Genomic DNA, 144179 nt, shown 5'->3' on the forward strand with positions numbered 1-144179 from the left:
ATGTACCTCTGCCTGTCCTGGAGTTCACTCTGTAGACCAGGCTGGTCTCAAACTTACATAGATCCTCCTGCCTCTGCCTTCCGAGTGCTGGGATTTAAGGCGTGCACCACCATGACCAGCAGCAACAAGTTTTAAAAGTTCGATAGATGAAGTAGAGATTAAATTTCTGGGTGCCTTAGTCCAGATCATAGATAATAGACTCTGAGGCTTGGAGCCATATATTTGTATCTTATTGGAGAATAAAGAGCCATGGAGGTGAGGCCGTAAGGGGCAGAAAGTGTATTAAGACAACACATTGTCTTTCTGGTCACTGTTTCCCTAGGGGCTCAAAGAAATAGATGCCTTAGTAGGAGGGGCACTATTGTTACGAGCATGTTTTCCTGCTGGTCTGTTCCCAGTGCCGCACCAGCCCCAAATAACACAGAGACGCTGTATTAGATATAAAGCTGTTGGCCTGTTACTAGCATTACTTATTGGCTAGCTCTGTCTTCAATATTAACCCATTTTTATTAATCTAAGTATTTCCACGTGGATCCTACTTGTCTCCTAGTCCCGCCTATCTTGCTTTCCTATTGGCCAACAGTGCTTTATTCATTAACCAGTAAGAGAAACAGAATGACATCTCCCATCACACTATTTCAGGGAACACAGGTCAAGACAGATGCCTGAATAACTGCTCTCTGAACCGTCAATGGAAGGAAGGAAGTGCCTGGGACCAAATCACTTTGCTTTAATTCTCCACTGTAGCACAACAAACAAACAAACAAACAAAACCTCAATGGCTTACATGTTAGTGATTAGCTCACAGTTTTGCTAAGTCAGAAGTCAGTTACCTAATGGCTGAGGTCCCTGTGACAGCAAGGTGCTGGCCTCACAGAGTTCCTGTCAAGGCTCCTGGGAAGATGTGGGTGCACTCGCTGACTTGTTCTTGGCCTCCTGTTTGGAAAACCCTTGTTGGAGAACAATGGTCTGTTGTGGGGTAATCTTTTTGTATACTGTGATGATGTGCCTTTGCCAAGGGACCTTCTGATTGGTTTAGTCAAGAACTAAAGGGCCAATAGCTAGGCAAGAGAGGACAGGCGGGACTTCTGGAGGAAGAGGAACTCTGGGAAGAAGAGAGGCAGAGAGACATTAGGGAGTCACTGAGGAAGAAGGTCCTGCAGAATGAGAGGTAACGAGCCACGTGGAGAAATACACATTAACAGAAGCAGATGAATTTAAGTTGTAAGAGCTAGTGGGAAGCAAGCTTAAGCTAATGGTCAAGCTTTCATAATTAATAGTAAGTCTCAGTCTCACTATTTGGGAATTGCAGCCAAAAAGAAAGTCTATGTTTCCTTGCTGGCAGTTAAAGCTGCCCCCAGCTCCTAAATACCACTGGAAATCCCAGTCACATAGTCCCTCGGGTCTTCTTTGCAATTTTAATCTCTAACTTCAGCTGTTAAGATGAGGCACACAATTCTACTTTCCTCCCATGACTTTGGCCAATAGTGCATATTAGGCATTCAGGAAACAGATTTTGAAGGAACTATGAATGTAGAGAATCGATACTTGGAAGTATTTCACATGGTACATGCTCCATGTTCTTCCCCCCACCCAAGATTCTTTAATTATGGATAAATTATACCTCTCAATCCTGAGAGAATAATCCTGTAAAACCAAGTCAATGCACATTCAATTCACTAAAATCTTTGTTGAAACAAACCTATTTCACTTGGTATTTCTCCTACTTTAGAAGTAGGGAATCTGTCCAAGTAACACAACCTGTCATCACCAACAAAAGCCTGACTTCGTGGCAGTCAGTCCTTCACTGCAATACTGTAGGGAAACGAACGGAGGTGATCTTTCTTACCTTTCACTAAATACTACACATGGAGAGGCACAGTTGGCTTTGAGCCGTGTAAACAAGCTCATTTTAAACATTTGAGATGATTTCCAGCAAAGTCATGATGCGAGCCTCTAAATGCAAGAATATATACTTTACACTGTACTGTTCCTAAGTAAATTTGTATATGCACAAAATTCCATTTAGAAAATATTAGCTAGCCAGGTGGTAGTGGCGCACACCTTTAATCCCAACATGTGGGTGGCTGAGGCAGGTGTATCTCTGTGAGTCTGAGGCCAGCCTGGTCTACAGAGGGAGTTTCAGGACAGGTTCCAAAGCTAAAGAGAAACCCTGTCTGGAAGAAAAAAAAGAAAGAAAGAAAAGAAAATATTAGATATATTTTTGTGACCATGTACAAAGTCGCTTTCAAAATACCTGGTTATAATGCATCCATAATTAATTCATTAAATTATGAGACAAAATCTATAAACTATTTTTGATGTGTGAATATATTAAAATGTAAACTTAATATGCTGGGTAAAGCTTGGGAATCTTGATATCCTCACCACAAATGAATCTTTTCTTTAGTCAAAAGACTACTGAAGACATTTATGGCAGGATACTTTTCTTACCCTGTGTGGTACATGTTATAAAGTTGCAACTTTGTTAAAGTTGTTGTAGTAACACATTAATTATGATTGCCAAAAGTTTGTCATGAACCAAATAACACCTAGACAAAACTAGCAAGACAAAAATAAGTGAGGAGATGGAAGTACTTGATGGGAGATGTCATTCTGTATATATGTTTCTCATACTGGTTAATGAATAAAGCACTATTGGCTTGGAGACAAGGAAGAAAGGGAAAGTAGTAAGGAGTCAAGATGGAGAGTCTGGAGAGAGCAGGACGCCAGCCGGCTCTCCGGTAAGATGAAAGCACGTGGAAATACATAGATTAACAGAAATGGGTTAATACTTAAGACAGAGCTAGCCGATAAGAAACTAGTACCTGGCCAACAGCATTATATCAAATACAGAGTCTCTGTGTGTTAATTGGGGCTGGCGAGGTGGCGGGGCAAGACCAGCCACAGAAGGAAAAACCTACTTGTTACAAGTACTGCCTATCTTTGGAGATTATACGTACAGTTTGCATGTAGTCATGACAAAGGTAGAAAACACAATGTCACACATGTCTCAAGGTGAGTCTGAAGAACCTGAGCATCTGTTTTAGAAGCAACAGTGTTGTGCCTTGTATAAAGCACACTACTAAAACAAAAATGATTCTACCTGTTATATCATAGCAGAGTGCTTAGACTTCCTGAATTCTTAACACCCCAACTTCTTCCTTCTTTCCTTCCTTCCTTCCTTCCTTCCCTCCCCGCCTCCCTCCTCCCCTCTCCCTCTCTCATTTTTTTGTTTTGTTTGTTTTGAAAAAGACAGGGTTTTTCAGCATAGCCCTGGCTGTTCTAGCACTCACTCTAGAGACTAGGTGGGCCTTGAACTCAGAGAGATCCTCTTGCCTCTGTCTCCAAAGTGCTGGGATTGAAGGCGTGCATTGCCAGGCTACACTGTAATTTCTAAAGCATGGGGTTGAGGATCTTAAAACAATTTTATGTTGGTGCAGAGAATTAAAATGTGTGACTTGGTCCCAATATTTTTTCTATATTATATTTATTGATTTTAAATGGTGTTCTGGATCCACTCTTTTTTACCAACCACTAATGTGCCTACCTAATCTAAACACCGGTCTAAAATGCATGTCACAGGTCAATAACAAGTTTGTTGGCATAAACAGCTGATGTGCTAATGTATGATTTGATAGGAGGTGAAGAAGAAGGGAATAATTTAACATGGACATGAACCACTGGGGATGAATAGCTTAACCTGCAATGAATGACGACTACATAGTAAGATATAGAAGAGGGAGTGAATGGTTGAGAAACTTTAATCTGGGAATTAAATTCCTCGAATGTGAACAGGACAGGGTTTCTTTAAAGAGAAAAATATAACCATTGAGCTTAATTAAAAGACCAGATAAAGATAATGCAACAATAAAAGTATTGATAATTTAAAAAATGAAAACAAAATTTTATATTTTGCCTGCAAATATATACATACACACACACACACATACATACATAAACTTGAAAGGGTTATAGACACTGAAGGACAGACAATGTTTAAGCCTAACTTAGATAAAACCTAACACAAAACTTGTTTCTATCCCTGCCTCTAAAACTCAAAAGGGTTCAAGTCTGAGAACAAAATGGAATGTAAACGACTGGATTTCCCAACTTTTATGTGTTTCTCTTAGAGTCTAGGTTAATGGAAAAAAAAAAAAAAAAACAAAACAAACAAACAAAAAAAAAACCAAAACAAACCACACACACATACAAAAAAGAAAAAAAAGAAAGTACAACAGTCCCCCCCCACACACACACACGATGTTAAAATCTGCTTACTAGCCTCTGTACATTAAACAAACGAACAAAAATCCACAAAGATAATGGGATTCTCAGTATAAAATTAGCTGGCTGAAATCCTGGGTGACTTCTGCCTAAATCCACCCCCAGAACTTTATCTGTTTGTCCTTCTGGCAAAACGCAACCCAATAGGCGCCAAAGTGTAAGAACACCACACACACACACACACACACACACACACACACACACACACACACACACACCACGTACGCATGCGCACAGCACACATGTGCGAACCTGGCAGCTAGGAAATGTCAGTGCACTTGTTAGAAGGTGAAATTTCAGTCCCTTTGATGAAGATACTATCTTTCAACCAAGCCCTGACAAAACCTTTGGTTTGAGTTGGACCCCCTCCCTTGCTGTTCAGTGGCTGCATTCCATCTGGAAGTATGGGGGCCCTTCCTCTCCATCAGAGCTAAGCGTTCCCAGACCCACCGCCAGCCCTGAGTTCCTGCAGACCACTCAGAGTACAGAGAAGTGTCCCAACTTTGCAAAGGGCAGCTAGAAGTAGATTTAAAATGGCAACGCCGACCAATCAGCACTATCGCGCCCAGGCAGACATTTACACACACCTCAAGTACAGCAGAACGTGTCAAAGCCCAGTTCCCAGCTTATGGCTGCAGAGTAGGCATTTTTATTCCTCGGTGGTCTGTATCTTTGTAAGAGAAAAATGTCTTCATTGGATGAACATTTTTATTTTGGAGTCTGTCCAACACAATTTTGGGTGTGATGTGTCAAAAAATCTGAGCCCAAGCCCCCCCTTCAGTTTTGTATTATTATTCAAGGATGAAAAAGAGGTACATTTGAGAATATTCCCCACCTTTTAAAAACGGACTGTGGCCATCACGGTGTTCACATAACCCAGAAACAGCCCAGGCTATAAAATTAGGACTTGGCAGAAAGGAATTCTGAGGGAGAAGGTTACATGCAGGTAAACAGAAGGAAGAGTTAGGCAACTGGTGCGGTAGGGGAGGAGACTCCCCAAGGCCCCTATGCTCTGTGGGCGTCCGAAGATGGGGTGCAGCGCCAGCTACTCTAGTCATTCCCGGAGGAAGAAAAAGCCCGATGGAGAAACCGGCGCGCTCCGAGTTCCTGTGTGTAGCGTGCAAGTGTGTGCGTTTGTTGTGAATGTGCTTGCTGGGCCATCCGTGTGCCTGAAAGCGTGCGTGTGCACGCGTTTGTTGGCCTGAGTTTATCAGCGGACTGTGCACGTGCATCGGCGTGCAAGTGTGTGTTCGGTCACACGCGTGGGCGCGTGTATCTTTGTGCACGCTGTGTGTGCACCCGCCCGCGCGCTCTGGGCTGAGGGCACCTCTCAGTCGAGCCAGGCTGTCCGGGTGGGGAGGGGGGGGCTTTCCGACTCCCTGGCCGCCCTTTCCCCGGGGCTGAATTAGAAGGCGACGGCGGTTGACCCTGCGTGCTTCCGGCCACCTTCTGGCTCCGCTCGGTGGAAGCGCAGGTAGTGGCCACGCTCCCTAAAGGTGGCTTGGAGAAAGTCATTTTCTCTCGCCTTCCCAGGACAACCGCCCAAGGGTGACCTCGGACGGCGACAGGGACTAGCCGGGCTGCGAGCCGGGCTGGAGAGCCTAGGCCCGGTCTCTCTAACCCCACCGCCGGCGGGAGCACGTGAGCCCGGGCTCCGGGTGGCACTCGGGCGCCGCCACGGCAGTTGTGTTTCGAACGCTGCCTCTGGCGGGCGGCCAGGCGCCTCGGCTCCGCGGTCCGCCCGGCCTCCCCCCTCCTCTCGCTTCTCTTGCAGCCCTCTCCCCTTTATCCGCCCACGATCAGAGGTGGGCAGCCCCCCCCCTTCACCACCCCCTCCGCAAGTGCGCGCGCGCACACACACACGCGCGCGCGCGCACACACATACACACTCATCCCTCTTGAATCCCGTGCAGGGACTCAGAAAACTTCCAACCCGGCGGCGCACTCGGGGTTGCAGAACGCCGAGGCCAGCAGCGTGTCTCCCCACACACTGCAGTGCCGCCGCCGCCTGCCCCCGCCACCCGAGCCACCCCAGGAGGCGCGGTGCCACCCACTGCTGCGTTCCTAGCTCGAGTTGAGCTGTGAGCCCTACCCGACACCCGCAGAGCCTTTCCCACCCTCTCCCTGCTTGCCCAACGCACAAGTCTGTCTCTCTGTCTCTGCCTCCCTCTGTCCCAGTCTCTCCCTCCCAATCTCCCAATTCTCTCCCTCCCTCCCTTCCAATCCCCCCCCCTCCTCTCGGGAGAGAAGGAGGAGGAGGAATTCTTTCCCCGCCTAACACTGCAAGGGACACAATTCACTCCAAGTCTCCCCTTCCAAGCCGCTGCCCAGCGTTCCCAGTGCCCGCAACTCCCGATCCTTAGCGGAGAGAGGAGCCCTCTCCACCGTCAACTCTCCCTCTCCCTCGCTTCCCGCCTCCTCTCGCTACCTCCACCTCCGCCACCCACCGCCCGCAGCGCCTCCTCCTCCTTCTCCTCCTCCTCTCCTCCTCCTCCCCTCTCTCTTTTTGGCAGCCGCTGGACGTCCGGTGTTGATGGTGGCAGCGGCGGCAGCCTAAGCAGCAGCAGCCCTCGGCGCGCGCCAGCCCCGCCAGCTCTCGTCGCCCCTGCCTTCCCCAGCCTTCTCCATCCCATCTCCCGAAAGGTGCTGGGTGGATCCGGGGCGGAGGAGGGCGAGCGGCTGCAGCGGCGGTAGCGGCGGAGGCAGCGGTAGCGGCGGCGGGAGGCAGGATGAGCGCACGCGGTGAAGGAGCCGGGCAGCCGTCCACATCAGTCCAGGGACAACCTGCCGCCCCGGCGCCCCAGAAGCGAGGACGCGGCCGACCCAGGAAGCAGCAGCAAGTCAGTACGCCGGCGCGGAGGGGCCACTCAGCCCACCCGCGGAGCCTCTGCCCCGGGGCCCCCGCGACAAACTGGGCGACCGGAGCGCGGGAGCGCAGCGACCAGGGCGGCGCAAGCATGCCCGCCAGCCCCGGGGTGGAGGTGGGCGGGAGACCGACTCCCTCACCGGCGAGTGCGCGGGGCAAGCTCCCGGGTTCCCGCGCCCCACGGCTCCGGGAGGTGGGGGGTCCGCTGCCCTCCGCAGCCACCCGGCGGGAGGTGGGGTCGAGCGAGGCGCGTACCGGGACTTTCACTATTGTGCGCTGCCCCGGAGCGGCGCGGCGTGGCTAGGGAACAGCGAGCTTCGGGGGGTCCCGTAGACTAAAAAGCGTTGCTTTGTCGGCCGCTTTTGCGACTAACTGTTGAGCGAGAGGGCTTGCCTGGGTCAGGGGCGTTCAGGAGGGTCTGGACTCGGTAGGTCGGAGGCTCCGAGACCCCGCGGCTTTCTCCAGCGTCTCGGGGCTGCCGGCCCGCAGGAGCCTGGCGCGCCGCGGCCGCCCCCTCGGTGCCCTCCCCACACTCCATGGCCCAAGGCTCGCGCCCTCCCGACAAAGAACGCGTGCGGAGCCCACCGCTCCTCGGGATCTTTAAACGTCTGCCGAGCTGCAGCCGCGGGAGCTGGCGAGCAAGGAAGCCCGGGGATCTCTTGTCCCGCGGGACCGGGAAACGCGCTTCGCCTGGGGGAGCGATGGAAGGAAAGTCCTAGAGAGTGCGCGGTAGCTGGGGTCGCTTCCCCGCCAAGAGCCCTTTCCCCCTTTGGCTCCTGGATCCTGCGCTTTAGAGCGGCAGAAGTTTAGCGTCCTCCAGGGCAAATAGCTCGGGGCTGGGAGGGGACGGTCGGGGGGCACCCAGGACCCTGCGGAGTGGAGGGTTTTGTCTACGGATGCAACCAATTAAACGTGCAGCCGGCTATTACAGAGCTGTGCGCGGCGCCCCGGGCCGAGGGCTGGGGAGTGGTGGTGGTGGTGGAGGGGGGCGCAGCAGTCTCCAAACTTAGGGATGCGACTGTTGAGAGCAGTGAGCTCAGCTTCCTAGCCTGGAAAAAACAAAAACAAACTTCTCTTTTCTCCTTTTGCCTCTTCCCTCGGGCAAAAAGATCGGTTAGAAAATAACCCTAAAGTCCCACGTTGGCCCCCAGGCGCTAGTTGGGCAATCCAAGAATGATTGCCAGTGTGTTAGAAAAAAAAAAAAAAAAAGAAAGAAAAAGAAAAGAAAAGAAAGAAAAAAAAGAAAACGAGGGGTGTACCTTTTTGAAATCATCGAGGAAACAAGCCAATCTAGAGGCCTCCGAGTTTTCCCGCTCTGCCCTTGGCGAATTTTTACTATGCCTTTGGACCCTGTTTTTCACCTCCCAGGAAGTTCCCGCTCTACCTTCTTGCTTGCCACCGGCCACACAGCTTTTCGGAATTCTACTAATCTCACCTCCCCTCAGTAAAAAAAAAAAAAAAGTTTAAAAGAAAACGCAAGGGGATCCGGAGATGACTGGGAGTAGTTTTTACCTTTGAGAAAAGGCCGAGCTCACAAAGAAAAATGTGTTTCCGATGTGTTTGCTCTAAGTATCTGTCTAATGGACGCTCCCAAGAAACCTTCCCCCACGCAAGGCAGAATGCGAGCTTCCATTGAGAACTTTCCTGAGTTGTAATTAGGTCTCATTTAAGCACGCAATCTGAATGAAATGGGAGTAGATGATTCACCGGAGAGATGTTCAGTGTCCCCGGAGTATCAATCATCACATTTTCTTAACTGCTTGAGTATTGACTACTTAGCCTGGCACCCAATAAAGGAAATTAATCGGCGATGTACCTGGTGACCTGGCCGGTTTAGTTTCTCCTTCTCAGGTACTTACAGTTTCTCCCCCCCTCCATTTTTTTCCAGTCCACCCCCAAGAGACTTTCTTTTTTAAAAAATTCTAAGGCAGCATGTTTATTTTTGTAAAAAAGATATTTAAATTTCGACTGGAGACTATTCCTGTCTCTCAAAAGGAAGTGGAGAATTGAAGCAATTATCTAGATAATTCAAGCAAAACCTCCCACCTCAGATCTACCATAATTATTTGGAATTTTAGGAGGTATGGAATTATTCGGAGCTGAAGAGTTTGGATAATCGCTCCAATATTGCACTCCGAACGTGTGGGTTCCATCCTAAACCAGACCTGAAACACAGGTCTATAGAAGTGATTGCAAGCCACACTCTCCCTGTATCCATCATGTTTCCAGCTGTCTATGTTGGGTTCTATTTCTGCTGCTTGAAATCCCAGTAGAATGGATAGTGGCAGACCTATAAAATGTTTATTATTTCTGTGAGTTGCCAAGTGCATAGCCATGTTAAACTTTGTACCTTAAAAATACTGGACTTTCTGAAATAAGCAATTCCTTCCAGGCTTCGCCATCATTCTGATTTCCAAGTAGAATCCCTGTTTTCACACGCAAAGTAGTTTCCTCTTTGAGCACTGGGATTCAGACTATGGTTACATCCCTCCCCCCCCACACTTGTGCAAATGCTGTGCCACCATCATCCAACTATGAATGGGCTGAATGACTTCCAGCAGGTTTGTTAAGCGGCCCAGGCAGAAAACACAGCCAGAGTCAGGAGCATTTTCTTTCTGCCGGTCTAGCCACAACAGCTTTTCTTTCCTTCCTCCAATTAGGAACCAACCTGTGAGCCCTCTCCCAAGAGACCCAGGGGAAGACCCAAAGGCAGCAAAAACAAGAGCCCTTCTAAAGCAGCTCAGAAGGTGAGAATTTTCTAATGAAGTTCTTCTAATGTTACCAATGACCTCCCTGTAATTCTCCAGTTGGTTCTAAACCAACCCTCCAAGACTGGTCTGGGCTGAGCAACCCAAGACATCATTTCTGCATTTGCTAGATAGGTCTTAACCTTTTTTTTTTTTTTTTTTTTTTTCTTCTTCTTTTTTTTTTTTTTTTTTTTTTTTTTTTACTTTTTTTCCCTATGTTGGTGCTTATTTGAAAGTTTCCTGGAGATACAATGATTTCAGACAAACATAAAAAAAAGCCATGAAATAATATAAATCTTCAGGGCTGGGAGTGGGGGGGGGGAGTAAGGGGGGGTGGGGGGTGGAGTGGAGAAAGGGCTGGGTGGGATAGGGGTGGAAATGATATCATTAATATTTACACCCATGGTGAACTGGTTCATAATAAATCAAAGCTAGATATTTTGACTAGTGATGATATGACTGTAATTTCCTCTGGAAAAAATATAATTGACATTATTTTATTCAGGGCTTGTTTGCATGGTGACTGGAAGACAAATCTCCCTGTTAGAGTTAAGTGCTTTGTTGCACAGGTGCTAATTAAAAAAGAAAATCCAATTGTGGGTTACTGGGGAAAAGTTTCATGAATTTTAAAGTTTTAAATGTGATAAAGTATACTGTTTGGAACAAACCTGCAAGATAAAATTGTCATTAACACAAGAAGGTTTCTCCACAAAGTGTTACATTCTCAGGCAATGAGAAGTTTTAAAACAAATATTCATCTTATTTAATATTTTGGGAGTATGTGTGATAGAACCCAATCCATTTCAATATTCAATTTTTTTAAAATCAGATTTTTCAGTTGAACCTTTAAAATAATTTCATATTGGTTGTATGTGGTAACAAAGAGGAAGTACCCCATAGTGAATGCCTGTATAGAGAAACAATGGAGAGTATATGCCTCTTTGGGGTCTTATACATAAATTGAAAATAGTGTGCATCTTATTTGTAAATGCGTATTGTAGTTGAAACTAATAGCTGAAAAATTAGAATTACATCCCCATCTATCTTTTCAAGAGACTTAAATATACAACATTTGTTTAAAATGAGTCTTTGTTCATCTTTGGGGATTAATATTCTGTGTGTGTTTTTCTGTGAGTGTAGCCACTAATCACGTTATATGTAATGGTCTCAGTGGTGTATCTTGTCATAGCAACTAGTGGTGTATAAAAGCCACTTAGGACTCCTGGCTGTTTTCTTTTACCAGTTTTGAACAGCGTTGAAAGAGATTTTTCTAACATTCGAATTAACTACATTTTAAAGTTCAGGTTTTGTAGTTAGTTAACCCTCAAGTCTCCCTAAATAACCTTATCATCTAAGTAATAATAACAAGCTGATGTTCTTACTTTTATTTATAAATGAACTTTAAAACAAAACAGAGTTGTCCTGTGCTGTGTTCCTGTGGTACTTTTGCCCTCAGGAGCATCATAGGAATGTCTTGGTAGGTGTCAGCACATATGGATACTATGATGTGATCATTCTTAAGATGCCTCATCATAATATTATTGAAGGACTCTTTAAAGTTCGCCCTAAATAAATGCTTTGAAAAGTAGTGTGAAAAGGAAGGTATTGGTTACTGTGTGAATCTTTCACTTGAATGAGTAGGCAGATAGAAACGGTCTCATCATGGTCTTTCTGCTTTACAAAGTTTATCACACAAAGTTCATCTTGGACTAAAAGTATCGTATGGACAAAAGGAAAGTTAGGACTTGTGTCCGATAGAACATATGAAGCAAAAACAAAAGAAGTTTACCCATTTCCAATTATGTTTGGTTTTAGCCATAGGACTCTACAGATGGTCCAACTAGCCTGCCCTCTTCCTGTAATTCTTGTATATACACATACTTGTGTGATTACTAAAATACAAATACCCACCCCCAGAAAAAGAAGACTTTTTCTGAACTCTTTCTTTCTGCAAGGTATAATTATTTCACATAATTCCATCACAAATGTTTCTTTCTTAATAAAATGAATACATTAGCCTAGAACATGACTATTTTTTTCTTCAGTTTTATAAATTATACTTCCCATGGAGACCATGATGGTGGGGACATGGATAAGTCATTCCTGGAATGGGTCAAAATTAAAGGGTTTCACCTTCAAATCAGCTTTTAGGGAGGGTGCTCCTATGCCTTTGTACACACTTAGGTTATTAATTATCTTTTTGCAACTCATGGTTTTGAACTGAAAACCTTTCTAGAAAGAGTTATACAGTTCAAAACATGCCAGATGAAAACAACCTACTAGACTGAGCTGAATACATGTGGAACATCTTCTATGTAATTGATGAATCATCACACACACACACACACACACACACACACACACGCACAAATGCATGCACACATACACACACACATGCATGCATGCACACACACAGACACACACACACACACATGCATGCATGCACACACGCACGCACACACATACATACACACACGCGCACACATACACACACATACATACACATACACATGTGTGCACATACACACACAGACACATACACATACATACACACATGTGTGCACACACACATACACACATGCATGCATGCACACACACAGGCACATACACACACATGTGCACACACACATACACACACATGCATGCACGCACACACGCACACACATACACACAGACACATACACACACATACACATACACACATATACACACACATGCACGCACACACACAAGCACACGCACACATACACAGAGCTGGTAAGTACTTGAGACAAACAAAGTCTCAAATCAGTAGAGATGCGATGCACACTAGCCCTTATGATGTTGTTTAAGTGTCCTTAGTGCTTTGAACTTTTTTAAAACTAAGTTTATGTTTGGACTGAGCAACTGGCCTTGGGGCATTTGAAAACAAAACTGCTCATTAGAAAATTAATGGAGAGAAACTTGTCAATACATGCAGACTGTTGCAAGACCAGGTGGATGAACAACTTGTAAGTTAGCTACCCTTTTAATTTCAATAGAAAGTTCATTTGTGTAATACACACAAGAAACAAATATATAAAGAGGCAATTTGTCATAATTAGAGTTTACAGAAGAGAAGATAATTATTCCTCCAACAACACTAATTTCATGGCTAACCATATATGTCCATGTGATAGTCTTTCCTGGGAACTCTTCCCAGGTCCAGGTATACTTAGTTACCTTCTAATCTTTGTGTTGTGTTTTAGTTTCCCCTGTGGTTGGGCTCACTGGTGATGCTTTATATTTATTTCCACACTTCTTATGCTTGGAGAGGAAGAGGCTATCACCGCCTCTGTGTTGCGCTTAGGGTTTTGTTGTTTCTTTTTCGTCAGGAGAGGGAACTGAAGAGATGGAGGGACTGCCACTGCCGTCCTCTGCTTCAGGTCACAAGTCAAATTGGTCTGCAGGTTTCAAAATGGGTCTCACGCAGGTGCTTGTGGAGAGGAGTGATTCTGAGGTTGAGTTACATTTCAGTACAAAGATCTCAGGCATGAAATACCCCCCCCCCCGTTTCATAATGTTAGCGGTTTGCTCGCCCCCTCCTTTTATTCTAGGCATAATGGCCAGACTCAAGGACAGAGCCCAGAGTGAAAGTTGTATCTGGGTAGAGTATGTACACTTGAATCATGCATTCAGAATAAACATTTGATCATACATGATCTAAACAATCCTCAAGGTTAACTGGTACTCTGTAGACTGAGTCATATTCCACACAATTTGCATTCCTGAAAGCGATATTTTTTTCTCATAAATTATTACTAATTTCAATCACAGACAATTTAGGGATAGAGAAGAGAGTTAATTTCATAATAACTGCAGAGTCCATTGGCTGTGTGAGGACAGGATTTTCTTTAGGGCACAGAAGGCCAAGGAAGAGAGGGACCAAAGGCACACTTTGTTGATGCAGTCAAAGATGACTCTGGGGGTGATGATAAAGATCCAGCCTGTAGTTCCCACAGTCCCAGGGTGAGTTAATGGGCAGGTTAAGTTCTTGTGTGAGACTCAGGCTCTAGCTGAATAAACTTAAGGTTAGTGCAATGAGGGAAGAAGCAACTGCTGTCTCCACTGTCTTGGGATTTGAACTCACTTTTCCAAACTTCACTTTGCCTGGGAAGAAGAGGCCTTAATGCAGCTGCAGATCCCATATGACAATGCCATCAAATCATCCCAGATCAAGATACAAATAGGGGAGACTCAGATATGTCAGGGTTATTTTATGTGGTTACTGAGTGCCAGGGAGACAGTCCTCTATCTCCAGAAATGTCCGGCCCTCTGAACTCTTTCCTCCAAAGCTCCTATGTCCTTGGGCCACGCCTATCTTAGGGTCTCAACAGAGCTGACTGTCCCTGATGGGGATCCTATTGCATTTCAGTTGTTTGTTGAGACTAGATGGGTGAGCAAGAGCGTTTTATGCTGGTCAAGTCATTCAACCTGTCTCGTCTTGTGAGTTTTTGTTGTTGTTGATGATTTCTTTTTTACAGTTGCCAGAGTTCACCCTAGAACCTCACACTATACAGGAGGGTGGAAACTGAACTTCACAACCTCCCCCACCCCCTCCACGATGCTCAGCTTAATTGAGCATCTGCGCTCAGTTAACCAGTAGAAAAAGGTGAACAGAGAAACAGCGATATTTTTAAACTGGTTCATATTTGTTTATATGGCTTTAACACAGAGAACATATCCTATTATTTGTTCATTCATGTTTTAAGTGCTGGAAATGAAACCCAGGGCCTTGCACATCCTAGGACAGTTGCTTTACTACTGAAGCACCCCCCCCCCCCCCGCCTGCTATTTTATCTGAGATGATTTAGAGTAGGAAACTCTCCAGCTGTGTACAGGAGAACTCTTCCAAAATGTTGTCCTTGGTTTTAACTTACTGCATATGTACGTGGAAATAGACGTGTGCAAGTCATTGCAGGAGGACTCATGTATGTGTTTCCTTGGGTCAGTGAGTGTGAGCTGCAATGGATGGTGGTGATTTCTTCTATTTCTCACTGAAAATATAGTAGGTGAGCAAATTGTAGCATCTTTTCAAGACTAAAAATGATTGGGAAACCCACAGTTCTGGGTTACCAAGATGTTGAAATGAGTTGATGCTATTCAATTCCAATGAATGTTGGTTCACTCTGCTTATGGCTTTGAGAGAGAGAGAGAAAGAGAGAGAGAGAGACTGAAAGAAATTGTTTATTTTTCTAGATTTTGATTAGATGTCCTTATGTTTCATACACTGTTGTGTTTCTGCATACTATTGGGCTCAAGCTGGGCTTACTCTTTAAAAAAAAATCAAAATACAAATATACGAAGACAAACCAAGGTACATTCTCATACAGCTGGTATTTAAAGTTTTTTTTTCCTAGCTCTTTTTCTGTGTTTAAACATTTACTGACTTGAAGTAGGGATGTCTTGCTTATAGATAATGCCCACTGTAACACAAAAGTATGATGAGAGCATTTAGAATTGTAGAAATTGAATAGCTATCTAAATATTAAGCTTGACCTGAAGTTAGACTTGAATTAGGCTTGGTTCCCAGCCACTGCCCTTGTTCATGTCTTAATAGGATTATAGAAAGTATTTTTAACTACTTACTCATCCAAAGGGAGCTTTCTTCTGGTTAAAATTTTCTTGGTCTTAAAAAATAAAATCTTTCTTCATCTCACACCTTGCCTATGGCCATTCTGTTTTATATCCGAGACTATCTCAGCACAGAAAAGAGGCCTCCTGTCTTAATATCAGGTTGAGTCACTCCCTGTGAAGGTTGGCAAGTCACAAAGTCTCCCAAGGAGTGGGAGGCCAGGGAAGGGGTTAAATAGAAGTGATCTGGGGATGTCACTGTGGAGGCCTACAATTGTGGTGGGAGCTCTGTAAGGGCAATGTTGTAACACAGTAGAGTTACCTTACATTCGAGCGTCTGTTCAATCCCGCAGCCTTGCTGGAACATTCACAAGTAGATGCCTCGCTGTGGTCTTCACAAATGATAAAACTGATTCAAAATTGTAAAATTGACACGTGTCCCGTGCTCAGCGCTTCTAAAACTCATCCTTCCCACTTGTGGGGACTGACCTGTGTTTTATACACTGTCAACCCCAAGGCTGATGTCTGTCATCCTCCTCAACAACTTGAAATACAGACCAGATTCAAAGTGTGAGCGACCTACATGTTCTAAGACGTGAGGACAGAGAAATGTGTATCTTCTGCTACGAATACGCATGACTTTGGACCCCTGAGTAATCCACAGGGTTTGGGGATTGCAACCCTAATGTATTCTTATTTGTCAAATGAAAGGGCTACAAGAGATGATTTTGAAGTTTTGCCAAGCTTCTGAGGTTCGATGATAATGGGGAAAGAAAATGCACACAGCCTCACCGATATTTCTCAGCTCCCAGGCTTCCCACCTCCCCATTGTCTCTCCCTCCTCCCTCTTCCCTCCTCCCTCCTCCATCCCTCCCTTTCAAAAACTGGCACTTCACAAGATAATTTCCTTTTTAAACTTTAAAATGCAGAATATACTCAGAAGCTCAAAGTACCCAGCACTTCCTAAAGGAAGAAATGCATCTTGTATTTCGCAACTTGCTTGTAAACATCGAAAATTGAGGGCACAACTCTGAACTATGCACTTTCCAAAGGCATAAAGAATATAATGGCATCAACTGAGGAAGGAAGCCCCTGAATAGACTGTGCTATGAGGGATGTGGATGGTGTTGTGCTGCTGGTAAAAGTCGGAAATTTTAGTTTTCACAAAATGCAAAAAGCCTACTGGTTCCCCCTGCTGCCCTCTATAAAAGCCCAAAAAACCTTAGAACTAGTTATGTTTCAATTATCCATGTATATGGAATACATAACCAACATGGATCCCAGCAAAAGGCAAGGCAAACATTACTGTATACATTGATGCTCTTAACAAGTACCCTCGATATTTTGTTTACCTTCTTTGAAAGCCAATGCCCCAAAGAGCATGGAAGACACACACACACACACACACACACACACACACACACAAAGATGGTTAAAGCCACAGTTTCCCAGTATCTGAAAACCCTGGAGTTGCTCTGGTTTACAAACTAAAACCCCGGCTCGTTTTGCAGCCTTTGTGAGGTTTGATCAGAGTGATTCAGTAATGTGGGTTTTCAAGAACAATCAAGCCCTCCCAGATAGAGGCCGCACAGTGTAGCCAGCATGTTTCTTCTAGACGCGTCATCTCAGAAGAGGGTTTCCGTTTACATGGGACAGTAGCCTCTAATACCAGGGAGCCAGTTTACTTTTAACAACAAGTTGAAGTGATAGCCGCAGTCTTGTGCCCTTTCGTTAATGGTATGAATTTTATTTCTCAATGGGCTTTTTGTGAATGGGATACTCATTTAAAAGTTATCGTATTTGCGAAGCTTCCTTTCCCCTCTCTCTTTGAGAGATCTGTTTTCTCTGTCTTTAAAATGCAGGGAAGCCCCCCCCCCTTTTTTTTTTTTTTTTAGAAAACTCCTTCTCTTCTGTAGATTTCAGATACACCCAGGTCATAGCATAGCTCCTAGGATGTAAGAATTGTACAGACATTCTGTTAGAGCATTGTTACCTTCAAGGTTAATAGCAGCAGCCTCCCCTCCACTTCAAGGACCACCCAGTTCCCATGAGAAAGGATGTCTGTTTCATGTTCCTGTAATTCATTACTGGGTAAACTTTGTGCAATCTTACAGTTAGTTACCCAGGGGCCTGTGAGCCTTTACAACTCATTGTATACCAGCCAGGCATTTCTTCAAAGTTGTCTTCTAGAGGAGATGGTTGAGGATACTGGGATATTTTTTGCTTTGACTCAACTGTCTTGTACTAACTTAAATGGAAATTTTACTTTTAAACCTTTTATCCTATTAGGTAGGAAAAGACATTTCTAAGCATCTTGTGTAGGGTGGGCATGTCCGAGTACCTTGATGTCCCCTTAAAGGAGAACTCTTCTCTACTTTATGCAGGAAATCAAATCAAGGCTTCCAGGAACCTGTCCCTAGTCATAAAGCTAGACTGAGAAGGGTTTTGGACCTTTCTGAAGCAACAACTGACTACTGAGAAAGGCTGTGTGGTTTTCTGGGCATTCCCAGCTTGCACTTGCCTTACAATACATGCTCTTGTGACTAAAGGTGAAGTCTGCACTAAGCTTGGCCATAAAGAAATCCTTGGTTGACCCAGAACAAAGCCAGAAACATTGACAGTCAAATGTGACAGTTAAGTAAAGATCCTCAGAGCTACTGAATTTCTTTTCATTCTTAGAAACGAGCCAAGTCAGTGGCTCTGTTACCAGAGCTTTCTCAAGCACTGGGAAGAGGCTAGCAGCAGTCTTGGAAGTCAAACAGAGTTGGGTGCGAATCTCAGGACCTTCACCTATCAGCATGATGTATGATCCAACTCATCTAGGATTTGGTTGCTCATCTGCAAAGTAAATGAAGTCATGATGCTCCTGTAAAGATTTAAAGTAACACACCACCTAACTTAGACCAGAGAATTTTAAATCCTTGATAAATTGGAGCTAACATAATCATATAGAACTTCTGACAATTGTGGATCTGGATTAACCTATGGCTGGACAGCAACGCCAGGTATCTATCTGAGATTTTCTATCAACTATCAAACTGTTATCTCTGTCTATTTCTCTGTCTTTTCATCTGCCTGTCCATCCATCCATCCATCCATCTTGTCTTTTATATTCATCTGCTGTTATTAGGTAAGTTGAAGAGGGAAAGGAAGGTTTCATTTGGCACTACAGGCTCTTAATATCTCATTTTAGTGTCACTGTATCAAGACCCACAGGGCTGTTAACTCAGGTCACAAAACTAAATTGTAAAACAAGTTGTCCTAACTCAGTCCACCTAGATTTTTTTACCTGAGGGGTCTTGGGATAATCTTATATACAAAGTGGTGATAAGTAAGTATTCAGCTTTATTCAGAAAAGTCTAAACAGTGCTTTTTAGGGAAGGTAGGTGTGTGTGTGTGTGTGAGAGAGAGAGCATATTGACATGCTTAGGGAATGGAGTAAGGGTGACTAAAGCTAATTACTTTATGAATGTTAAAATTGTTACTAAAATAGAAATAGATAACTGATATCAGAAAAAAAAATATGTGCAGTATAGCAATGAAACAAACTGTAAAGATAACAGGAAAGATTCATGTCACACTCATGTTGAGAGTGGAATTAGTGTTACTAATGCCCATTTTAATTTAACAGTTTTTATGCAGCCATGATTTAAGTCTCTGGGACAATTATTGGTGATTCTTGCTGTCTGTCTGTCTGTCTGTCTCCCTCTTCTTCCCTCTCTCACCGTCTTTGCCTTAGGCAACCCATTAACAGGGAATTGTTTGGGGCAAAGAAAAGGAAATTAGCCGTGAAGAACTTGGGTCGATGTTAATTATATCATATTAAAGTGTTCCTGTACTGTTTCTCACATTCAGACTTGCTTTCCATAGTAGTGTAGAGACAACTGTTTTATTATCTAAAGTTAATATGTCTATGCTAATTTTTGTAACTACTTGTAACTGGAGAGTCTTGACCATTGAAAGAATGTTCATGCTGTTCCATGTTAATTTGCATACATTATGGGATGTGGGAATTTTCCTTTGGCATGATCGGAAACAAAGGCAAAGCGGGTTTCACAGAAGCATATTCATGCCCTGCACTCCATGGGGATCTCTTATGGTGAGAGGTGGTGTAGATGCCTCTTTCCATCATGCTGCAAGCAGAAAGGAGAAACACCCACTGACAGGCACAGGCCAGGAAGACACCTCAGCTGCACTCTCGAACGTTCTAACTGGAAGCATAGCCCTTGGTCCAGCTCATGTAAAAACCTCAGCCTTCCCTTTTGATTCTTTTCAGAAAGCAGAAGCCATTGGAGAAAAACGGCCAAGAGGCAGACCTAGGAAATGGGTGAGTAATATGATACAATTTCCATCCTTAAGAGGAAAAGAATGTCTTTTTAAAGCTTAATTTTAAAAAGATATTAATAAAGGTGTATTTCATGGATGCTGTGAATTGGTAAATTTTGGTATGGGACCCATGACCATTTCTTACTATTTGGCTCCAGAACTCACTGCCTCTGTTCCCTGGAGGTGACTTCTTCCTTCTGTATCTTTCCACGTCAAGGGAGTCTCCACTCTTCCTGCAAAGGGTAACAAGGGGAAATTGGTTTACAGGTTGAGTAACTAGAATTAAAGTATTATGAGCCCTCAGAAACTGATTACAATGGTGGTAAAAATTTAGACGAAATATGAATGAGATGATTTTTTTTTTTTCCTTTAAAATATGGTTCCCTCTCTGGCTTTTCTTTTGGACTAGTCTCATTTTCTGGGTGCTTTGTATGTTCTTCCTCACATTGCTTTCTTCAGGAAACAGGTGTAATTTCCAGAGGTCCCAGCAAGCCTTAATTATCATTCTAAATGGGGGCCACGGAGGCGCTGGTGCCAAGCACATGGCCCGCATCCTCTGGAATGCCTTTCCCACTGAAGTCTCCACTGAAAGGAAACTCTTCTCAAGGTGGCCAGTGTTGCCAGGCCCCAGGCTGCCTCTACCTCTCCTCCCCCAAAGCACTTTTCAGTTTGTTCCTGGCTCCCTCCCTCTGCTTTTACCTTTTCTTTCCTGCTCTTCTGGGTTGGATTTCCCCTGTTAGTTTGCTGTTCCTTTCTCCTCGAGTTCTCCATCACTTTCTATTTATACTTTGGTGTTGCCTTTCATGTAATTTATTCATCTTGTATTCCCCCCCCCACACACTCTGCTCCACATGTGTTAGGATTAGATTTCTTAGCACAAGGAAATGGGGATGATCTTTAGATTAAAAACGTCTTAGTGTTGCAGTGGAACTCTAAGGCAAAGGCATCTTATGGAACCAGTTTTCCGATAAGCGGATTCTCTCCCAACCTTATCTGCATGGCCATCCTCCAGTCTATGCCCCATTACCTTAAACAAAGGGATCACACTGCCCCCTAGGCTGCCTCTTCCTTCCACAAATGCTCAGGACTTAGAATATCTTTGACGCCATTCTGGAAAAACCCCACCTCTCTGCCTCCCTCCTGAAATATACAAAGTATTTCTTTTTCACTTGCATTCACAGTAGGCCTTCAGATATTAGAGAACAACTAACTATCTCCAGCCCTTCCATCCCCATCTCTACCCGCATAAAGACAATTCTTGCTATTTGTTTCTGAATATATATATATTTTAATATTCTGAAATGTGTTCCCCAGAACTAAGGATCATATTCCAGGTGTGGGTTCTATAAGCAATGGATGCATTACCTCTCTTGTACGTATGGTTATCTGTTGCTGCTAAATCAATTTTCTGGGAATACAACAGTATGAATAAACAACTGTTTCATTTTGCTAACCTGTTCTTTGGGTCAAGGATATGGATAGTAGTAGTCTCTGCTAAGAGACTACTCCCAGCATTTGGCCACACCTCTAAAACTGGGAGCCTAGAATTTGAAGGCTTGTTAACTTCAGGTCCTTTGATTGGTTGAAAGTCTGGTCATGGCTATGGGTGTCCTCAGACAGCTCACGCTGTAATCTGATGGTTTTGGCACTCATGCATGGGTCAGTGACTGGGAAGGAACCACAAACTTACTTCTAGAAGTCAAAAAGCTCCACCGATATTCCACTCTAATGAGCACAGTGCTGACTAAGCTTCGAGAGCACACAGACTAAATACAGGTCTGTTAAGCATCCGAACTCGGAAAGGGTACCCCCATCCCACTGATGAATCAACAGGAAAGACCTGCACACCTTTTCTAGTAGGAACAGGACAGGTGAGATCGTTGAAGTCATAGGATTAGCAGGACTAAAATGAAGTAAGTGGCAAACAGCTGCAGAGAAAATCAGCCATGAAAATACCAAGCACATCTCTGCTTCCACACCCAGTGCCTTTGAGTACCCTCTGAAGCAGTGGTTCTTAAACTTCCTAATGCTCCCACCCTTTAATACAGTCCCTCATGTCATGGTGGCCCCCCCCAACCATGAAATTATTTTGCTGCTACTTTACGACTGTGATTTGTTACTGTTATGAATCACGATGGAGATATCTGATATCTTAAAGGGATCTCAACCCACAGGCCGAGAACCGCTGCTCTACTGTCCTGGAGTCGACCCCCATAGTTCTTAGTCATGTCTGTTCTTCCCCGAAACTTTCTGTGGCCTCAGAACTGGTGGGTGAAGTAATGCCAGCCCACCCCAGCCCTCAGATTTTTATCCACCCCCTGGGTGGCTCACACAGCTGTTTCTACAAAACACAGAGCACTATTTAGGATTACATAATTTTGTTCTTAAGGGGGTTCTTGTTTATTGGAGGATACCTGGGTTCTGGACATATGATCTTCATGCTGGGTAAGAGTGCTTAGTAATTCTCAACCATGGAGACGCTGACTTCCTGTGTGACCCTCACTGATTCACCTGGCTTCTGATTTTTACGGGCTATGAGAATGGACCATTTCTGTGTGGTGCATTACACTAAGCCTCCAGTTTGGTCTCCAAAGAAGAGCCACTCTCCCCAGGAGAGGGAGTAAAAGGAAATGGTATATCTTTTCTAGACAACGTGTTTCCTCTTGACTTGCGTGTCTTCTGTTGGTGACTATGCAGGCAGTCCCACCACGGCTTTCTGTTCAGTGGTATTTGCTGAGGAGTTTGTATGGAGTGAGTCATTGTGTTCTCCATAGGAAATGGTCTTGCACTCTATGCTAAGATTCTTTCCAAACAGTTACATCCACTGATTTCCTTGACTTGTAGATATATGTTTGAACTGACTGGATTGACTTGGTATTTGGGTTAGAGGCCAAATTATCCCCTTTATTCTTGTAGGCTGTTTTGTTTTAAAGTTCTTTTGCACACACACACACACACACACACACACACACACACACACACACACATATTTTAAACATGAAGATACTTGCTTTGAAGGGGATTCAAGGGTTCATTCTTTCCCAGTCTAGTTTACCCCTGCTCAAGACAGATTACCCGACAAGTAACAGCTACATACAAAAAAGTTACAAAATTGTCTTTGATTTCACAATGATCGGTGAAAAACATTGAACAAAGTACACAGAGAGTGTATGCCATCAACCTTTTTAATTAAGTCAATGAGAGCAAAATAACTTACTGGATTTTAAAAGATGAGAGCTGAGTGAACACGGCACTAAGGGAGACGGGGTAGGTATTTCCACAGATCCAGTGTCTTCCCCAAGACCAGCCCTATCGGATGATGACCAAAACAGAACATCGGTCATTGAGTTAGGGAAAGGAGGGAGAGAGAGAGAGAGAGAGAGAGAGAGAGAGAGAGAGAGAGAGAGAGAGAACAGTATGTTTGGTTTAATAGAGAGTGGGGGAGGGGAAGGGAGTATAGACAGCCATGATGTGGTAGAACCAAATTGAGGGTTTCTGGTTGAGAATGAACTCAAGAAAATCCTGGGGTAAAGCAGCAGCAGGCTCCCCGTTTAGACTCCCTCCTGTCTTCTGCTGGAACATGCCAATGGTATCTTCATCCTCCATTTCCAACAGTGCAGGTGTGTCTGTGTTGCCATCGGATGGAATCTCATCCTCCTCATTGGCAAACCTGTTGTTCATCATAGGCTCTCATTAGTTTACTAGTGGCGCTTGCTTCTTCATCCTAAATGGTACCACAGAACTGCCCTGCCCACCACCTTCCAGTTGATGTGACCATTCTCCTTCGTCTTGACTCTTTCCTGGGGTTTCTCACCAACCGTGGCAAACGTTGGAGTCTCCTCGGCTGCCACTTCACTTCACAAAAGAGGCAGGCATCAAGTACACACCCTGTCCTATTAACCTTACAGACCCGTGTAACTGGCCTGGAAAAGAGTGTTCAGTGTCCCTGGGGTCAATAGTGGAATATTTAATCAAGGACGGGGGCTCGGTGGGTCCAGTGGCCCCATGAGCATGTGAAGTAGAGAGGGTTAGGGATATGTCTTCTGTCCACTGCCTCCTTTAGTCTGTTCTTTCCACTGGTTTGATTACATTTCAGATCTATTACTTTGATAGGGTTTTCTGGATTTTTCGGTCAGAGCTGAGAGGTAAAGGAAGGAGAAAGAACGAGGCATAAATTTCTTTCACAATTCAGAGCCAAGGGTTAAGATGCAGGTGCTTTGGGTTCAAGCTTTGACCCACCACCAACTAACAGCATCATCTTGAACAAATGACATGATTGTCCCAAGGCCTGACTCCTCATCTGGAAAAGGTGTGTGTTAAATGAGAAAATCTGTGCAAAGGCTCAAAAAACAAACAAACAAAAACCAAAAAAAACCCTAACACACAGTGCTTGGTAACTGTCACTGTGAAGCCTATGCATTCCCTTTAATGCCAACTATACCCCCCACACACTTTAATTATGCATAGCTACCAGTAGTTATGCATGAAATAAAGTGAGAATCACACCATACCGACCACATTCTCTTGGCAGTACCATGTTTTCAATGTGTGTCTTAATTAGGGTTTTCACTGCTGGGAAGAGACACCATGACCACAGGGTAACTCTTATGAAAGAGAAACATTTAATTAGGCTCACTTACACTTTCATAGGCTCAGTCCATTATCATCATGGCAGGAAGCAGGGCCTGGAGCAGGCAGGCGTTGTGCTGGTGAAGTACCAGAGAGTCCTACATCTTGCAGGGAACAGGAAGTTGACTGAGACACTGAGTTTTATCCTGAGCATAGGAAACCTCAGAGCCCACCCCCATAGTGACACACTTCCTCTAACAAGGCCACACCCACTCCAAGAAGGCCACGCCTCCTAATCCTGCCACTCCTTGTGAGATTATGGGCACCAATTACATTCAGCCTGGCACAGTGTGTCTCTGTTTAATATCAAGTTTAAGAATTGTGAATTAGTGATATTAAAGTGAGTTTTATGTCTGTTCATACGAGGGGAGCATTTAACATTGATGCTAAAAGCCTTTCTCCTTATAGTAGAAGTTTGACGTTGTGTCTTATTGAATTTGAAAAGTATTTTTTCACAGTATTTACCTTAATATGTATTTATAAAAACTTGATTGTCCTCAGAACCTCTATCATTCCATTAGTCAGTTTTGCTAACCTCCGTGTTAAAGCATGTCTACCTTTTGCCTCAAAAAGGAGCTCACCACGTAACTGACACAGGGACAGAAAATGCTTGGCAAACATCTGAGCGTGTGGAGCTCAGGCTCCAGGCACAATGAGATAGGAAAGATGTGCCCTTCACACATAAAGCATGCCATCCAGATGTTTCTTAGGAAGACCACTAGGGCTTCTGGAGAACAGCAGTAAGGGCTGGATACAAGGATCATGGGGACAAAGCAGGTCCTTAAGTGTTTTGTTTTTAGAACATTCCAACAAGGAAAATACACCTTAATACAAATGAATGCTTTTTTTCTTCCAAAAGGAAAAACATTATTCTGGAGATCATGCAATTGACCCCCAAATTGACCCAAGGACCAGATGCCAAGTTTAGATGGTCATTAGAAAGCTACTAACGGCGCCAGCTGCTTCCTTGGCTGTTGAAACTCTTTATTTGGCAATGGGGTGTGTACAGGATGTTAAGTTAAAAATACACGTTTCCATTTCACCTCCTTCCAGGGGTGCTTGCTTCTATTAAAGAGCTCGTGAGACACAGGGAAGTGATGTAATTGCGTTTGCTACTTACACACGTGAAGAGTCTAGATAGACCAGGTCTTCCCAGACAGTCTAGAAATGTAAGAAGAAATGATTTGAGGACAGAGTGGGAGATGCTAACTCAGAATACATTTGGCTCTCAAAAAGAAAAAAAAGTGCCATGTTGATTTTATTTATACACTATGATAGCTTTCCACTCTTTGGGGACTATTTACAATGATTCACAAACACTGGGACTTGAATAGCTACGGGTAAATAAATATGTCTGATGGAGAATACAGAACCTGTATTTTCAAAAAAAAAAAAAAAAAAAAAAAAGACTTAACTGCATTTATTTTCATATAAAATAGTCACTGAACTCCATAGTATCTGTCATTTGATTGAACTGATGATGAGGCAAGTGTCTAAGCCAGGGTTCCATGTACCTGGTGATAACGTACAAGAGCATAGCTCATTTGTGCTTCTGAACCACCTCCTATCCATAATTCACCGATCTGCAGGAGCAGAGGAAAATGTGACTCCCTTGACTATAGTTTAATAAGCGCGTCAGGCACTGTGGCCTGACAAACACTCCTTAGAGAGGTAGACAGTATGTTCACTTTGTATGTGTAATTGTGAGTGGTTGGGAGAGAGTGAGAGGCGCAAACTGCAGAGATGACCCAGAAGGCTTTGCAGTTATCAGCCTCTTTTCCAAATAAACATCTTTAACACCACAATTTAGGGTAATGCTTCAATGTTAAAACTAATCCAAAGAGATTAACTTGGAATGAAAAGGTATCTGAGCTAATCCCAGTATTACTGTATGGGACTTGCGAATGTTTTCATATTTAATCTTGCAATTTCAAATCTTCATCTTGAGAATCACAACCCCTCCCCCAAAACAAAAACCAGCTTACTCCATTTCTCCCCCCACCAAGTTCTATTAGGCGTTCAGTAACTATTTTTGAGATAGCATCTCACTGTGTAGCCCTGGCTGGCCTGGAACTCAAGAAGATGAGCCTGCCTTTGCCTCCTAAGTGCTGGAAATGAAGGTATGCTTTGCCATTCCTAACCATGGCACATTTGCTACTCAAATAGCAATAATTCTTCTTATTCTACATTGCAAGATAGATAATACTTTTGCTCTGTTCTTAAGGATGTAGTCTGTTAAATCTCCCCTCTCCCAACTAGAAGCTCTCCATTCTAAACTCTTCAACATTTTTCATGGAAAACTCAACACTTGATGCCATTACATCAAGCCTCCCTTCTGCACTCCAGTGAGCTAAGGGTCTCTGCATTCTGGGATCTAAATTCCTTGGGCAGCATTTATTCATTCATTGTCATACTTAAGGACCGTATGGAAACCTTGTCTATGAGTAATGAGTGGCACGCATTATCATCCATAAAACATAAAACCCTGTATTAATATAGCCAGCTCTATCACCCAGGGACTGGTGACTGAGCTTGTAGATGACAGAGCCTTTGGGCTCCTCCTTTACCTTCTTGTTCATCTTGTCACCCTTTGGTCATTTGACTAATAACATCTCTGTTATATGGGAGCAGGAACAAGAGGCCAACCCTGGTAAAAGCCACGATGGGAAGGTAATCTTGTCCAACAGAAGCTTTTCAGAGTGTCTCAGTGTATTGTCTGCAGGAAGAGCTGAGTGCTGCCATGACTCTGAAGTCCTTGTTCATTCTCACGATAAATATGATTGTACGGCTAGATAGGAAAGTTCTTTGCAGGGCTCTATACTAATCCCAAGTCTCCTTTCGCAAATACTTCCTTAACGTTGATTAGTAGCTGCAGATTACACTCGATCCAAGGCTTTCCTGTGATTGTCCTATGATGTTGAAAGGGTCTTAGTTTGCTTGTTAAAAAGTGTCCTAAGCATGTAATAAATTCATTGGGGGACAACCTTCGCTGTGTGTCTACGGGAAGTCCATGTGATTATTTGTACTGCAGTTACGATCATTTCACCCAGAACATGGAGCTTGAATGCAGTGATGGTTCACACTGAGGGAAAGACAGCTTAAACACGCCTTTGTTCCCTCATTGGCTTGTTCATCTCTTGTTTGTTTGGACCATTTAACCCGTAGAGCTCCAAGTCAGACACTATGGGACTGTGATTTTTCTTTTCTGCTTCCAAACATTTCCCTAATGCCATGGGTCAAACCTGTGCCAAGTCCTGGGAAGGTGAGGGGCAGCAAAGAAGATGGAAGTTGGCTTAGCCTGGGGAATCTGAAAAGGAAGCGCATACTTTTTTTTTTTTTTTTTTTTTTTTTTTTTTTGTTTGCTTGTTTTTGTTTTTGGAGGCAGGGTTTCTCCATGTAGCCCTGGCTGTAGAACTCACTCTGTAGATCAGGCTGGCCTCGAACTCACAGAGATCCACCGGCCTCTGCCTCCTGAGTGCTGGGATTAAAGGCGTGCACCACCACCTGTCAAACCTCCATCTCTAGGGGTCCAGAGAAACCCATAATTTGAACGGCCCTCTCTTTATACATAATGAATAAATTGGTGGATGGCCGTGGGGGCACACACTGTCACCACAGCAAGTGGCCTGCCCTCATGGCTTGCTCGGCCTGATTTCTTACATCATCCAGGACCACATGCCCAGGGATGGCCCCATTCACAATGAGTTAGGCCTTCTATGTCAATCACTGAGAAAATGCCCCACAGGCTTGCACACGGGCCTATCTAGTAGGAGCATTTTCTTAGTAGAGGTTCATTCTCCTCAGATAACTCTAGCTTCTGTCAAGTTGATGATAGATAGATGGGTGGGTGGGTAGATAGACAGACAGACAGGCAGACAGACAGACGGCAGATAGATCAGGACAGTGGCTAAAACTGATTTTTTTTTAAACCAGGAATTATTATGTCATGTTTTCAGACTGATAATTCACTATCCCAGCAAGTAAATGTATTTCAGTAAACACCAAGACCCTCCTATGAGAAGCTGACATTTAAAAATATCCACGAAGCCAACACAAATTTTCCACATTTATGAATTTTATGAGTTTTGTGGCTTAAAAATTTTTTTTGAGTCAGCCTAAGAACATTTTTATATTCACTTCAGCCATAAAAGTATCTCTGTGATAATAATAGCAATGTGTACCTGGAAAATGCCACCTAGAAATAAGATTTCATGAGTGTCCCAACACAGGGTATGTAAGTCTAACTATATTTCCATACAGTTAAGCTAAATTCTTACTATATGGATTTAAGTCCATTACTATCAATTTCAGTTGTAATGTTCTTTTTCAGAATAAGTCATCCTGTTGAGGGTGAGGAAAAGTGTGTATTCCTGGTGTGTGTGTGAGTGTGTGTGTGTGCATGTGCATGTGCCCACATGGGCACACACACACACACACACACACACACACACACACACACACGCATGTCATGGCATACTGTGATGATCAACAAATAACTTTTTGGGCCTCTTTATGCAGGTTCCAGGAATCACATTCTGGTTACCAGGTTGCACATCAGGCATCTCCATCCGTCGGCTGAGTCATATAGCTGACCCCAACAAAGTGTGCAACCCCTTTTGCAAATCTTTACCAGTCTGCAGTGGCATCTGGACACTTTCATTTGCCACCCTTAGGCTACTGTCACCTAAGTTTCCTCTAAGTCTTGTTTTTCTAATTTGCTGACGAGGTTCTCCAGCAAGCCAGCTGGAGCACCGTAGTATTTGAAGTGAAAACGCTATCTGCCTGGCTTCTGACTCAGAGGTTCTAGCTTTGAGATTTGGGTAGGGTTGCTTAACATCCTACCCCTTCACACCTCACATACTCCTCCTGTTTCGTTCGTTCTGTGTGGGTTGTGATTGAAATAAAATAAGAAGAAAGCTTAGAATTCACAAAGCAGATGTCACCTAAGGAGATGGGGTAACTCTCAATAGTAGACGCAACATTTCACAACACGAGAGTGAACCTGGGCTTGTCACACATGGAAGTTTTAGAACTTTGCCCAACATCTTCAACCTCACCCTCCTCTCCCACAGAAATTATTTATGTGTGTGGGTATTTTGCCTTTATGCCTCTCTGTGCACCATTTGTGAATCTGGTACCCACAGAGGCATGAATAGGGCATCCCCTGGAACCGGAGTTGTGAGCCACTATGTGGGTGCTGGGAATCAAGCCCAGGTCCTCTGCAAGAGCAGCCAGGGCTCTTAACTGTGGAGCCACCTCTCTAGCACTTTCCATTGAAATGACGAGGACTTAGCTCTTTTTCCATGTCCATCTTCTTTTGTTGCTGGAAGGTTAAAGTTCCAACATCGAAGGTGTTGTTTGCATGTGGGGTTGGGTAATGTTTAGAAAGAGCGAAATGATGTTACTGGGAATACGAAGGTACAGAGATGAGAGGTTGACATGGCAAGGGAGGCGTGTAGAACTTGACCTCCTAAGATAGAAACTGTCAAGTTCCAACAGGATACAGCTGAAGGAAGAGGAAACTTCACTTGGCCCACTACAGGATTTTTAGGGTAAGAGTGACCAGACAGTTGTAGGGACCCCAGATGAGAGAGGGTAAGGGCAAGTCTATGGAGATGTACGTTAAGTGGGAAAGTTGGGAAGGAAGAAAGGATGCTATGCTATCCAGAAGACCAATGATAAAGATGAATCCTGCAACTGAATCATATGGTTTTAAATTGGGAAGAACTGAGTAAACATTTATATTTATATGCATTGTTGCTTTCATATTTTAAATTATTACATATGCAGCAGGGTTCACAAAACAAGAATCTCCCCCGCCACGTATGTATGTAATGTATGTATGTATGCACGTATGTTTTGTTGTTGAACTCAGTTGTTTCATATTAACGCTGAGCCTGCACACATAGACATATGTGCAATTCTACATAGAATTTGATTCGTAGTCCCTGAAAACTGCTTTGCAAGCTCCAGTATTCTAGCAGAAGCCGTTGTGGTGGGGCAGTTGTCCTTCAGAGAATAATCACAGGGATGCTTTCCCTTTCCTCCACAGTTGCCCATGACTCTAGCCATTGAATCATTTAATTGTTTCTGGCCTCCAGAGCCAGCCATTCGCAGCAGGCAGGGTGGTAGGGTGAGGTTATGTCTGGGGCCCGGGCCTATGTCCTCACCACACACGGGGCCCACCCTTCCTGGTCTGAAAGGCACTATGCACAGTGCTTGGCACATCGTGAGCACTCAATAAATTCAGTTGTTTTTCTGTCACTTTGGGGATCTGAAGTAGAAGCATTCAAGCCTTAGAACGCACTCGCCCCTCAACCCCAGAGCTGTGGGTCCCCCAACTGAAATTCACAGAGATAGCAGGGCAAATGTGAGCGGATGCAGCTAGTCGTATAGCTTGGCTAAGTGACCTTCCTGGACCCGCGGGTCCTAATGAGAATTTTGGAGATGAATGAGTTTTAAGTGAATGCAGCATTTCTAAATTATGCGTAAGTCATGGCAGTTGACACTTTCATGAAAAATGGTTGATAGGTATGGAGACATCCTGTGTGTTTGCCTGTATTTGTGTTTTACCCATCAGCACCATTCTCCACAGGCCAGTATGAAAGCCCTCTACAGCCCTCCAGGCTCCCAGACGAGGAAAACATTGAGTCAGAAGAGAAGCTTGATAGCCTTACCTGTTTGTTTTTTTTTTGTTAAAATGGCTTTCCTTTCTTCCTTCTTCCTTTACTGCAAAGTCCAGCTGGATTACCCTTGTCTTCCTGAGATTCCAGGAGACTCACGAGAAGTTGTAAGAGATACCCTCTTAATTTTTGTCTGGTTTCCCAACACTCACACCCCCTCCCTCTCTCTCCTATTTTTTCTCTGCAGCTCTGGGAATCAGCCAGTATAAACTGTAGTCACAGTATGTCAGCCACCATCACATTCCGGGTTCCCAGTTTCATTTGTGCATGTCTGAGTATGGATTGTGTTATAACAGATTTGTTTGTGTGTGTAGGTTCAGACATCTACCATCAGAAGTATTGTCTTCTAAGACAGCTGCTTTGCGAATTTCGCAGCTTATCCCATGATGACAGACATGGGGAGATGCATCATGTCTTCTACATATACTAGAGCGTTGACTGTGGAAGCCCTGACAGAGTCTGGCCCACGTTTCCTCCCTGTGGCTGTATAGGCACACCTTCGGATCCCCTTCCTGTGACTGGCTGGCTAGCCCTAGCAGAAGCATAGGTAGGCTTGGCACCCAGCTCCTGGCTCGCCTGGAGTAACCTGTACTTTAACTGCATTGACATTCTGCCTATCTGAGAGGCCAAGAAGGGGAATCAGCCTAGGCGTGCAACCCACCTGATTTTCCTGAGGCCACACACACACTGTGCCTAGTTAAGTACCTGCCTGTCTTTTGGGGTGTGTTCAACTATGCCTCCAGAGTCCTGAAGTTGTGGCTAACTACCTTTATTCCCCTTCAGACCACGTGCCAGCTGGGGGATGCTCTGTGGTTAAACATGTGACTAGCATGCCCAAAGCCTTGGGCTTGATTACCAACCCTAAAGACCAACCAAATAAATAAAGCAATACATAAACAAATAATCAGAAACTGAATCATAAGATATTGTTTTCACATAGATTTCACACGACCACAGAAGCAGACATTCACTGGGCAAACTGCCCTGTTAGTTGGACTTTGGTCATTTATCACAGTCTCTAGTATGTATTCACGGCAGTAAAATCTTGTCCCCTTGACACCACTAGAAATACCCACACTAGAAAATGCTGCCATGGCTAAGTCCTCCAGCTGAAGTAAATATGTAAATAAATAAGACAAAAATGGCAAGCATCTTTTGAAAACACACACACACACATTTACATACACACATACTCACACAGCAAAGCCATAGCAACACCTGGTAAAGGCCTGAGCTAAGCATCTCCACTCTGAGAAAAACGATTCACAAGTAGCTCTAAGTACTAGCATTACCGTTTTAGAATGGCAAAGGCCTGCTTCATTCTACTGGCCGCGCCCGGGATCTGAGCAGTTAGATAGCTGTATAGACATACTGACCAGTGGACCAGCTCTAAATGTGATTACTACCCGTGCCCTACTAGATTGATTTCCTTTCTTTGAGCTAATGCTTTTCTGTAGTGGCACTTTAAAAGAAAATATTTCTTATTACAAATGATGCTCTAATATTTTGTTGGTTTGTTTTCATCTTACTTAAAAGCTCGCTTTTAAATTAACCAGAGACATTTTCAGAGAATCTTGGACATTTAGGAGAAAAAGAAAAAAGAACACTTTAAAGAACAAAAAATATCAGAGTACCAGAACAGAATGCTGTTATTTCCACGGCAGGTGTCTTTGTCCCTACCTAACTCACATTAATGTGTGCAGATCGCTAGTTTGGATGAGGGACAGGGCAGATGAAGGTACAGCTGTGGCCTGTGTCCTGCTGTCTGTCACTGAGGCCCACATGGTGCTAAACTTGAACTGTGGATGCATTAACATGCTGTTCTGATTGGTGCTCAACTCAACCTCCCCAAATAGGAGTCTGGATTTGCTCTGTCGCTTACCAAGTCCCAGCCTTTCATGCTCTGCAGGTGACCAAGTCAAAGCAAAGAGCAATCATCATGAGTCTCAGTGTCCCCACAGGAACCGGGTTTCCTGACTTCCAAGCCATTGCGTTCCCCTGCAAGGCGTGGCTGGCTTCATCTTGCTGGCTCGACCCTCCCCGATTTCCATTTGTAATATTGCCTCTGGTTCTTCCTTCTCCTGGGTCCTGTATTGGGTTTTCTGGGGGTTGATGGAACAACGTGCCACATGCCTGGGTGCCTTCGAATGATAGAAGTTTCCTCTCTCACATTTCTGGGCAGGGAAAACCGTACATCTGCATGATTGCTAGGTCATACTGCTCTCCCGGAAGCCGATCTCTCCTGTCTCTGCGTGGGCCTCTCTCTGTCCATCTCTGTCTCTGTCTCTCTCCTTTTTGAGACAGGATCTGACCTAGTCACACAGGCTGGCCTCAAATTGGCAATGATCCCCCTACTGAGCCCACCCTGGCCACCACTTGCAGGGATTACAGGGGTGAGCCAGCATATCCTAGTTTCTAGTTGAGAATCATTTCCATGCCTTTTCCTTAGCTTTTGGTGTCATTCATAATCACTGACTTTCTTGGCTTTTAGACACACCACGCTAGGATATAACTTTGTTGTCACGTGATACCCTTCAAGCATGTGTCTGGGGGTGCCTTCTCTTTTGAGGATGTCAGGTCATATTTGAGTAGGGCCCTCTCTAGTAACCTCCATCTTAACTTGATTAAGTATACAAAGGTTCTACTTCCAAATAAAGCTTCACTTCTTAGATACAAGGTGGGTTTGGACTTCATCAAATCTTTTTAGGGGTGCAATTTAACCCATAACAGGCCTCCTTGACCTCAGGGTTTTTTTTTTTTTTTTTTTTTTTTTTTTTTTTTTTTAGAATAAGGCAGGTATTTATAACATGTGAAGAGAATACATATAGGGTTTCATTAAATTTGAAGCATCATAGCCAACATTTGTAGTTTGTTAGAAGAACACATTGGAAAGACTTATAGGCTATTCGGGGTGTGAGTTTTGGATTAATTCCTTCCTTTGAAACATTTGTTGGGCCCAGTGTTTTAAAAGTAGGGAATGAAATGATTTGAAAGTGTCTAATTTTTATTTTTAGTGTAGCTTGTAAGCTTGTGCATTTTAAAGAAGACACCTAAATATGGTAGTATGGAACTACCATATCCCTCACCTGTTTGCACATGCTAAGCCTCTGGTTACACAAACAGCAGAATCTCAGGTTGTAGCTGTGTTCTAAAAGAAATGTCTGTATGAAACATGTAATGGTGAATGCCTACAAATTCTAGTAAACATTAAAAACAAGGAAACCCTACCTACTCACTGTATTTATTCCTTTCTACCTCACTGGCTGCGTACAATTCTTTGTGTTCATACTTATTCTCTTTAATAGTATTTAGTCAATTTAGGAATATATATATACATACATAAAACATTAATTTGCATCTTTTAAAAGTATTCTAAAACTATTGCCTTCTTTTTTTTTTCCTCCCTCACTAACTTTTATATACAGGATTCCAATCTCCCATTAAATTAATGTGGTTTAGCTTCAACCATACCCTTCCCATAAGGCTAGTCCCCACTTCCTATAATCTTGCAGACCTAGGAGAACCCTGTTTTCCCGTCTGTCATTTGGATAATTATGTGCGCTGTGCTCAGTGGTGGCCTATTAACTCACATGAATACCGTGGTCTTGCAAAATAGCCTCAAATTCCCATGCACTGGAACTGTGAGGGTTTTCTGTAGCGATGCTTTAGCAATCATGATGGAGGTGCAGGCATTTCCTGGGGATTAATGAGCAGCTGGGAAGGACCAGTGGCCCTGGGCTCAGCCTCCCAGCCAGCCATCAATTCCAAGGGAACGTCCTCTGCTGCAGCCGTTACTGCTATTATAAGCTTAAAATGGAAAAACATAACAGACATATGAGTTATTTTTATGGTTTGATGCCGTTTCCAATAGTATGTACCAGTTCAAGGAGTGTGTGTGTGTGTGTGTGTGTGTGTGTGTGTGTGAGGTCATTTGACTCATCCCCCAGTAGTCTATGTTTTATGGATGAGTTCCTGGTTCTCAGCCACTCTGTCCCACAAAGAAAGAGAGGGTGGGACAGGAAGAGGGGAGATGAGGAGGAGAGGAGGGAGGGAGGGAGGAAGGAGGAGGAAGAGGAGGAAAGGAAGCAATTCCCACCTTGGTCTGAGTCTCACGGTTATTGTACACAGTGAGATATTTATATTCAAATGTCATGAATAGTCTGAAGGGGCTAAGACATTATTTTCTGTTGTGATAATTATTTTCCTTCATGAATGAAGAGGGGAAAACCCCTGTAATGATCTTGCTAGGCCTCTTCAGCCCATCTCTAATATTTACAGGCATCCTTACTTATCAAATCCATGAGTGATAAACAGCCCAGCAAGCCAACACTTCAGAGGTTTAAAAAAAAAAGTATATTGAATATTGCAGTAATAGGGAGCCTTCAGTGCGAAGCCACCTGAAGTCCAGACCCGAGTCAGAATATTGTCCCATGTTCCTCTGTGATATTGCTGGGAAGCTTGCTCTGTGTTCCTACCTTAACTAACCACCATACCACGTTATTTTAATCTAGGTTACCAAAAGCCTCTCTAGAAGTACTTCACTGAGCTCATAAGAGGGAAGATCTCGACAATCCAAGGGTGCTGGCATCCCTGAACTTAGGAGGAAATGCTAAGGGTGTTACCTAGATGTGACACCTGCCGGGGACCATTTCAAACCTCGTATCAGTCAGTGACACCACATTTGTCAAGAAGCAGTCACAGGCTGGACTCCTTGGAATACTTTTCATCACAGGACACAGGTTGCACTGAGAAAAATAGGGAAGTGAACACATTGTTCCCTCAGCCTCCACGCACCCTCCCTCCTCTCCCATCAGCCTCAGCCTCCACGCACCTATCGATAGTCCCAGTTCACCACAAAATTTCTCCCAATGCGGGTGAGCAAATGGTGTGCTAAGTTCATCTCCAAAGAAACGGTCAGAGGCGGGCGGTCCCCCAGGAAGGAAAAGGATGCACACAAATGCCTAGATCTGGCAGCACCATTGTCTTCTCTTGTAAAGATCCTTTGGGAACATGTTTTATATTTGATGACCTTTACCAAAAGCTCCTTGAGTAGTGGATGTTTTTGTTTTGTTTTGGTGTGTATGTGTATGTTGTATGTGTATCTTGTATGTGTGTGTTGTGTGTGTGTGTGTTTAATATTGAAGGTGTTATTAAATGGTAGTTCCTCCATACACATTGAATGGAGAAGAAAAAAGTACGTTCTGGGCTACTCATTATGAATACATTTCTTTTTCAAAACACTATATTTGGTATCTACTTATCTATGTATCATCCATGCATTTATCTATCTACCTATGTGATTTAAGCAGCCTGTGTATCAGTGGTAATGTTTAATGTTTATTTTATGTGTATGGGTATTTTATCTGTGTACCTTGTGTGTGTGTGTGTGTGTGTGCGCGAGAAGAGAGTGTCAAAGGCCCCGTAGTTATATGTGGCTGTGAGTGCTGGGAATTGAACCTGGGTCCTCTGGAAGAACAGCAAGTGCTCTTAACCTTAGGCTGGTAAACAAAATCTTGGAGAATAAATTCAGCTAAGAAATATGTGGCTATTTTCTGAATGAACTTGTATACCCAGCTACAAAAATGGGTTGAGGGGAGGGAGCTGATCTGGAGCTCAAATCTGGGAGCCAGGGCAGGAAGAGCCAAAGCTTTGGCTGTGGATGGAGATCACAAGAGAATGATGAAACTGTGAATGGAGAAAGCGGGGAGGAACCAGACTGCGAGAGGCTGCGTGCAGAGATTAGGAAACCTGCCAGCTGCTAGGAATGCCCATCATCCTTCCCAGCCACCTCGTCGTCTACGCCTTCTCCCCACCCACGCTCAGCCCAAGACAGTTGCCTTGGCTCTTTCCTTCATTAGCCGGGCTCCCTATTGAGGTACTTGAGGTGAGCAGACATCCCAGTTGAGCAGGCAAATGAACCTACAGAGAGTCCTGTGGGGGCAGATCATTAAGTCACACTTAGTGACATCCCATTTGCCATCTGGAAAAGATAAAGTTTTGTTGTGCAATTATCTTTATGGGATGGCGTGTTTCTGCCGGTTTACTAAAATCATTAAGACGGAACAGGGCACAAGTGTAAGCCAGGGTCTCCCAAGTCGTCTGTACCTTCCTCCTCGCAGTATGAAGTGCATGCACATCTGTGAAGAGGAGTAACATGTGGCCAGTGTGTTTAAATGACTTCAAGAATCATTAGAGTTCAAAGAATATATATACATCTACAAATACATACGCACACATGCACACACACACACACACACACAAAGGTTTTCACATGAATAGGTGAAGATTACAATCATGAGATTCTGTACCCTGTCTGTCTCTTCTCATACTACTGTAGTTGTGACTTCTACACTCAACAAGCAGCGTGGGTTTTTTCTTTTCTTTTTTTTTGTAATCTGTAGTGTTTCTTTCAAAGATGTATTTATTTATGTCTGTGGGTGCTTTTGTCCGCATGGACATCTACACACCAGAAGGGAGCATGGGAATCTTGAAACTACAGTTATACACTCATAGACAGTTGTGAGCCACCATGTGGGTGCTGGGGATTGATCCCAGAACCTCTGGGAGAACAACCAATGCTCTTGGCCACTGAACCATCCCTCCAGCTCAAGCTGTAGTATTTCCAGGAGCCATGGGCATTGCACTTGTGCCTAATTATACCGAAGTGCTTTTAGCAATCTCGCAAAAATGCTCAACTCTGCAAAACCAATTGCAGAAGAGAGCCTTTCCCTCTCTGGATGGGAAACAGACAATGCAAACGCACCAAAAAAAAAAAAAAAAAAAAAAAAAAAAAAGTTTCCCACAGTACGGCTCTGCCATTTCAGAGAACTTCTAGAATATTATACACGTGCAGTAAACATTTATGGCCATATTTAACTCTGAGCCGCAAGAGGGATTTTGTGCTAGCAGTGGTTGTTGAGTACTCCAAATAGAAATTCTTTATGTCTGAGGTATCCATAGTAACTAAGGAATCATTTCCATTGTACTTATTAGCTCCCAACCTGCTAACCAGGCTTAGGCGCTGTGGGCTCCAGGACCCCTGATTCATATAACACCCCAGAGAGTAGGTAAGTGCCTTTCAGAAAAAAAAAAAAAAAACAGACTTAAGTAAGGGGTTTTAAGAGATTTGCGGAATGCCACATAGCAGCCAAGACAGTAATTTTTGGTCCAACTGTCAATTTAATTGAGTAGTGTCGTGCAGACAAAAATCACATAGTGAGAAACAGAATTATGGTTATAAAGAAAATAATAGCAGGGTTTCGTTTGTTTGCCCACTTTCGGTGCCTCGAGAGCTTCGATTATCAACACCGTTGTTTTCTATCTTTGATGAAACAGCTCACATTCACTGTTAGCATCCAGCAGACAACGCCTGCTTTGCTATTTGGATTCTTGCACTTTCTTTCTTCTTTGGTCTTTCAAGACAGGTTTTCGCTTTGTAACAACCATGGCTGTCCTGGAGCTCACTTCCTAGACCAGGCTGTCCTGGAACTCACAGAGATTGTCCTGCCTCTGGCTCCAGGGTGTTAGGATTAAAAGCATGCACCACCTACCACAGTCTGGCATTTTGCCTTTTCTTAACATAGGGAAATAATTAACACAGCAGGAAAAATGGTTTGAATTCATGATTAGCATCAGTGTTGCAGTGGGACTATAATCCTCTTCTCCAAGGACATGCTACAAATGTCTTTGATGCTTGCATTTACCATTTGTGGTAGGCTTACTTGCCTACTGCAGTTGTGATAAATTGCAGCACAAAAGCATATCATCTTTGTTTCTTAGTCTTAGTTACCATGACCAGAAATATCTTGATACATTTTCTTCACACTAACTCATTTGCACAGTAACAATAACATGAGCATGAACTTTTTTAAACTATACATACAGTGCTCTAAGAGTTAAGCACATACACACTTCAGATCACCCGAGGATATGCTGTGGGTGTCATCAGAGTTGGAGAAAAGGAATCTGTTCTCTCTGGGACACTCTTTCGTTTACCTATTTGAAATTTAGAAATGAAATCTTCCCCCCACCTCTCCCACCTAACACTCTTCCCCACGAGCATTAGACCGTGTTCCAAGTCCTCGCTAATGTAACGAGCCATGCTTCTTTTCGGTAGAGATCACTTGTGAATGAGATAGCACACTCCTAGCTGAGACGCAGCCGGCGTGTGTCAAATGCCGGTTGGTATTACACGCTCTCATCCATCCAACCCGACACAAGTTGTTTCCACGGAGAGTGTACAAGGCGAGCTAGAGGATGGGAGGAAAGGACTGATTTTCCGCTGGGTCTCTGGTTTCTAAATGCTGCATAGAGAAAACAGCTTGGGGGGGGGGCGGGGCTGGGGGCGGGGCGGGGGGCGGGGCGGGGGGCGGGGCGGGGCGGGGGAAGAAAGCAGAAAGAAAACACGGGATCCCTCAGCTGACTTAACTCACTAGCTCATGCAATGATGGTTTCACACTGTCACTACCGGTTCAGTGCCCACCCTTCTTGCTCACTGGTATTTCTAAACGTGGCCTACGACGTGGACCTGTCCAGTTTCTGCGAAGAGCAGAGGCCAAACCCACTGTGGTGCTGAGCTCTTTCCTCACAGTTTGCTCAGTCGAGAACATCTTCATGCTTTCGGATAGACACCAGGGGCATCGTGAAATCCACATGCCTTGTCAGGAAGGGGAACTTCAGTCTTCCAGGGAGAGAGCCAGGAGCTGGCATGCTTGGAGTTGCTTCTGAGCCAGGGTTGTCCGAATTGGCCCACAAGACTTCCCTTAGCAAGTGTTTATAGTGTTTGAGCTACAGAAGCAATGACTGTACAAAGACATGAAGGGCCCAGAAGGCGGAAACCCCGTCCTCATGATACTGAGAAACAACTTGGAACGAGCACACACAAGTCAAGCAAAGCATAGCTCTGCCAAGCTCACACAGTGTAAAAGTGGAGGATACAAGTCTTGTGGGGACACAGAGTTGAGGCAAGAGCTATTAGTTGGCGCTGTGAAGATGGCTGCAAAAATAGAAGTTTGGGGAGGGTTCCCCAGAAAATTAAAAGATGTGCTGCAATGTACTTCAAGTTTCACCAAGAGCCCCACAAGAACTAGCATGTGATCTCCCTGTAACCACCCCCCCCACACACACACACACACACACTTTGCTTTTTAGGCTGCCAGCAGCAGAACTCAGCAAGAGCCTGAATGGCTAGGCTTGGGTTTCGTGTTGCTAAAAAGACAAAACTTTGCTTCCCAATCTGCCACTGGGCACGCACAAAATGAGACTCGATACCAGACACAGCATGTAGATCTGCCCCTTTTGTCCCCCAGTGGTCTCCCCTCTTGAGCCCTTTGGTCCTTCTACATGGCTCGCTTAAGAATCCCCGACTGTGATGAGGGACGTACCCTGTCACCTCCTGGAGCTGGTCCCACAAAAGTGGGGAGAAACTGCTGAATGCTGCTGGCAGTGCAAGACTCTCCGGTGACAGCAAAGTCCCACGGGAGAAAGTCGTGGTTACAGTCCTTCCTCTTTGAGCCTGCAGCCTCCTCTTTCACTGGAGCTGCAGATAAGGGCCCTGACCCTGCAGTATCGTGTTTCCGACTCCTTTGTTCTGCCTTCAGATTTTTATTTTTATTTTTTTTAAAGCCAATTTCATCTGTCCTTCGAGATCAGAACATGTCAGAAAGCTTCTCTGAGGGGTAGGTGGTTTTGCAGGGCACAAGGAGGAAGAACACCCTCATCCTGGCCACTGTCCAGTGAAGATAGAGAAGGGTCCGGTTACTTCCCAGCGCTGTCTGAACTTGAAATAGGAAAGAGGGAACAGAGGTGATGACTTATACTCTTTGGACCCAACTACCATTTACCTCAGAGAAAAAGGGAATGAGAGTTTATTTTCCTAGATATTATTCCTACAGAGCATAGCTAGCTTCTCCGTAGTTCTTGCCCAGTTATGGACATCCCAAAAGATAGTTAGGGGATCAGCTATGAGCTGTCAGAATAATCCAGAGCATATCTATTTTCTACCAAACCCTTTCTCTAAAATCCCCACTGGATTCAACGAGAGTGCTTCTGTCAATTATAATAAGCCACCAGTTCAGTGATGTCTGAACCAGTTATTAATCCTTTCTTGGTTATTAATTTTGTTATGTTTTGTTTTCATTTTCAAATTTTAAAAAATCACCATTTTACCTAGGCTGGCCTTGTAATCACTCAGACTTTGACTTCCAGTATTGAGTTTATAAGTGTGTGTGTGTGTGTGTGTGTGTGTGTGTGTGTGTGTGTGTGTTGTGTTTGGGGTTATATTCATGATAGGATAATAGGAACATGGCATTTTGTGATGGAAGCTGAATTAAAAATCGTGACAAACTATAGACAATGTGATGAACACCATGGCACTTCAAGTTGCCAGCAAACCACATTCAGGGGAGGCTAATGGGGTACCATTACTTTTTGTGCTGTATGCTGTAAGATAATGGCATTCCTAACCTACTACTTGATCACTGAGGCAAAAACCTAGTTATGAAATCATCAGCTTAGTGAGACTGCAGCTGGGGCAGTTTCCTAAGGGTCCAACTCATTCAACTCAATACCGGGCAGGTTGTGGTTGACCCTTGTGGAAGACAATCTGGATCACATTAGTTTGGATGTATATTAGTCAATATAGGGCAGTACCATCTCCATCACCATCAACTTGTACCTTCGCAAGTCAAAATGAGAGTAGAGAGGGAAGATGGAAGGTTATAAACACACTCCGAAAGATGATGGGCATGGGGAAGATAGAAGAACTCTTAACGATTATATTTAGAGTCCCACCTGCTAGCTGGATGGGTTCTTAGTCTGATCTCATTTCACAGCTATGTTTGCTCTTGCTGTTTGCTGAGGTTAAATGCTGGAGAGGGTGTTGACCATTGGCTCAACCCCTGGAAACCGAACACCTTCTATTACCTGGCTGTTTCCCCCCAAAAAACAAAGAGATTTCTGCTCTCTTTCTCCGCTTATAAAATAAAGGGGTTGAGAGAAACAGTTTTTATTTTGAGCATTGTTTCTCACTTCATATGTGCTAAAAAGCCTACCAAATAGAAAGCAATATTAGAGCAATCTAAAATATTCCTTCCAGGCACTTTGTTGACAGTTTTACCAAGAATAAACAGGATGTAAGTTTAAGCAACTTTCACAGATACACAAGCTAGACAAGCCACCACGGTCCATGACTTTTTTGTACCATACAGCCAACTCAGCTAGAAAACTCAAGGAAATCTTGTGATTTAGCCCTCCTCATCCTTAGCTTTAGGATTAAAGACAATGATTATGCTTAACAAAAAAAAAATCATAGTACTTAATATTCAGCTTATATTTAATAAACGTTTACTCTGCACACAACATGTGTGGGCAGGCCATTGTAAGTTTAGTGCAAGTAAATCAAACACAGCTTTAAACTGCTTTAGGGGTAGGTTAATTTCAAGCATCATGGCAGGCTTTCTTGACATGGTCTCACTGTATTCCATAGTCTTAGCGAGAGAGTCATATAGGGTAGTTATTTAATTTAGGTGTCAAGATGTAAATCATAAATGATGATCTATAAGACTCTTAGTCAAGCCATGTACAGCAAGGAGGTGGATGATGCTCCAACTGAGTGCTCAGGAGTGGATGGGAGTTCAATGGGGCAGCTATAGGGGAATTTCATGGAGAAGACCTTCTATGTCATGTCAGAGTAGCACTGGATCAATGATGGCGAGGACGTATAGGAGGTGTTCAAGCAAGAGCCTCAGGTTGGGTTTGGCTAGTGTGAACTAGGGCTGCATCATAGGAGTGAATGAGGACAGGGAGCCTCCAAACGAGTCAGGAGGGCCAACATGACATGCGTAGGCGACCAGGCATTATGGCAAATGAGAAATCATTCAAAGCAAGGGAATGACGGATCCAATCTGAGCTGGCTTAGAAAAGCTGTGAACACAGTGGCCTCTCATCAGCGAGTCTAATGACGCAAGGGGCACAACTACTGCTATACCAATTCCATTCTTTGGAAACCAGCTTTTAAAACACATTTATGGGCTCAGTGGTACATTATCTGCAGTCCCAAATCTCTCATAAGGTCATGGGGAGGTGTACTGAGCCGGTCAGTGCAACATAGCAAGACCCTGTGTTTCCTACTCCCCAGAATATGTGTTCATAATGCATATTTTTATATTTGGAAATTATTGAAAAAAATAAAATAAAAACTAGTGCTTTGTTGAATGAAAATATTACGAGTTACTGTACTGACAAAAAACCAAAATGTCCAGAGCATAGCCACCTGACTGGGAGTGTCTTGGTGGCAGCTCTTTCTGGAGCAACAGAATGTAGTACCCGTTGCAAAGACCATCCAACCAACAAAGCCTAAAATACTTATCTGACAGCAGAATGTGTTTGCCAACTCCTGCCTCAGTGTCTCTTCCAGGCCCTCTTAATCCATTTAAATGGATTTCTCCCTCTAGTGTGTGAATGGAAAATGAATTTAAGTTCATTAATAAAAGCAGGAGAACTTTGGCTTTGCCTCCAGCTATTTTATTTTTATTTATTTATTTTTGCCCTTTCTCTGGAGAATTCTGAATGTTCCATGCCTAAATACTCAAAGCTAAAAGGTAATGAGGTAGAATGTGTTTTCTCCATCACCATTTCCCTCTCCTGTGGGATTCCCAAAGCGCGGGTTTCCCTTTAGTTGAGAGGACGCATTCTTTTCCTAGGTGCTTTTAGTGTGTGCTCTGGTGGTCAGCTCCATTGAGCTATGTCAAGTGGGCTGCTGGGGTCTGTGAAAATCACCATTGCGAATTGTATCCATGCCCCCATCCTCTGGAAGGCTCAGGACTAGAGAAGCAACCTTGGCTTTTAACGACATCCTTAACTTTCCTATGTGAGCTGCTCATGTCTCACTGACTTACCAGTTGCTTTTAGGGTATTTGAGGCTTGTAAAACCAGTGCCAGGACATTCCTGAGTTTGCAGGCATAAGCAACAGGAGTCAGGGCAGCCTGCTCTTTGTAGAGTGAAGGCTGTGTGTCTTGCTTGGCAGGGAGCGTCCTGCCTCTTTGTGTCTCTCTCCCACTCCTGAGATAAGCCATGAGGGCTTCTACTCTCCAGTCTTTCATAGACTGCCCCTGACAGCCCACAGGCGGTTCTGAAGCGAGGCCTCCAAATCACCCTGCAAAGGCCCAAATGCTCTCTAGTCCTCTATTAGTGTCTGCTTTGCTTTAAATGCCCACCGCAGGCATTGAGCTTCCATAGTGCACATCTTCCTGTCTTGCATCCCAGAACAAAATAGCCTGAAAGTCCCACATGCTCTTCCTAGCCCACCTGCCCCTGGCTTTCCTTCCCCGTGTTCATCTGGGTTAGCGGCAACCACATCCTATCTTCTGGCTGTCCCCTGCATTTCAGTGCCCATGCTCTTCCACCGATCACCCTTGACTCATCTTCTTCCGTTTGCACCCTCTCAGCATCTTGTCGTTCTTTACTCCTGGGTACGCCTGGAACCATATGTATCCAGCTTCCTTTCCCTCCCTCCGTCCACACCACACCGCTTGCTTCCTTCCTTGTGTGTGTGGGCTCTTATCACCCCTCCCCTAACGGTCTGTACTCTTAGTGGCGCTGCGGTCTCCAGTCTTCTCTGCCCACCCACCCCCTGCGTCACTCAAGTGTTATTGTCAAGGCAGAAACTTTATCTCGCTCCTAGACAAACCTCTCAATGACTACCATTCCACCAAGGAATAAAGTCCAAACATTTTATGTTGATACAGCTCTAGGTCTGGCTTCTGATCTTGTTTCCTACCGGTCTCCCCAGCCTCCTACCCCCCCCCCTCCGCTAGCTGTAGTATTTAGTTCCTTATTCATAAAAAACAGATTTCCCCCCCCCAAAAAAAACTTGCATGAACCCTTTCATACATGTGGTCAGATTGTATTTTCTTTGCCTCTCTCTTTTTTCTCCATCAGAAAAAAAAAAAAAAAAAAAATGTCAGCGCGTCTCCCCAAATCCAGATCTGATATGCTAGTCCCCTTTTTGAATCTCATTGCTCTTTACCACAAAGCAGTTGACACACACCCGAAGCAGAGCATGTGTTACCATGTGTTGTGATTGCCCACTAATGTACTTCTCCTGCATGTAACTCTGTGTCACTGATATTTGGGTTTGGAGTGAGTAGACCACAGTGTCTGTCATAAAAACGCATCCGAGGAATGAGTGTGTCCACGTTTTTGGATCTGTGTCTACATGATGAACCCTTTGGTTTCTAGTGCCAGGCGTGTCAGAAGTGAATGTCACTGTGCAGACACTACAACACAGTATCAAGAGAAAAGCCTTATTGCCTCTCAGTATCTTTTTGGGATCTAGTTAATTATAGGTGGCAGTAGTTACTCACGACGTCAGTGGTCACTGTGGGAAAGAAGGTTTTGAGCATCACTGCTAGTGGATCACATGCAGGGATAAGTTTAACTTCCCATAGAAAAATGTGCTAAAAAGTGCCTTATTGAACACATAAATCGTGCACATATTTATTACATGCATATCCCATAGTCCTAAGTACACACATATACTTGCGTGATAAAGGTTAATATCTTCTCAAGGGATTCTTAAAATTACAGACAACACTTAAATGGTGACCCCAGTACCCTCTGTTCCACTTTCCAGTTTGTAACACTATCTCAGAAAATAGAGTCGAATTTTACAAGATCCCTTTCCACAGCTTTCTCTGCTGCAGACTACAGACTTTCCAAGATTTACAAGTACTAGGAGGTTCTCACCCCCCCCCCCCATCCATCCAGGAAGGTTTTTGCCTTGTACTAATAGTATTTTATATCTACTGTGTAACTTGGTAACTGGAGCCATAGTAGGTTGTGATTAAGTTACAAATGTGTAAATGGCTAAATAGCATTTAGTAGTTAATACAGGAAATAACTCCTCCAGTGTAGCCCCAAATTGAATTTTTGCTCCTCCTCCTGTCCTGGAAGACATACTCACAGTGGCTTACTATCTACTTTGGTTGTGTTAATGACCAGGTTGTTTCACTATTTAATTGGATAGCTATGATCATGAATGAATAAATGATAATATGTTCAGATGATTTGCTTATATGCACAGAAACTGCAATTTATAATAGTCATGGGTCCCTTAGTTCAAAAGATGATAATAATAGCTATGACAAATAATCCCTTATAGGAATTTTCATGCATTCAGCTTGTTTTTCACATTACGGCAGGTACAGTTCCTCTTTTCTTTGAATTATTTTTATAGTCATTGAAGAAAAAGTAAGATTAGAAATTATTGAAGAGCCCAGTTCTTCTCCAGCTCATTTTAGAATATTTTATTCAAAATGAAAAGGACTTGGAGGAGAGTAATAAAGTCACCTTGTATCTGGTTCATTCTAGTCTATCATTATGGAAACTTAGGGAGGGGTTTATCTCTTGCTATTGTCTTCCAAAACTGTCTTTCTAAACACGTTCTTTTCTGCAGGAATATAACAGCTACAGTTAAGTTTATTACATGTATACATCATATCATTTTCCATATGCTTACAAATAGTTTACCTAGCTGCTGTAACTATTAAAAAAAAAATATTAGGAATTCTGGGTCATTCATGGTTTCCACAGGATGGATTCTAAGTTGCTATGAAATCAACCATTTGCATCTAAATATTTCCAGAGTTTTTGCATTCCTTCCCAAATCATAGAGCAGAGCTCAACATATTAAAATGTAGGCATAAAACATCATCTTTGATCTTTAATATTTGTTCATAGGCTATCCTGCATAAGATATCGACAAAGGACAGCATTTTGCCCCCCATTCTAACATGCACACAGCAACATACTAAGTTTTTTCTTCCACGTAATCCATGTCCTATGAGCCTGGAAAGGGAGCCTGGATTGGTCAGATCCAAGTTCTCGTTATGCCACCGTAAATCGGTCCCTGGCTTCTATTTCTGAATGGTTTTAGTTGTTTGGGCAATGTAGCCCAGGCTAGACTGGAACTCAGTGCTTCCCCTAGCTTTGATTTTTGAAGACTTAAAATCATTTTTACCGCACAGGTCCAGAGTTCCTTAAGATCACATTTTTACCTAAGAACAAACACTTTTGCCATTCATAAACTTTTAAAGTTTCAAATAGAATTTTCCAGACCGCCTTTAGGAAAGCCATGTAAACACATTAACTTTTATAGTGTTCTACAAGGTCTGTGTAGCATTTGGTACATGGGGGAAAGAATTTGTCTTAACCCTTGAACTGTAGGGATGGGAATGGTTTGTGTGTGTGTGTGTGTGTGTGTGTGTGTGTGTGTGTGTGTGTTACAGGTGACCTCTTCAAGGATACTGGAGCTGAAGCAGGGTGGGTGTGAGGGCCTCAAACTCCCCATCTATGGGTGGCTGGCTTTTTCTTTGTAGAGCCCTGGCTGGGAAGTGATTTATGGGAGTTGCCTGGGCCATACATCACCTTCCTGGCTGCCTTTGTTGATACCTTGTCACATTCTTGTGGACCTGAGGAATTCATTGTTCATGTTTGAACTGATAAGAACAGAAAAAAAGAAAAAAGAAAAAGTGTGTGAGGGTTGGGGGGGAGGGGGAACGGGGGGGGGGGAGAGTTACTTAAAGGCGGGGTTTCTGAACAAGTACCTGGGAAAAGGCAAGGGATGGAATGCTGACCTGGGACACAGGATTCCGTTTGTCGCCTGAAATTCTGCTTTTGGGTCTGTCCCAGCAGCAAGAAGCTGGGGCGTACTGGTGCACCTGTGGGAGCTTGGCTTGCCCTCTGGAGCTTTTTCTTTCTGCTGGGAGGTTTTCCACAGAGGAGGTTGGAAAAGAGCAGGAGAGAGTGCCTTTCCTCAGAGCCAGCAGATAGAATGGCTTCCAAAACAAGACCAAATGACACCGTCCACTGGGGGAGACCAGAAACTCGCCTGTAACTTTTGACATAAACCGGTCTCTGCGAAGTCTGTCCTGCTATCCAGTGTGCTTGTGGGGCCCTGCAAAGACCCTCTCCCCTTTGATGCGTGGTGCCCCGCGCTTCACCTTGTATTTTGGCTGCCTGCACACAGAGACTGGCATTGGAGTCCGGCCCTTTGAAGACAAGGAGGGAAAAGTTTGGGCATGGGTTAGCATCCATCTACTGGCCAAAGCAGTTTGTGTAGTGTTTACGCACGGTATTAGCTCCCACTTCATTAAAGCCAAAGAATGATCCATCTGGGTGTTTAGAACCCTTCTCTTTATCATCAATTCACACATGCCACGTGGTGGAATTGCAAAGCCTCATATTTCCTTTGGTGAAAATGGATGTTTTTGTTAAAAGCAGTGAATGCACAACCTGTCCACTCACTAATATTCTGTCACGGGGGTGGGGGTGTGGAGGTGGGGCTATTGTTGATCTGAAGGAGAATCTGTTTACCCTACACCCTTCTCCCTCACCCACCCCCACCCACCCCCACTTAGCAGTGAGGTGTTGGGGGAGCGGGCTCCCTTTTGTGTCAACAGGGTTGCATTTAATGCCATAAATCACCCCACCTGGAAGCACCCTTCACACCCCCATCGGGAACCTCTGGGAGGGGGAGGGGGAGCTCTGGCCATTGAAAACTGCTTTCAGTCTTTCCCAAATGGGCTCTTCCCAGCAGCAGCTGTCTCCAGCCCTGTATGCATGCACAGGCTGTCTTCCCATGCCCCAAGCTGTGAGCAAAGGGTGCTGGAAGATCTTTGAAGGTGGGTGGCAGGGGTCCAGAGCAGATCTGAAGACAGTCCTGAGTGTGAGCGTGCAGTGTTCCCGACTGTGGAATTAAAAGAGGAAGCCACCGCTAGAAAACATTCCTTTCCCTTTGAATGGTCTCCCCTGTCTCCAATGGACATCAACATTTAACCCTCAAAATGCATGCGGTGCCGTAAGTAACGCCAGTGTATCAAAGCTTTGGAGGATGTCTCTGTGAGTGTGCCGGGCCTGCCAGTTCTGCTCTGGCCGTCCCCTAACTTGGTTTCCAGAAGTCCATTTATTAACAGGGTTTCACTGCTCTCTGCTGGAGAAGCCCAAAGCCAGCCCAGGCCCTGAGGGTGAATCACTTTCAAGGAATGCAGGTGTGATAAACTCCTGGCCTCAGCACTTAAACTCAATGAAAGATTTTTGTCATACCCATCAAAGACTACAGGCTCCAGTCACATAGTACAGGGTGGAAAACCTTCCAGACTCCAACCTCTTCCTTCTAATGTTGTCCTCCACAAAGATAGCCTATGTAACAGTGTGCAATATGTGGCTTTCTTTCTCGAGTTATTTCTTACCCTTGAATTCTTGATGCAGGGGTAATAATTTATTCTGTTTTATAGTTTATACCAATAACCTTTATCAATAATCCCGTAACTCCAAAAGAAAGTCAAGCTCTTTTGAATAAACTATATCAAGAAATATATATATGTGTGTATATATATATATACACACACATATATATATAGTTTGTGCATGGAGAAGAAGATAGACCTTAGTATTAACTAACCAAGCATAAAATGTGTTACGACATGCTTTCCCCCAAACTTTTTCAAGCAGGAATAAATATTAATTTAAACCTTTACTTGCACTGATAAAAATTACCATAATTTGGAAGCTACCCATCTCAAGTTTGAAACAAAAGTCCAAGTACAAAACCAGCAGATGCTTTAGAGGAGTATTGTTTCAGATCTATGTTAAGCATCCATATAACTATGCACGTGTGCATGTGTGCTCAAACGTGCACATGTACACACACACACACATATGTATTTCTCTGGGAACATGGGGTGAACACGTAAATTTAACACATCTCCAAGATGTTTCATGTGCTTTTCACTGTGGCATCTCTTCCCGTAAAAAACAACTTGACGTACAGAAAGGGTGAAAAGCCAGCCTGGAGGCAGTGTGCAGCCATCCTATCCCTCAGCTGTTCAGCTGTGTTGTCAAAGACAACACAAACATTTGGGAAGGACTTGTTTATTTTACAGTGGTTGACCAAAAGTATGCAAGCGGTTAAAAAAAAAAAAACCTTAGACGGCTAAGGCTGGGAGGGAGATGCCACTTACACACCCTGAAATCCATTCCCGGAGCTTTGACAGTCACTGCTGATGACTGCTGAATAATATCAGAGGCAAAGTGTTTTCCAAAGAGAAAACCCGATCAATTTCAGAGCATTTCAGTTCAGAACAGAGTACCAAAACCTCTGCCCACTCGCCTGTATCATTGCCCTCCCTCACTGCTTATTCCCTACATTTGCTTGTCTTTTTCTAGAAGGGCCAGGTGATGTTTCTGAAAATAATTTGTTAGTATTTTTGTGCAGTGAAGGTCTGTGCATTTAAAGGTTAAGATCAAAACCACCACTGACAGTGTTATTAGATTCTCATGTTCATCTTGGGACTAGATGGGAAAGTAGAAGGACCTAGAACAATCCCTAAACATTAAAGATAATAAAAGGTATGCTTACAGAGGGTCCGTGGCTTGAATAGGGTGAATAGGGTGAGGCATGGCTGTATGTAGCCAGAAATAGGAGACAGAGAGAGAGACCCCTCTCCCCGCGCGCGCGCGCACACACACACACACACACACACACACACACACACACACACACACGAAGGGATATGAATGAATATGGTACATTTGCCTGAGAATTGGACAGCCTCCAGTCAAGCGCTCACTGGTATTTCTCCTTGATGAGCAGACAAGTTTCTTTTACAAAACAAACAAACAAAAAAACCAAACAACAACAACCCCAGCCCACCCCCAGGTCAGGGTCCATTTAACTTTCCTTTGACTCATCAGTTGCATTTTTATGAGGTGATATTAATCACAGCTGGCCCCATGTAGCCTCTCCATGAAGTGAAAGATGTTAGGTATGATCCTGTCACATTAAAAAAAAAGAAAAAAAGAAAATCTCCCAGTAAATATTGACAGCACTCATTTACAGACATGCTTATGTGTTTGGTAATCTCTGGACAGTCTGTGCAAACATTGCTCGTTTTCTGGTTGGTCTGGGAGTTTGGGAAGGGCGGCAAGTCTTAGCCCTGGGATCAGTAGGGCAGTGAATGGCTGTTGATATGTTGAAGATGCTGTGGGGAGCCATCTATCCTGGGGGGGGGGAGGAGTCAGGAAAGAAATGCTGCCCTCTTCAAACCTACCTCCACAGCTTCTCCTGGTCCCAGAGTGTGTCCGCTCTGAGAGTTTTGTGTCCCGTTGGTACAAGGGACAGCCCTCCTATTCCTCAGTACAGATGTGGCTTGTGTCAGCCCTCCAGTTGCCTTGTCTCTGCAGTGTCCGGGGTTAATCACGGTGCTGGCTGGCCAGGATATGTAAATAAGACTTGGCTTAAAAAACGTTTACAAGATTATGAAGCAATCTTGCTTAATAGTAGCGAAACAAAACAAACACCACTCCAATAAATCCTCTGGTGTGCTACTAAGTAGTGGAAAGATCCAGTTGTGATTGGAACTGTCCAGGCCTCAGCATTGTCCTAGGCCAGGCGAGAGACTGGGGCAGGGGGAGGAAAGGGAAACCCTTCCGTATCCCCCACTCCTGGACAGAGCACTGGAGAAAAGCCTTGCTGATTGAGGGAAGGGACACACACACACACACACACAGAAACCCTTCCGTATACCCCACTCCTGGACAGAGCACTGGAGAAAAGCCTTGCTGATTGAGGGAAGGGGTACACATACACACACACACACACACACACACACCCTGCAACTTCACCTTTCCCCTTAGCACAGACGTGTCCTGAGGCAGAGAGAGCCTGGCGCAGCTGGTTCTGCAGCCTACTCGGAGGTCCAGGCTGTGAGGTTTGGACTTGGCTTCTGCAGGTCGGTGTTTCCATGTCCTGTCCCTGGGCGGTCAGCTGCTGGCCTGGGACCACATTAGCTCCTAGCATCAGTCTCACCAAATCCGTCTGCCCTGCCTGCCCGGAGGGAGGCTAGCACCAGACACCCGCTGGTAACGGCCTGCCCAAAGCAACCTTTGCAGTGAACTGGGCAGAAGGCGTGCCCGCCCTTCTGTGGCTCCCAGGAGGGAGAACCCTGCTGCTAATTGTGCAGCTCAGCCAGTTGGCCCCTGTACACCCTTTCGGTTCATGTGAAGTTGCCAGCAGTGCGCGGGAAGGAGGAAACCTCTGTTGGGCTCCGCTGAGCCGGGGCCAGGACTGCGTCTGTCTGTACTGGGTCCAGCAGCAGAGACAAAACAGGGCAGAGCTCGCCAGGGGAGGCCCAGCCAGAGCAGCTGGGCGCTCAAAACAAAGCAAGGGAACCCGGAATGTGGCTGAACCTTCCCAAGATTGGGAAACCGAGTCCCAGAGAGGCTGCACATCTGGGCCGCAGACCAATTAGGAGTGGAAATGACATCTTCCAAAGGTCCATCCTTACTTCTGTTGGGTTTTAATAGATCCGGTTGCTAAGGATGCTCTAACCTTGAACCGGTACTTCCGCCCACTCAGCCACCATCATCTCGTCTGTAACAAGGGAATGGCATTGATAGCTTTTGAGAGTTGCGAGAACTGAATGAGAAAGTGTAAACAAAGCCCGTGGCACAGCACCCATAGTCATGTAAGCCTTCAGTCAATGTTGCTTGGTTTTGTTAAGTACCCGATCTGTTGGGAAGCGAGGCTTTTCCTAAGGAACACATTTGAATCGAGCTCGCAGTGACTGGGCAGGCAAAAAGGCTTAGCTGGTAAAGGTGCTTGCCTCTGAGCCAAATGACCCGCGTTCCATCTGGGAGTTGACATAAAAGAGGAGGAGGCTGTCCTACGACCTCCCCACATGTGCGCTGTAGTACCTGATTATTTAATCCATGAAGAGCCCAGCTTGAAGTATTAGGCCATGGGTAAAAGTGTCTGTATTCAACTTTTCAGGCCATTTGAGGGTGCCTGAAGTGTGAAAAATTCAAGTTCAAAGTGATACTCTGATGGAAAACGCTTCCTTAAGGGCAGAAAGATTATCCTAGGAATGGAAAAAGAGGAAGAGGGAGGTGACCATGCACAATGGTGCCCTAGGAGAAAACACTAACCATAACCTGCTTTTTCTCTACGTAATCCCAGCTCTGTGTAGGGCTAAGAAGCTCCTTTGCCTTCCTATTCAGAAACCAACTGGTGAATGGCTGAATAGTGATCAATGTAACGACAGTGGACACTTCCTCAGCCCTCCCTGAGTGCCAGGCAGTGCGCATGCACTCTACCATGCCTCACTGGATTTCTGCAGCCCAGTGAAATGATCTGACAGAAGGCGGGGTTTGAGGTTCAGTAGTTTACCCAGGGCTTCTGGCCAGTAAGTACCCTGTGCTAAGCCTGGTTCTCTCTTAATCTCAGCCTTTTCGGAAGTGTGACTTGGGTGAGTGTCTGTCATCCAGCTCTGTCACCTGGAAATAGAGGGCTGGATGGATTATTGCCGGGGCTACCTTCAAAAAGTATTTGCGGATAAGGCACAATGAAGAATGAATAACTGATAATGTTATTGATAATGGCCGTTGAGGCCATTAAATTGGCCCACATGTAAAGTAGTTCACATTGGAGTGTCCTGAGTGTCATATAAATGTCGATTTGAAGCATTAACCACTTGTGATTTCCACATGGGAGTTTTCTCACAGTGGTATCAAATGCATACTGGGTTAGAACTAGCCTTCCCACAGCTTAATTTTTACATAGTGTCCAGTTGTACAATTCATCCCCTTCTTTCTCTCTGCAGTATGAAGTATATTTCAATTGTGAGTCTTTGAGAAGTGTGCATATTCCTATACCTCCCCCTTCTTTCCGGCACCATGGCAAATTAGTTTTGTTTTCATTTAATTAGAATCCCTTCGGATTTCTATCTGGAAAAGCTTTTGCTTTTGGACTGTCATACAACGGCTCAAATTGCATTGGTTGGATTTATTGCGTCTGAATTACAGATTTTGTCACGGGAAATCTGTCCTCGGTTGTTCTTTCCCGGTGCCCAAGTTGCAGAGAGACATGTTTCCAGGCAGCCGAGCTCATGATAAATAACGGGGTTTTAAATGACATCACGAGATACATGGTTGGGAGGCACAGACACTTGCTCTACTCTCTTGGCTGGAGAACACAGTTCTCCCTGGGAACTGTAGCCACAATGCTGGGCTTCGGGTTTATTAATAGCCTTGTAGACTGAAAACAAACTGTTTTCCTCCAACTTTTTGTTCTCTTCCAATTGGCAAACGTGACTTGTCACATGAGCTAATGTGTGTCTCCTTGGCTTGCTTGCTTGCACACCGGAGGGCCTGGCGCATACTCCCTGGGAGTAATGGCACTTTGGACACATGCACACCTTGCAGCACAGTGCTCCGCATTGCAAATCCATTTCTTTTTGATGAGGTATTTGCAAGGCTGGCTGTCCCTCCCATGTTTCCTGTCTCGAGTCCGAATAACAACAACAAAAATGATAAGAGTGATGATGAAGTTTCAAAACTATGTAATCTGCTATTGAGTAGCATGCCACGGAACTACGCTTTTTAAAGGTGAGTCGCCGAGTTTGACCGAAGAGAAAGATCAGATCTTTAAGTGTGAAGCCCACATGCGGCCCCTGAGTAAGTGGCTTGCAGTGTAGGAGGTTGAGATTGCTGAAGAAGCTAGGGTGCTGAGCAGAACTTCGACTGCTCTTCTTTAATGGCTTTCAGTCTGACATTGCAGTCCAGTTGAAGGTGCTCAAGTCCCCCGGTCCCTGCTGCCACCTCCTCTTAGTAAGGAGATTCTTCTGCTCGTCTTTCTTGCTGGGCCTTACAGGGAAGGAGACTGGCTACCAGACAGCATAGAGATGCTTGGAAGCGGAGCTGTGTATTCAAACCCAGCCCTGGCGAGCTAGTGAATTCGAGGAGTCAGGTGTGTAGGCAGGCAGAGATGAGAGCGTAATTTATAGGGATCAGTCTGGTCCTCTCCTTCCACCAAGTGGGTTCTGGCGATTGAACTCGGGTTGCCAGAATTGCTAGCAAGAGCCTTTACCGTATTATCTTACTAGCCCTGCATGTTAAAACAATTCTAAAACACAGGGTCTCATCTCATCACATGAAGGTGTCTAGGCTGTTCCTGAGCTCTAGCCTAGGCTAACCTTGAACCTGTGATCTTCTTGCTGTAGTCTCCTGGGAAGGTAGGATTACAGGCTTGGCCCACCTGGCTCTGCTCTCCCGAACTTCATAATCACCCCTGTCACATGACTTTGAGTACCTGAATAGGCAGTTTCATTTTTTTTAAACATTATTTTATTTCATTGTTTATTTAATAAATTCGAGTGTTTTGCCTGCATGTACGTCTGTGCACTAAGTGCTCATGGATGCCAGAGAAGGGTGTTGCATCCCCCCCCCCACAGGGACTAGAGTTATGGATGGTTATGAGCAGTCATGCAGGTGCCAGGAACAGAACTCTGGTCCTCTGGAAGACCAGCCAGCACTCTTAACCACTGAGCCACCTCGTTTGGACTTTGCTAAAACTGCATAATGAATACAGGACCATTATCTTTTTTTTTCCCCCTTTTGAGCCCCCCACAAAGAAGGAATTTTTTTTAAATTTTTTTGTCTTTTGCTTTTTCTTTTTTTCTCTTGGAACGCAAACACACCTGGCATACCACAAGCTCCCAGTGTGGTCCAGCATTTGTTTCTCCGCCTCTGACAAAGTGACTGAGGGTGGTCACAGGGGCTGTAGAAGTCCACAATCGACAAAAATAAACGTTCCAGGGGTTTATTCTGGGGCTTAAACTTGTGTTCTGAAGAACAGAAAAAGCAAAGTAGCGGGCTCCTACCACTACCTCAGGCTGAAGCGACTGACCTTGCTGCCTCTCCTCAGCTTGGCTGGAGCATCCTCAGACTGACTGTCTTCCTCTCCTCAGCTTGGCTGGAGCATCATCAGACTGACTGTCTTCCTCTCCTCAACTTGGCTGGAGCATCCTCAGACTGAATGTTTTCTTCTTCTCAGTTTGGCTGGAAAAGATACTCTATACTGAATGCCTAACACTGAGACCCTGCTCCTGTCTTACACACCTCCCTGATGAGACCCTGCTCCTGTCTTACACACCTCCCTGATGCTGGGATTAAAGGCGTGTGGTCCCAGGTGCTGAGGTCATCTTTGTGTGAGCCGTTTCTCTTTAGGACTGGACCAATCTTAGGTAGATCTGGGTGGACTCGCAGAGATCGGTCTACCTCTTAATTCCGAGTCCTAGGATTAAAGGTGTGTGCCACCACCTCCCAGCTTCTGGCTGCTGGGATTAAAGGTGTGTGCCTGGCTTCTATGGTTTGTGGCTGACTTTACCTTCTGAATCCTTGGGCAAGCTTTAATATATCACAGTGTTTCACCGCAAGTAACAAAGTAACCGTGTGTGTAATAATTAAGTGTGAATGCCTGCTGATAGAATGCTGTGGAAAACACAGCATAGGAGGCCAACAGGGCAGGGGACAGAGCACTGCAGCTCAAGTGTAGGTAGGCGGTTGTTGACAAACCCTAGCTGGGAAGTGGATTAGGTCATGGGAAAGCACTTGCTCTGGCTGTTGTGAGGACCGTGTTTCCTTTGAGGAAGAACGCACACGAGAGAGCGAGGCATGCCCATCCTCCTGCTGCTGGTGGTGATGAAAGACTAGGCACGGAGGTAAAGCCGCCTACAGCCAGTGGGCAGAGCGCGGAGGTGACAGGTCAGCTTGCACCAGCTCTGCTTCCATCCTGGGTGTTTCCCCTGGATTGAACTCGGGCCACCGGTGGTTTGGTGGGGGATGCCTTTACTCACTGCCTCCTCCTTGCCTTTTGGATTTTATTTGTTTGTATTTTACCACTCCTGGGTGGTAACAAATAACTCCACTGGGACAGAAACCGCCTTTCATATTTCTCTTCATGCCCTGCCCTTAGCACAGCTTGAGACGACTTGTTGAGTGCAGCGGACTGAGTGAATTAGCTGGCATTGGCTTGCGTCCTTCTTACCCTTTAGGAATATAGCCCTATGACTTGAGCAGCGAGAAAGAGAGAAAACCCTGGTGTTATTCCAAATACTATGTTTCCAACACTCTGTGTAAAATATAAAACCCTTTCCTTTAGGGTCAGGGAGCAGCTGTATCAAACAGCACGCCCAAACTTGGCACATAGTTTATCATCCTCCATCCCGCTATCCTCCATCTTGCGTCCATGCAGACTTACCCTCATGCAAAACAGAAATCTAGGAAATGCTGAGTCCCCCTACCACCATCCCCCCCCCCGGAAGTGCTGAGGTCCCCTCCCTGTTAGGCTGAGGTCAGAGAGGTCCAACAACGTCTTATTCTGTGGGGTTTTTTTTTTGTTTGTTTGTTTGTTTTTTTTTTGTTTTTTTTTTTTGGACATCTATCCCTTGGCACAGATGTCTTTTGATCTAAACACTGCTTTGATGCCAGACCCTAGTACCTAACAGGCCGTTTAGGAAGACCGGGATAAATAGGCATTGTGCGTCTGAGGATCCAGAGAGTGCTAGGCTTACAGGAGACTCACAGAAAACTGGCAAGCTCTCTGCAGTCAACCACAGCAGTCAATGAACTCGAAGGGAACACAGTGGTTAAGTAGAGGATAAACCCCCAATAGTCATATCAGTGACTCACAATGCTGAAGAAACGATAATAAGTTCCTCCATACACGCCCCTGGTTTCCATGGTGACCCTGGAGTAGCATCTGGGACGAGAGTAAGGGCCTAGGGATGGTTCTGTGTGGAAGACCCTGTGATTGTTCGTGTGGGTGACAGATACTTGCTGCAGGTGGTATGGCCTGCTGACAGCAGGACTGTGAGCATGAAGGGGGAGCTCGAGAAGGTCAAAGAAGGGCTTCCTACCTGCTCTAAGATTGAGGTGACGAGCCAGGGAGCACAGTCCAGATAGGTAAGATAGCTGGACAGGCTAGAGCGCTAGGCTTCTCTGCCTCCCTGCACACTGAGCCTGCAGAGTGGCACTTACAACATCAGGGCTCAGTTTCCCCACCCAAGCTGTCTGTGCCTAACCATTCTGTCAGGAAAATTAAATGGCAGTGAATCCCAGGAGCCCAATCCCATGTCAGCAGGACAGAGACAACCTCCCTGGATCAGAAGACCCCCCTCCCCCCCCACACACACACTTTCTGTACGTCTCATCCTTTCCAGTACCGTTTCTCTCAACCCCCTCACCCCCCTCCTCTCCCCACCCTCCCCACACGCACTGCGCACTGAGGTCAGATCAGCCATTGCAGTGTTTACAGTAATGTGCCTCCCTGTCTCCTGGCTGGTGAGTCTGGAGCAGAGGGCCCTGCCCCTCCACCAGCACTCACGGTGATGGTCTTGGCTAGGGGACAGGAGCTGCTGCCGGCAGAGACCTAAGAGGGAACACACTGTGGTAGCAGCATGAAAGAATTTGGCAAGGAGGGTCTCATCACATGACCGTGATTCATACTGTACTCTGGAAAGGCGGCAGGAGAGCTGGGGGGAAGCTTTGAATGCCAGCCCAGAGCAGAGACACCAGCTTTTCAAACATCGCATTCTTTTTATAGTACGGGCATGCCTCCCGGGGAAAACATTGCACTTGGCCTGCCAGCACCACGAGAGTCGCCCCGAGTGTGATTTTAATGTTTGAGTCACTCTGAATCAAGTACTCGCTGCGTGGAGGAAGTCTTCTATTAGCAATACTTTGAAACTGTGTTTTTAATTAATTAACACTAGCTCTGGGCTGGGTTTTCATTTAATGTTAAGCGGACCCTTTTCCTTTTTTTTTTTTTTCCCCTTGCCTGCAAGTTTGGAGAGATTTCCTTCAGGGTCTCATCTGGATGTTTTTGGCTTTTTGTTTTTTGTTTTTGTTTTTGTTTTTAAGTTATCTCCGTGAAAGAGTCATCTGTGTGAGACCAGATGAGCAAAGCCTCTTCAAAGTGGTGTTGGCCACCTTGGGGTGACCCTGGTACATGGGAATGGGGTGGCTAGGGGAAGAGTCTCTGAAGTCTGGCACAGTGTTTTCTGATCCCTTCCACGGTGCTCAATCCATTCATCCTGTTGTTAAAACTTGAAACTAGGACTGGCCAGCTGTTGGGAGTCCTCGGTTTTATTTCCACCGAACAGTGCTGCCTCCTGGGGCTGGAAGGGGACTGACTTCAGGCAAATTATAAATGTGTAGTTCTTTGGAACTGGCGGGCGGAAACCTACAGAATGGCCTTGATTCACAGGGCCCCCTTGGCTCAAACGTTCTCTGCTTCCCGTGTGCCATAAATCAGTATCTGCATCCGAAAGTGTAAAGACCGCAGTGTACAGAGGCCCTTCTTCCTCTTCTGAGTGTGTCTATGACAGATTTATACGATGGCTATGCTACACCCCACTCACAGACCCCTATTATAGTCACGACCCACTGACTCAGACCCCATTTCCTGCTGAAGTTGAGGCAGGGTCCTGCATGAAGGAGGTTGAAATTACATCTCCGCTCTTTAATTGCTGTTAATACAGGGGATCCTTCAAGGCCCATAGCAAGACCCGCTTTGTTCCCAGCAACACCCACTGTCTTTTCACAAGGTGTGGTCACAGCTAAAACCCCAGGCGTTGAGTTTCACGACAAGATCTGCCATGGCAGGGCATCCCACAATTCCACCCTTTGTGGGAAGAGGTCAAAGGGACACTTTGGAGAAGAACACACACCCTCTCTGGTTGGAAGATTCATTTCTTCCGTGTGTGTGTGTGTGTGTGTGTGTGTGTGTGTGTGTGTGTGTGTGTGTTTTCTTACTTGAGAATGCTGCAGTCCTAACACTTTGAAAAATAATCTTTAAAAAAAAGTAGCATTAAAATTTGGGGTTGGAGAGACGGCTTAGTTGTTCTTGAAGAGGACCCAGGTTCAATTCCCAGCACCTACATAGCCATCCATAACTCCTATTCCAAGGGATTCTAATACCTATGTGTGACCTCTTTCTGCAATAGGAATGCATGTGGTACACACTCATATCCCCAGCAAAACACTCACAGGCATAAAATAAAATAAATCTTTAAAAAATGTAATCCTCTTAGATATTTGCAAAATAGGACTTGTCTTCAAATCGTCCTTCTTACCTTTAGTCTTTGTTCTTGCTAATGGGGCTGTGTCAAAACCTGTGGCTCCTGGGGACCTATCCTTTGACTTCTGCCATCATGGTTAGAACCGATAATGCCCCAGTCACAGAGCGGTGATCCCTACAAGTAGCAGCAAACCAAGGCTATTCCAGGGGTGAAGTGCTAAGAGTCATTGTTTGAGGAAGAGGACCAAGGAGGTGGGTCTATTAGGATGGATGGACTGAATCCTCCAGGAGGAAAACAAAGCACTTTCTGATTCAGGGGGCAGCTATGTTTGTCCTTGTGTGAGGTTTTGCTCAGAATTTGCAAACAAAAAGACCAAACCATAACAGCCAAAAAGTATCTCCCTAGTCAAGTCATCACTTCACGACAGCATTTTACGTTGGGTTTTAAAGGGTTGTGGTCCTATTAGAAACGAGCTCAAAATATAAAGACTTACATAAATAATGACTGCTCGTGGTGTTGTTGTTGTTGAATTTTCAATCCTTGTTACTTCTACTGTCCAGCTTAATGTGAGCATGGTTCTGTGTCTCTGGTGTTGGCGTGATGTACACTGCGATGACTTGAGTGTGCTGAGGACTCTGGCTTAAGAGGGGCAGGAGACTGCTATGTGCAGAACTTAGTCTGTAAACTCTTACCATCTGCTAGGTGTGTGGATGAGGGGTCTGGTGAATGTGTGTGGTTTGTTTTATTGGCGCCGAGAGTTTCTTTGATGGTGCATTTTCCAAGCTCACTCTTATCTTTTAGAAGATGCGTTGGGGATTTATGCATTTGGCAGGATTACAGAGGCCTCTAGAGGGGTGGAGAGGTACTCTCCATGTATAAGGTATCTGAATTAGTCTCACTGTGCGCATTTACTCACTGTACTTAAATCTATTTCTTTTCAGGACATTTCTTTCAAATGGATTACTATTTGCATGCTTTTATTCGCATGCTTTCTAGTAATAAAGCTATTTCGGTGCAGGCTCTGGAAGAAATTTGCTAAACCACCACGGATGCTTCGAAAGCTTCATTCTAGCACTTGCAGAGCTCGACGTGTAACGATGCAAAGGCAAAATTGAACTTCATTTTGGTACACAGAGGTATAAAGTTCACCCCCAGGTAGAGACTTATTGGGGAAACTCTTAGAAAGGGCAAGGTTGGCCATAAACAAGGGTGTAATAACCCCACAGTCACATATGCTCAGTTATTTGCAAGGGAAGTCTGGGAGAAGGGTTTTTTATACAGTTTATATGGCAAACTGTGAAGTGTGTACTGAGAAGCACAACCCAAGGTTTGCATCTGTTGTGTGTACCCAAATAACATCCTTCTTTGGATCTGTGATGGAAATCCACTGGTACCAGTAAAGTGGCATTTAAAACAAAGAGTAATAGGAACAGCATTTGCAGAGCAATAAAGACACCACCTCTGTGAGCCCTTTCCTATGGATTTAAAAAATCTTAGTGAACAGCTCTCCAAAGATGCAAATAAATAATATTTTATTAGAATTCAGCCAGGGAGAAAGGGGAGGAAAAACCTTCAACTAGAATTACATGATTATTACTTTGCTTCCCCTCAGCCCAGAAGACATTAAAATGGAACATAAAATAAGTCTATAACAAGAGTTAGGAGGAAAAGGTATTGCACTTAGGGGCACATTGTGCAGAAAAGTCATTAAAATTGTTTGGGCCTTAGGAGGTGGGGCATGGGGGGATCTTTTTCTGAAAAATGAGAAACTCAGATGTACAAAATGACTTGCTGAGGACTACCTAAATCTTTAGCTGGGGGAAAAACCCCACGGAATTGCGTTATAGGGTTCCATTTCGTCCACATTATTACAGTAGTTGCTTTCCACCAAATCAAACTTTCTGGGAGAGCATACTGAATAAGGTATGGTGGTGTTCTCACAGACATTGGCCATTGTACAGGCCAAAGCATGCCTGCATGGTGTATCTGAATGGTGCCATGGGGTCTGCCTTACAAGCTCTGCTCTTGGACAGAATTAAACTTAAGTGCAGTGGGCTGATGGCCTGCGCCCTTATGCTTGATCGTCCTTTCTTTCCTCCTTCTAGCTTGCCTGTGGAATCCTGGTTGCTTATGTATGTTTGGATGGTAGTGATTGTTTGGCAAAAGCTTTGTTTCGGTGTGAAAATGGTTAATACGCTCAGTTTGGTATTCATGCCCACCCGATCTGTTTTCCTGCTGATCTGTTTCATGCTGTGTTAAAACTCAGTGTACTCTGTCCGTAACGCTGTGTGTGTGTGTGTGTGTGAGTGAATGTGTGTGTGTGTGAGTGTGTGAGTGAGTGTGTGTGTGTGTTCCTAGCTGTAAAGCTTTAACTCTGGTTTACTGTTTAACAAGGATACTCAGCAGGACAAGGGAGATCTCACTAAAACTATATCCCAGCTGAGGATGTCAAGGTTGTGCTGTGCTATAAATTGGTGCTTTGGGTAAAAGTCCCTCATTCATCTTTATCACGTTTTTTTTTTTTTTTTTTCTTCCTTCCTGGGAGGGGGTTAAAGGGAATGTTCCAAGGAGGTCTTTGAAAACCATTTTCTTCAAATGTTCGTTGCTTCTAAGATCCCATTTTTGTCCTTTATTTGCTCCAGAATACCACCAGGCTGCCAACAAAGAAGGGCCTGTGTGCCCAGGAATTTTCTGCATTCCTCTCCGGAGTAGGCATTTTCTCAGCTACAAAGGCTCTTTGGCAAATTCCCTCTAATCATTGGATTTACCCTGGGCTCTGATAGGTGCCATTCATGGACTTGGTCTGCTGTTTGATGGGGCTGAGGCATTAATGGGGTCTTTTCATGATAAACAAAAACCGGGTAATATTACCAGAGGGATCACAACGCTGCTGTTGTTGGAAGGTGTGTTGTACACTCGTGTGCTTGCTGGCTCCCCCCTCTCTCTCTCTCCGTGTATGTGTGTGTGTGTGTGTGTGTGTGTGTCTGCACGCGCACACACACACACACACACACACACACACACACACATTTCCTTCTCCTTGCTCTATGACTGTACATTTTGTATGTATTCTGTATGACCATTTCTAGAAGCCAATCTTCTGGCTTCTGCTGCTGTTGGGAAGTCAATAACTGATCGCAGGCCTCTGTCGAAAATATGATTCCAAAACCTGATGTCTGATAGTTCCACGGTCTGCAGGGCGATCTGTGCTCTCCCAGTGGATTAAAGACCAGAGAACTGCTACGGGGAGCATCTGACTTAGATAGCCTTCTTACAGCCCATCATTTAATTGCTGAAAATATTGAGCGGTTGAGATGAACAGAAGACGAGCTCACGTGACTGCCCTGCCAGGTTCATCGTTGGCTTTGCCTTCAGCATCGGACTTTGTGGAGCATCCTTGGTCATTGTCCTTGCTATATTCCTTCCTGTTTGTTTCTAAGAAGAATGGAGAGCTGTTTAGTTGGAAACAGGATTCCGCTATAACAAAAGAAGGGTGTGTGTGAGAAAAATATTCTTCCTCCTCAAAATGATTTTCCATACCATGACATCGATTTTTGATGGGTGGGGAGAGCCAACACCATGAACTGGATGCAACATGTGCGGCTGGGTTTATGTTTCTAGTATTTTTTTTTTTTCATTCATGTTTCTGGGAGTAAATAGTTTCAGGCAGGGCTGCTGATTATTTTACTGATTTATTTTTTAACATTTTTTTTTTATGTTTCATTTTTGCTAGTAGAACCCTAGACAAAATGACTTTTTTTTTTTTTTTTAAGTAGTATAGAAGACCACAAAGGCAGTAATCCTAGGAGGACAGAGTTGGAAAATTCAAGGAGGGGCGTTAGGACAAGTCAAATGATTTATCCCAGAGGGCAGACGCTTTGCCACGAGGTGCTAAGTTTCCAACACCGCCGCGGCTGACTGTTCAGTTTCATTCTGCTGTGAGCATGTCCGTGAGGAGAAACACCATGGCAGACCACTTTCAAGCTGAAGGGTGGTACTGGTGACCTTTCAGCCCCCAAGTCCTTGTCTCAGTAGGTGTCTAAATGTGCAGATGGCTGAGGAAAACCAGTCAACCACAGAGCAGACAACTGCTTTCTTCAGCAGAGCGTTTGTTTGTATCTTCCAGGGCTTGTGTTTTCATTAATATTCTTGTTGTCATTTGTGGAGTATAGGCTGTTGTAAACCATGAACTTAGCATCCCCGTCTGTTATCAGTGAAGATTAGTACCTGCCCGCCTCAACAGACCCCTGAAGCAGCTGCAGGTCCCTGCAGAACAAGGTGCTACAGAGGCACAGATTTTTTTTTCCCCCGTGGGGTCAGGGGAAACATCAGGCATTTGAAAATCTCTGTCATTTAATACTCAAATAGTTCACACACTGGACTAATGGAATGTATCTGACAGCCTTCAAAGGCTTCCCTGTTGTTTATATGCACAGTAATCCCACAGGGGCAATCTTCACACATGTTAAATGTCCAACCCGGATTCTCAGCATCTGCAAGATGCCTAGCCATCCTGCAAAATAGCATTCCAGTTATTCCCGGCTTAACCATGCAGAAACTGGGGCATGGGGTCTGAAGTGTTGAAAGACCTTTGCAGCTGTATGACAGTCCTGCTTGGCAAACGGTTTGGGTTATGCGTTTGTACGTCAAGCCACCAGCGGTGTTCCACGAGAACATGAAGGTTCCACCCAGTATCCAAATAGTTCCAAGTATGCCTACACTTAGTAGCTGGTAGTTTACGATTCACTGGAGGTCAAGGCCTTTCCGATGTTTACATCTTCTCTATTGTGGCTATAGAAAGGGTTTCCCGCATAGCGACTTTATTTATTTGTTTGTTTATCTTGTGTGTGGGGTGTGTGTATGTGTGGGGATCCATGCCCTTGGGTGTACATGTGGAACCCTGAGGAAGACATTAGGTGTTTCTCTCTACTTAATAACAAGGTCTATCACTGAGCATGCAGCTTGCTGCTGTCACCAGGCTGTCTGGCTTGAGTGTCTACCTGTCTCGATACCACTTCTCCTCTCCTCCTGGTGCTGGGGTTGCAGGCACCCATGGCTTTGTCTGGCTTCTTATAAGGGTGGTGGAGATTTGAACCCGGGTCTTCTCGTTTTCACAGAAGGTTCTCTTACCCGAGTCCTGTGACGAATCTGCTTGTGCTTTTCGCTACTTGGTTTCCACCGGCGCTCTTCTTTATCACGTGACACACATTCTTCTTTGGAAAGCCTACTGCGTGCTAAGATGGATATCGTGCTAAGATGGATATCGCAGGGTGTTTTCCGCATTGCAGAGAGACGTGGTGGAGGGAAGGGGGCATGTGCATTTATTTCCCTCTGGGACAGCAGAGGTCTGATTTAAGAACTCACCAGGTGGAGATGGCGCCATGTTTCCAGATGCTGGTTAGGGAAAGGCCTTGCTTGCTACACGCGGCTCCTTGCACTCCGCATGACCTGCGCTGCCTTCCAAGGGAGCTCTCCAAGGGGTGTTCCTTTCTCCATGAGAGCCCGAGCTCTTTCATCTCCGGTTTCAGATACCCCGGTGGCATGCTGGGAAGGCTAACATTTCCTGCTTCGTTGTGAAGTCGCCAGTCATATTTTAAATGCCACCTCTTGTGCCGCCCACGTGACACCTGGAGGTTTCTATCCCTCGTGAAGTCAGGGGTGCAGGGAGGTATGTAGGAAATTTGTAAAACAATAAAAGGAAAAGAGGGGACAGCATTTTGTCCCAGTCATGGATTTTTTTTTTTTTCTTTTGTAGAAACCACCAATGGGACAAATACTTTACTATTTCAGATTGTTTTGTATACGTGACTTAGAACGTTTTTCAGGCCGCCATATTGGTCATGTTTAGTCCATTGAAGGTGATTTTTTGATTATTTCAGCTCTGCCTTTTGGACTTGAGCCTTACTGTATTCTAAATCATCGTGTGTTGTGTTTCCTTTCAAAGCCCTGTACACTGCAAGACTGACTGGCTGAGTAGTGCTGTCTGGAGGGCTCAGATTTGTCGCCAAAGGGATTAAGTCAGGGTTTTGTAGCAGAGAATGAATATATATTGCAAAGGAGACTTGGTAGATCAGCTAACAGACACAGGCTGGGTCATTCAGGCTCACAGTGGATATTCTGAGGCCCAACAGCGCCTCAGCCGCCACTCTGGCACTGAAGGCCTGGAAGATTCCTAGAGAACCACTGGTCTTCAGTCCTTGTTGGAGGCAGAAGCTCGGTCATGTTGCCAGTGAGAGCAGCTGAAACAGAGTGGATGCACTTACCCGCAAAGGTGAGACAGGCAGAGGCAGGGCTGATTTTTCCCCAAACCTTGTTATAATTGTGCCACTGGGAAGCGGCAAGCACTTTCCCCTTCTGTGAACTGCTCTCACGGACCTGCCCCGAGGTTATTATCCCTTAGTGCATCCCTGCTCCGACCACGCTGACCACCAAGATCAACCATCCCAGGTCTGGCCAAACTCTTCCAGGGCATGTTCAAGCAAGCGAAGGCCTATTCCTGATCAGAGTTTACATGACTCGAGTCCCGAGTTTGGTCCAGGTAGGAGTCAGCGTCGTGAGCTCTTCCAGTGAGTATAGACTCGAGGTTCACAGAAGGCACTGGATGAAATGTGCCAAAGGAGACTGAGTGACACCAGGGGCTGCAACGACTTTAAAGAGCACAGTAGGAAGATGGCAGCAGCAAACCCACTTTTCCTTGGTCTGGAAAAATAAGCTTAACTTCTATACTAGAGGCTCCAGTTCTGTTCAAAAGCCTCATCAAATGCACGTATAGAGAACGCTGGCGTCACCTAGACTGCTCAGTGTTTTTAAGGTCTGTTGGGTTTTGTTGGTTTGTGTGTGTGTGTGTGTGTGTGTGTGTGTGTGTGTGTGTGTGTAAGGGAGCTAGTTTAGAGCCAGTTCTTACATTCTCAGAAAGTTAAGCATAGCCACTTTTACAAATTAACATACATATTTATAATTAAATCAGTTAAATATGCAAATAACAGGCAAAGCTCACTGCTGGAGAGTAGGTTTCTGCTCTCCAATCCATCACGGTTTTGTTCCTGACATCAGTCTGGAGAAGACCCTGCATACTAGTGGACCGCCGTTCCTTTTTTCCCAGCCCTGACCAGCGGTGACCCGTGGGAAGAATGAAGCCCACCATGGTGGGAGCATTTACACTCAGAAACTGGCAGCTACTGCATAGTAGGTGTCCTAGGACTTGTCTACACAAGAAAGTCCCTGGGCACGTGTTAATAATGCCAGTTAAACTTGTGTATTATGCTAGTATCACTTCCATTGTGACTGGCGTAAAAGGAAGTGTCCGGACACTCTTTCTGGGGCAGCTCATCCAGCAATGGACTCGCAGTGTTGATGAGCAGGTAAGGTTCTCACACCATGGGTCTTTGAGGTTTCTCCAGTGGGGCCTTATATGTTAAATGCAAAATGATCAGCGGTAGCCTATGTTGGAATCGTACTCATTTGTCCACGATAAAAGCGGGGTTTTGTTTGTAGCTTTGAATCATACAGCTCTGTGTGTACACTAGTGTATATTTCACATGCTCGAGTAAATGCTTTTCAAGTATTTAGTTTGTGCTATGATTTTATGATGGTAGTGGGACCATGGAAAATTGGTAGTGCCTTTCATGAAAGTAGCAAGTGAGGTCACATGCACACAGTTTACAGAGCAGTTCCTCCTCCTGTTTATAAAACATTTGCTGCCCTTTATAAATCCTGCCATGTACTTGCATAAACGTACATGTGCACACACACGTTTGTTTTTCCTCCTACAGGGCCAGGTGTTGCACATTTACCAGATAAAAGCCGACAATGGGTGCCTTATGACCTGAATCCATAAATCCTTCAGGGGTTGGGTTGACTCTTAGTTTTAGGTTCTTTTGTTCCAAGGGCACCAGCAGAACCTTTGCAACAGAATGAAAAACCATGCACACAAGCATGAAAATGCATATGCGCATACACAGAGACATACATATATGTGAGTGTGTGAAATACACACTAGTGCACACACAGAGGTCTATGAACACACACACACACACACACACACACACACCCCTAAGAGACAGAAACCAGCTCCACAAAGGTAATTTCTTTTAGGAAAAGCTACCTGAACTGACATACCAGAAACACAATGGGTATAAAACCATGTATTTTATAGGAGGCTTCCAAAGTTGTATTTCAGGTACAGCCTAAATTGATGTTAGTTAGGTTACTTTTCATAAAAAAGCAGTGTCAATTTTCTGCTTGTCCATCTGCTTCTTTCTCTTTCAAGTAGGGCCTCACTGTGTAGCCAGCCTGTTCTCAGATTCCTGATCCTCCTGTCTCAGCCCCTGGAGTGCCAACATGCCCAGCGTTCATTTCTATTTTCAAGAGCCAGCTGGGTATCGGTCTCTGTTGATGACTCTACGGGATGACACGATTCTTGCTCCTAGATCATAATACGGATCAGCCTTCCTTACAGATGATTGATTTGTCGTTTTGCTTTGTTTAGTTTTGTTTTCCTCATTCCAAATAATCGGGGAAGTACCAGTCTGGACTCACTTTGCTGAGGACAGGAAGAAGCCATGGAGGGTGGTGAGAATCTGAAATTATATCCCACAGGACAGGGTGACGGGGCTAAGCAGCTGCTACACACTGCATTCTGTACAAGCCCCATTCTTCAAGACTGATCTTTTAAGGACCTTTGTGTGCTAGATTCGAATACCTCCTCTGTGTCTTACAGTAAAACTAGTGCAGTTACGTGCTGGTAATAATAACGGAGGTGAGACCCAAGTTCCTGCCATTACAACTCAAGAAATGGTCTTTCTTGCAAAGAACTTTACCCCCAAAGCCTCTTAAAAAAGAAAGCAGCAAACGTTATATCCCTTTGTGTGTGAATATACGCTGAGCCCGGGGGAATGCTTTTCAACAAGTGTGAGAACTAACCCCAACGACAGCTGGGTGGCCAGATCGCCCCCCACCCCCCACAGTAGATGGTGCAGTATGAGCAAACAGCTGCGCCCGAATGAGGAAACGGAGCAGGCAGCTGTAATGTGTGTGTCAGTGTCCTTTTACATTTGGATGGAGAGAGAGCCATGCTTGTGCCTCTTCGGCCATTGCTCATAAACCATCCCTTTTGACATACATGTAGATGCTATGCAGTTTAATTATTAAAGCATAGCGTACCCTAGGAGAAGCCCAGCCTTTTCCTCAACTTCTGTCCCTAGGTAAACTGCTAGGGCGCCGTTTTGTGACAGTCATTCAAAACCAAACACCTAAATCTTGTAGCGTGAAGTAGTTGTGCAAGAGCCAGGTAGAGTGGTAGGAAGAGAGTAACGCTGTGTTCCAAGCGTGTAGACCAAATGGAATCATAGGGGTAGCCCTCAATGTGTGAGGCCTGAGATGTCAGAGTGAGTGTTGATTTAGGTCAAATGTCAGCATCATGTCATTGGCAACCTTGTCACTCTGCACAGGTGGACCTAGAGAGGTCATCCGCCTTCCAATGGCAATGCCCCTTCACTCCAAGAACAAGTAGGAATCCAATCACAGAATACACGAATCTACACTTATGTCACAGGTGTGGGTAGATTGCTCGGAGGTCACCAATCATGTTCCTTTTGCTTGCTCTATTGGGATGGAACAGTGGCTAACTCACGTCCATGCCTACTGCCCAGAGGTGCTTCATTCCCCACCGGAAATGGAGAGGGGGTTACTCCGTTTGAGGGAACGGAGGAGTTGGATTTGCAAGCAAGAAAAAAAGACTCATCCTGCAGTGACCATCAGGGAACAGTCACGATCTCCTGAATTAGAGTAATGTGTGACACATTAAGTCGTTCATTTTGTCAGTAGGAAGGCCCTGGGCTAGGGCAGTAGGAGAGATCTGTCCAAGGTCACAGAACTGGTGGGTTGACAGGCCAGGACTAGAGTCTGAACTTAAGGCTCTCTGGCTGTCCTTTGGTATGCCAGTGCGCCAAGTCTCATTGTGGCCCCTGATTTAGATTCAGGCTAACAACTTCAGGCTGCAGGACATCCCGCTTAAAATGCTTTCTAGTGTCAACCATATCACCCAGCTCAAGTCCTCTCTTTCAGTGTAGAATTGTAGTTTATCCTAATTTTCCTGCCAGAAGTATCTAGAATCGAGACAATAGCGCTCCATAGCACTCCATTCCACAAGTGACCTTTGTTCCAATCTTATAGTTACTTCAAAGTTACTCTATTGTAAATTACCAAAACAAGGTACAGAGAGAATTATCTATTATGTCCAGCTTCTTGATTAAGATGGTTCTGAATGGGGCCATCTGTTAAAAATGTCAACAAATCGTTTTGATAATTGGGGGATTAGCTTATCTGCTGGGGTAATGGAGCTCATGGCTTATTTTAAAACATAAACATTTTAAATACATAAAACTCTGCAGACAAGTCAGCTTGGATTTATGAACATATAGCATTCTTTTTGTTGTTACATATAGGAGTGATAACGTAGGCAGTGGTAAAGTACCTACCTATCTAGCATGTGTATGGCCTTGGGTTTGGTATCTAACTCCCCTCACCCCCAACTACAAATAAACCATCGTGTATAGCAGACTCTGAAGTGTGTGCCCCACTGTTTCTTATAGAATTGGCTTTCTAAGGGCTTGGGGAATAAAATGATAACATGACTAGAACTTAAATGTATGCTTAATGGGAATAACCAAACATATTAAAATAGACATATATCTGTATGTATGTATGTATGTCTATAGCAATACTGGTATATTTAAAGACCAAACAGAATTGCTATTTCTGTTGGTTAGAAGGGCTTGAATGTTGTCCATTTCTTAGACTTTATTTAGCCTATGTGTTTTCATTTTACCAAGCTGCCTGGCACCACACTAAATTGTAAACCAGCTCTTTTTAGAAACAAAACAAGGAAATAAAACATCACTGGTATAAGGAATTGCTTACACATTATTAGTAGAGCTTTCCAAATTGAAAAATAGAGAAAAATAAAATAAAAGGTGGACAATGAACACCCACTTCAGGGTCACTGGTGGCACCTGATGGGCATTCTAGCTCTTGACTACATGTCTTCCTAGAATATCCACACACCGCTCAACAACGCGTGTAAATGTATTTGCTCACACCCAGGACTTTTGCCGCCCTTACATTTACCTCTAGAGTATTTTTCATTAAAAGTCAATTTCCCTTGGATGGTCCATAAAACGCATAAGGATTAAAGTGCAATTTTCTCCTAATCCCGCTCAAAGGAAGTCAGAGAGCAATATGCAGTATCCACTTTTTCAGCCATGAAGTAAAGAACTTCACTCTGTGTAAAACAGAGCCTAACTCATTCAGAAAACTCAGAATTTCGCCTTACCTTCAATTTGGCATTTTACCTTGTACATGTCACACCTTACTGTATGCATTTCCCATGTCATTTGCTATTCTTTTAAGAAATGATACCGGCTCAGCAATAGCTTATTTAAGACAGCGAACAAGCTATTGGAAGCCTCAGCCGGAGTCTTACCAAACAGCTGATGCTATGAATACCAGTCATAGCCTAGCCGCTGCTCCATATGTTAATCTGATTTGACAGAGTGAGAGCCTTTGAAGTCCTAATTGTCTTTTGCATCCAATAAACCGGTTTTTATAGTGACTGAACTTTTAGGCATCAGCCCAAGGCTAAACTCACGTCAGGAAGTTGCCAGGAGGTCACATGAAACAGTGGCTGGAGGGGACAATCCTTTGGAAGTCTGTGATAGAGGCAGGCAGACTGTCAGGTTTTTTGGGGAACAGGGGTCAGTACCTCTGTAGATAGCATCTTGCAGGCGTATGGAATGTTCCTATCTTACAGGAGTCCTCAAAAGGCCTTTCCCATATTAGTAGGTCCACAAAAGATGGGCAGTGCTCATTACTGAATTGTTTATACACACATTTGTGCTATTATTATGGGCTCTGTGGCTTTTGCAGGGAAAGTGGAGGCAGAACCCTCTTGGTGACATATGGTTTGGCTTATTATATTTCAATGGGAAGGCAACTCCAGGTTCCACCATTAGCGTTTCCATTCTGAGCTGTAAGGAGGTTCAGTTAACAAACATTGTTTGTGTTGATACATTGGGTGCTGACTAAGGGAGAGGCACTGAGGCAAGGTGGGGGGGAGGTGAAAGGGAGGGAAGGCCAGGGCATTCAAGAAGGCCCCAAAGGACAAACTATGTCAGACATCCAGTTCTGTAGAGTACGGACTTTATATTTTCTTTTATTCTTTGTTTAGACTGTAAGTTCTTTGAAGGCAGAAAATCCTATCTATCAGGCATTATAGGCTTAGCATCAGATGCCATTGTCTAAAAGTCAGGGCAGTTGACTAACATCAGATGAGGGTGTTGTGATGGCTGGGAGCATTACAGATCAGGGTCTTGTCAACTTGAGTTTCTCTCACAATCACTGACGAACTGAAACGTGTCAGGACCCAGGCAATGTTTGTTAACTAGCACTTTGCCCCGGACCTGCCAGAGCAGAAGCAGCGAATGCCTGGAAATCAAGCACTCTTGGTCTCCCCTAGGAGAAGGGGAAGTGCTTGCTCATAGCTGAGAGTTCTGAGGCTCGGAGTCCTAGGTTAGGGTACCACTCAGCACACAGTAATTACACGCAGGAAAGTGCCACGGAAGCTAAGAGGCGCCTGCTGTGGTGCTGTGGCTGAGTGCTTCTGGGAAATGGTAGGCAAGGGATGAAAAGGCTGCACGGGGCAGTAATGACGTAATCGAGTTTCCATCCTAATTTCCAGTCTTTCTCCTACTCCTGGGTGGTAACAACTACTGTGGCCTAAGCGCCATTTCAACGGTCCAGCTAGCTTCCGCTAGGGCTCCTCACAAAGAAAGCCTGCCTGCGGCCCCTCTAGCCAACATCTCCCCTCCGCGCCCAGTATCCCGATTCTTAGGATCCTAAGCAAACCTACTGGGTAAGGACATAAAGGAAGAGGAAGCCAGATTAAACAGCCAAGCAAAGTAAGAATTTGCCTAAAAGAAATTTGCTCTAGTTTTGGGAAGAACCTGCCTTATTTTTTATGGTGAAATATGCTGTAATACAGAAGCACTATTTGAGTTACCTGAACGCAGCCTCTACACAGCCATTGTGTCCAAATGGCAGCCTGTATCCCGCCTGGAATTAACCTTGCTCCGCGGCGAGCAGGCGCCAGCAAGAGCTATGTCTTGGGCCATCTCACAGGCTCTGTTCTCTCCCTCCTTGGAATGTTTTGGTCTACACTGCAGCCTCGCTAGTCTTTACCATCACTTTTTTTTTTACCATCACGACACCATGTGTCGTCTACATACGGTGTTTGTCCGTCCGCGGCCTCCTTTGTCCTCTCCATTTCTGTGCCTTCCACCTCACTGTCCGTCCTGGGTGGAAACCCTGATGCTGAGATGTGGAGTTGAAGGGGCCTTTCTTCTACTTCTTCAACGCTTATCTCTTGTACCAGGGGGGATGGGGCAGCGCTCCGCTGAATTATGTACCTGTCTACATCCATCTCAGAAGGGCTCTTCCCCGTTAGCAACTTACCTGGGACTTGTGGAGGCTCGGTGTGGTCCTGTTTGCACGCCACCATAATTCCAATAAGAAAGTTCCTTTTGTTTTCCAGATAGTCACTTTACAAAAGAAACTTACTTCTGAAACACAACTCCTTACATAGATGGAGGACTTCCTGTGAAGTGATCAAACTCCAGTCAAAGGCTTTTTGTTACAAAACTAATCTTGATGCACTCTGGCCCCCACCTGAATTCCACGGTAATTGCTTCTACAACATGTATCCATCTTCCATTCCTCGGTGCTAGCTTCCTACGGAGCTATAGCTTAAGAAACTATAGACGGCCTGAGTTAAGGGTTTTCTTATTTTTCAACTGTTGATATAATTTTTAAAGTGAGTAAATAGATTAACTTTAATTTGATGGCATATTACCCTTAATAATCACGTTAGTAACTAAATAATTTTAATTCCAAATCATACATCCAAGCCTTCTGTTTGTCTATACCCCATACCTGGGAGCCACCATATTTTCAAAAGCACACATCAAAGTAATTGTTTTGCCTGGCGCCTGTACAAATTTCTGCTGGGACCTGCCCCATTTAATATAAATTATATTACCTGTGGCATTTAAGAGGGTGTAAGGTGTAGTGTGCCCCACAGGCAGGAAATTTAAACTATAGGTTACTCCTCCCCCCCCCCCACACACACACCAATCTTGGATTGGTTCCTGCAATGTAGAATATTTAGAGTCCCTAGTTTTCTGTTTAGTGTTTTTACAAGAATATTTCTGAACTTGCCTTCATAGGAAAGACAAGTTCAAATTTTTTCTCACCTTCTTTTAGGCTAAGAATGGCAAGTTCTCATCAGTAATAAATTTCAGAAAAAGAAGGAAGGGGGAAGAGGAGGTAATGAAGCAAAAACAGTCTCTGACCAAATTAAACAAACTGCCCTGCTTCCAGAATGCCACCATGCCTCGGCGTTGCCTATGAAGTAGAGCATCCGTACACAGAAGCTCGGAGGCATGATTGCATGCGAATCCTTTTAACATACGGTCTGAGACATTGGCCTTCAAAAGTGTGAGAGAGCACATGGTCGGTCAGTCAGCCTCTGTGGGAAAGCGGCAGCCCCCCCCCCCATTAGCTCACACTCCCAAGACTCCATGCTCTGGCCCATCTGTGGCCCACGAGGTCTTTGGGTGGAGACTGACACCGTGCACTTTGGGTGTGGAATGTAAAGACTAACCACTTTCAGTAGGACAAACAAAAGGGTGAATAAAGTCAACAGTAGAGTAGAAGGCATTTGAAAACAGGGAGAGAGGAAGGAGAGAGGAGGAGAGGGAAAGAACATTGGAGGAGACCAGAGGGGCTGAGTTGAAATCAACAAAGGAGTTCCTCGTCTACTCTCCTTGGTGTTCAGGATGGTTCTTGGACTCAGTGGTGCTCTTCCATGGCCTTAGAAAATGTACCATTAGGAATGAGAAAACAATTCAGGCTTAGTGGTACACACCTTTCATCCCAGCACTGGGGAGTCAGAGAGGGGTGGATCTCTGTGAGTTCCAGAACAGCCAGGGCTACACAGAGAAACCCTGTCTTGAAAACACAAGAGGTAGAGGCCACACATCCCTAACATGTCCCCACTACCAGGGACAAAAGGTTCTTCCAGGACCCTATACCAATAACAGCTCCCAGTGACCAAGGTGCTGTCAGAGGGTTTTGTTGTACTTAAAAAGTCTCTGCTGTCTTCACTTGTGGAAAGTAGATACTGGGTTCTATCAATTTTATTGGACAGTCCCATTTTCCAGCATCTTTCCCTTTGCATTAAGGAAACAGCCGAGCACTCATTGTTCTGTGAGTTGACTGAATTTACAAGCACAAATTCAATGACCAACTCTTGGAAATACAGACCAAGGAGAAGCAATGACTAGTCACAGAATGCCAACAGCTGGGAAAGCTCTTCGTGAGTTTTCTCTGGATCCCTGTTCTCTTCCTCGGTGGAACCTTTGTACACTGCAGCAATAAGCCAAAGTCTTATGAGGGAGTACAGTAAGAAACAGTGCTAAATCCTGACACATAGGCACTTCATTCCTTTTAGTGGTGTCTATTACAGATCTTCTTATAACTTTTCTTACACATACATGAAGCATTTTGATCGTGTTTACCTCCCCCCACGAACCCTTCAATTCAAAACAACACTGTGTATCCAACTCATCTGGGATATGATAAATTATATGAGGCCAATTAAATGTATTGTTGACCATGCCTATGGGCCCCACGGTTGGATTCAAGGAAGATACCGGTCTTGTCATAGAAAGTAAATATTCAAAGGTTGGGAGAACAAAAGTACCACCTCTACCGCTTGGCATTTAAGTGAGCTTTCAGATTAATGGGTAGCTTAATAATGGGTCTGGTTGTTCACAGAATCAGGTTTCTAAAAACCTTTGTATGCTTGCAGGGTTCCTTCCCCGGAAGCAGGTGACAGAGCAGTTAGCTTCCACATCCTCTGCTCATCAGAGCGGCTTCTCTGCTGGCACATTGCTGGGCAGAGCGCCAAGGAAAGCTGTGTGTGCAATGACAGCAAGATTAGAACTCAGGAAGCATGGCTGGGCGACAGTCTCCAAGCCTTTGGCCCGTTTCACCCATTATCTTAGCGTGGCCCGTCCCACTAACGCTGGCTGTCCCTAAAGTCAAGACTGCAAATGAGCACCACTAGCTCATCAGGGTTTCCGTTAGTAACAAGCTGAACCTCGAATGGTCTCCCCTGTCACATTTGAGGTGCCACAGTGTCTCTTAAGACCCCCAAGTCCCCTCATTTCTTCCACACACACAGATCCAGGGCTTCTTTGAAAAAATAGTGACATTCCGTTGTAAAGGTTCTGTGTTACTGAATATCCAAGACTTGGGATCCACTACATTTGGCTGTATGCTTATTAACAATTTCATGCTTGAAATTATTTTACAAGCATGACCAAACAGGAATGAGGTGGCTGTAGTGGCATCCCTTTACAAAAGACTATGCTCTATAAATCTCGGCACACACACACACACCCACACACACACACACTATATACATACACATATGTGTATATATGTACATATACAACACACATATATATGCATAGACTCATGTATTGTGTATATACATACATGTATGCACATGCACATACATATACACATATTCATATACATGTTTTGGAAACTCTCATGTGCAGGCTTGGAATGGGGATCCACCATTTAGACACTATGCTTTCCTCTCCCATCTTTGTGCTCTTCTTAAAATCCTCAGCTTGAATTCCCTAACACATGCCACAGAATGGTTAGAAAGGCGAGTGATAGATATTTCAATTATTTTTTATTTGTGTCACTAAGCTAAATAATTTCTAAAAAATCAATGTATTCAGGAATTGGTTTTCCACAAAGTACATGCCTTTAAATTTTTTCAAGGCAGCAAAAAGAGACTCAATGCTGTGACCTCATCTGTGTTAAATTTGAATAAATGAATGAATAAACAAATGAAGGAAAGAATGTCCCTCTGGAAGCGGAGCAGGTTTCAACAAATAAAGAACAAAGCTTGTAGACGTCGTTTCTCAGTGTGTCCAAAGCCGGCCTCATCAGTGTGTTTGTAGCGTGGCTTTACTGGTCTAGACTCCTTGTTCCTCTGTGTTGTTCTGTTACGCAGGAGTATTAGTTATGTTTATCAGTTCTTCGGCCACCCGAGGAAGCAATCTCTAGAATTCACAGTGATTCACATGGGGGTTAAAAGAACAAGGCTATGGTTGGCAGGAGATCATCCCTCACAATGTGCTTGGCAGAACAGGCTAAAATCACAGGGGGAAAAGAATCGGGATTTGAAATAGATTCAAGGACTTCAAGTCAGGTCTAGGCTCTGTTGGTTATTAGCTAGAAGGTTCCTTAGCTTCACTGGGCCACAGTTCTCATAAGACTTAAATGTAGACTGCCATAGGATAATGTCTGATGTATAGTGAGACATAATGGAGGCAGTTGTAATGTTTGAAATGTGAGCATTATTAAACCCACGTAAATGTAAAGTTTTTTAAAAGAATTAACCATTTGGTAGGAAAAAGAGCCCCTAAAGTGCTCTCTCCATTAGCTGTTAATGCTTTAAATGCATTCCTGCCTGGAAATAGGGCCGTTCTGAAATTTTTCATTCATATACAAATCTATATGGTGTGAATATGTTGGAAGAAACAGGTGCTGTAGGAATAGTACACCAGACTTTCTTTGGTGGTGTTACGGTGTGTGTGCGTGTGTGTGCGTGCGTGCGTGCGTGCGTGCGTGAGAGAGAGAGAGAGACTGGGGATGGATGGGGGTTGTGAGTGTGGGTGTGAGTATACTTGTGCCTCTGGTGTCATTCTTCAGCCACTGTCCACCTTCTTTTTTGGGATGGCACCTCTCAGTTAGACCTGGAGCTTCCTGCTTAGGCTGTAAGACCCAGGGATCCTCCTGCGTCTGCTTCCCCAGGGCTTGTCCCCAGCTTTACGAAGTGCCGGGGATCAACCTTGGTTCATGTTTCCAGGGCAAGGACTTTTCCACCGAGTCCCCAGATATGCTTACGGCACAGATGTTTCCGTTAATATTTATAATCACGATCCCGTTTCTCGATGCCGCCCATCCAACCTTCCTCCAAGTGTTCAGTTCCCCCTGTACTCTGAGCTGCGCTGGCGAAGCGCTAGCCCAAGGCCATCTCTTCTCAACCCCTCTAGCGTAGCCTCTGTTTAAGCAAAACTCCACTTTTCCTCCCTTCTGGGTCAGTCCTCTTGACTTGCAGAGGAAGAAGACTCCATGGTGTTTGCTCCTCGGCTACCCCCCCCCCAAAAAAAAAGAAAAGAAAAGAAAAGAAAGAAAACAGGCGTGTAAGCCTACTGGGGAAGGAAGCTCCCCGTCACATGACCACTAAAGCTCCGTTTCCTATTCCTCTTTCTTCAGAAGAGCTTTCAAAACAGCTGGTTGCCATCCTTTAGGTTAGTCCTTCCTCGACAGTACTTCAAAAACATTATATCATTTTCCAGTCCTCCTTGTCCAGCGTGAGTTATAGAACTTCCTCTAGCCTTTCCTCATAAGGCTCACGCACCATCCAGGCTTTTAATGAGCAGCGTGGTGTAATTGAAAGAAGATGGGCAGCAGAAGTCAGCCCCCGGCTGCCTGACCCCAGTCAGGGCTAACTTCTCTGAACTTCACTTTCGTTGTCCGTCAGGTGGGGGTAAATGAGAACTGTCGGTCAGGGTCCTTGCCAGAACTTATGGTGCACGTAACATTGTTCCTGGCTTGCCCTCGATGTTGTGATAGATGATTGGTCCCCTTAGTTCCTCCTCCCTTGTACCCATCCTACACATCGGTCACTGTTTCCTACTTCACAGGCCTAACTCTGAATACAGCTTTGCACGTTTGAAATAGTTTCTCTTCGCCTATAGCCTCTGAAACATCCCCTTAACTATTTTCTGATGTGTGTGTGTTGTGTGTGTGTGTGTGTGTGTGTGTGTGTGTGTTCATTAGTAGATATTTAGATGTTTTCATGATGTCTCCATACCTTCTCCCAGCTACCAGCTCTGAAGTGAGCGCGTCCAAGGGAAGCAATATCAAGGCAGTCCCTTCATGGGCTGGAGGTCATTCTCTTCGTCTCACATTCACATTGACAGTCTTTTCCAATACTAGCGACTGCTAGGCTGCCATTCAGATCATTTCAGGATGCTAAGTTACTTGCTCTGGGTTGCCCTGCCATCGTGCACAGCAGCCTTGTGCAAATTTGATGAAGGCGCCTAACTCTGGGCAGACACAGCTATGCCTGGCTTGGGGGTGGGGAGTGAGGGAGAGGGAGGCAGTGTACAGCTAGGAGGACCGTCTAAATTTCAGGTGCCATTGTACCTGTAGTAACCACAGTGTTGGCTCTGGTGTGATGTAACTTCATAAATACGATGCTCAAAATTCGTCACTGGCCCCGCCCTCCCATCAGTGCCCTCCTCCCATTTCCCCAGGGTCTGTTATCTGCATGTGACCTTTTTGTTTGTTTATTTGTTTGTTTCTTTCAACAGGGTTTCTCTATAGCTTTGGAGTCTGTCCTGGAACTTGCTCTGTAGACCAGGCTGGTCTCGAACTCACAGAGATCTGCCTGCCTCTGCTGCCCAAGTGCTGGGATTAAAGGCGTGTGTCACTGATGCCGTTCAACCTTTAAATACCATTTCATTCTGCTGGCCCTGGTTGTTTCTTTGTGCGCTTTTTAATGTCTGCCTTAATGGGCATATTTTAGCTTCCCTTTTCTTCGCGCTTAAACGTTGTGCAACTGGAGATTGTGTAGCACAGACTTTACTAAACATCTCCACATTTCAGTAACTGCATCTGAACAAGCGGGAAACTGGCAGGAAATTGTGTCAGCCTTGCTTATAGTCCCCGTCTGCCACATGAGTTAGGTCCTAGTGGCCTGAGGTGAGACCATGGGAGAGGATGGGAGCACTTGGAAGACGAACACAAGGGTGACTTTCATAGGAGGTAAGAGTTCTGTGTTTACAAGGACAGAGCGGCTGTCTTCCGAAGCAACTGCACTCCTCACAAACCCCTCAGAGAACTGCAGAGGATGCAGCGCAATCTTTAGGCGTCGGCCCAATCAGTTGTGGGGGCCAGCCAGTCTACAAAACTTGGCTGGCCCTTGGGTTCATTCTCCAAAACTTAGAGGCTTTCCTAAATTAATCTCCAGCAGTTTGGAAGACTGCTTTGATACAAGCTAACGGATGCTATGGAAAGGGATGAAAATTAAGAATTGGGAAGTGTAAAGTTAAGACAGGGTGAGATTTGCTGGCATCTTAATGTCTTGCAGACGGGCCTTTTGGTTGGTAAGTTTGGTATGCCCTTAAACGTACCTCATCACTTAGATTTTTCTTTATTTCATTTATTTCAAACGCGCCTCTCGAGGCCAGTGCCTCGACAAATTGCACAGGGGTGGCTGGGAACAAAATAATGAAACAATTATTGAGTTACGTGGACAGGAAAGCCTAATAAATAGTCAGATAATTCCATCAGAAAGTATTCCTTTCTCCTCTCTACATTGGTAGACGTCAGGTGACGGCAAGGGTCCCTGATCGCTCTTGGAATACAAAAGAGAGAAAGTGTTCTTATGCATGACTTCTCTTTGAGCTGTGTTAGTAGATGGAGTTTTGGCTTTGAGACTCTAATATCTACATCAGTTGTTTGACTGTGGAAATAAAACATATTAAAACAAAGAAAAGATCTAGAAGGACCAGTTGTTGTGGTGCACACCTTTAGTCCCAGCACTCAGGGGAGACAGAGGTAGGTGACTCTCTGAGAGTTCAAGGGAAAAAAAAAAAAGCAAGCGACTGTTGTTTTCATTGAAGACTTGAGAGAAGGGTGCAGAGGAGAAGGAAGAACAGGGAGGGAGGGGGGGCTGTGAAATGCACCCTGAACTCGGGCACCACGCTTGTACAACGGTGAGGAGGGAGCCCGATGAGGCTATTCTGGAAGGAGAGATGATAAAATCTGGTCCTGATGTTTCTGTTGTAGATGGCAGTGAAATATCTACTCTATATATTTTCTAGACAGTAAGAAATACGGGCCTGAAGAGAGGATGAAAGGTCAGGGCGAGCGATAGGAATCTGGGGCTCATCTGGGGATGGGTGCTAATTGAAGCCATGTGGGTGCACCAGGGAATCTGGAGAAGGGAAAGAATGAGGAGCCCCTGGCTGAGCCCCGGAGCACTAAGCGGTCCTGCAGAAGTAAGGCAGGAGGAGCCGGAAGACAAAGGCACAGGAAAGTATCTGAGAAGCCCAGAGCCCCGTGTCCCCAACCTCTGAGGCCCGAAGGATGTTGCCTATCCATCGCTATGGCTCCTTAGAGTGTGTTTGACGGCCCTCAGGGGAAAAGCCAAGACCTTTGGTGTCTTGTTTTTCAGGCAGGCAAAACTGGGGCAGAATCTAGGAGAGCGATCGCTCATGTGACCTAGGTAGCGCTTAGGCATCAGGCAGTGCTTGTTTAGGAAAAGGGCGAGTGAGCCAATGAGCATACGCATAATCATGTTTCTCCTTTTCATCAATGAGGAGGCAAATGCCTGCTTATAAACCTCACTGAGCCACCCAAAGGAGAGAAGGCCCAGAAAAGACGGCACGGTAGAAGAGGGAAGAGAAGGTGTTATAGTTTAGCCAGGAGGAAGTTTTCCCAGCCCGTGCCAGGCCAGGATTGGATGCAATCTCTCAATACATGTATTTGGCCTTTAGTCCGCTTGTGTATCTAATTGTTTCCAGTACATTCTTCTTTCTCTAATGGGACTTTACTTCTGACTGTCCCTCTAGACTCTAATGAGCCCCTTCCTCCTCAAGCACTTACCCTACCTAGTGACAGAGAGGCAAGTTTTCACTAATTACTAAAAGTGAATAATCACCCAGAAAAAATTAATCAGGGAGAACTTCCCATTTTGGTAAAGAAAACGAAAGCGGTCTTTTTCCACAGAGGAAGCTTTTAAATTGGGATATTCTAAATAAATCATCTCCAGAGATGTTAGGTGTATGGCTTGTGGCATGTCCCCCTGAGTCAACACCACAAAATGCACTCTCTGGGAATTGAGAAAGGAAAGATTTGAAATATACGATGTTCCTCCCCTGTTTTTTATGCTGTTTTCCTAAGAAGACTGTAAATGATCCAACAACAGAGTCAGTCTTGAAGGAAGTAGCGTGAAGATTAATAAAGGAAAGCCAAGCGTGGCTGTTAACGGTGCATTATGAAGGAGCAGGCGGGGCCTTTGGGAGACCAGTGGTACCCAGTCATTAATTTTGAACCTGTGAAATGTTTTCATAACTTGTCGACAAGACCTTTTTTTACTCTGGACAAAATGTGACTACCCTGTAAAAGTGGCCTCCAAAATGTCGTTTCCACCTTCTTAGACTTCAAAACCACCTGAACACATTTTTTCTCAAACTTAGAAGGAAAAAAAAAAATTGCCCACAGTGAAGATCAAGGTGACAGAGTTCAGGAGGTAGAGGACTCTGAACACTGTCTTGTGGGAAATGTGACTGGGTAGTTTCTCTTTTTTTTCCAGTAGTCCTATCTGGGCAATGAAGGGTGTCCCAGAGGGTCACAATGTGACTTACCAAGCTTATAAACGACTCTGGTATCTGTTCCTCATAATAGTAACTACTTTTAGGAATGATACAAGAGGGGATGAGAGACTGGAGAGATGGCTCAGTGGTTAAGAGCACTGACTGCTCTTCCAGAGGACCTGAGTTCAATCCCCAGGACCTACATGGCAGCTCACAACTGTCTGTAACTCCAACGAATATTAAATAAAAATTTTAAAAAATAGGGGAAGATTCCTACCAGTGGGTTGACCATATTTTCAAACAATTTTGAAATAGATAGGTAGATAGATAAATAGATTTAGAAAGATAGGTAGGTAGATAATAGAGTTATATCTAGATGTAGGTGTATAGGTATATATATGTGTGTTATATAAATTATATATTAGTGTTATTAATATATACTTAATTTCTATAAGAGAAGAAGCATACCATTGTGGCAAACCTCTTAATCAGGATAGAAAGGGAAAAGTCGAGTCAGTCTTGATTTCTTTAATAATATTGTTTTTTTACAGAAACAGATTGCTATCAGGATAAGAGTATTCTTCAGACCTCATAAAATTTGCAGCCGTGTCCCTTTGGAAACTTTATACCACAGAGATATCTGTGTCGTATAAGTCCCCCAAATGGCAGACAGAAAACATTATATAAATATAGACTGGTTTCCTGAGCAGAACAATAGCCCGCCTTTGCCACTCATCCCGATGAACACAGTAGGCAAAATGGCAGGCTTGTTAAACATGTAACACTCTGTTTCACTGAAGTCACAGCAGTGTCTCAGGCGCTCTTGACTTAAAAGAATAAGATTGAAGCAGAAAGGGTTTGTAGTAAGATGTGGTCGTGGTTTTAAAGGAAAACCAAGTATGTACTGGTCCACTTCCCTAATTATGCTCTATTACGACTTCAGAAACTAATTACTAATGAGGGATGCCAGCTACAATGACACACACCTTTAACGCCAGAGTTCGGGAGGCAGAGACAGGTGAATATCTATGAGTTCAAGGCCAGCCTGGTCTGCGGAATAACTTCCAGGGCTACAAAGAGAAACCTTGCCTCAAAACACAAACAATGAATGAGGAATGCAGAGAATCCTCCATGGAGATCATAGAACTTCACAGAAGCCAGAGTGAATTTTCTGGCTACCTAGGAGGAGGCAGAGGACTAAGAGGAGGTGATTCATGAGCAGAGTTTCGCACATGAAATAAAACAGAAGAACTGTAAGATTTAAAAAAAAAAAAAATGTTATTTCAAAGGGTAAGCCAATCATTGTGTAAATCTAGTAGTTTTCTTTACTCTGTAAGCTAAAACCATCATTAAACTGGTGAGGATTAAGACGCCCCTGACCCTGGTGTGGTTGTGTATTCTTGTAATCCCAGTACTTAAGAGGTGAAGGCAAGAGGGTTGGAGGCTCAGGATCCCATTCTTCCTCAAAGAGATTTCAGGGCCAGCCTGGGCTAGAGACCAGACCCTGTCTCAAAAAAGGAAAAGAAACACAGGCACACACGTGTGCGCGCATGCACACACACACACACACACACACACACGCACAAAAAAAAACAATATTCCACTGATAACACTAAAACACATGCCATAGAATGATATTAGTGGTAAAACATATATGTATGTGTGTGTGTGTGTGTGTGTATGTATGTATGTGTGTGTACATGCATACATACATATATATATTCAGGTCTGTAGCGTATCTGTGGCTCAGTTAGCATTGCCATACTACTCCACTGTCCACAGAGAATTAAAAAACAGTTTACAATGAATACCATGGATTTTGGGCAACCGGTGTTCAGCATTCCAAGATGGACCCCGAGGTCCTTGGCATTCAGTAGTTTGTTGGTTTTCTCAGGCAGGAAGTTAAAGCCCCTGGATGCTGGTGCTTGGAAGAAGAATAATTTCACTTGTGACTACATATTTCCTGTAGTCACATCCCAACAGAGCTCGGGTTTGTTACTAATTTGAGTTGGAGACAAAAGCTGTGTTTTAAATCTTTTCTTTGGGAAAGTAGCTATGAAGTGAGAGATGGGTCCTGGCCAGTGAAGAAAGGGAGTTGACTTGTGGAGTGGGTATGCACAGGAAACCTGTGCCTCTAGGTAGTAATGATTTCAGAAGAAACCACTACACTTGAGCAAAATATTTCCTGGATTCCCAAATTTAGAGGCTGTGAATGTGGGGATATGCCAGGTCTTCCGAAATATCAAGGGCATACTAAAAAATAGTAGAAGACTCTGGAGAAAAGAGGTGGGGCGGGCAGGAGAAAATGGAAAGGCATTACTTATCATGTGTATTTTAGATCTAGCTCTTCTAAGAATGGCTTTGGGAAATAGATTCCCATGAGCCTTCCTCGGTCTCCCATACTGGATGTCGAGGTGAGACTGCACATCCCCAATGACTGGCAGACTCCAAAGAAAGGTAGCTTGCTCCATTAGCTGTTGTAGTTGGTAAACTTGGGGCCAGTCAAGGAAAAAAAAGACGGAAATACACAAAAAACAAACAAAACAACAGAAACAAAAGGCCATTCATAAAAAGAGATCCCAGGACTCCGCGTGGCATCTCCACTGCAGCACCTTCTCTGTTCCTCTTCCTTTGGGCCCCTTCTTCTCCAACAGCCCCATTCCCAAGCTTCCATGTCAGAGAGATAGACGATAGGTAGGAAGGTAGTGGATAGATAGGTAAGCAGCTAGGTAGGTAGGTGGATAGGTAATTGACAGACAGACAGACAGACAGATAGATGATAGAGATAGGTAGGTAGATAGAGATAGGTGGTGGGTAGGAGATAAAGAGATGGATGGATGGATGGATGGATGGATGGATAAAGAGATGGATGGGTGGATGGATGGATGGATGGATAAAGAGATGGATGGATGGATGGATGGATGGATGGATGGATGGATGGATGGATAAAGAGATGGATGGGTGGATGGATGGATGGATAAAGAGATGGATGGGTGGATGGATGGATGGATAAAGAGATGGATGGGTGGATGGATGGATGGATAAAGAGATGGATGGATGGATGGATAAAGAGATGGATAGGTGGGTGGATGGATGGATGATAGATAATAAGTGTGAAAGTTGTCTTTCTAGGTTTAGCCCTTTTCTTTTAACACAATAATCTTCAATTCCATTTATTTTCCTACATAATTCCATTCTTAACAGCTGAACCAAATTCTACGTTACTCAATACCCCCCACCTGTGTGTGACGGACAGACAGGGGGAGACAGACAGACAGACAGACGCGCGCGCGCACACACACACACACAACCATACACACGGAGGTGAGGAGAGAGGTCCATTCTACTGTTTATGGTCATCTCGGCTGGCTACATGTCTTGTTTGCTGTGAATAATGCTGCAGTAGATAAGGATGCATCCACGTGTGTGCTGGCTACCCTTCCTCTGCATAATTTCCCAGCAGTAGTATGTGTGATCTTACAATCCTTCTGTTTTCAGGTGGCAGGCAGCCACCATTTTTATTTCCACTGTGGCTGCATTACACACTCAGAAGTGAATTGTTGTTTTTGTTTGTTTGTTTTTTGTTTTGTTTTTTTGCTTGTTTGTTTTTGTTTTTTCTTTTTAATGAACCAGCTTCACGTTCGGGTATAAAATGGGTCTTCTTCACCTCCTTCATTTTTCTTTACCTAATCCCATTGTTCACCATGCTGTGTTTGAAGAGAGCCTCAGACTTCTGCAGTGTAGTAGTTTACAGGGTGTCAATTAGATCTAGTACAGGCACTCAAATTTTGTAGCCCTAGAACTATAATTACCATTTAGTTGTCCTTTTAGTTGCTTTAGCTAACACAACACTTCAAGCACACTCACACACGCAGACACACACTCTCTCTCACACACACACACACTCTCTCTCTCTCTCTTTCTCTCTCTCTCTTTCTCTCTCTCTCTCTCCTGAGGCCATTCAGAAACTAATTTGATGTTTGGCAGAGGGTATTTGCTTTGAATTAGAAAGGAGTGCTGTATGGCTCAGAGATTATAGCTCCCTCTGTCTTCCCAATCCTTCCAGACTTTATTCCCACACAGATTTTCACCCCTAAAAGTTTCTCGTCCCTTTCCTCCTTTCCTCTTTTCTGACTTCCTCCAGGTCTATGGGCACACGTCTCTCCCAGACTACATACCTCTTCCTCCATCTTGTCATATTTCTAGAGTGGCCCAGGCAATAAACTTATCAGAGGAGAGAGAAACCATATGTTTTGAGGTAAAAATTTAAGAGACTAAAGAAAGAATGCCATTTATCTTCAGCCCCCAAGAAGGCCCAGGACCTTCCTTCCACCCAGACCCCTCCTTCAAAGTTTCCACCCGCGCCTTTATTAAACCCTGGCCTCCTCAACTGTCAAATTCCAAGGTGAATTTTTAAAACGCGTTGTAGAAATTTTTAACTTTTTAAATTAGTTGTGCCACTCGCTGCCCAAAGGTCTTTTCCCCCAGCAGTTTCAGATATGAATGTGTCCCATTTAAGTGACAAGCCTTTGTCACCTTGCCGGGGAGTCTAACTGCCACCAAGTCGTGCCTCGTGCTCACCCACGGCAAAAATGTGTCCCAGCGTTGAAAAACATTCATATTCCAGTCCCAGTTGCAGTTGCATCCGTTGCCATCAGGCTGCGGTCAGCCCAGAGCAGCAGGAGATGCCCTACTGGCTTATGAGGAAGGCACACACCCAGAACCCCAGGACGGTCCATTTCTGAGTCCTTGGATGGGCAGCCTGGCCTGCATCTCACCTGCCTGGCTGAGATGGGAAAGAGGCAGTCTGGACCGCAGAGTTCCCATTCTGTGCATATTCCTATTGTCATTCCTCTTCTGGGTGGCCCGATTGAGGTCATCCCACTCTGGGAACACTGTCCTTATCTGCCTTTTGTGTCTGGGCTGGCACCGTGCTTCAGACACAGTATGCACTTAAGTCATTTGCTCCCTGAACTGAGGTTAACCCTATGACTCACAGCTCTTCTGCTGAAAGCGAAATGAAATGCAAGGCGGTATAAAGTGCTCAGGAGAAAATCATGACAAGCAATCCATAAAATCCCATAGACCTTTGCAGGGGGGCGCAGACGGGGGCGGGGGGGGGGCATTTCCAGCTCTAGACACCCACCGGGAGGTGTGTGTGTGTGTGTGTGTCCACATAGGTTCTTACAGGGCAGAAGGAAGTAAGTCACGAAAGAGAAGGAAATAGAACTATTGACTGAGGGCCCATCAAGTTGTTTTTAGAAAGACTGTTTCTGTTGTATTGGGGAATGCTTCCTCAGAGGAGGGGGGTGGTATTTTGCATCCTCTTCCCATTAAGTCTATTTTGGGAAGACATTACAGAGGAAAATATATGACCAACTCCTAGGGATCTCTGAGAAACACGCCTCTATTCTCATTACACACTTGTTCTGCTCAAAATCATTATAATGTTCTCAGGAATCCTACCCAGGACAGTCAACATCTCCACCAAAAAGAAAGCTCTCCTTTCTTTTTCTTCCTTCCTTCCTTCCTTCCTTCCTTCCTTCCTTCCTTCCTTCCTAAGTGTTAATTTCCCCCTAACAACCCTAAGTGATAGAGGACAGCAGCTCTGTCTGCAGTTCCAGCAGGGGTGGGGGGTAAGGGGGCAGGGTAGGTGAAGTCCAGCAATTGTTTTCAGAGCAGCATGGGGTTCCTACTCGGGGTTGAAGATTTATCGGCATTTGGCAAGGACTCCAGTTACTGTGGACAAGAAGTTTACTTCTCAATAGCTTTACAAATTATGTGTTTAACTTTGTAGACTCAATTCCTGGGAGGTAGGGAGAGCAGTGGGGAGCTCTCGGTTCTGGGGCCAAGGTCACCCATGAGATTTAAAGTGACAGTATGCAGTTCCCTCCCATGCGCCCGCAGAGTGAGCAGCGGTTTGGTTTGGTTTGGTGTTGCACCTGCGTACAGTCTGCCCACACAGTTCTGCTTGGACATTGACTGAAACGTTAAAAGACGGCGACAGAGATGTTAGGTAATAAAAAGTTGTTTAATCATTAAACCGCCACCGTTTCTCTCTTGCCCCTTTAAACCAGCCTTCAATCAGCTTGGATGCTGGTTTACAGTCTGATTAACTACAAAGATCACAAAGGAAGGGTTAGCAGGGATCATCAGCCACAGCAGGAAGTTCTGAAGCAACTCTTTTGTTACAGGAAGCATCCAGCCAGACTCCCTTCAGCCAGTCCCCTGACACTGGCTTGGAGAGAGCTATGGGATAGGGAATATGCACGCTGTAATTCCAGAAGCAGTCTGTTCATCCGAGAAGGAAAATAAAGAAAGGTCTTCTTGTAGCTAGCCCTGGCATGGTCACGCCTGTCATTGTTAACCGTGGCAAGCTCGTTGCTGCTTGAGTGTAATGTGAGGCGTGTCATGGCAGAGCCTAGGTGGGCCTCACCAGGACTCCTTTTTGTAAATCGAGAAGAACCTGGGCCTCCCTGTCTTTCTTTCAGCACTTTCCAGGATTATCACTAAAGTAAAAAGCTTTATCGCTGATTTTAAAAGTATAACATGACACAGGTTCTCAGCCAGCCTTCGGTCCAGGCCTAGGCTGACTTTTACAAATGGCTTCCTTTCCGCTTCATTTCAAGATGGTCACCAGGTACCATTCTTAGAAGAACTGAATTTGATTCCCTTTGGGGGGGGGGCTGGGCACAAGACAGTTTTCCTAGTGTAATTCTGTGAGTTAAGGAATCGCAGCCACATATGGGGGGGGGGGGTAAACAGCCTGTATTCAGTTCTTAAAGCATGCTGGGGAAAAAACAAAAAAACAAAACAAAACCACAAACCCAGCCCTTTGAAGTGGCCAGGTTAGGGGGGGGGTGGTAATTAAAGAGCAGAAAAGCTATATTCTCCTGTTTGCATAGGAGAAGGGAACCCAGGAGAATTTAAGAGATTTGCTTAGGCCTCACACTCACTCAGGAGTAGAGAATGAGTGAGGGGCGGAGTCTTGACCAATGGATCCTTGTGATGCAGCTTTCCAAAGTCTTAACCAGAGTAGTGCAGATGTCCCTCAGTTCACCACTTAGATTATGGGGCTCGCTGGATGCCACTCATCCCTCTCTCTGTCTGTCTGTCTGTCTCCCTCCCTCCCTCCCTCCCTTCCTTTCTTCCTTCCCTCCTTCCCTTCCTTCCAAGCAATCTGACCTGCAAACTAAACAACCCAAATCCTTCTCATCTACTTTAAGCTTTTTCATTTTCTCCACTTTTGCAAGTTTTAACTTGGTCTGTGTGCAGCAAACTTGCAGTCTAAAAGGAAACATCCGGGAACTGCCGGACTTTCTGTTTAGTCCTGGATACTGGGGGGGTGGAGCCCTACACTTTTCCTATGTAAATACTAGGAGAGGGGGGCAGTGAACCCCTTGTGAAAAGGGCGCCTGTTTTCTGTGTGCCTGTGTGGCCGCCTCAACATACACTGGCTTTACTATGTTCCTGTTCTCTTTCTCATAGTCCGCACTGACCACAGACCTTCTGAAAACGCAAAACTTACTCTTGATGGAAAAGAATTGTCCGTGCAGTGCGTTTTGATCATATTCTTTTTGTTGGTTCAAATTTTAAAAGAACAATCTAATTCAATGCCATCCTTCTAAGAGAATGTCTATTTAGGCAGCAACTCACACAGGGAAATAGAATAAATCTTGTAGGTATTCCAAGTAACGTCCATCAAGCACTTTGAGGAATACTCACTTCTAGTCAGTTTTAGACTAAAGTCCTACTAAAAGAAGACTTCTAGGGGACTACTCAGTGCAGTCACTGAACAATTGGTTAACTGGCTGTTTGCCCTTGCCCAAATAAATCATTGATCCGTTAAATGAACGTTCGCCAAGTGTCAAGACAGAGCATGCATATAAGGGCAAGGTGTTTGGCAGGAACTGCCACGTTGTTCTGTGATGATAAGTAAGGGCCATGGGCGGAAGGAAGTCGTGAACGATAGATAAGGAGACAACACATCAGAGAGGCTGAACTGGCGGAGACGTTTTTTCAGAGCACCGTGTTTTATGAGCCCCAATATAGTTGAATGCATCTAAGAAAAGATGCCTCCAAGAGTTCCTTTGTTCTTTAATGTATAGCCTATGTCTACACAAAATGTTCCTTTCCTGTGGCTGGATGGTAGGAAGTAATCTATCTTCAGCCTTGTTTAGTTTGTAAATAAAACTGTGAAAGGGGCTCTACTCAACCTTACACAGGTATCCTCGCTCTGGGAGTCAAGTCAAAGGGCATGGCCAAGCCCTCTACCTCAATCCTTCCTGGACTGTTTACAAAAGATTGAAAAATGTGCCCATACCTGCCCTTCCGCAGGGCTGGCTTGCTTCCAGCTCTAATGGGAGTAGAGGGGAGAGCTTGGGGGGAGCTCGTGCCTTTCGAATATGCTCTCTGCTACACGCTTTCTGCCTTCGCCTGCTGAAGTTACAACTTCTGTGACACACAGCTAGGAAGGGGACCCTTGCCTGCCCCTCCTTCTGCCTGCTCCTCTGCAGCTATTAGGACTCTGCCTTGCCCTAACAAAGCAGACTGTCATTTCCTCCCTCAAATAATGAAAAGTGGAAATGCAAATTTCCTGTGCAAGCCCTAAGTATCAGGTGGTATTTCCTTAATATATTGTTTTTGACCTTTGGGGAAAATCCGTATTATAAACTGGCTTTGGAAAAATGAAAACACTATCAAAGCTCTATATTTTAAGTAATTAATATCTCAATTTAAGAAAAATTGAACTGCGGCCCTATACCAGAAAATGACGTAAATCTTCTGTATTGCCTTTAATTTTGTAATGTGGGAAGGACAAGAAAGATGATATTGAACAAGGGACCTCTCTAATCATTCAAGACCTGGAAAAGTAAGGGAAAGGCCTATTTTTAAGGTTTCCTGTAGGGTCTGGCTATGAACTGGATGTCTTGACACAAATCTCATATGTAGAGTTAAACACGGGGCTATTCTGATGGCAGAACTGAACTCGCTGAAGGTAGAGAAATGTGTGTGTTTTCACTCACTTGCCCAGCAGCACTGAGTTTCAAGCTTGTTTTTTGTTGAGCATCAAAGAAAGGTTGTTTTATAGTTACTGGATTTTCTTTTTTAAAGCCACATGTTTCATGAAAGGGGCTCCTTGGGTTTTTTGTTTGTTTGTTTGTTTTTTGGTTTTGTTTGTTTTTTGTTTTCTCTAGCTATTCTTTGTAAATTATTTTTCTGCCCATAACCCTTCTGAATGCCATCACACTGTGCATTTTTCTGGTTATTCTTTGTTATTATTTTGTTTTTCTGCCCGTGGTTCTTCTGTAATGCACTGGATAGGAAAACATAATTTTTGTTCTTTTTTTCTTCCTTTGAAGAGAAACATTTAAGAGGTTTAAATACCATTCACATTTTGGAATTTCCTTCTTTATTTCCTCCCCTAAACCACCATCTCAGAACTATATAAAGCAATCCAATGTTGAAAGAGTTTCGCTCCCATAAAGAGCTTTTATATGCTTATAACTCCCCTGTTTATCAAGGGCTACAAGAATAGAGTCCAGGAGCTAACTGGGTTTATAGCTACGTGTATATGACTGTACGTGTGTATGTGGGCGGAGAGATGAACATATGTACCCAAGTGTGTACAAATGCTCCCATGATTTTTAGCATGCAAATTGCCAATTAAACATCTACATTTTTCTTCCCTGCTAAAGCCCAGGGCGTGGGACCTGTTGGTTGATAGGGGAAGGACTGACCCAATCCGTGGAGGACTGAAATAGTTAAGGGACCCAGGACCCTGAGGTTCACCTGACTATCTGACCCTTGGCTCAACTAATTCCATTTGCTCAGTTTAATTAGGCTCATTCTTTAATTTTTTTTTTATGGTACTCATTCTACATTTAGCTTTGGGGTACAGATTCTGTAGCAAAAGGAACTGCCTAAGGCCTATGAAGCAATAAGTAGCCTTTTCTGCTGCCAAGAAACAGAGAGAGAGAGAGAGAGAGAGAGAGAGAGAGAGAGAGAGAGAGAGAGGATGATGGTGGTGGTGGTGGTTTACTCTCTCTCCTTTCTCCTTTTCATTCAGTCAAGGACCCCAGCCCATTGGATGGTACAACCCACCATCAGGGTGCATCTTCCCTCCCCAATGAAATGTCTCTGGAAACACCCTCACAGGCTCACCTAGCGGTATGTTCCCATGGTGATTCTAAACCCAGTCCAGCTAACACTGTGGATCAACCATCACATTACAGATCTTCCCTTCTTTCCCAGCCTCCGTTTCCAGCAGCTCTGTCCCTCCCAAACAGTATGTAAGTCTCCATCAACTGCCCAAACTCCTCCCCAATGGTTTACATTGATCTCTACGTTCTCTGCCACCCTTCCGAGAGAAGCTAGTGCCCACATATCTTTGAAAAGAGCCACCTAAAGAGGATGTGGTCCGAGCATTTCAATTCTGACTCAGTAGGGTGAGCACTCTGGAAAGAGTAAGGGAGACTACACAGGTCCTCAATGGCGGTGACTTCTGAGCATTCATAAATTACAGAGAGGGTAAAACTAGCATGGTGCACGAGGCCGGTGACAATTTCCTGTGCTCATTTCCTCGGCGTTACTGTAATGACCACATTGTTTAATAATGTTAGCATCTTTTTGTACTTTGATGTCTTGGCTTCTCATTAGAGCACTACAGGAATTCATGCCACTGAATGGTTCTTTTCAGCCCCCAGCCCACTGGCATGTTTGCATTCCTGGGTTTTACTATCTAATACGTTGTGGCTGTAACTGGAGAGTACAAGAATGGCCTTCGTAAGAACCCTGACCCCTGTGCTTTCGCCCAAGTCACGCTTTGCCACGCCTCCGTTTTCCACGGTGCCATTACAGCATGCACAGTAGCTTGCTGTGCACGGAGCATAACTGGTGATCTTTTTTGCTGCTGTGTAACCTTCTTCATACAATGGGGGGTTTGTAAGTTGAAAGTGATCTGCATATAGGTCGACAGACCGGGGAATGTAGGTCCCCAGCTTACAGTTGTCACATTAACTTCCTTCCTTTCCTTTCTCTCTGTGGACCTCAGAGGAGCCTGAGTCTCTCCATGGGTTCAGGAGACAGACTCGCCACTCTCTTTAAGGGGATTGCAGAGCAGAAGAAGGAGCTGCTCCCCTTGCAGGAATCCCAACAGAAAGTGACAGAGCCAGGCCAGAAGAGGGCGTTGGGTGCCCTGGGACTGGAGTTGCAGGCATTTGTGAGTGGCCCAGAGTGGGTACTGGGAACCAAACTCAGGCCTTCTGCAAGGGGCAGTAAGTGCTCTTAATGGCTGACTCACCTCTCCAGCGGTACATTTGAAAGAACTACCCCCTTTCCCAGAAGCCTCCGCCCCACCCCACCCCCAGCTTTGCAGACAGAAGGACAGGGAAGGCTTGGAAGCCCTAAGCCTTGCTGGTGGCAGTTGAGTGCGCTGTGCCAGGGGAGGCATTGTTGATGTATGTATGTCCCATGGTAGCAATACTACGAAGGGCTTCACGGAATCCTCATACCTGCCTCTTCTGTGTCCACTTCAATGTCCATGTAGCTAGATCCAGTCACAAACAGGACCTGTAGGTCAGAACCAGCTTGTCAGGCACTGTTAGCAGGGTGCTTTACTATGAAATACTGATTCTTCGTAATTTGTGAATGCAAAAAATTCTCTCTCTCTCTCTCTCTCTCTCTCGTGTGTGTGTGTGTGTGTGTGTGTGTGTGTGTGTGTGTGTGTGTGTGTGTAAGATCGTTGGGGAGAGAGCATCTTCACCTGCCAGCCAGCTGGGTGCTTTGAATGCTAGGCTAGTGCTGAATGTGGGCAATCGGTTGAGGTAATGCCTCTGAGAACTGTGCACCTCTGAACTCCGCATCACACAACACACAGGAAGCCGCTGTTGCCCTGGGTGGGATAGGGGAACAAAGCACACCGAAACACTCTGTTTTGGTGGCCATGCCCTGAAGGCCACAGAAGCGACAAGGCTCAAGTGACAAACTGGTAAATGGGAGGGGCTATGTGGATTCTAAGTGTGCCCTGTGCAGTCCCATGGTCACTCCCAAGGATGCTCCCAGCTCCGATACTGAACAATGAAATCATAAACACTGGTGTGGCCTCCATTGCTCCTCTGAGGACTGCAGTGGCACTGGCCACCCTCCGTAGTGCTATTAAGGGATGTTTATTACATGCTTGCAGCCGGCAGCAGAGTGGTGCACCTTGGTGACTTCTGAGGTAGTCACTGCCAGCCACCCCACCGGTGAGGCATGCTACCTGCACAGATGAGGAAAGTGACATTTAAATTGCTAAGGAGGCACACTGCGTGTGCATAGTGAGTCCCAGCCCTGACCTCTGGTCCTTCTAATTCCCAAACCGTATTTGCTAACACCGTCTTGCAAGTCCTTTCTCCGCAGAACTCCTCCTCGGGTACCAAGGAGTTATCTCTAAACTTTACCAAGTAAATTGAATTTCTTGGAGGGAATCCCCACCTCACCCCAAGGCCAAAAAGCTTCCTTGTAATAATAGCTCAGACAAACCAGCTTCCACATCCTGAAAGGGAACGGCAGTCCTCCTAAACATCCTGCCTTTATTTTTTTTTTTTTTTTAATTAAAATTTAAAGAAAAAAGAAATGCTATCAACACTAATGTTCCCTCTGAGATCAGAGGTACATGAGCAAATCTGGCAGCAAGTCCAGACATACCAAAGCGTGTATTGTATTATCTAGAGCCAAGGACTCGAATACCACCGCATCTGCAGAGTGCTGAGCATCTCATTTCAATAGACAACTTGTTCATACGGTTGGGATCCTCCCTGCCCAACTGACAAGCGGTCTGGAGAGCAGCGGCAAACAAAGGGAGCAGTTATTGCGGGCTCAGGGTGCCCCTCCTGCACACCCCAGGGTCCTGCTCTGCAGTGTAACTCAGCAGAAATCTGATTGACGGCCATTAAAAGCCGGTAGACACGTACTCCCGAGCGAGCCTGGGGCTGGAGAAGCTCGTGTTATCTATCCACTGCCCAGCATCTCCGGAATTCCTTTTGGACCTGACCGATGAGTTTCAGCCGTGTTTTAGGTAGCATGGTACATTCATGCACCAGCTGTCAGGAGGGGCTTCCCTCTTCACAGTAGAGTTTTCAAAGCAATGGTCCAGACAGGCCAGGTGAGCCCTTCCATAGTAACTGTAAAGCTGAGGCTGCCCGATGCATCCGACAAAGGCAGGGCAAAGAACAGGGAAAAGACTGTGGGAAGAGGCTCCTATCAGCCACCATACTGCTTGCCATCATTCTTGGGTGACACAGGGGCTCAGGGGCGGCTTCGCTTGCTGGAACTGGCCTCATTACCTTATAGGGGGAGTCTGCTCAGGATAAAGGAGGAACTTTTTCTTCCTCTGGCTCAGCGGTTCTCAACCTGTGGGTCGCGACTCCCATAGGGGCTGTGATTCTTTCACAGGGGTCACCCAAGACCGTGGGGAAACACGAGAGTACATTACGATTCATAAAGGTAGCGAGATTACCGCTATGCATTAGCAACAGAAGTAATTTTATGATGGGGGGGACGCCAGAACATCAGGGACTGAATTAAAGGGTTGCAGCATTAACAGGGTTGAGAACCGCCGTTTGGCTGGACGTTTCACCACTAAAGTCTCACCTTCTGTCTCTCTCTCTCTCTCTCTCTCTCTCTCTCTCTCTCTCTCTCTCTCTCTCTCTCTCTCTCTCCCCCGTGTGATTCTGAGGAAGAGAGACCGAGGGAAAAAAAAAGTAAGGTGACAGGTTGGAAAGGCAGGCTCTGAATGACTCTTGATACACCATCGTGGAAGGCGGATCATTGCTGAGCTTGTTAAGTTAGATAAATTCTATCCTTCCTAGTTGGAGTCGATGTTTCCTTGCATTCCCAAAGTCTACAGTCCTCTTTGACTTGAAACTTGTCGGAATTTATTATCCCGGTTCTTACACATCGGTTTGATTCCTGTTAGCTCTCTTCACAAGTATACTGGCTTATATGTAATTTAGGAAGATAAAATCACATCTAATAGGCTTGTTAACAACTTTCTACTACAACAACAAAATACCCAAGAGACTAGAACACCATGAGGAAAATGTTACATTATCAAATAGTGTTAGACATTTCAGGCCACAGAGGCTTGTCCCTATTACTTTAGAGAAGAGGAATATCTTCCAGGCAATGGGAAGAATTTGACATTCTTTGGAAAGCTTTTTTTTTTTTTTTTTTTTTTTTTTTTTTTTTGAAAATGTATTCCACATAGAAGACAAGAAGTATGTCAGGGGCCAGGTCAAATGGGTGGACAGAATCTGGGAAGAATCTTATTGAAATTCTGCACTGGCAGCATGGATTGTTCCCAGTTGTAAGCTCACCTTTCTCTGAACTGTGGCATGAAATGGTCAGTGTTGTGATCTTTGACTAAATTGCACCTTAATATAAATATCCGTAAGTATTATATATGTAAGCAAACTTGATATGGGGTGTTTTAAATGCATGTAGCAATGCAATGTACCATGGGTAAAACTTCAGTGTCGCTTGTAGTCATGTTCCATAGGAATATATACATTCCCAAAGGCACCAGCCAGTGAGTACAGAGACCATGCAGGAGTTAAAGGGGTTAAAGGAAAGAAATGGGCAAATTCCTTTAATAGAAAATCATGGGGGTGAAATGAGTGATGCTGGACCGGATGAGCTTCTATGACATCCCTACAGAAGTCAAGCATCTTCATCCATCCTCACAGTTTTGGTTCCAAACAATAATACATAACATGAGATTACAAACACCATATTTGTAGAAACTAGGTCTTATATTTCCTATGCCATGTACACCCTAGAATGTGTAGCTAACTTTTGTACTATAATCAAAACAGAGAGCAAGTGATGAACAAAATTAAAACAAGGGAATAACCCACTAGTTTCATCACAGGTACGTTTGCATTCAGAGCCTTACCTGAAGTCTTTCAGGGTTTGAAGGGAATAAAAGAGCAATAAAAGGATTGAGACACGTGTGTAGATAGCGATAGGGTTACATTTGATGATGCAAGAATTGCTACTTTGAATAGAAATCTTATATTTTTGGTTGTGAGCCTAGCCTTTAACAGCTGAGCAATCTCTCCAGCCCTCAATAGAAATCGAACAAGAAACAATATGCTATTTAATTTGTGAAACCCTTGAACCTTTGTTTTATTTTCTTTTATTTGGAGATCAGGGACTGGCTATGTTACCCAAGTAGACCAGTGTCAAGCCTATGGTCTTCAGGCTTCAACCTCCCAAATTTCCAGATTGCAAGTGTGTACCATACCGTCATTCCTGGCTCGACATTACAACAACAAAAACATTTTCTGAACCAAAACTGTTACTATAAAAATAGTTTCCTAATGCTGATTTGTCCTTAAAATGCACTGGAGACATCCTGTCTAACCCTGATTTTTAAAAGAAAAAAAAAAAGTTATTTTAAAATATAATTTTCTCATTTGATCATTTATCTTCATGAAATCATAGTCTTAGAAATATTTTAATTATACATTCTTTCTTTAAATGAAACGATAGTTGGCAAAAAAACAATGATTTTTCATTTTTAAAAAATGGGAGTAAGCTGAATGATTACCCAAAGACCTACCTGTCTAGGACCATGTGATATGGAGATCCAAAGATGTGGACCAGGTACCCTGGGCTAGAGTTGGGACTTCCCTATGACTGACCTTGTTTAAGTTTTTGAAGGTCATTCCACCTTCATGTGTGAATCTGGATGGCATTACTTCAGATGGCCATTGTGAGAAGTGTGTTGGGCAACGTGCATTAAGTCATACATCGTGCTATTCCCATCTGGACAGTGCACATATGAAATTAAGCCACATCCTTGCCTCACCTGAGTTATAATTGAAGTTGGCTTTGCTTGGTGATGTGTTTATGAAGCAGTGTTCAGAGATAACATTTCTGGAAAGTGACAGCAACCCTAAACAAAGCTTCATAGTTGTAAGATGACAAAATGCCTATCCGAGAAGCCAAGCAGAAGCAGATAGTCCCAGGATTGACTTGAAGCTCCTCTTAAGTTTGGAATTGAGCAAGCTGGGAAGTCAGCCAAACAGTTTTTCTTTAAAAAAAAAAAAAAAAAAAAAGGAGACCGTCACAGATTTGAAGGAAAGAGTCATGAAATGCAGAGAAAACTTTGTAGGAAGGGTCTAAGAGGAAGGCAGTCCTGGGAAAAGCTGGGATTCTGGGCCACTCTGTAAGAGTGAAAATGTGTCACAGGGAGGAACAGACTTCTTCCACAACTGTCGAAAATGTTTCAGGCTATAAGCTAACATTTCTCAGGTTGAAGATTAAGCTTCCTCCAAGGACAGTAACTCTGCAGCTGAACTTAGGCAAACATCAGTGCCAAGAAAACAGTGCTAAATTCGGGTTCCAGAAGAGATATGAGTCAAGTTAAGTATCCCAGGGCTCCCAGCCCATAAACGGCCCCTTTGTAGTTCTTGAGAACATGGGAGATTACCAGTAAATTTATTCTTTAGGAAAGGAAATGCCTAAAATCATGAATCAGCTTTTAAAAGCCAGCTTCAGTGACTAAATATTATAGTTTCTAGGAAATAAATACTTAGGGAGGCAAATGAAACTATAAAGCCATTTCAGAACTGGGTGTGGTGGCATGGTACCCACCAGTTATGTACTGAGATGACAGGGGATTCAAGAATTCAAAGCCAGCCTCGGCTCCATAGTGAATTTGAGGCCAGCCTGGGCTACATATGACCTTGTCTCCAAAATCCTAAATGAATAAGTCAATAATTAAAAACTTCACTTTTCAATGTAAGTCCTGAAACAGTGTTTTTAGGTCCCAGCGGAAGAAGTGTTAATTCTAAATCTTTTATGGGAGTAATGAAAATAAACTCATTATTTCTTCTCATAGGCATATGGGACAGGGCAGAATACACATGATATACAAAATTCTATATTTGCAATTAATGTGTGCAACAATGCGAGTTGAGACCCAGCGTACCACAACTGCTTTCTAGATAATTACAATGGGCATCTTTAGTCAGCTTTCAACTATGTCACCAGCACGTTGAAATGTTGACGACGGCTCTGTTCGTTAATTATTTTTCCCCTCAGGAAGTATTTGGTTTCACTCCCTTGCCTCATAGACGTCTTCTCCCATCACAAGTTGCACATGAGTCTTTCCACCTGTTGAACTTGGGTTGCTCAAACTTAAACTTTGGCTGCAGCATCTGTCTGGAGTCTGTGTTGAGCAAATCCTCAGCACACTGTTTCACACCTGTATAGGCTGTCCCTCGGTAGTCCTAAGAATGTTCATGTCAATTAGAGGCATGGAACCTACCTATGGGTACCTCTTCCTTCCCTTCCTGAATTGAAAATTGTACTTCATTCTCCACCATGCACCTCCTCAGCTCTTTCCCTCCTGAGTCTCTGGACTGACATTTCTTCATTTCTATATGTTCCTTGTCAGATACACACCTTGTAAAATACTGATTCTATTTGATGGGCCAGTAGATCAGTTCACTAGGTCAAGATGGCAGGGTGGATTCAGGTACTGATCGGGACACTGATTGGTTTTTTTTTTTTTTAAGGGTTCCTTATTGATCAGTCCCTTCATCCTAAGGCACATTTTAAGACATCGGCAAGATGGCAAAACTCCCCAAGTTGTTGTTCCATAAACCTCGTCCTAAGAGGGCTGTCATGGCTACAGTGATGATAGAACTCAGGCTGTCCATCTTGGCACCAAGCAGCACTCATCCACAAGCTGTCTTGCCAACCCTTATCTTCCTTTCTGAGACCAGGACTTTCAGTGAGCCTGGAGCTCACTTACAGGGTGAGGTTGGCCGTCCAAGAAATTGGCAATGATAAATAGGTAGATAGAGGATGGATGGACGGATGGACGGACGGACGGACGGACGGATAGCTGCTTTGCTGTGCTGGTGCATGGATCTCAGTCCCCAAAGTATTCCCCTTCCTTTTTTCATATGCCTTCTACAGTGTCATGGAATTCTGACCCCTAAGCTGTTTATATGGATTTCAACAGTTATTAATTTGCTTGAGTGTAGTGCCTTGGGTTGAGTTTGGGTTAGCCCCAGATAAGCTAACCTGTAGAGCAGTCTGCAGTAGAATGTCTGGAGATCTCGTGGTTATACTTTAATACTTAATAGTTTATTAATACAAAGCATTTCTTCTAGGTCTCTTGGTGATGGTGGTGATGTTTTATTCTGAGAGTTTCCTGGGTTGAATCTTAGGAATTGAAATAGGAGTTTAGGAGATGAGTCAGTGAGTAAAGGGGCCAATGCAGACGTGTGAGGTCCTGACTTTGGATCTGTGGCATTCACAAGAAAAGTCAGCTGTGTTAGCGCACAGGCCTAACTCCAATGTGGGGGAGGCAGTGGCCTATGGATCCCTGGAACTTGCTGATCAGCCAACCTAGCCAAATAAGTGAGCTCCAGGTTCATTGAAAGTCCTGGTCTCAGACAGTAAGATAGAGGGCTGGCAAGACAGCTTGTGGATGAGAGCTCCTTGGTGCCAAGATGGACAGTCAGTTCCATGGAGCCTGCACAGCAGAAGACAACTGACTCCCACACCACGTTGTCCTCTGATGTCACATATATGTGATGGCACCTGTGCGTGCATGCATGTGTACCGAAACAGAGACATAAAGTAAATAAGCATAAAAGTGACTAAGGTACAGAACAATGAGGAAGGCATCTTAACACCGACATCTAAAGCCACACGTACATCACAGGTACGCACACAGGACGTTTAAATGAGGAGGTGTTCACACGAGCATTGTGAAAGGGGCCCTGGTCTCTCTCGTGGTGAATTCTAGTCCTCCGTGCATGGAAAGGCTGTGTACCAGCCAATTGCCTCCGCATATAAGCCTGCTGCGTGCACACACTCACCAGCAACAGAACCATGGGAGTTGTCTTAAGGGAACAACTTCAAAGATGTTGCTGTCTCTTTAATGGAACAAACAACCATTATGGAATCTATCCATGCCTTTAGACTATCTCAGAGATCCCCCACTGTGTTAGAAAGAGAAGGCCCAGCGACGACGTGAGACCCCTGGCCGTAAAGGCCCCTGACTGTTGGCATCAGTAGTAAGAAGAGCAGCACTTGGCCCAGCGGTGACTGCCCTGGGAGGGTGGGTGGGGAGCTCCTGAGAGATACACAGAGGAAACAGAACCTCTTCCCCCACCCCAAGGGAGGTCAGGAAGCATAGCCCTCCCTTTTGGGCTAGTTCTCCGCTAGGAGATTAAGAGAATTAACAGACTCGGGTTGTTTCCGGTTCAGAAATCACCCCGAGGAGATTCCAGTCCCCATGCCTACCCAGGCACAAAGGGGAGGGGGTGTTAAAAATATAAAGGATTTTCACCTTTCTGTAAACTATTATGCATCTTTTAAAGATTTATGAAAACATAATGTTAGCCACGCCAGGGATTAATAAGCAGAGTTATCACCCAGTCTTTATGAAGGTGCAGTGGCCAAGTGTGTTTGCTGCCAAGAACCATAAGAATCCCGCTTCCCTGTCTCAACACTTACGTTCTGAGCTAAGAGATGCCGAGAGCGAGATAAGAGGCAGTTTGTTGTCCAGAAAGCTTTCCAGCTGGCGGTTTGCTGCCTTTCTGTTTTTATGAATGACAGTAGTATTATGATTTGGTCTACACTTTTTTTAGACTAAAGCCATTCATAAAAATAAAAACAAAACAACAACAACGACAAAAAACTTTCTGGGCGCAGTCTGGAGCCAATGGGTGCCAGAGGCTGGGAAAACATCCCAGCAGCCCTAACCACAACCAACACTGAAAGCATTCAAGGGTCTGTTTGTTTGGTGGCCTGAGAAGTATGGAGTGCTGTGTCTAAGTGTAGCCAGGGGAAGTTCTGTGACGTGAACTAGGCTGGGAGCCAAGGCTGGCAGAGGCTCAGACATTGTCTTTCCCCGCACTGAAGTGTCAGGGCCTAATTCATGGAAAACTGGGCGAGCTGGCAGCCCTTTCAGAGAGTTTTCATTGAGACGCGCTGTGCAGGACTCGCGTGAATGGAACTCCTCAGCCAAGAAAGGAGGGGCCTGATGAGGAGTAGGAGTCAGACAGCCTGCAGGAGTGTGTGTGGATTTGAAACGGTTTGGGAATTAAAGTTGTACAGGTGTAAGTGGCAGGGGACACAAGGAAGAAGAAAGGTGGTTTCTTCTTAAAAGTGACCTTTTGGAAAGGAATACTCTCTCCAGCACACACTTTTCAATCCTAAGAAGCATGAAGCTTCCTGGGTTCAAGTCTGCCTTGGGGAGGGCTGGAAACTTAGGCTTTGATAATGACGTTATCTCTACTGCTGTTCAAAGTCATGGGGTAGACCTTTTCTTTCTTTCTTTCTTTCTTACTTTCTTCCTTTTCAGCAAGTAAAAAATACCCTTTTTTTTTTTAAGTCTTTAATTTTTTTTAAATCATCAATTTTTAAATTACTCTGCAAACTTTCTATAACATTTGCAATGGACAAGAAAATATCACTCCATTACAGACATTCTATATTCTGGACATAGGGAGTTTAATTCACCTCTTAAGTTTCTGAAGGACTATAGCAATTGCATTTCTTTCACTGAATCAGGGTGGTTCAGTTCTATTTGCAAACTCCAGCAATGTGTAAATGAATTAATTGGGCTTATAATCAGACATAAACATGTTCTCAGGAAACAATGTTCCAAAGGGCTGTAACTTCAAATACACTCTTTGTACCACTGAAGAATAACAATCATCATTTCTGGAACTTAATTGAAAAATCAATTTAGGCTATAGGAAGATCTCACGCAAAAGTTTCATTCAAAAGAGAAGAAAGGAGTACTGGTCTGCCAGCACAATTAATATGCATAGGCGTAGATACGAAAACAAATCTTCTTAAGATACTATCACAAAAGTGGATGGACTCAGTTGGGCATGGTGGTGCATGCCTTTATTCCTAGTACATGGGACACAGAGGCAGTGTATCTCTGTGAGTTCGAGGTCAGCCTGATCTACCGAGTGAGTTCCAGGACAGCCAAAGCTACACAGAGAAACTCTGTCTGGACAAACAAAAAAGTAAATGGATCCATAGAACCAGAGACAAAGTTCACAAAATATAGATCTGATGAAGGATTATATCCAGAGCATCAAAGAACTCTTGGGTTTCTATCCCATGGCCAAAAGCAAGTTGGGGACGAAAGGATTTATTGGCTCACACTTCCACACCCATAGTTCATCTCTGAAGGAAGTCAGGACAGGAACTCAAACGGGGCAAGAACCTTGATACAGTAGCTGATACAGAGGCCATGGAGTGGTGTTTGCTGCTTACTGGCTTGCTCCTAGTGGTCTTCTCACAGAATTCAGAACCACAAGCCCAGGGATGGCCCCACCTACAATGGGCTGGACTTTTTCCTTCATCAGTCACTAATTAAGAAGATGCCCTACAGGCCTGATCTTAGGGAGGCTTTTTTTTTTTTTTCATTAAGGTTTCTTCCTGTCAAAAGACTGTATCCTGTGTCAAGTTGACTTAGAACTAGCCAGCACAGGTCTCAATGTTGAAAGAAAAATGAATAACATTTTTTTTTAATCAGACAAAGCATTCAGATGCACATTTCTTTACAGAAGTTAAATGGATGGCTAGTAAGCACATGAAAAAAAAATGTTTCATGGAATTAGTGAAGAAATAATTTAAATAGAAGCAGTGGCATTTAACTTTCCGCCCAGATGGAAGTCTACAATAAAAACGACAGACAATGACAAGTGCTGACACATATGTGAAAAAATTAGAGCTCTCCTGCATCACCTGGGGCGGGAGAGGGGAAGCCTAAGTAAAATAGTGCTTTGGAACGCCATCTAGAAGCTGCTGGAGGAGGAGGAATTGCCATTGACACTCAGCAGTACCACTCCTACGTTACCCACAATAAATGAAAACATACCCACAGTAGATTGTGTCTATGCATGCTCACAGGAGCTGCTCAGAACAGCCAAGACGTGGAAACAGCCCAAATAGACGTCAAACAATAAACATCCAGATAGGTAAAATGTGGTATACATTTGGCATACAAAGCAACCGACTGTGCAAACTGCAGCAGTCATTTTCTCTGACAGAGTCCATTTAAGAAAGGGTAGAGTTGGGTTTACAGTTTAAGGAGACACAGTCCACAGAGATGAGAGGCAATGGTGGCAGGAGCCTGATGCATGCATAGAAGGAGAGAGAGATGAGCGTGGTTGATAACTTCCTTGCTCTCCCCCCCCCCCCCCCCAGTCTGGGACCCTACAATGGACTGATGCTGCCCCTTTCAGAGTGGCTCTTCTCTCTTAAACCTTTTTTGGGAATCACTATGGAAATATACCTCTGGGTGTATTTCTGTTGTTATTGTCAACACATTTTAGATTAGTCATCTCAAATATTAGCACACCTGGAAATTAAATTCGACAGTAAATAAGGCAGACAGGAAAGAAGCCCTGTTGACTGATTCTTCCACTATGAAATTCTGGAACAAGCCAATTTATATAACAGAGGGTAGGCTGATGACAAATTCAACTTAGGACGTTGACTACCAAGGTGTAAAGTGCTCACACTTAGATTAGATACAGAGTTTCTTTTATGGAAAATGAAAACGTTCCAAAACTAGGCAAAGGTGCCCATCATGCACCTGTTGACTATAGTAAAGATTCCTCTGAGTTAGCCACTTTCAATGAGTGAATTGTATGGTTTGTAAATTGTATCTTTGTTAAGTTTGAAAAAAATAAACCCAGGATATTGAGGCTTTCCATTATTGAAGTTTTATGACATGCAAAGTAAAAACCAAATTATTCTTATAGCAAATTTATTCCAAAACCAGCCTGTACTGTCCTTCCTTCACAAGTAGGGATTGTGAACACTTTTTAACTTGTATAAACATTTTAAATACTGAATTTTCTCCCTTGCTCTGCAGATCCACACCCATATTTAAAGCATGAATATTCAGATTTCCCCCTCCCCCGTATGTTTCCTTTTAAAATATAACATTTCTTTTGTTTGTCTCTTTCTTAGCCACAACAAGTTGTTCAGAAGAAGCCTGCTCAGGTAAGACATGGCCTCTTATGATTTTGCCTTCCAAAAGAACAGAAGTAAAATGTGTATCAAAATAAAAAAGGTTTCCATGCCTTTAATTAGCACTTTCTCATTTTGATTATGCATTGAAATATTTGTTTTATCCTTCTGAGTCAGTAATATAGTCAGTCTGAGATTATTTATTAAAAACCCCAAACAGATCCAGTGAGATGATTCAGATGGTGAAGAAACTTACTGCTAAACCCGATGGCCTGAGTTCTAGCCTCAGAGTCCACATGTTGGAAGGAGAGAGTTTCCTAGCCAGACCATTGTTTTCCTAGAGAGCAAGCTGCTGAACTACAACCACTGGCTCATATGTCTTCCATTGTGTTTACTTGGTTTGAAGACCTTTGCCTAAGGACTTTCTATGAACTCTCCATGTGAGTCTATTGGGCAGCCAAGAGTAAACATCAGGAAGAAAGGAAGGAAGGAAGGAAGGAAGGAAGGAAGGAAGGAAGGAAGGAAGGAAGGAAGATGATTGAACATTTGTTTAATGAACAAATGGCCAAAAAATGTCAGTGTCTATGTGATCCATAGGGATCATGGATTAATTAGTAGAAGATCATGGATTAGTAAGGGGATGGATTCCCTAAGAGATGAACTTCATGCTTTCTTTGATTTTGTTGTTAAACTGTCTAGTTACAGAAGAGAAATTGGAGACATAAAAGGAGATGTTGTAGGGGAAACGAACAGCATATACAATAGTAGAAAGGCACAAACATAGACATTACAGGTAGAAGTCATCAATATCGCTGCAAATGGTTGTAAATTGGACTTTAAAACACCAAGGATAATGTAAGTGAAGTCTCACACACACACACACCACACCACACCAGGGAATCGGGAATCCGAAAAAAGTCACAAGAGAAGCAATGGCCATCACTGATCTGTCTGGCTATTACACAGGCCTTGTTCCAAATTTTCCCTTTAAAGGAAAGAAGCTCAGACAGAATTAAGAGGCAGGGGATCACTGCTGGTGGGACTGCCTAATTTATATTGTCTCGAGGCACTGTGATGAATTATGTAAACACGGGCACTACAGGAAAGTTCACGAAGGATAATGTAAATTTTACAGAGCAGCCGAAGACGCCCTTCCGTCTGTTTCTCTCCAAACACCCTCCCAGAGGGCTTGTCCCCACCACAATCTGCCAGGACCTGGGCTCATCACAACCTCTCTTCATCAACATGAGAGCTTACATTCAGGTTCCGCTTTGAGGTGATGGCAATTAGCACAATTAAGTGTGTCACGTGTAAAGAGGTTGCCATGCATGTGACTAGAGTCCTTCCTTCTGGCCACCCCTGGACTCTGTCCTGTGTATGCATCTAAGAAGCTCGGCCCGATGATAGTGACTCTTCCCGAATTCTCAAGGAAAGTGTGAGAAGTTCATAGGTAGCATCGTGGGAGGATGCTATGTTCTAGCTTGTTTTTGGCTGCAAAGATTTTCGTATCTGGAGATTTACAGTTTCAAAGTCTTTTAGAGTTTTTATTTGTTGAAATTGGTTCCCTCTTTGCCAAATGTTTCTATTGCGTGTTTTTAAGATGATTTTTTTTTAATTGGGGGAAATTGTGTAGCAACTGCTAAATCCTATCCTTAAGATGAAAGCCATCAGCTTCATGTATATGTATGTCTCGTGGATGGGGAGTTGGAGGCTCTGTGGTAAAGAATGCTCTCACTCCCAGGGATGAAAAGCAGCAGAAGGTCACTCTGAGGGGGCAAATTCAGCATGATGCTGTCTCAGCATATGTGTTTGTCTTTACAAGCGTGTGTGTTTATAAAAGTTGAGGGCTCTGCTGTGGACGGGTTGAGTTTGGAAAACGCACCAGGTGCCATGGATCGCAAACTGCAAGTCTTTCCCATAATTCTTAAAGGCAGGAGTCTAGTCTAAAGGGGAAAATGTTTGCAGTGTTCACATCGACTCTCTTTAAATCCCCAACCTACAGAAAGCAAGTCTTACTGGAAATTTTACTTTGCATTTTAAAGTCATAAAGTAAGCAGAGGATAGATGGAAACTAGCTAATTAGAAATCACTAGAAACAGGAGTAAATCCTCAGCCACACATATTCAAAAGTTCATTTTAGAAGGAAAGGGTGGTAGGCTTTTCTTTAAGTTGTTTCAACTTTTATTTCTCCAGAGTTCTTGTCTTCAACCCCACCTTCTGAAAAGTTTCCACTGGCTTCTCCATGTCTTAGTGTTCCTCAAAGTTCCCAGTTTAACATGTTGAATGGAGATTAGAAATGGCCGCTTATATATAACTTTGCTCATCAAAGGAAAAACAAACTTTTTTTTTATTCCCACAACATTCCATCACTCATTGTACACTGTCCATTTGTAAGCTTTCCCTGAGCTATTAAAATAGGGGAGGGAAGAAACCTCTTTTCAATTTCCCATCAAGAGAATTAAAAACTGGTCAGTTTCTGTAAGAACAGAAACAAAGCATTCCACTTCAAAAAATAGGTTTCTTACCTGCAAACATCTTCTGTGTGGTATGTGCATCTGGGCAACGGAATCTCCCAAACCCCAAGTTATCACGCGGTACTCGCCCCCTTCCAAAATGTTGAATGTTTTAACAGAAACATCAAGGGCAGCTTTAAGGATGTTTATATTGCAGACAACCTAAACACTGTTGGGAGCAAAATGGGAGATTTCATTTGGGGACAAGCAAGTTGATGAATTACAGCCAGCATTCTCTTCTCAAAGAAGGCGTTTTTACTGGGCACTTTTAGTCTAGACACACAAAGGAGGAAGGAGGATGGAGAGAGAAGACAACGTTCTCTCTCCAACACTCACCTTTTACGGGTACCTTGGCCAAAACGCAGGAAACGGTTCATAATAAATCAGACTTAGAGTCACCAGTGGGCTCGCTCCGGAGTCTGCGATCTGTGCTGCTAAGCCATAAAGGGTATTGATTGATTTACTTCCCCGGTTACATTCTTCAAAGCCGGTAAAAACATTTTGTGGGCCAATAAATGTTTGGTACCAAGTGGCAAACACGAAGGGTCCCACCAAAGACTCCCTTGAGTGTTGATGTTTTGTTGTAGGAAATACTTTCCAATTTCACCTCTGACCCCTAGCGTTGCAAAGGTCAAGGGAAACGGAGAGAGCAGAGTTGAAAGCAGTCGCTTGGGCCAGCTCAAGGGCATAGCGGCCCAGGGGAGGCAGAGGGCAGAGGAAGCAGGGAGAAATGATCAGCATTGTTACTCCAAACAGCTGTGGTAATTAGCTTGGCCGACTGTCCCAGTAAAGGAGCATCCGCAAGGTGAGGCCAGCTGCTTCTTGTCTGGGATTGGCTACAGAGATAATAACTTAGCTCCTGACAGATGCGAAAGGGCATCACTCAATGGGGGCAATTTCCAAAACTGGGAAAAAGACAGAGTCAGTGTTTCTGGACCTGACGCACTCACCGTAGTTTTGTGGCTGTTACTGTTACCGGTTTGTTTATTTGGTTCTCTTAAGTTTAACTTCTGAGCTATGCGACTCAGCCTCCCCGCAAGAGAACAGTACTCTCTGCCTCTCCTGCTCACATCGCAGACGGACATCGCTTTGCACTTTGATGTAAGCTGGATCAAATCCAAGTATTTACCGCGTATCTAAATTATCTCCCACACTTGCCAACCCACAGTAAATATAGAATAAACGAGCCTTCCAGCCTGGCCTTTCTGAGCGAATCCTCCATGACAGAGTAGACTGGGCTACCAGGCAGGAAAGGGCTGCTGAGTCCTCCACTGTCTGCTAAGTAGCAATTGCTTGTTAATCTACTATGATTGCTGATGTTTTTAGTGTTATTCAAAAGTGACAACCCAGAGCAGGGCTGAGGCCAGGGCTCAGTGGTTACATTGTTTGCCATACAAATGTCAGGACCAGAGTTCAGGTCCCCTGAACTCATGTGAGCATCGTAGCTTGCTCACGCTTTGATTTTAATTGCATTAAAATCAGAATCTGGGCGACTTGGGAAGTTTTTCCTGAAAGCTGTCCTGCACACATCTTTTGCTACAATCGTCAGTTATTTGTCACACACAAGGCTCCTGTCCTAAGAATGGAAAACTTGGCAGAATCCATGGCCTCTGAAATCTGTGAGTCGTTCATATATGAAATGATTCCTCTGTGTGGAAAAAAAAAAAAAACAAAACAAAACATGAGTTCTGTCTCCAATTTTTTTCTGAACTAGCCCTTGACCCCAGGGCAGAGACATTCCTGGTAGCCCCGGGCCTGGTACAGTATGTTGCACTGGCCTCATCGAGTAGACCTGTCGTTCCATGCAGATGAAGTGGGCTTGCCTGGGCTACAGCCAACCTAGACAACTTAGCAAGGCCTTGTCTCACAATAGAAAGTGGAAAGGGGATGGGGGAGCTGGAAATACAGTGCAGGGCGCTAAAGGCTAAGGCTAGCCGTGACGACATGCTTTTTAAGAGCCTACAACATAGGTGGGAGTTCGCATATACGAGGTGGCCCTAGTAATTATACATTAATACACCTGGCACTAACGAAGATCAGTGTCCTGCTACAAATAGCCCAGCTTTGCAAATTTCATTTTGAAAGACATAGTCCCCCCCCTCCCCAGCATCCTCACCATTGGGTTTGCCAGTGTACATATGTTTCATTTCTCACGGTTTTTTAAAAGGCGGCTGCCAAATGTTCCTAGTTGGAGGAAATGATCACTTTTCAGGAAGTCACATAGTCCCAAGCCCATTTTGAGTCAAACTCTAGGGCAGAAGATGGGGGTAAGGGGGGGGGTGGATAGGGAAAGTTGACTTTATTATATAGTCTTGTAGGTCCTTCAGGTAGAAATGACAAGGTTGGGGCCAGCTCTTTGCAGCTGAGGAGAAGCCTCTGCTTCTCTTCTGAGGAGACTGGCTGCAGATATTTACGAACTCAGCGTGTCTGAGGGTACCCTTTCACTGCAGTGGCCCTTCAGCCCTCTGTGGGCTGGTCGGTGGCAGAGCAGCAATCACACAAGCGCTTCCGGTCTGTGGCATGGTGGCATGAAACACTGGCCGAATTCGTTGCAATTAAGAGAAAACATAGAGGTTTATTAGAGCCAGTGAAAACTCCCGTGATTTTTGCCCTCCTTGGCTCAAATATCGCATGGCACGATGACATCTTCTCCCAAAAATTAAGCCCCAAGCTCTATTCTTAACTAAACTCCTTGCCTGTACCACTTAGCCACCTGATACTTTGGGTACCAGGCTATCCTCTTTTGGGCTTTTTAAATCACCCAAAGACAGGAACGTGATGTTGAGTCAACTTGAAAGAACAATAGATGTAAACGATATTGTAGCAACTTTGCTAGCAAGCTTTCAAAGCAATGACAAAGACTCCATGTGAACAAAAGAAAAACTAAGGTAAAACGGAGTGCAGTTTTCTGATATCTGTATCAAATGTATAGTCCTCTAACTCTACCCACCCCCTCTCTCCCGCCCACCAGTGTTCTGCTGGAAACACTTGCACATTTCACCCAGCCTGGTGTATCCTTGGTTGTCTTCATAAGTAGCCCTGTGAACAGCAGGGATGTGTTCGGTGTTCAAGGGATATAGGGAGGGTTGCCCATAAAAAGGTCACTGTGCAATTCTACTCTGAAGTCCTTTGTAGCGTAACATTCCAGAAGCCCCATTTTGAACAGGTAATCAACCCTTCTTGCAGCAGAGTGCCACTGTTTGCCTCTCTCACTACCAACTAGCCCCTAAGAGGAAGTGTGCAAGTCTTAGACACTGTGGTTCAGTCCCTTGAGTACTTCAAGGCTGCTATGGGGAGTTGCGGCACTCAAAGTTCCTTGGTCCACACGCTGCCCATGGGAAGCCATCTTTAAGGTACACATCTGAGGGGTACAAGCTCATGGCTACAGCGCATGGCCACGTCTGCTGAGAGGACTGAGCCTGGAGGTTAATGGGAATTTCCTCTGTGGTGGTGACAGGCTTCATCTGGGGACATCAGGGGTGGCTGCCTGTGCCTGAATGCCCCTTGTTTCTGAGTTTTGCAAGGCACGGGATCCCTGGTAAGAGTAGGGCCAGAGTCAATTTTCCAACCTTATCTTTGTACCTGATAGGAAGGCAGCCGCCTATAGAACAAAAGGCCAGGCCACAGAGAGATGACAGCTGAGGTTGGCGGAGTTAGGAAGTGCCACCCACGCCCACAGTGCCACCCTCTTGGCACCTTGGCTTTGTTTGGGAGGGAGGCCCCAGCCAAGGCTGTGCCAAGAAAGAAACTCTCCACTAAACCTCTGAAGAAGCCCACCATGCTGAACATATGAGAGCCACATTGCCACCCCAGACTTCCCACCCTGACCCCCTCCTTAAGCTCCCAGTCCTAACTGATAGCTACCAGCCAAAGAATTTCAAGGTCAGAGGCAAGATACATAAATAAAACTACTCCCCATGTTGTGTTAGGGCATGCTAAGTAAAAGGAACAAGGGGCGGTCATTTGGGGCCGAGTTGTGTCTAAGGGCTTTGACTATCAGGAATTGCAGGAGCTCACATCAAACAAGTCTCCTGGGAATGTCCTATAAAGCCGATGATCACATTCCATTGAGTGCAGGGTCTCTGTAAGTTTGTGGCCTGAGAAATCCTATTTCCTTCCTGATCGTCAAGCACATGCACTTACAGATAAAATATCGAGCTGATAGACATAGAATAACTATAGCTTTACCAGGGTGGAGGTGGGGATTCCAGCTTGGTTTCATCCTATGAGAGGATGGAGTAAAACATGCCTACCAGCTCCTCTGCCGTGGTCTGTTCCAAGTGAGCCAGCCGAAGTGACTCCACACCTCATGTTAAAAGTATAGTCCACTGGAGGAGACAAAGAGGGTCGCTGCTCAACAGTTTAGTGACTTTCTGGAATTTAAATACTAAGTCAGAAGTCAGGGTCACGGGGCAGCTGATCCTCAGCTTGTCTCTATTTCGTCTGCCTGTGGCTTTGATCTTGCTACATCCTCCTTTCTAACCAGGACTCCACAGAGAATCTCAGGGTCATGGCCTGCTGCCTCGTCAAGATGTGAAGCCTGCAGTTTGGCGGCCTGGGAGGAGAAGGGAGGGTAGCTGCGTGAGTTCCACATTCCCCACAAAAACCAAAAGCAGACTAAACAAAACCGGTGTGAACTCCCCTGACTTGATGCTGCGGCGATTCTATTTTTTTAAACTGCAATCTGTCCGTTTGCTCGAGTGTTGAGTCCCTGGATTTACAGCTCTCTCCGGCTTTAGCGGGGAAGCAGAATGTTTGAAACCTTTTTCAACTTAAAAGAAGCATTGGGCTGTGGAGGGGAGAGAGAGAGAGAGACAGAGAGAGAACAGGCTAGCGGCTCCGTGGCCATGTGTGCCTGTGTGCACATTCACAGGAGGGCATGCGCAGTCAGCCAGCCGGTCCTGCTGGCCTCTCCCCTCCGGTTTGCTACTTTTTCGGAGAAGCAGCGTCACACATGGTAACATTTAGGAGCCCCTTCACAGCTGAAGTGTTTCAGACACTAATGAATGGGGCGTTTGCTGGTGTAGTACTGACAGGCTGTGAGTCGTGCTTGTGCTGAGTGGGACTCTGTAGTGACCTGGTAAAGGAAGAGAGGTACAAATTGTGTCAGTTAGCCACCCAGACAAAATGAAGCCCTGTGGAAACCCAAATCTATTAAAGTATGAACGCCGTATAAGCTGTTGTAAGCCGCCCATTTTAAAGGGGCTCCATTGGCTGCCGGAGTAAATGTTTACCTCTCCTCTTCGCATGCTGTCTTTGGAGCCGGCCAGCAGCGTTTGATAAAAGTCAACCTCTCTCTAATGACACTGTTTATTGTCTCCGCTTTACCACCCATGTCCTGAAAGGTACTGCAGGTTTGTTAAATAAGCAAAAGTTAAAAGGACTTTGTATCTCACACCAGGTTGCCGGAACCCCCAACAAATTCCAGAGCCATAAGGAATAAAGAGGAAAGAAAAAAAAAAAAAAAAAAAAAACCCTGGGGGTGGGGGGGAGGAGGAATTGGGAGGAATTGGATTTATATGGAGGAGAGGCCCTGAAAAAAAATCATATATAGTAGGTTTTCTCTGCTTGGCTGGCCCACCATTAAATGTTTGCCTGACGCTGACGGATTTAGTACTGAGACTGAGCAGTTATGTCAAACTTCGCTCATCTCAAAATGGCCTTTAATAAACGGGAGGGTGAGGAAAGGGCTCTCAGATGCAGTGCGCTGGGGGTGGGTCTACTCCTGCTCCCTCCGCCCCCGACTCTGCAGAGGAGTCAGTCCTACACCAGTCCAACTGTGGGTTTGACCCAAACCTGCCCCTGCTTGCCTTGGAACCTTGGGTATGTTGCATGTCTGCATCTGGGGCTTTCCCAGCTATGAAGAGGAGTCTTGCAAGCACCGTAACAGCACCAGTTACCTACCATTCCAGGTATCTGGCAGGTGGGTTCACTTTCTTAAGACTGGTTGTGCCATTTTTAAAACCAAAGAGTGGCATGTTGTAGAGGGGAAAAAAATCTCTTCTTTCGTAGTGAGTAAAGCTTCTCGGTAACCCACACTGTCTGGAGTGCAAACAATTGAATTTGCTGACCAGCAACCATGATGCCTTAAGTCAACAGTTGACTAAAGGCAGCCCTGGGAAAAGACAACCCCTTGTTTCCTCAATGAAGCGGGGGAATCGGGAGCCTGGGAAGAGAGGGCGGGAGGGTCATGGCCATCATCTAGTTGAGCATGCTCAGCTTTTTTCATGGCGGAGGCCGCCAACTCTGTGGTGGTGAAGGATGTCTCACAGCACAGGCTGGCCGAGTGTGGTCCTGGAACAAGCAAGGACTAACCCACCTACCCTCTTGTGTTGTTGCAGGAGGAGACTGAAGAGACATCCTCACAAGAGTCTGCCGAGGAGGATTAGGGGGCCCCGGCATTGGATTTCTACCTCAGCATCAGTTGGATCTTTTGAAGGGAGAAGATACTGCAGTGACCACTTACTCTCTACTACCACGGTCTTTCCACTTTCTGCGGGGCGGGGCAGGGGCGGGGCGGGGCGAGGGGTGGGGGCGGGGTGGGAGAAATCACATAACCTTGAGAAGGACTATATTAATCACTTTCTTTGTAATCCCTTCACAGTCCCAGGTTTAGTGAAAAACTGCTGTAACACGGGGACACAGTTTAACAATGCAACTTTTAATGACTGTTTTCTTTTTCCTTAACCTACTAATAGTTTGTGGATCTGATAAGCAAGGGTGGGTGGCTGAGGAAAACTGTGTTGGGCTTAATCAGTCACTACATCCAAACCCTAACAGGTCACCCTGGTGACCAGGGGCATTCGTATAAGAAAAGCATTGTATATGACTCTGTGCAGCACCCCCCAGATGCCACCCTACCCTGGTCATAGTGAATCTTCTGCTTAGAACACCAAAGATAAGAACTAGATACTACTCTCCTTTGTGTATAATCTTGTAGACACTTACTTGATGGGGTTTTTTTTGTTTTGTTTTGTTTTGGTTTGGTTTTCTTTTCTTCCTTTTACTTTTTAATTCTAAGTGAGACAAAATGCTGGTGTATCTTTCCATTCAACTAGCAAACCAGAATGGGTTCTGCTCATTTTATTTTTATTTTTCTTCAAAAAGGGAAGTAAGCCAACAATACATGCTGACTCCTGTGTCACATGCATCAGCAGGAGTGACATGCCCACAAGCATTTGTTGTTCCCTCTTCGGGGTATCTACACAGCCGAAATCAACTTAGCAACAAGTGACTCTTGTCGGTAATAACACTTGTCAGCCTTGAGGCATCCTAGACGAGTATCGTTGCCCTCTTTTTGGAATCCAAGGAAAAGGTACAGTAGTACAGTACCTGGTGAACTCACCCAAGTGATGAGGCGGGAGGGGAAAAATATGCATTTCTTTTGCTATACAGTTAAAGGACAATAGTTTTGAAAAAAAAAAAAAAAAAAAAAAAAGCTCTTGCTCGCTGTCCTCTCCCTCCCTCCCCTTACCTCTCCCTCTCCTCCCTCTACTCTCTTGTTCTTCGTTGTGTGACAGTTTCCATGAAAGACTGCAGTACCACTTACCTCAGATGAAGCCTGTGTGTTACTTCAAGTAATACATTTCCTTTTGACATAAGATGGTCGGCCGAGGTGCATTGTCTTGGTTCGGCCTGCCATCTCTGCATTCAAGCTGCACTTTTAGCCAGAGATGCAATAATTCCCCACTACTCAATACTACCTCTGAAAGCTACAGTGAATTTACAGTCCTGCACTTGTTGACACGCTGCTAAACCGAGCACTGCAAGAGAGAGAAACACTCACTGGGCAGGCAGTTCCATCCTCCACAGCCCTCTGTCAAAAACACACCCTTGCTCTGTATAAGCCTGGCTATATGCATGTTCCTGTGATTTTTTTTTTTTTAATTAAATTTTTTGCAAATGCTTGTCGCAGCTTCCCTGCTAGATCACTACATTAATTTGAAACAGTTTTTAAACCAAGTCGTTCCTAGGTTCTTAAGGATGTTTTTTTCTTCCGTGACACTAAGTCAGATCATGCACTCATGCATGCACACACACCGAGTACACATGCAATTTGTCTGTAGTGTTTAAATATCACTCTCCAAGTCTGTACCTCAGATGAATTGTTGAAAGAAACAGACTAGTTGACTTGCAAGGACCTACCTCCAGACTTCAAAAGAACAAACTGGCAGCCTGTGGCATTCTCATGTTCTCTTTACAAACTTCACCTAGCCCTCAACGAAACTATATATATATATATATATTTCTTTTTGTAAGAAGACACTTGATAGAAAAGAACACGTTTTTTTTTAACGTGCTTTTGCAAAAATGAATGAGTAAATCAAGCCAACCTTCAAAGAAACTTGAAACTTTGTAGGGGAGCTACAAACAGCTCAGCTTGTGCCTAATACAATCAGAAAAATAAGATAGGTTTTTTAGGATTAGCTGCCTGTAAGAATAATGCTTGACAGATATTTTCATGTATGTTACACACAATGTGAGTTTTGTAAAAATGTCTCAAGCAGATTTATCCTGAGCGCTTCTCGAGTTTTTGTGCCTTTCCTTCCTCGCAAGGGCGCTGACATTTCTCACGGTGTTATCCACTGGGGGCCAGGAGGTAGTTTCCCATGATGGCTTGTGTCCATGTGACTTTAAATACTGAAGCCAAATGAAACAGACCGACAAACAAACCCATCTCTTCCAGTCACTTCAGGGAGGTCATTTTAAAGCCACGTACCTTTCTGAGACTGGCAGATGGCTCACTGTTGTGAGTCACCCAAGGAACTATGGAGAGGATTAAAACTCAGCGTGGCTGTTCACTGTGCATTAAATAAGCAAATAAACAGTTGCTCATAACATTCAAACCCCCATCCCATAGCTTCAGATGGGCCTTTTAGAAACCTCGTTGGCCATCTCATAAAAACTGAAGTAGTTTCTCATATTGGCCAGGCTCTGCACACCGAGCGATGTCCATCTCTAATGAAGTTACTCTTTATTTCCTGTATGTTGTACAATCAAAACACACTACTACCTCTTAAGTCCCAGTATACCTCATTTTTCATACTGAAAAAAAAAAAAAAAAGAAAGAAAAAAAAAAGGCTTGTGTCCAATGGAACAGTGAGAACATCATAAAATTTTTATATATATAGTTTATTTTTGTGGGAGATAAATTTTATAAGACTGTTTTTTACTGTTGTTGGTCACGGCTAAGTAAGACTGGACATCTGACTTCTCTGCCATTTCTGCAAGTTAGATATGTTTGCAGGAGAAACATATCACGATGGTTGCTCCCCGTTTGTCTGCGCGCCCTCTCACTTTGTTCTGTCCCTCGTGTAGAATCGCTGTCTGTGATTGTACTTTGATGGCTTGCTTGTGGGAATACTTCTCTAGTGGATCATCATTGACTTTCTGCACAATAAACGTAACAGCCTCTGTGGTCCTCGTGTGAGTGGGTTCCTACTCTTCGTCACAATTCCATCAAGTGAATAATAAAGTTCAGCCAAAAGAGGGCAAGATGGGAGACATTCATGGTCCATCTGGTTTACCGTGGAACATACTACATGGTGTGTGATTTAAAATATAGTTCTCTTACACTGCCACATGCTGGGACTTAGTGGAACTGCTCTGACCTTGAACTCCATAGGACGCCAGCTGAGGAGGTAAAGGAAGAACAGGCAGTAGTTTAAAAAAAAAAAACAGTCTTAGGACTCGTGCCTACAATGTTTGTGTAAAGAATCAGACAGTGTGGGTCCAAGGAGATGGCTCAGTCAATAAAGTGTCTGCCTCTCAAGTGTCTGCCTCATGAGGCCCTGAGTTCAGATCCCTGGAAACCACAAAAAAAAAAAAAAAAAAAAAAAAAAAAAAAGACCATTGGTCTGGAGAGAAAAACAAAAACAAACAAAAAAACCAGTCATTGGGCTGGAGAGATGTCTCAATGGCTCAGCAATTAAAAGCACTTGCTGCTCTTGTAGAGGACCTGGATTCAGTCTCCAGAACTCACATGGTAGCTCCCAACCATCTGTTAACTCCAGTTCTAGGGAACCTAATACTGTTCTCTGCCCCCCCTCTCCCCCTGGGTTCCAGGCATGCACATGGTACACGTACATACATGAAGGAAAAACACACACATAAAACTTTTTAAATTAGCTTTCATCGCAATGCACACCCGAGAAGGAAGCCTGGGGATAGGAAGTGTGGGCACAGAGACTGGCCAATCTCTGCAGCTCATTGGCCAGCCTGCCTGCCCATCAGTGAGCTTCATGTCCACTGAGAAACCCTATATCAAGAAAATAATGCTTGAGGGTCTGGGGAGCTGACTCAGAGGTGAACAGATCCAGCTGGCTGCTCTTTCAAAGGAGTTGGATTCAATTCCCAATCCCCACATGGCAGCTCATAATCATCTCCAACTCCAGTTCCAAGGGATCTGATGCCATTTTCTGGCCTCTTTGGGCACCAGGCATGCACGTGGTGCACAGATATACATACGGACAAAGAGTCCATACACATGAAATAACTTTTAACATTGAAATAAAATAAGCCAATAAATAGTATGGTGAAGAATAATAGAGCAGAGACCCCCTGACCTGCACCTTGGGCCTCTACGTGCGTGCATGAGTGCACACACATTTTCACTAATCTGCACACATCACACCCTTATACGATACCATGAACACAGCACACCCCATCCATCCGCACCGAGTAGTTATAGTAATAAAAGAGAAGGGGAACTAGAAAGTCAAATATATTTGACGTATCATTTAAGGAAACATACAGGGGTTTCGTGATGTAAACAAACAAAGTAAAAGCAGGAAAAGTCCCCAAGATAGTTTTGCAAGCCTATTAAAACCATTAGCAGGTAAACATAAGCAGAATGACTCCACCGTGGTTACGGTCACCTCTACATTTCCATTTCAGTCCAGGGTTTGTTTTTGTTTTGGTGGGTTTTGTTTTGTTTTGTTTTTCTTTTGAAAGCTAACGCCTCCAGTTGGTGCTACAACCATAGTTACTAAAGTCTTCAATTAGCTCCTTCAAAGGGAAGTTTGGCCGGGTGTAAAAGTGTGCACCTTTAATCTCAGCTCTCGGGAGGTACAGGAAGGTGGATCTCTATGAGTTCGAGGCCAGCCTGGTCTACAGATACTATTTCCAGGACAGGCTCCAAAGCTACACAGAGAAACCCTGCCTCAAAAAAAAAAAAAAAACCTAAATAAACAAACAAACAAACAAATGGGGTCTCTTCTTAAGAACATGCTTCCTTCAAGTTAGTCCTTGTTGGGAATTTCTTTTTTAAAATCAGACTTATCACTGATTCATTCTTACAGCTAGTTATTTAGTTGTGATAGGTTCTAGACCAAGAGGTGATGTTTCAAGATGTTACAACACTGCATTGTGTGGGTATACAAGTAGTTAACAGTACAGCTTGTGTGGGGAGAGGATCAGCCAACTGGGCAGGGAAAATGTTACAAGAATCCAGTGAAGGAAAGCTATTCCTTCTAGCATGAAAGGTCACTTCTGTCATTAGTTCAGCCCCAAAGAAGAAAGACAAACCAAGTACAATGATCACAACCCATACTTAACCTCATTTTTGTTAGAAAAGCATATAACAAGCAGTTGGTTCTTTTAAACAAAATAAAGGAAGAACGAGTCATTGGCTTGAAACTAGAGAGACTCAAAGAATACATGATATCCAGATTAGGATGAATGAATGATTACAGTAAAATGTTTACATTCCATAGGTGTGACTCACTAAATGACCTCTGAATGGTTGTCTTTTAATTAATGCATTGCCTTCAAACAAGGAAAACACTTTCATGACAGTCACATTGATGAAACCTAAGTTTATATATAAATTCAAGGGTTGTGCACTAAAGAAATCAACCAAAGCAGATAAGTCACAGTGGAATCCTTCTACCCACTTGTTGTTTGGGGCAATAAAGGTAAGTAGACTCTGCCCTTGCCCATGCTTTCAAATTGCTGATAAAAAGAGCAGATTCTAAGGAGGCTGATGATATTCTGAAAACTGGATACATCCTGCACTTTCCACCAATACTAGGAACAAATTGTCCCCTAGTCCTCTCAGAAGAATATGAGGTCCCGTAACAGGGGAATCCTGGAGCAGCAAACACAATGACTTACACTCAATATACCATTCACCTAGGAGTGTAGGCTTAGGAAGAGGTGTATTTTTCAATACAGCCAAGGGTGTTCAACTATTCAGTCAATACAGGAGCGGTAGGTGGTTTAGAAGTACAAGAAAAATAAAAAAACACAATAACAGCAGCAGCAAAAACTGAGTAGTGCTCTACCCAGGATGGTGCCTAGGGTGCAAAGCAGTCTGTGTTAAAACTTCATGGATCAGGGAGAATGAGAAGAGACCAAGGCAAGAGGCGCAATGCTTTTCGAGGCTCATGAAGTGACTACTTACTGAGTAGAACTAAGTGAGATTATCCTTGAGCAATTACTCTTGAGATTTAGGAAGTCTGTCCTCAAAGTGGGGAAGACCCTCTTTTAGCCAAGATCATTCTGCAATGTGTTATGCAGATGGATAACGACCAATGGCAGAGGTGACACTTCCTGTCTGAGCTTGACACTTCCTGTCCGAGCTTAGCTGTCTGTAAATTTATCAATCTACAGTCCGCCTCACGTAGGAAGGGCGTGGCTCTAAATGTAAGCCTCTGCACTCAAGACTCCATCCACTCTAAGCAGATCATGCCTCTGTTGGTCTGCTCTTACCCCAACACCTAGTTATGGCCTATGAGAAAATGCCTCTTGTTGGTGAGCAATACCTCTCCACATACAGCTTAACGATAGCTGCGATCTTGACTTAATTCTTTTGAGCCCGACCCAATGCAGCGATGAGCTGCTTCCACCTACTCGTGAGTAACAACTGAGCCCTGACCTTACTTAAGCCAGCTCTCCAGGGGACCCAATTCCCTCCCCTCTACCTAACCAAGCCTGTGGCTGAGCCCCACGTGACCTAATCATCAGGGGTCCTGTCTTCCTCTTACCTGATAGCCTTTTTCCTCACTCAGACTTGGTCTTCGTTTGCCTTGGATTAAACATATATTCTTGGAAACATGAAATAGCAACCCTCAAGAGCAGTGAGCCACCAGGCCCCCCAGACCAAGGAGGCACCAACCTTGGCAGAAAACTGCCGAGAAGAGTAAGCAGAGATCCAGTATCCCTGCTGGCCCTGAGAACCCAGGCAGATAGGAGGAAGCAGGAGCCTTCTATTCACCATGGTTTCTTCTGAGCTACTTGAGATTTCCGCTCTTGTCCAGCCAGGCTGCATCCCTGATTGATTGGGGCTGGCTGCTCTGTTGAGCTGGTCAGTCAGGACTGAGATCGAAGAGTTGTCAGTAAGTGTCACTATGCCGAGTCATGCTCTGAGCAATGCATGCCATTCAGTCATTCAATCCCTTTCCAAAAAGGTGACCACTGAAGTCTAAGGACGTTGGCCAAATCACCCCTTTACACCCTACGATGCCAAATGTTTGTTTGAACTAAGTCGACGCAAGCGAGACGCTCCTAAGAATAAGTATTAGCTGGTGTCTGTAGCCCTCCTGGTGCCTATGTAAGCTTAGCGCTAGCCTTACTGTCTGTCATATTGACCAGGGCATGTAAAGACCTCCCAAGACCATGATCAGAACGTAGAAGGCTTCAAACCATTCGGCTTGCATGGTGCAAGGATGGAAGCTATTACTTGTGTGCATTCTTTCCTCACTGTGTGATAGGCGCCTTCCCATCCCATTGGGATTGGACACTACAAGGAGTCACTCAGGAAAAGCCAGCACAACACCAATTGACTCCCCTACTAGGGCATCTCTCGGGGTCCCTGGCTGCTTCAGCATCCTTTGCTTGAGTTCCATCGTCACATTCCAGAATCAGGATGCTTGGCGGTCCCTTCCTTCAAGCTGGTGTCGTTTAACACCTGTTAGCCCTGAAAGAGTCCAGCTTCCTGCTGTAGCCCGCCCACCAAATGCAGCTTAACTGGCCGCCTGTATGCAGCCAGGCGTTGACCTTTATGGGTTTGCTTTAGGACACCTAATTGTCCTATTCTGTCCAGTCCTCCCTTAGCAGAATTAGCCTGCCTTGGATCCTCAGCCCCATTCATAAGAAATAATGGATTTCAATGCAAACATTGAAAAGGAAGTGAATGTGAATAAGAAGGCAAGTCTCCCTTCCTTCTTCCTTCCTTCCTTCCTTCCTTCCTTCCTTTCTTTCTTTTTTCTGACTGGTCAAACTTGGGATGGGATTGTGAGCTACCTGCCCATCTTCACTGACCTCTACATGGTACCCTGGGCAAACTCTGCAAATGTGAAACTTTTCTTGGGTGCACATCTCCAGTTTAACCTTATCCTCCTGGGGCTAAAGTTCAAGTTTTCAAAGTTTGCTTCTCGGGGAACCAGTGAAAGATCATCACCCCCCCCATCTACACACACACACACACACACACGTTTACACACACACGTTTACACACACACATTCACACAGGCACACATGCACACTACCCCCTAGCATTTCCAACTAGAAATCCTCACATGCATTAAGGAGCACTGTAACCTGGCCCATTAGCCCATCCAGAAGCCAACCGTATGCACCAGAATAAGGGCTCTGACATCCCCAATGGGTGATCTACACTGCACTAAGCTTTCTGACTGCAAGATTCACAATGGTCTCCAGAGTTTGGGGTCTTGTTCCCTCATGGCCAGTTTAGCCCCCAAATCCATAGACTTGATAGAGTTACCCGTGGCCTTGTCTCTCAAATCAGGTACTAGGCATGCTGATACATGGCTTTTATTTATTACAACGAGAAGCATTTAGCCATAAAGCCATTGTGTTTGGCTGACTCCCTGACCAATTTAACAGTCATGAAAACCAAAACCTTCAATTCAACCAGCTAATGAAAATGTCTGTCCCAATTCCCAAAACACATTGTTCTGACTGTCTAATGCAGTACTCACAGCTTCAAAACTTTTAAATATTTTTAATTTTCACCCCATTTTCAACTCCATGGCCACTACTATAAACCCGAGCCCCCATCACATTTGGTTTGTTCACAGCAGATTCGTCTTTTCAAGTCTAATGGTGCGGTACAATTCAGTCTTTCCCTTTTAAAATCCACATGGTCCAACTGTTCTGCCTTCTACTCCCCCCACACACCCTTCTGACTATTATTCAAGGCTCCAAAGAAACAGGAAAAGTGTGGCAACTCCCCTCCCTTATCTGTCAAGGCACAGCAGGGGAGCATTTGGCACAAATCACTTTGGAAACATTTCACATTCTCCTTTCACGGGGCGTCAGGGTTATGTGGCACATCCTCATTTTACCTAGGAAGTCAGAAGTCTCGGCAGGAAGGAAGGAAGTCGCCACAGGAAAGGATCACTCCTGGGCAGAGAAGGAAGCATGCATGACTTTCTTACTCTGTGTTCCCTTCAACTTCTGGACTTAGATCAATACTTTTAGCTCATTAGCCATTTTTGAATGCACATAATCCATTTCTTTTCATTTGCTGTGGACAGTGTGACATTTCAATGTGTGTACACAATGATCAAACCATGTGACTAGGGTACTTATATCACACCACATTAATTTTGTGTGTTGAGACTATTCAAAGTCATCTCTCTGTTTTTGGAAATATTCTAAGTAATTTTTATCAATCATAGTTACCCTACACTTGCTGTATACCTCCTGCCCAATTACAACTCAGTGGTCCTTAATTATCCCCTCTCCATCCTTTTGGGGATCCCCACACACCGTTCCCAGACTCCTCCCTCTAAGATTCAATTGTCAAGTGCAGGGGACCCTTTTTCACAGACGATCAGCGTGTGAAAACTAAAGTGAACCGGTAGCGTAGAGACAGTGACTGGGCACCAATGTGTTTGATCACTCAGCAAGTGTTTGTTGAGCACCTGCTATTCACCAGGCACTGAGCCACACCCTAACAGTAAAAAAACCCTGTCCAACAGCACTGCCAGCTGTCATTCAACACGATGACCAACACTGTCCAGGCCACTTGGAACACACAGAGCTGTCCCTGTGGACCACACGGAACAGTCTCTGGGCTTGCTACTTTAATGTCGGTGCAATACAAACCCGAGTCACTTTGGAAGAGGGAACTTCAGTTAAAAAAATGCCCCAACTAGATTGGTCTGTAGGCAAGCCTGTGGTGCCATTGAGTGACTGATGATTGATAGGGAAGGGCCCCGCCCATTGTGGGTGGTTTCATCCCTGGAGCGAATGAAACCACCCACAATGGGCGGTAGCTGCTCCGCTTCAAGGTCTCCGCATCAGCTCCTGCCTCCAGGTTCCTGCCCTGCCTGAGTCCCTGCCCTGATGTCCTTTGTGTTGTGGAAGTAAAAATGGAGTAAACCCTTTCCTTCCCAAAGGTGTTTTGGGTCATGATGTTAGAATCTCAGCCGTGGAAACTCTAACTAAGACAACCTTCAAAAAGGATGGCATTCAAACAAGGAAGTGAGTGCTGTTCTAGAATGAACGCCCGCCCGATTATGGAGGCTGAAGAGTCTACAGTGTCACTAAGCATGCGGTTAACAAAACAAACAGGTAAAAAGTCTAGCCAGGAAGAGTAACACACAGAGTGGGTGCATGAACCACTCTACCTGACCGGGTAGAGGAAAATCAGGAAGGAGGACAGAGAGAACGACTCCTGGATTCCACTGAAATCCCAGCCTATCCCACACCCCACACCCCGCACCCCGCACCCCACACCCCGCACCCCGCACCCCACACCCTGCACCTCACACCCCATCCCCGGAGAAGCATGTGTTGTGTGTGAAGGAGCTGGAACTGTCAAGCCTTTCCCTAGGAATTCATAGCTAACAGATGTTAAATATGGAAGACCTCTGGACCATTTCAAGAATACAGTCCAGCCTCTAGGTCCACAGAAGACAAAACAGTAAACAAATGACAGTGGCTGTAGGTCCATGAAGTGACATGCTGGCGTGGTGTGCCAAGAGCGGAGGAAAGTGCAGAATGTCCACATAGACGGTATGGTTTTCTAGAAGGCTCATCTAACTGAAGCATGAAAAATGGAAAAGAGGTTAGACAAGCAAAGAGAAACAAGGAACCACACCCCCCACCACCAACATATTGCACCATAAAAACACCAGATGCTCCCAGACAAAAAGAATTGTGCCGAAAAGAATCCCTCTTAAACAAAGAGCATTATTTAAATCAAGCTATCGGACTGGCGGAGGAATGGATTGCCGTGGCATGGACTCCTGTGAACCCGAACAGCTAACTGGCGGGTGACCCTGTTGTGGTAGCACATCACGGCCCGGGTTGGGTGACAGAAGTCAGAGCTGAGGGTCTAGGATGGCGTTATCAGAAGCCGCGCCACCCACGACAAGCTCATTAGTTTCCTGAAACAGAGGTCAGTACACTGACTCCGGTGAAGCTGACAGGAAGAGAGACACAGAAAGTTGGGGGCAGGACAAACAGACAACACTGGCGGGCGTTTTCAAGAGAAGCCATGCACACTTTTCCTTTTACTTTCCGCTCTTCCTACAGCAGCAAACCCTGCTGACAGGGCTGTTTGCAGTCCTGCAGAATTCTACTCAGTACTTTCTCCTTCCGTTTTAGGGATGCGGGCGAGCATAACAAATTCGTATCTGCTCTGAGGATTGATAAGCAGACGGGTTACGTTACTGGGTATTTATATCTGGAGCTTGAGGCTTTTCTTCTGCATAGGTTGAATCCAGATGTTTTCAATCCATGGGAACCGACAGCAAATATGTCATGTGGTCTCCAATAATCCATATTCAGGGTTAGCACAATGCCCAGCATGTAATAAGTGCTCAGTAAATGTTAGCGGTTATTGTTGTTGATATGACATTACTTAAACAGTAAATACATACAAAATGTTTTCAGAGTCGTGTGCACTCTTTAAATCAACAATGCACACATCTGGCGAAAAAGCAAACCATTTACAAAAACGTTGTAATGGAAAACAACAGCCAGTGGCCGGCCTCTGCCCACCCCCAAACTCCCATGCTAGTGTTCACATGCAACTACGCGTATTAATCCCTTAGCTGTTCCTTCAAACACTGTCGTCATAGTTCTAAACGACAGACCTAACCTGTTATGACTTATTACACCTGAGACATCACTGAGTGACACCTTTCATAGCTGGCAATGGCTCAAATCTCTGGCATCATTCATTCCACTAAGACTTTCGAACACGCACTGTTCCGGGATATGAGCAAACGCTCTAGGACAGTGGTTTTCAACCTTCGTAATGCTGTGACCCTTTAGTACAGTTCCTCAAGTAGTGGTGACCCCCAACCATACAATTATTTCTGTTGCTACTTCATAACTGCGATTTTGCTGCTGTCATGGACCATAATGTGTCTATCTGTGTTTTCCAATGGCCCTAGGCGACCCCCCCCCGCGGTGAAAGGGTCCCTCAACCACCAAAGGGGGCGCGCCCCATAGGTTGAGAACTGCTGGTTAAGAAGCTGTACCTATACTAGGTACTCATATAGGGCAGTGTGCAGATGGCATGCCAATCCTCAGCAACCAAGGTTGTCGTTCGGATGGGAAAGCAGGTGCTTCGGCCCCTAAAGAAATGTGCTAAGATAGACAGGAGAATGGAAACAGGACGATGGGACAGAAGAAACATAAAAAAGCATGGCCTCAGAACCACTGCTCCAGGGCAGCGCCACGTCTGCATGAAGCTCACCTTCCAGCGGGGCAGAGAAGAGGAGACACAGGACACACAGCAAGTCAAACGTGACACATTTCGTGAAAATCTGGGGTGGGGGTGGGGTGGGATGGGGGAGCAAAGAGCATTCTAGACGGCTTGGGAGGGAAGCCTTGTGTTGTGGTTTAATTATTTCACCGTTGCTGTCTCGGATCTGTCTTTCTGGATTCCCTGCTGGTCGGAGGGTGATCCTGACATCGAATCCTCTCCTACGCTTGCATTTTCTTCTGGGTGTGATTTTAGTTCTTGTTGTTGTTGTTGAATTTGTTTTGTTGTTTTGTTTTTGTTTGATTTTTTTTTTCAAGACAGGGTTTCTCTGTGTAGCCCTGGCTGTCCTGGAACTCCTTCAGTAGACCAGGCTGGCCTTGAGCTTGGAGATCTGCCTGCCTCTGCCTCCCCAGTGCTGGGATTAAAGAAGTGTGCCACCATCCAGCTTCTCCCTGTTTTTCCTGTCTTAGTCTTCTCATGCCATTCTCTGGGAGGTTCTCTTGTTGTATAATTGTTTTATGACTTTATGTGTGTGTGTGTGTGTGTGTGTGTGTGTGTGTGTGTGTGTGTGTGTGCATGTTAGTTTATATGAAGTATCTTCCCATCCTAGAGACTCACATGTAGAAGGTCTGGTGCCCTATGCAATCTTCAAATGGTCATAGGTGGGGCATTGGGAAAGGCATGGGGCCATGACTAAACCAACTGATTAACAAATTCATCACCCCATGGCGTTATTTGGAGGTGGTAGAAACAAGTAGACAAGGCCTAGTTGGAAGAAGGGAGTCACTGGGGGGGAATCAAAGGCATGCCATATAAGCAGGCCCCGTTCCTCTGCTCCCTGACCACCAGGGAGTGAACTATACCACATTCTCCCACCTGATGCTCTGCCTCAATACAGACCCAGAAACCAGGGTAACAGCTGTGGGTGCTGTGAATTGAAATCCTGAGCTAAGTGAAAGCATCTGCTTTAAGTCGTTTTCCTCAGACTGTCCACAGGTGGATGGCCCCTCTCTCTCTCTCTCTCTCTCTCTCTCTCTCTCTCTCTCTGTGTGTGTGTGTGTGTGTGTGTGTGTGTAAATACATAATCTCTTTTCCATCATTCTAATATTTTCAAAAGCTGGTTATGGGAGCTACCTCACATTTGTAATCCCAACATTAAGGAGGCTGAGGCAGGAGGATTGCAGTCTGTTTGAGGCCAGCTTGGATTACACAGTAAACTCCAGGTCAGTTTGGCTTATCGAAAGAGACCCTGTGTCAAAACAATAAACCAGGGCTGGAGAGATGGCTCAAGGGTTAAGATCACTAGCTGTTCTTCCAATGGACCAGGGTTCAATTCCCAGGAACCACATGGCAGCTCACAACTGTCTGTAACTCCAGTGCCAGAGGACCTGACACCTTCACACAGACATGCCTGCAGTCAAAATACCAATGCACATAAAATAAATAAATCAATCTTAAAAAACCAGTAAACCAAAACATAAAGACAAAATTTATTTGCTAGTGTTGTTCATGATGTGTGTGCATGGACACACTTGCCACAACATACATGTAGAGGTCAGAGGGCACATCTACAGAGTTAGGTCTCTCCTTCTGTTTTCATATGTGGGTTCTAGGGATCAAAATCAGGTTGCCAACCTTGCATGGCAAATACTTTTACCTGCTGGAACATCTTCCTGTTATTGCTGTTAAAGATATAAAGTCTTACATGTGATGCTTCAAGCTACAAGGCACAGAACCTTGCTGGGAATTGCAAAAAGGCTAGAGTCTAGATTTGTTTTCAGGACATGGAAATGATTGTAGATGACACTTAAGAGAATTTGGGGAACAAAGCTAGACCACGAAGGAACAGGCAATGAGTGTAACAAAGCTTGGCCTGTCTTCTCTGACTTCAACAGACCATAATTCACTGCAATGTATGTTTTAGAAAAGTCAGTGACTAAAGAGGAGGGATTTAGCAGTAGTTGAGCAGATATGAAGTGACTGCCATGATCTAAGTGAATATGGCCTGACTTGAGGCAAGAAAATGCAAACAGGGCAAAAAAAAAAAAAAAAAAAAAAAAAAAAAAAAAAAGAGTAGAGAGCTGACAGGGAGGAGTTGACTAGTAGGGAGAGTAGTAGAGATGATTCTGGACCCAGATAGGCTCTGGGTGCTGCTCCATTCACCAAGAAGCAGCAGGCTAAAAGCTGAAAGGTGGGGGAGGAGGGGCCAGACGTCAGAGGCCAATTAGGCCTGTCAGTGTGAGCCACAGGCCTGGGCACCTGCAGGAGCAACCTCACTTGAGGGAACAGTCATATACTGATGGAGAGGCCCCAGAGAGATGTAAGAGAAGAGGGGATTTGGGTGAAAACGTCTCAGAAAAGAAACTGTGTTCTCATGCCTTGGACCAGGTACAGAGAAGTTTTCTCCCACTGAATAGGGTTATGGTTGCTGTTTGGTTGCTGACCAGGCATCATGGATTAAGGTCTCCAGTTACAGCTATGGAAAACGCTTTGTTCCCCAAATTGAAAACTACACTTTCTACCCAAGCACACATAAACTACTGATCAAGATGGACCATAGACCATGTCGCAAAGGAAAGTTCAGCGTTCCGCCATACTTGCATATCATATAGGTTACATTTTAAAAGCCGCCTCACCCTCCAATCAGACACCAACAATAACAGCCTGGAGAGGGAAAAACGTTTTGATTCATATCTGAATTAACTGCACCTACAAACAGTTCATGAGTAGAACAGGAAATCACAACCCATTTAAATTCAAATAACCGCAACTGCACATTAGAAATTACGGGGCCTATCTAAGGTGATTCAAAGACACGTTTAAAGCGTAAACTATTCCTTTCAGAGGATATTGTAAATATGTAGCATTTACCTCAAGAACATGCATGTAGTCGCTGGAGGGAATCTTGATACCACACTGAGATGCCATCTCCATTCAGTTTATGTACATTACTAGGCAAACAAGCAGCCCTACCTATCTGCCCGGGATTTTCAAAGTTCTTACCAATCAGGTAACACAAATGTTGATTGCATTCACTCTGCTCTTTTCCAACTCCTTTATGTCTGTATTGATCAAAACCTCTGATGGCTTCATAGGTCTTTGGCGTTCTCACATGTCTTATGTATACATGGCAAGCGCGGCCGTGGGCAGTAAATTCTCTGTCTGTAGACATAATACGGCAAGCAGTGCACAATGACTCCAAGTTGAAAACGTTTCTGAGGGAAGCAAAAAACAGAGTGAAAATTAAGGCCAGGGGCCCAGCAGTCGGATGGACGTGAGTTAACCCACTGCAGTGAGCCGGGTAACAAGGACACCTACAGAGCCTCTCAAATACTCACTTCCGTCTCCCAGTAAGAGCTGCTGTAGCAGTAAGGCCTTCGAGACAGGGAGACAGTTCCAAGTCACCAAACACACAAGGCTTGCCCTGCTACACAGAGCCGGAGATAACTCAGCACTAGAAAGTTACTAAGATTTAGAAAGGAACCATAAAATGTAAAAGAAGCGAACCGTACTTTATGGCAGAAGGAAGCAGCTTTGACAGGCACCTCCATGAACCGTCTCCATTTGGGTTTTATATCCATAACTCACCGTGAGGTAGATTGGGTCATTTATTCTCATTTTCTAGTAAGGCAGTGAGGGCTGAGGTGATTTAGTCAAATCACATAACTAGCCAGTGGCTGGCGCTGTCTGGCATTGAAATCTGAATTTCCTGACTCTTGTTTCTCTGAATTCCCTATGATAAGCTTCAGGGGGATCTGCTAAAGGACCTTGGGGAGGGTCTCCTCTCTCTCTCTCTCTCTCTCTCTCTCTCTCTCTCTCTCTCTCTCCCTCCCTCCCTCCCTCCCTCCCTCCTTCCACATCCATTCCTGGACACCTGTCTTACTCAGTGTTCTATTGCTGTGAAGAGACGACACCATGACCATGGCAACTTTTATAAAGAAAAGTACTTAATCCGGGCTGGGTTTACAGTGTCAGAGGTTTAATCCACTGTTGCCATGGCTCCACTGTTGCCATGGCGGCAAGGAGCATGGCAGGGAGCAGGAAGACACGTGCTAGAAAAGGAGCTGAGAGTCCCCATCTTACCCAGACTCTTGCTTTCCACCGTACTTATTTATTTGTTCATTTCCGTAGCTCCCGGGGTCAGACATACATTTCCTATTTTCAGTTCTTTATTGACATTCCCAGCTACAGTGCCCAACACATAGTAGATGCCTAATGGCATGGGATGAAAAGAATTAATAAATGAGTGATGAATTCTGAGACAGTTTAATAAATTCCTTAAGAACCTCTGTCCTATCACTGTCTGGAGTTTATTTCCACCCCCATGCCTTGCCTAACTATGGGCACTGCTTTCGCTAGGTTGACCCGTGTGCCCTAAAGCCTGTCTGCGGTATCCAAATGAAGCTGGCCGATGCGCCACTTCTGCTGTCTTCTGACCTATAGGAATTAATTTGATTTTACTGAACATTTATGATCTAATTAACATTTCTTCACAGACCATATTGTCATCATAATTGGCAATGTGTGGAAAAAAAAAAAAAACAGGCACTTAACCCAGAGGACTCTCGAACTCTGTGTGTTTGGTAACACCTGTAAGTCAGACTTATTCAAACTCATGAGTGATTCATGCATATGGTGGCATCTCTGTCAGTCATTGAGCACCTATTTATCCAGGACCTACATGGTTGGGAAAGTCAAAGAGCCCCAGATGCAAGGGAAAAAAAAAGGAAGAAAGAAAGAAAAGAAAGAAAGAAAGCACTTGTAACTAAAAAAATAACAAGCTTATCCCATTCTTAAACAACTGCCCTTTCCCCTCTCCACACCCTGGGCTGCAAGCTTTAGTATTACTAAGACCTTCTCAGATTTCTATCATGCTTTAGACAGCATCGTTTTTGATAGAGGTGAGGTGTAAAATCAAGGAAAAGAGCTGAGGGCTGGGGGTTTATCTCCAGAGGGATGCGTAGAAAACACGTCTTCCTCGCATGCTTAGAGATCTCTGTCTGTGAGAGTTGTTGATGTTTCTCTGTGTGATCCAGTCATCCATGGCTGGAAGTCCCACTTCATGGACAAGGCTCTGCCATTCGCCCCAGCAAGGATACTTACACAGGAGTCTGGGTCTGGAATGGCTGCATCTACCTTGGGCTGCTCTGAAGCCTGTGGGATGCCAGGTGCCAAACAGTCCTATGGAGGTCTCGCCCTCCCTTATTTGTCTCCTTTCTTCATATCCCTGAACCTAGGGAAACACAGCGCTGAGGAAGAAGAGCAAAGCCAGGAAGGAACAAACGATGGGCGCAAACAGGATTTCCTAAAAGGGGGGTGGAGCTTCTCCCAAGGGATTCTCTTCGCAAGGGGAAAGAAACTACTTTAGAGCAGTACAAGGCTGAGTACTTGGAGGAGGAAGCACGCGAATTAACCAACTCTTTAGGCTATTTCCACTGTGGTATTTACTATACAGTTTTAGAACTTTTATTAATCCATTATTATATTACTGTAGAGTTATGCTATATGGCTAAGACAATATTAATATATTATCACCACCTTCATGGAGCACTTCTCTTTAGATGTAGCATCCTCCAGTGAAATTTGATGTGTACATCTTTGTAAAAGGATGCTGGTCACATGCCTAAGACACTGAGGACCGTGGACCAATCGAACCAGTGAAAAGAGAATCAGATCACTTGACTGAAAACCCCAGCGCTCCAATGACGTATTCAGGGGTCTTTCTTCCCTTCTGGTTCTCTGTTTTCTCTTGGTGGTCTTTATTGCTCAGTCTCTCTCAGGGGCTGTTGAGCCACTTGTCACTCGGATTTGGTCTCTCCAACAAAACCAAAGCTTCCGTTTCTACCGTGTGGCAACAGTTTAGAAACAAGGATTCATTTGCTTCTTTTGTCCTCTTACTGGTCCCTGTGGACAGTGTTGCCAGGCCTTCACCACCAGAGATGCCTGCCCATTGATAAACTCTAAAATAGATACATTGTAAAATGCAGACATCGAGGAGGGAAGAGCTATGTTTAGGAAGTGTCAGGAGGGAGTTAGAGCAGAAAGCAAAATAACACAGCCAGCGGGATTTGTCCTCTCAAGAACTGGTGCGGGCGGTGCTGAGCGTGAAAGTGGCGTATGCCAGGGGGATGGAAGAGCTCCTAAAGGGCTATGTGTGTGAAACACAGTAAGTCATGAGCGACCAATGGACAGGAAGCGACAGGAGAAAGGAAGAGGGAAGGCACCTGAAGGGCAGCCCACAGACCACTGCAAGGAGCATGCCTATTGACGATGTTTAGGCAGGCGACTGGCATGTCACTGCTTACGTTTTACAGGTTGGCTACCAGTTCTCACAAACTTTAGGAGGAGTAAGAAGCAGAGGAAGAAGAGAAATGCATGAGCTAAGAGGCACAGAGTAGCAGCAAGAGATGGCAGGACCAAGGGTGAAAGCTTCACATGCAACCACACTTAAGAATTCTTCTGAGGTGAGCATCAATGGGATCTGGAGGGGAGTTTGAAGCAGGGTGTGAGGAAAGAGTCTGGGGTGAGTTTGTAACCCCAGTGCTGGATAGGAAGCCAGAGGATTCCTGGAGCCCACTGGACATCCAATATAGCCAACTTAGCTGGCTCTGGATCCAGGGATAGACCCTGTGTCCAATCACACTGTAGAGAAGTGATGGAGATAGACCCTGTGTCCAATCACACTGTAGAGAGTGATGGAGATAGACAGCCAGAGTCAGTCTCCAGCCTCTAGATACACATGCCTGTCCAAACCCCTCACAAACCTTTCCAAACTCTAGGTCCAGGCATGTTTCTCTATGCGTAGGTACATTTGCAATGTTTTTTTATTCATGACATGTAAAGCGAGGATAGACATGTTCATCACAACTCTCAACTTCTGAACGAGGCTAAATGTTAGCTCACTTACCTGCTCCATCTCCGAGGGCTGACGTCCAAACCAGGAGCCAACAAGTTACTGCAATCATCAAATCTTTCTTTCCAGCCCCTGCTTGAACACCTGAGCTCATGATTCTCTTTGCTTTTGTTACAGTTTGACTCTTAGACGCCCCCTAATGGGTCGAAGGTCTGATCCCTCCCTCGCTCCTGGTCTGTAGTGGGTGGGTTTCTGTGGAGGAAGTAAGACATTGAGGGGGGGTGTCCTTGATAGCTATGCTGGGACCCCAACTCCTTTCCCTGACTCTCTGCTTCCTGGCCACCATGAAGTAAGCAATACTATGCTTCGCATGGGTCCCACAATGATGTTCTTTCTTGCCACACCCTGTAGAGGAGTAGTTCCCAACCTGGGAGTTGCAATTCCTTAGTGGGGGTCAAACAGCCCTTTCACAAGGGCCGCATTATCAGATATCCTACATATCAGATATTTACGTTATGACTCATAACCATCAATAGCAAGATTATGAAGCAGCGAAGAAAATAATTTTATGCTTGGGAGTCACCACAACATTGGGAAGGTTGAGAATGGCCAGTGTAGAGTGTGCTGAGCAGCCACGTCCAGAAACCTCTGAAACCATCATCCAGAGTCCATCTTCCCCGTTTCCATCCTCTTGGAGTCATGAAGAGCTGGCTCACACAGCTTCTCAGCTCACATTTGGACCTTAGGCGTCACGGCTACAGAGTTCTCCACTCCCACTAAGGTAAAGTTTTGTTGATTAATTGATAAACTCAAAAAAAAAACTCAAGAGGAGAAGAACAATGCCAGGCTCTGTCTGGTGCTCTTAACTTGATGTTTTAGACCCCGATACATATCAGTGTGTCCCCAGTTCCAGTTCATATTAGAAGCTTGGCCCAGGGTGATGGTATGGGAAGAGGATGTAGACCCTTTAGGAGGTTGGATAATAGGATGGCCTCAAGTCAGTTGAGGGTACCACCCTTAAAATGGGATGGAAGTTCCTCATGAGTCCATGGTAGTTTTCCAAAGAGAGTTATTAGAAATGACTGCGCTTGACACAACCCAGCTGACTTCCGGCTTGCCTGTTTGTAGTCACTTGTCTCTTCCCCTGCTCCTCCAGAGCCACTTGCCATGACATGACACTGCAGAGGGGTGGCGCTCACGAGAGCCTGCACTGTGCCCTTAAGACATTCAGCCTCCAATGGACTAACGAGAGCTGTTCAAAAAAAAAAAAAAAAAAAAAAAAAAAAAAAAACCATACTAAACTCTCAGAACAAAAAAGTGCTGGGCTGGGCTGGTTTGGATGAGTTCTGGTAATAAACGGGGACAGTGGCCAGAGCCTGGCAGTTCAGCCAGGAAACGGGTGCCACTCACCTCTCTAGCACGGTTGCTGCACGTGCGACAGTAGCAGGGAATTGGCCTGGCTTTGTAGAGCTCCAGCTCCTCTCTCCTCTGCATAGGGACGTCTAGGAGCCCCCAACCTTCTTCGAAATGATACAAAGTTTCAAATCATCGTTTGAAAATGTGACCTGCAACAGCTTCCTGCAGCCCTCTGGGTGGCACCACCCAGTACATCTTCGTTAGCCTCCTTGTCTTCCTTCTCGAGTTCAGTTCTGAAAATGGGTGCAGATCCATCGCTTAGCAATAGACAGGAGAATTTGTCCAAGCCTGCCTGAAAAAGGGGGTACAAAACCACAAGAATGAAGTGCTGTGTTTTTCTTTCTTTAAAAGAAAAAAAAAAAAAAGGCCTTGGCAATTCTCAAGAATGCGCTCTGATTCAGAAGAGAGTTCCGAGTGAGCTGTGCTACATGTCTGTTTCTGTTAGCAGCATCTTCTCCTGGGGCCATTTTGCCTCTGAGAGTATGTTTTGAATATCTTCCGTCTTGAAAAAAAAAAAAAAAACCCACAAAAAACCAAACCCACAGGCGCTGTGAGTAAGGCGAGCGGCATGCAGGGGCCTGGGTGTGGGCTGGAATGGCTCTCGCCTGCTGGCTCCTAAATTCTGGGAACAGAAGCAATATCGTGGCAGTGGATCCCAGGGAAGAAAGGTGAAGGGCTGGAGGCTCACAAAGGGAAACTCGGGTGGCTTTTTTTTTTTTTTTTTTTTTTTTTTTTGTCATCCAAGGCTGTTTCTCCTTGGCTGATAGAAAGTTCTAAATAAGGTTTTGAGCCTGCGCTATCCATGACACCCTCGGATCTTAAAGGTAAAGAACAATCGAGCCACAAACACCTCTAAGACGCCATGACTAGTTCCAAACTCAACGGGAAGCAAATGATGAGATGTGGATCCACAGACTCAGTGGGGAAGACAAGTCACGTGGGTGGGGACCAAGCGGACCAAGCGCTAGGCTGGGGCCCAGACAGAGGGAAAGGAGGGAGCGTTGGGGGCTGTATTCCTCCCTCTTTCTGTCTGTCTCCGTCTGTGCCTGCCCTCCCCTGCCCTCCCCTGCCCTCCCCTCCCCTTCCCTCCTCCCCTCCCCTCTGCCCTCCCCTCTCTTCCCCTCCCCTCTGCCCTCCCCTCCCTTGCCCTTCCCTGCCCTCCTCCCCTCCCCTCCTCTCCCCTCTGCCCTCCCCTCTGCCCTCCCCTCCCCTCTCCTCCCCTCCCCTCTGCCCTCCCCTCCCCTACTTCTGCCCTCCCCTCTCCTCCCTTCCCCTCTCCCCTCCCCTCTCTTCTGCTCCCCTTCCCTCCCCTCCCCTCCCCTCCCCTCCCCTCCCCTGCCCTTCTTTCCAGGAAGCTGGATTTTCTGCAGCTGCCACTCTTGGACATGGGATCCTAATGTGCTCCACTCCTGTGGCCCTGGAGGCAGAGGGACTCTGCATCTGATGAGAGCCGGGCCATCAGCCTCTCTTGTTTTGACGCTTCTCTTTTCTGAGACCTTCACAACCGGCTCCCCAGACAGCAGATAGCAGATAGCCATAGCTGAGCTTGTCAGCCTCTGAACATGAGAACGGATGAGGAACCCCTGCCGCCCTCCTATCGGCTCTGTCTCAACATCATGCCAACTCGGCTCTGTCTCAACATCATGCCAACTCGCGCACTGGTTATCTCAACCAAGGCCCTTTATATTAGCAGTCTTCGTGACAGCCTAAAATCACCAACACGACATCTTCCAACTTAGAAGACGGAGTTCTCCCCCCACCCCACTACACACTCCCTCCCCCTTCCCCCCTCCCCCCGCTTCCCCATCTTTCCCTCTGTCCTTCTGTGAGCTACTCAGTTTTCATCACTGTTACGAAGCCCCTCAGAAAACCAGCTTAAAGGAGGAGCAAGTAGCTTTGGCTCACGTTTCAGAGTTCCGAGCCCGTGGTCCTCCGACTCCATTGCTTCCAAGCCTGTGATGAAGTAGAGCAGGAAGGCATGATGGGAGAAGCCAAACCTTTCAGTGCACTCCAGCCAGCCACGCACAGGGGAAGGGCAGGGGAAAATCTGGGGACAAGATACATGTTTCAAGGGCACATCTGTAGACACGGATCCCGCCTTAATTCAGTCACGAAGTCCAAGGTGGATTAATACATCGCGGAGGTTATCGGCCTCACCGGCCCATTACTCTCAACAGCACCACCAGCTGGGGACCAAGCCTTCCCCACAATGAGCCTTTAGTCATATCCACACATCATATCCAAACAATGACACTTGGCATGGATAAATGGCCTGTGATGATTAAAACCAATGAACTTCTCTTATGTTTTTAGTTAAGCCTGAGGTTCATTCAGAGAACACGCAGACAGCCTAGGAGTCCACGAGAAAGATAAGATAGAAACGTGCCTTTTCAGGGTCCCTTTGTTCATAATCCTTGGAATAAGATTTCAGTGCTAGTTCAAGGTGAATTTTCAGCTCACCCAGTAAGTAAGAAAAGGAGACAGGGGCCACCGCGAGTAGGTTTCACCTGTCTCTCGTCTCTGGTTGTATACTGGGGCTATCTGGGAAAAGGATAAGGGGAGACAACCTCAAGAGGTCCCTGAATGTAAAACTGACACAATTACCCAAGCAAAAGTAATGAAGTTATTGTCTCAACTGTGAGATATGAGGGGGGTAATCAGGGTATGTTAAAATGCCCCTCCAAAGATGGGGATATGTGGAGTTTTTATATTTAAAAAAAATATTCATGCCCCTCATGCACCATACTGCCTATGGAACCTCCCTTTCTCTTGTGTGGCTCATCTATCCCAAAGGAGAAACCCTGGAGCCGGTCCAGTGACCTAAGCAACTGGATTCTAACGTCTCGGATGTATATATATATTTTTCCCCAATGCGGCTAAACTCAGCTCTATGTTCATGTATTTGACTAACAGCTGACTCTGCCACTACGTTCAGATATGGTCTAAGTTAGATGCTGGTGGATTGTGTGTATGGCCCCTGCATCAAATCCTACACTATGTCCAGCTATGGTCTAAGTTAGATGCTGGTGGATTGTGTGTATGGCCCCTGCATCAAATCCTACACTATGTCCAGCTATGGTCTAAGTTAGATGCTGGTGGATTGTGTGTATGGCCCTTGCATCAAATCCTACACTATGTCCAGATATGGTCTAAGTTAGATGCTGGTGGATTGTGTGTATGGCCCCTGCATCAAATCCTACCCCTCGGCTTTGAAGTACAATTTTCTCCCCTCTCCCTCTTGTTTTGCCCAAGCCGGGTCCTAAGGCTCTCAGCAGCTGCATCGAATAGCTGCACTACCCATCATATGGCTCACAAAGCAAGATATCCACTGGTGGAGTTCACACAGAAGGGGATTATGAATCATGGTCTAAGTCTGTTGGCCCAGTGATTGATTTTAAGAATGGGAGCACATGCTCTTTCTTATTAGTCAGTCAGTTATGATGAAGCTGCTACATTGCCCCAGAAGACTGAACGGGGATAGACAATCTGTTCATTCTCAGACTGCTGCTCTCTGTGAAGGACAATCCACTGAGGATGGTAGAGAGGATGCTTACTAGGCAAGGATCTGTAGAGGAACAGAACCCATGGAATGTATGTGCACATTATAAAAATAAGTTCACTAGATTGTCTTACACGATGGAGTTAGGTAATTCTGCCACGACCTGCATTCTGGAGAGACAGAGAACCCAAACTGAGGAGTACGATGTCTCCACCATCGCAGTAGAGGGCTGAAGGCCTGGAAGCTCCAGCTATTCAGTTCACATTGAACGGTGAGAGAGTCTGGGGTCTGACATCATCTGACTGTGGCCAAAGCAAGGGTAGCCATTCACTCAGAAGACAAAGGGGTCCACATGTGTGTACGCTGTCTTCCTCCAAGTTCTTCTCATCTGCGCATCTAGGCTTTCAAAGGTGCCACCACTGTTCCACCTGTCAATTATGTATGAACATGCTCCCCCACACACACACACCACATACACACAGGTACATTTCACCAGTCCTGGCCAACCCTTAGTTCAATCCAGTTGACAACTTGGGCAACCAAAAAAGAAAGAAATGCATCTTTGATTATATTGTTGGATCCACCAACCTATCCTACAGAACGCCTCACTCTGGACTCTTCCATTTTAAGTTGGAAAGAGGACAGGGTCCTCATTTTTGTCCTATTGCTGTGAAGACCCTGTAACCAAGGCAACTGTTATGAAAGGAAGCATTCAGTAATGGGGGCTTGCTTATAGTTTCAGAAGGTCAGTCCACGATCGTCACGGCAGGAAGCAGACAGACATGGTTCTGCAGCAGTAATGAAAACCTTTACATCCTGATCCTAAGGCAGCAGGCGAGCAGAGAGACAAGATCTGAGAGGGCCCTTGGAAACTTCAAAGCCCACGGGCTGTGACATACCTCCTCCAACAAGGTCACATCTCCAAATCCTTCCCAAACAGTCCTACCAACTAAAGACAAGGCATCCAAATATGGGATCCAATGGGGGCAATTGCCATTCAAACCACCACAGATGATTTTAACACATTTTTTTTAAACGACAAATAGGTATATTCCATTTTTAGAGTATACCTAAACTTGGAAAGTGATACTTACAAAAGATGGAACAGTTGTTGTATGGGCTGTGAAATCATGTTAATGAATTTGACACTTGGAACTTCTACATATATTTAAATAGAATGTTCTGTAATATAACATGCAATAATCAAAAGCCTTCATGTCACTGATGGGAGATGTCATTCTGTATATGTTTCTCATACTGGTTAATAATAAAGCACTGTTGGCCAATAGGAAAGGAAGATAGGAGGGACTAGGAGACAAGGAGGAAATAGGAAGTAGTAAGGAGGAGTCAAGATGGAGAGTCTGGAGAGAGCTGGACGCCAGCCGCCTCCCCGGTAAGAGAAGGCCATGTGAAGATACATAGAAATGGGTTAATAATTAAAGGCAGAGCTAGCTGATAAGTAACAAGTAACCGGGCCAACAGTATTGTATCAAATACAGAGTCTCTGTGTGTTATTTGGGGCTGGTGGCGTGGTAGCAGGACAAGACCGGGCAGCAGGCTTAAAAACCGTACTCGTTACATGTCACTCCCCAAGTCTTTAGATGAATATCCGGTACTGGTAGAATACTAACTCAGTAATTTTCCAGTAATATTAGTGCTTTCTTTAAAGCAACACTTTTGTTTTTAGTATCAAATACTACCATTTTTCTCCCATTGAAGCAACAATCTTAGTTTTTCTTTGAGACTCTATTTTAAACTAATTCCTCCTTCTAACCCTTCCCATATACACACCCTTGCTTGTGCTCCTTCAAATTCACAGCCCCCTTTTTAATCAGTCATTATTGCATGTATGTATGTATATGTAGTTACATGTATATCCCAAACATCATTTGTTGAGTCTAAACAATGCTACTGGTATGAGTGTTTCCAAGGTTCACTGTTTGGTACTAGACAACCTGTTAGTGTGCTCCTCCTTGGGAAGGGCCACGATTTAGTCTATCAGTAATGAATATTCTTTGTGTGATTTCCATAGTGACTGAGGGGCATGGTAGAACTATTTTATATCCTGAGTGAGGCGGTAGTTATAGACAAATGGAAACACCTAGACAAAAGTGGGCCCCAGCATGACAGCCACCATTTTTTTATTTTACCTTCTAGTTTTCCTTTATTTTTTTTTTTTCCCTGCCCTTTGGTTTTTCAAGACAGGGTTTCTTTGTGTGTCCCTGGCTGTCCTGGAACTCACTCTGTAGATCAAGCTGTCCTCAAACTCAGAGGTCTGCCTGCCTCTGCATTCTGAGTGCTGGGATTAAAGGTGTACACCACCACCAGCCGGCCAGTTGTAGCTTTCCATTTGGAATTTATAATTATTTAGTGTTTGTGTATGTGTGTTTACTATCTATATTTAAATACAAATTCATTGTTTTACTTTTATAGTTCCCTAAATTCATGAGCATTTCTCAATTAATAACTTTAAAAACAATACCAAGCTATCCCACAATTCCATGACAAGCGTAAGTCACAAAGAATGGGCAACATTTCCATCATGTTAAAATGACCGGTTTAGATCAGTCCAGCTGTGAGGCATGGGCCTCCAGTCTTAGCCAATCCAGTACCGTGATTAGACTAACTGGGTCGGGCTACTGCTCAAGGTCAAAGATCCACAACACAAACCTTCCAGGCTAAGGGACAAATCAAGACTTGGAGTAAGCTTACCAGGTTATGATCCAACCTTGAAGACCCGAGATAAAGCAGACACAGTCAACAGGAAGCAGGGATGATGGCCAACAGCTTGGCAAGTCTGAAGCAGGCTGTCGAGTCCAGAGGGTCAGAGGCCAAACCCAGAAGAAGTTCAACCCTTTGTGCTTTCTGCTCGGAATGGATGGGGTTAGGGAGGCTGACCATGAGAAGAGAGCCTGAAGCTGAAAATCTACTTAATTCAGGGTATCTCATAGTCGTACTGTGCTCAGTCCCCTCACCCTGCTTCCTCGCAATGTCCATAACTGGTCAGCAAAACCATTTTGAAAAACGACCAAAAAAGCAACGTCAGCGATTTATCACATTTTGGTGCCCTTCAGATCAGTCTTGTCTGCTGTTTCGGGCCATCACTTTATATTTAAAAGAACCATGAAGTCAGCAAGAATAAAGACGTGGACAAGTGTGTTCCACGGTGTGCACATGAAGGTCACGGAGGTCAAAGGACAACTGTGGGGTCAGTTCCCTTCTCCTTCAACGATCACATGTGTCCTGAAAGTCAAACTCTGGTTGTCTGGCTTGTGTGGCCTGCTGAGCCATATTGCCAAAACCTGTCAATTGATTGAGCCCTGGAGATGTGTCGGCTAGTTCAGAACTTCAGAAGCCCTCGTTGTTAGGAAGCAGGCACATAAGCAGGCTAGCACCTTCCTAGGACTTGCAAAATGTCAAACGCTAAAACATTCTAATCCAATGTGTTGGCTTGTATGGTGTTGTTATGGGGAATCACACTAACAATGGAGATCAACTGGATGGATGCCATGATCTGTGGAGGGGCGTTCACACAGCTCAGATGCTGATGGTGGAAGCTAGCATCTCCAGCCTCCTCTCCCCCACACTGACACAAGGAGAATCTTGTTTGCAGTCACAGATCCTGTAGTCTCTCTCAGCCTGGCAGCAGCTAGAAACACATCTGTGAACCGTTTGCCAGCATGTCGAGGGTAGCAGGACTCTCTTGAAGCCATTTCAAATGTCATACCAATCCACGCACATAACGTCTTTAAGGAGGACATTGCTGCTTTGGAGAGCTTAATATTTAAAAAAAAAAAAAAAAAAAAAAAAAAAAAAAAAAAAAAGGAAAGGAAAGGAAAAGAAATGCAATACGTTTAACGTTTAGCCACTTAAAAGTAGTATTCTTTTTCACTGAGCAAAGCTGAACCTTCTGAAACTTCTTTTTACCAAACAAGCCTCTTTTTGGTGGCGAGGAAATAAATTAGCGTGCAGGTCCTAAGTGCTCTTAAAAAATCATGTTGCTATAGACCTGTCCGCTGTTTATAATTCTTTTTTAAAAAGCTGAAAGTCAAAAAGCCTTTCTCGGAAAGTTTATGAGCATTTTCTCCAGGAAGCAGAAGTCAAACAGAAGATCAAAGAGATTCAACAAAATACTCCAAACGTGGAGTGGGCTGGCCTGAAGGGCCGTGGAAAGAAACTAACCTCTCCAGATAGTTTGGGAGATATGTCTTGTTATTCCAAAACTAAAACAAAACCAAAGCATGATGATCTGAATGGATCAAACTGACATCTCTGAAGGCTGTGGCTGGAAGTGTGGGCCTTTGATATTCTACCCAGAGCATCCCAGGCGTTTTAAAGGGTCAGGTAACCACTTACTGAGTGGGAAATATGAACAGGATGGGGTGGATTTCCCATCTCTCCTCTCCTCCTTCTCACTGAGTCCTCACAGGGAGGACTTTTTTTCTGCCTCTGGGGGACTAAGATACACTTTTGAATCGACTCAAGAAGTAAAATTGCCTTCTGGAATTTTTTAACACAGGCTAATTGACGCCTTACCATTACTAACTTAGGTACCCACTCATCACCTAGTTTAAAATAGAAAAATGAAAGATAAAATGATTATCTCTTCTAAAAAAGCCTGAATCTATCCAGCCATGATTAAGCCCCCAACAGGTCTGTTTCTAATCACCCACTGGTATTTAAGTGTATAGTAACTACTCTATTAAATTTAATTCTCTCCCTTTAATGACAGATATTTTGCATTTAATAGCAGTTCCTTGAAATATACACCCACAGATTATTAACAACACTTTAACAAGGTTTTGTTAAAACTGTGCAACATGAGTGTGAATCTACCAAATGCCAATAAATCAATTAGTTTAATGCAGAATGCCCTGCTAACTGCTAACACATACCCAGGCAAGAACAAAATGAAAGCATTTCAGTAAAAATTAATTTACCAGGAGAAGAAAATCTATCTATCAACTGGGAGTATTATTTCAGAATAAAATTAAGGATATATAACTACCACTGATATGGGACTATGCATTCTGGGCGGGGGGCACATTAAGACATTTTTTTGCTTGGGAGTTTATTTTCTCTGTGATCCATAGCGGCATCGTAAGTCCAGTGGCTTTGATTTATCTTTTCTAATTAAATATGTGGTGTTAAAAAAATGGTCACATCCTATTTTATTCTGGGAATTCACAACCAGGTTTTTACAGAATGTTACTTTAGAGGAAGAGTGAGAAAGCAACCCTCTTTTCCAGCCGTGGTACCCAGCCAGTTGTTATCCACTAACCAAAACAAAGTCGTTAATCCAAATACAGTTCTGCTTGCAGCTATTTGAATATTTGCCTCCTACCTGGTGACTTTGAATGGCCCATGCCATCCCATATCACTGAGTCATTCAGAGGCCCAGAGTATAGGCTAGAAAGTTCTGGTGATACATGAGCCCAAATTATGGGGGGCACATCAGTATGCACTTTGTAGCATGTGCCGTTTATTATGGTTTCCATTAAAAGTATTGTGTTTCCATACTTTACAACCATAAAAGAGTAAATAATTTCAAAGGATTGCTTGATAGGAGACTTCTGTTTTAAATGGAACTTCGACATATCTGGGAAAAATCACTGGGAGAAATG

General features: G+C 44.7%; 1 protein-coding gene across 1 annotated transcript; it reads left to right on the plus strand.

Moving 5' to 3' along the window:
- The first annotated feature begins 6784 nt into the window (after positions 1–6784).
- On the plus strand, positions 6785–114593 carry Hmga2 (high mobility group AT-hook 2). The gene is made up of 5 exons (XM_051176345.1): positions 6785–7127; positions 9814–9900; positions 19769–19819; positions 105587–105619; positions 114441–114593. The coding sequence occupies exons 1-5, from the start codon at positions 7017–7019 to the stop codon at positions 114486–114488; spliced, it is 330 nt and encodes a 109-aa protein (XP_051032302.1). The 5' UTR covers positions 6785–7016; the 3' UTR covers positions 114489–114593.
- The last annotated feature ends 29586 nt before the right edge of the window (positions 114594–144179 follow it).

The sequence above is a fragment of the Phodopus roborovskii genome, unplaced genomic scaffold (assembly GCF_943737965.1).
Source record: "Phodopus roborovskii unplaced genomic scaffold, PHOROB, whole genome shotgun sequence".
NCBI classification, from domain to species: domain Eukaryota; kingdom Metazoa; phylum Chordata; class Mammalia; order Rodentia; family Cricetidae; genus Phodopus; species Phodopus roborovskii.

What these genes read in the sequence shown, in the direction of transcription:
- Hmga2 (XM_051176345.1), top strand. Translation starts at nt 7,017, where the DNA reads ATGAGCGCACGCGGTGAAGGAGCCGGGCAGCCGTCCACATCAGTCCAG. An exon ending in CTTCTAAAGCAGCTCAGAAG is followed by an intron (nt 9,901 to 19,768) that starts GTGAGAATTTTC and finishes GATTCTTTTCAG; the next exon opens with AAAGCAGAAGCCATTGGAGA. An exon ending in GAGGCAGACCTAGGAAATGG is followed by an intron (nt 19,820 to 105,586) that starts GTGAGTAATATG and finishes TCTCTTTCTTAG; the next exon opens with CCACAACAAGTTGTTCAGAA.